The sequence below is a fragment of the Symphalangus syndactylus genome, chromosome 20, assembly GCF_028878055.3.
Source record: "Symphalangus syndactylus isolate Jambi chromosome 20, NHGRI_mSymSyn1-v2.1_pri, whole genome shotgun sequence".
Taxonomy (NCBI): domain Eukaryota; kingdom Metazoa; phylum Chordata; class Mammalia; order Primates; family Hylobatidae; genus Symphalangus; species Symphalangus syndactylus.
The window spans coordinates 40,759,139-40,900,647 of record NC_072442.2 but is presented as its reverse complement, the minus strand read 5'-3'; the positions used below and the strand labels follow the sequence as shown (position 1 = coordinate 40,900,647).

The following is a 141,509-nucleotide window of genomic DNA, read 5'->3' as shown; positions in this document are numbered from 1 at the left end:
CCTGGCGGAGGGACCAGGCCACCCCCATCCCGCCCCCCACCCCCCGGCTGTCCACTCAGAGTGTCCAGGCCCTCTGAGTTCTCCAGCATTTCCTGGATGAGAGGCGGCATGGAGCCCGGGATCTCCATCTTCAGCGTGATCACCCGCTCAGCCCCTGCAGGAAAGGAGGGGGCAGAGGTCAGCATGCTGGGCCAGCCCTCCCACCCCCAGCCCCAGTGAGCCTGGCTCGAGGTGGGAAGATCAATACTACTGATATTAGCATCTTTCTTGGGATTCAGTTCTTTGACACGAGCCGCTCTCTTAAGCCCCCAAGTCCAGAGGCTGGTGGCAATGGGGCAAAGCGGCCCTGAACTCTGGCTCCAGGGCCAGACTGCCGGCCTGGGCTTGACACCAAGCCCTTCCTTCCTCTATGCTGTGCGCTAGGGATTATCCTGACTCCTCTGTAAACACTAATGTTATCCTCGCCCCTCAGAAGGGAAACTGCAGCTCAGAGCTGTTAAGTGACCCACACAAGGACACACACCCACGTGTCTAGTTCCAGAGCCACGATCTGAACTACCACACAAAGGTGACACAGGCAGGCCATCTCAGCAAAGTGGAGTCACTAGGGAACCTCGGCCTAGCCACAGATGGGGACAGGTGTCGTATTGTCCTGGCACAAAGACACGGGGTGCTGGCTTGGATGTGGGGGCCTGGGCCAGGTGTCGGGGGCCAGCACCCCTCCAGGTCTGAGAGCCTCACCCTTGGCGCTGATGCTTCGCAGGTCAGTGATCTTCATTAGCATCTTGGGGAACATGTGGGGGCGGCTGGGCCTCCGCTTCCGCACGTAGACCTTTAGCGCCTCCAGCAGCGGCTCCTGCAGCATGTCCACCCGGTCCGGCTGCTCCAGGTCCTGACGGTCTGAGGAAGCAGAGCCACCCCCTGAGCAGCTGGAAACACAGCTGCATCCCCAGCCTCGGCCACCAGGGGGCGTGCCTGCCCAGGCCATGGAGGAGGGCAGCTCGCAGGCACCTCCCCACACAGGGCAGGGCATGGGGTCTCTGCTGCTGCAGGGGATAGAGGCCCTTAAAAGGGAACAACGGGGGCTGAGGGTGAGGGGGTGCCCGAAACCCTCCCTGAGCCCAGTTCGTGGGATGGGACCCCAAATGGGCAGTGTCATCCCCAAGCAGGGAGAGCATTCCCAGGCAGGCTCCCACTCCCACCTGTTATTCTGGAAACCAGATGAAATGGCAGAAATCACAACAATAAAATAGCAACTAACAAGCACTGGAGCTCGCTCTGGGCACCTGCCCACCTTACCACCGTAATCCTCCCATCAACCTCATGAGCTAGAGACCGTTACTGCCCCCACTGTACAGAAACGGAGGCCCAGAGAAGTTCAGCAACCTGCTCAGGGTCATGCATCGGCCAGGAGGTGACCCTGGTTGGTCCGACCTTCAAACCCTCACACTTAACCTCCGTAGAAGGGGTGTTGCCCGGAAATCGGGAACAGAAGTCCAGGCCCCACACGGCCCCCTTGCTGTGTAGTTGCAGACCAGACCCTGCCCTCTAGAGAGGCCTGACAGAGGTGGCCTGAAAGAGCTCCCTGGAAGAGACTCTGGGGCTGCACTCCCGTCCCAGCCCAGCCCCCAGACCCAGGCCCCCTGCCCACCTCCGCAGATGAGACAGATGGCGCTGAGCAGCCCGGTCTCCGCATCATCCATCTCCAGGGGCAGCAGCTGGTTGGCGAAGGCAAAGACCAGGTCGGTGAGGGGGCCGAAGCCAGCGTTGTGCATCTGGGTCCGGTTCAGGGTCAGCCCGTCCGAGAAGGTCATGGTGTCCTGCTCGGGCGTGTACCGCGTGCAGATCCGCAGGATCTGGGTGCAGAGGATGCATGGGTTCAGGGACTGAACCCGAACTCACTCTGAGCACTCGGCACCAGCACTCCTGGAGGACCACCTGGCAGACGGCCACAGCAATGCTGTCTGATAGAATTTTCTACAATGATGGAAAGGTTCTACGTCTGCACCATCCAATACCTCAGCCACCAGCCACATGCGTCTATTGAGTACTTGAAATGTGGCTAATGCAACTGAGGAACTGAATTGAGTTTAATTTTAATTAACTTAAATTTAAATAGTTACATGTGGTGAGCAGCTACTGTACTGGACAGTGCAGGTCCAGGTCATCCTGCCTGCATGCAGAGAATGTAGAGGGGACCTAGAATTTCTAGGAGCTAAGGAACACTGGGCTGCTGCCTACAGCTCCCAGGATGAGGCACACAACAGGCGCTCAGTAAATGTGTATTGGCTTGAACTATGTTGCAGGAACCCAGACCGAACCTCCTGCATCCACGGCGTGGGGATGGGAGCCCTGCAGGAAGCACAATCTAAACCTCCCACCCATCACCCGCCTCAACATTCAGAGGCGCCCATGGAGAAATGACAGTCTGCTGGCTCATGCGGGAGGATCACCTGAGGTCAGGAGTTCGAGACTGGTCTGGCCAACATGGTGAAACCCCATCTCTACAAAAATACAAAAATTAGCCGGATGTGGTGGTGGGTGCCTGTAATCCCAGCTACTCAGGAGGCTGAGGCAGGAGAATGGCTTGAACCCGGGAGGCAGCAGTTGCAGGCTGCAGTAAGCAGTAAGCCAAGATCATACTACTGCACTTCAGCCTGGGTGACAAGAGTGAAACTCCGTCTCAAAAAAGAAAAAAATAAAAGGAAATGACAGCCTCATCAGATCCCAGGTTCCCCACCCTGGGGGTGACCAAGAGGGAACAGGTGGACGGAGCCCTTGTCAGGGACAGCAGGAAGGAGAGTGCTCCCTCCAGCCTAGGCTTTGGCAGTTCCCACCACCTCTTCCTGCCCCCACCCCCTGCATCCAGCCTCCAGCCCAGTCTACCCTCGGGCTCACCGAGTGCCCGGCAGTCCCCTGAGCTCATCACGGCCTCACAGCAGCAAGTCTTTCACTTCCTGCTCCTGAGTTAGGGCTACCTTCTCACCTCCCCCTCTACAAACCCCTAGATGTCACCTCCTCTGAGACATCATCCTTCAGGCCCAAGCAGTCACAAGCACAAGCCCTCCCCCAATCTCCAGGAAGCACTGATCACAGTTTTGCAACCTCTGTTGACTTATCTCTTGCCTCACATGGAAGGTTTTCAAGAGAGGGGATGGTGGTGCATTCACCGCTGGGTTCCTGACACCCAGCTCGAACATTGGCCAGAGGATCCTAGGTGAATCTTTTTAATTTTTTGCAGAAATAAGGTCTCACTATGTTGCCCAGGGTGGTCTTGAACTTCCAGCCTCAAGTGATCCTCCTGCCTCGCTCGGTCTCCCAAAGTGCTGGGATTACAGGTATGAGCCACTGCACCTGGCTCCTACGTGAATCTTTATTACTGGCTAAATGGATGGATGGCTGGGTGGCTGGATATGTGTATGGGTGAACAGGTGGGCTCCTGCACATCTGGCTGCTAGGTGGCTGAGTGGACAGGGAGACGAGTGGACAGGTGGACATATAGGGAGAGGAAGGACAGACATTTGGGCGGTGGGCATTTGGACAGGTTGATTGCAGACAGACATTTAGGAGGGTGGCTGTCTGGCTGGAAGGACATCTACCCAGGACACAGGGGCAGTGCCTGGGGGGCAGGGTGCAGACCCTCACCAGGATGTCCAGGCAGGCAGCCTTGAGGAGGGTGATCTGGTCGGCGATGGTGAGGGTGGTGAAGCCGGGCAGCTGCTTGGCGAACTCCACAGTCTTAATGATGCACTTGGTGGAGAGTTCACTGAACTTGTCCCAGAGGTCAATGTCCAGAGAGACACGTTGTTCTGAGCTGTTGTTCTGGGGGAGGAGGGAGAGTGAGGGCCTTCTTCTCCATGGCACCCCTTCTGAGCCTGGCTCCAGCCCCCACAGGCCTGCCCTCTACCCGGCCTTCACTTCCTGGGAGCTCCTTGGGAAGAGGCAGCAGGGGGAGGGAGAAGAGAGGGGAAGGGAAGGACAAAGAGATCCAGCCAGGGGGGAGGAGGAAATGCCTGGCACAAGAAGGGGTGCCTGAGAGGGGCCCATCCTGGCCCTGTGGCCCTGGGCACATCCCACCCTGCAGGCTGGGGGAAAGCCATACCGTAGTGTATTTGCCCAGCTGGCAGAGGGCAGGGAAGGTTTCCTGGTGCGCTTTGCGCACCTTCTCAATGAGCTCCCCCACCTCCGGCGTCAGCGTGTAGCTCTCAGAGCACTCGGGCTTGGGCACCTCCTTCTTCTTCTTGTTTCGGTCGTTTCTCACAGCTGTGGAGGGCAGAGGGAGTTAGAGGGCAGCTGCAGGCTGCTCAGGGCCTCGTCCACCCCCAGCCTGACAGAGAGCTGCCAGCTGCTGAGGAGGTCACCCAGGCTTGTAAGCACGCGCACACGGCACGCGTTCACGGGCAGGCAAGGCATTGCTATGCACTCCAGCCCTCCATGCCCACCCAACCCACACATCAAGTTCTGCCCCAGAAGCCCCATAAGCACAGCTGTGGCCCTGCACACACACCCCGCAGCCAGCCACGTGCTGTCCCCACGCGTCTACTACAGCTCACACTCCAGGCAACGGGCACCTCCCTCCTAGGTGCTCTGCCTCCTCTTTCCCCAGGAAGGTCCTTCTCCCACCTCCACTCACCCAGCCCTCCCAGCTGCAGTCTCCCTGGGGGTCCCTTGGGACTGGCTCTGAGCAGCTCCTGGGGCAAGTGGGGAGTAGGGCTCCCCAGCCTAAGAGTGGGGGGCCCGGCGGGGAGAATCTCTTGGCCCATTAGCTGGGGAGCTGACAAATCACCAGGGGCGCTGAGCCGCACACACCACTCGGCTTTAAAGAAGCGATGGGGTCGTTACCAGCCGATTATCCAGACACACAATCACTCACAGGGCTGGTGGTGGTGGCTGCTGACGTGGGAGGAAGGGAGGGTGGGGGAGGGGCTCAGGGAGGGGGTAGCGAGGTGGGGGTAGCTGGCATAATTTGGAGATCACTCATGTCGATTCTGCAAATTCAATAAAGTGCAGGGGAGAGAAGGGAGAGGGAGAGGGAGAGTGGGGGGATAATTTGGGAAGAGAAAATTGCAGCTGTGACAAGACGTTTATCATTCGGAAGCTTTAATTCTATTGAAATGGCAGCTGCTCAGCTCCGGGGCACAGAGCAGCCGGGAGAGGGGGAGTTAGTGGTGGGAGGGAGAAGGGGAGTTGGCGGTGGGAGGGAGAGGGGGTCCCCTCCCTGGTCCTTCTGCCATGAAAAGAGCAGAAGGTGGCCCAAACAGAGAGAGGAGGAGGTGACAGCCCTTAAGCAAAGGGTTCCAGGCTTGTGGGTCTTGAGTTGTCACCCACTCTTGCAGCAGGACCCACCATTTCCTGGGCTCAGGACGAGGCACCCCTAGCCTCCTGTGGCAGGACACTCCAGTCCCCTCCATTCCATCTGGGGCTCTTCATGTAACAGTCAGAACCATCTCACCCATGCCCTCTCCCCACTACCCTCCCCACAAAGGGCTAGGGGGTCCTGCAGCCCCCTCCCCCATCCCATCCCCCAAGGCTCAGGCTCCATGGCAACGGCCACGCAGACAAGGAGGCGTCTGTCAGCGTCATTTATCTCTGACATCATCAATCACCGGTCGCCACGGCAACACCCATGATTCAACACAAGAGGGTCTCCCTGTCCAGCCTTTCCCTCCCTCCCTCCATCAGGCCTCAGCTGAGCCCAAAGTGGAAACCCCGTTTCCTCTGGGATCTGAGAAGTCCCAGTTCTTTCTTCCAACTCTGGATCCCAGGCTTAACTAGACAATGGCTTTTGGATCCTTGTGCCAGCCCTTCCACCCCCCCAAATACACGCATAAGTCCAGCGAAGCACCCCTCAGAATTCAAACCCCTCCCCTAAGACTCACAATCACAAGGGACTGACTATGCCTCTGAGCCCCACCCCAAAGCCAAGCAAGGCCTGGAAGAAAGCCATCCTGGAGCAAGTACACATGCACACATACGCAAGCACACACAGCCAGACGTGCAGAAACAGGAACGGTTACACATACACGGTCCCGGAGCACAGACCTGCCCGTGGACACACAGCCAGCCAGACTCGCAAACAGGTCCTTGCAGCTACACACAAACCATCCTCAACCGTGAGCCCGCACACCATGGCATGCGTGTTCATGCATGTGCACAAACATCCACAGAGCCCTGCTCCCTTGGTCTTTAGGAGCATCTGAGACCCCAGCTCAGGCAGGACTCGGCCCCTGCCCTATGGCACTCACACTCCTTGGACATGCCCACTTCGAAGCACTTCTGCAGTCGGCAGTACTGGCAGCGGTTCCGGGTCACCTTGTTGATGATGCAGTTCTTGTCCCGGTGACACGTGTACACCATGTTCTTCTGGATGCTGCGGCGGAAGAAGCCCTGGGTATGGAGGGGAGGGAGTCAGGTTGTCCACACCCACAGTGGGAGCAGGGCCTGGCTACAGTCTCAGTCTAGGGGAGGAGGGCCAGGCCAGCTGCTGCCCCCAAGCGTTTGCCCATCGCCTACCTGAGCAGGCCAGAAAAGCTGGGGAGAATGATTCACCTAAAAGGATCCTCCTCAGGAGAATCCCAGTACCTGCCTCAACGCTGCAGGATGGGCAGGAGTCTTCCCCCAACCCACAGCACACACCTGACTCCTCCCTTCCAGGGAAAAGACCTCAGGGCTGCTGGTGAGACAGAAATAGGAAGACATGGGGCTAACTGGGAAACAGCCAGGGATCTGGAACCCACACCCCTGAACTCAGAACACAGGAAAAGAAGACAAGCCCGAAGAGGCCAGGAGGCAGATACACGGACTGGCCAGAGAAATGGAGGCGAACACACACATGCACTCAGGAGCAAGGCAGAAAGACACGAGTTCACCAAGACAGGTGCGCGCTGACCCATCACAGACACAGACCCAGGCTGCCCAGGGACTCCACATACAGGCTGACCAGAGGGACAGGCGGACAGATGCAGAACAGGCCAGGAACAACCAGGCGGGACACGCAGACACACACAGCCTGAGGCCTTGTGCTTTGCCCTTGACCTCCGTCCCGCACCTGGGGATAGCTACTTCAGGCTGAAGAGCAGCCCAGGGCTGCAAGGCCCAAAGCTGTGCAGATTCTGAGCCCCAACCTCTGGAGGAAGAAACACACACAGAAGCTCGGGCCCTGGGGAAAGGAGAAGAAGCCGGGCGCAGGGCTGCTAAGGACCGGGTATACCTGCACCCTGGCACCTAACATGAGGGTGGGGAAATCCAGCCAGACACTGGGGAGCCCACAGCCCGGGCACCTGAAGGGGAAGCTAAGGCAGGGTGCCTGCTCCTAACTGCCTCCTGCCAGGCTGCCGTGGTGAGGTTCAGGCAGGGCCGCCAGGGGAGGCCTCCTGGGTCCCCAGCCAAGAGCCAGTCGGCAGCCAGCTCACCATGGCAACCTGGGCAGCGGTGGCAGAGCAGGCGTACGCCCTGCCAGCTGGAGGATGGAGACAGGGAAAGGAGCTGAGGCAGGAGGGGACCTCTGGTTTGAGGGAGCCCTGTACATTTATGGGGGAGGACCTATGGGGGACCTGTGGTAGGTGTCCCTGCTTGCTGCCAACTTCCACAGAGAAAGAAGAGCAGCAACTTCAGGGACACCCCCCAACTGCACACTCCCAGGACACGGAAGTGGGGACATCCCCTTGACCTCATCAAGCTGTCCTTCCCAATGACCCCTTCAACTCACCTTGCAGCCCTCACAGGCGCTGACCCCATAGTGGTAGCCTGAGGACTTGTCCTGACAGACAAAGCAAGGCTTGTAGATGCGGGGTAGAGGTGGCGGCGAGGGAGGGCTGGGCACTATCTCTTCAGAACTGCTGCTCTGGGTCTCAATGGCTAGAGAGAGAAGAGGGGAGGGGCAGTTAGAGACCTAGGTCGCCATCTTTAGTACCAAGCTCCACCCTGCCTCACCGTCCCTCCTAAGAGCCTCTCCCAGCCTCACCACTGCTGGCAGGATTCAAATCTTAAGAAAACTGGGACTCCCCAGCCAGACTCGGGGAAGGAGGCTGCCAATGAAGCCTCCAGCGCCCCATCACTCCTCCGGACTCCTAGGACCCCCACCTTCAAAACCACAAAGATACAATGATAAACCATCACATCTGTATGTGTGCCGTGACTGTGCTTGGGGAGTAGGGGTGGGGGTCACCCTGATTCTAAAGCTCTTGCCCCTGGGCGGCCTGGCCCCGTTCTCCCCCGAGGTAGGAAGGAGTTAAGGCTTGAAGAGGACATAAGCTGGGGGCAGAGGAAACTGGGGTCAACAGGATATTCAAAGCCGGCCACTCCCCCGCCCCCTCTGCTTCCGCTCCCCCCTCCACCCCATTCTGCCAGCAGCCACAGCCCCTCCTCCACCCAAACAATCCCAGGGCCAGGGACCCAAGGCAGGGGGTGCAAAGAAGAGTCACAAATGCTGGGCAGAGTAGGAGGTGTCTCCCTGAGATAGGCAGGGAGATACCCTGAATACAGGGAGAAGAGTCCCCGGGGCCCCAAAAGCCCATCGTTCTGGGTACCCCCCATCTGGGGAGAGATGGCATGACAAAGGGGGTCTGTTCCCATCAATGCTCTGTCTGTCTGGCCTCAATACTATGTCCGGGTTACTACCCCCTCCCCTTCTGTTATTCAGCTCCAAGAGGGCAGCCAGGAGGGGTGACCCAGACAGCAGGGGCAGCCCTCACTGGCCAAATCCTCCCCAGTGTCTGGCTCCATGCCCATCACTGTAGGCAGAACAGGGCTAGGTTGGGTAGGGGCTATCCGTATCCAAAGCCTGGGCAGCTAAGGGTGTTGGGTGCAAGATAAGAACCATGACCAAGGCAATCCCAGATTCCCAAGGGGCCACCCAGCATCGTCCTGAGGCCCCTACCACATTCAAGTTCTCTTGTCCAGGGCCAAGGATGGATGAGGATGCCTCCCTAAGCAGACAGATCCCTGCCTCCTCCCATATTCCACAATCCTACCTAGCCCTACCCCAAACTCCGGCACATGAGACTGGCTGGCATTTAAAGGTGCCCACAGCTCCTGGCCCAAGCACCTTACAGATATGAGTCACATAGCCCCAGATCACATGGCCCTAAAATTGGGGCACAGAGGAAGGAAGCATGGGAACACCAGGGGCTGACTATGTGCCACTACCCTCCCCCCTTACCTGCAGACACAGTGGGGGCTGCTAGGCGGCTGATGACAGGGAACTAGGCCAACAACCTTGGCAGGGCTTTCCTGGCTCTTAGTAGTGCCTGGGCACCACTTCCCTGGCCAGCCTGGCTGACCAGCACTGCTATGGCCCCCCATCCCCTTCCCTGCCCCGAGACCAGCCTGCAGCAACGGGACAGTTGATGCCCACACCGTCCCCAGCCCAGCAGATTCTCTCCTGACCTCCCCCCGCCGTCTGCTCCTCACTCCAACACCAACTGCCCTGGCCTGGTTTTCTCCCACCTCATTCTCCCCAGGCCAGACAAGCAAATCAGACAGGCTGAGAGGCCTGAGAACAGCTGCTGGGGGGGCGGGGTTGGGGGGCCTGGGTGAGGCCAGGAGGCAGAGGGGGTGAGCCACAAAGGAGCCCTTTGTTGTGCTAACTTTTTCCAAGACGTAAAAGCAGTAACAATAGACAATCCAGACTGGTGGGGGGAGGGGAGATCAAGGGCAAGGGGGTATGTGGAGGGTTGGGGGGGACCATGGCCTAGAATCTTGGTCAGCATTCCGACAAGCAGAGGAAGAAGGCACTGACCTCCCCACCCCTCCTAATCCACCGTTTGCCCTGGGCCCCGCCTCTCCCAAGGCCCCACTTCTAAAATGAACCAGACTGGAGAGGGAGAAAGGACTGAGGGAGCTTTGGGGTACAGAGTGGGATGTCACGAGGGGAGCTAGGGTATGGGGAGTCATGGGGGATACCAGGATGAGGGGTAAACAGCTCTAAGGCCTGGGACAGACTAGAGGGCAAAGAGCCATAAAAACATGGAGCTAAAGCAAAGTCCAACAGAGGGTGTTTACGGAACTGAGAGAATGTGCTTTTTAAGATTATTTTTTGGCAGAACGGGAGAGATGACCAGAGGCGAGGACTACAGTTTAGGCTGGGCAAGGCCTCCTTTCAGCCCACCCAACGGCAGCTTGACTGCCTTGGAGTCTGTAACATAGCCTGCCCCCTACCTCCAGCACATCCCCACCTGTCACCCAGGTAACCCAGCTCTGAGGTTTCCCTGCTCTGCCCTTTGAACCCAGAGCTCGAGGCCCCACCTCCCCAGGCCTCCAGCCAGCAGTCCAAGGAGGTGAGGTACAAGGACCAAGGCGGAGGTGTGGGGAACTCTGGAATCCTCACAGCCTCTGCAAGAGTTAGGACACGGCCATAACTCCCTGCACACACAGGTGGAGGGGGGAGGGACACCAACGGGGGAAGGATTGCCCGGGCCTGGCCCCTCCCTGCTAACCTCCCTCCCCAGAGGCCCTGCCCACCAATCTCTCCTCTTCCTGCAGAAGAACTCAGGCTAGAGAAGGACCACACCTTCTCAGCTCAAAGTTCCAGCGCCCAACAGAGGACTGGAACTGACCCAGGAAGCCAGGCGTCCCCTCCCGCCGACGCTGCCAGGGTGCCCCTCCCTCGCTCCCCATCCTGGTAGGGCGGGCGGCGCAGAGCGCTCCACTCCGGATTCCCCACGCCCCCGAGCCGTTCGCAGGCTCGCACAAGGGGCCGGTTTCCTGGAGGAGATCAGCAGGAAATCAGCCGGGCCCCCGGCCAGCGGCTCCCCTCCCAATCCAGCTGGCGCCCGCTCCTCCGCAGCTCCCCTCGCAGCCCCTGGGGACGGTTGGGGAGGGGGCGTAGGGCCCTCTGTACCGCCCTTCCTCCTCGCGGGGAGAGGCGGGGGTAGCTCTGGGTGTACCGCGGCAGCGGAAGAAGGCCCCTAGCCCCGCGGCCGCCTGATAAGCATCTCCCCCTCCCCCAACTACGGGCATCCACGTGCTTCACATTCTTGGACGTCTGGGAGCGGGCGGAGGTGTGAGTGGCGGAGATTGGTGGGAGACAGATGGGGAGCCACATCCTGTGCACCCCCCTTGTCCTCTAATGCACCGAAATGAGGGCTCTGGGGAGGGAGGCAAGGTCCCTAGGGCCCTGCAGAACCCAGGAGGCCACGTCCTCCCACAGCCAACCTGCTCTTCCCACCTTCAGTGGCAGTGAAGGGGAGAGTGGAGAATTCCCCAAGAGGGGGCTGGAGGCGGCTCCAGTCACCAGCGGACTTCCACACACCCAAGGGGTCCCTTCCAAGGTGGTGGCATTGGCCCCACATATTCTAGACTGAGTCTAGTTGCCACCCTCAGACTCTGGGTCCTTCCTGTGCCTCAAGGCAAGCCCCCAGACCCCCATCACTCCCAACCTCACAGCCTCAGGACCCGAGTCCACTGACACCTCACTCACTTATATGCACACCCACACTCAGACTACGGGAACTGGGAGCCCAGGCCTGTAGGTCTACTACCCCACCCCAGAACGGGTGTGGGGACAGGTCTCCACTTCCCCATGTCCAGTGGTTTAGGGGAAGGACTCACCAATACACTGCCTGTCCTACCCTCTGTGATCCTCCTCCCTCTCCAGTTCTGGGCCAGGAAGAGCTGAGCTGTCCCCATGGGCTAAGAAGAGACAGGGGCTGGAAACCAAGGTCTCAGATCCCAGCTTCTCTCCAGCCCTCTGGAGAGGGTGGCCAAGGCAGTGGAAGGGGTGACTCTGGCAGCCCTGCTCCAACTATCCCCCTAGGAGAGGGGGGTCTTGCTCCAGCACTGAGAGAATGAGAAAAAGGGTTCTAGAGTCATCCTCTCACTCTCTCTTCCAAAGTCAATGGTGATACCTTCCCTCTTGTGTCTACAGCCACACAGCAGATTCGGCCCTGGAGGAAAAGGTCGGGGGGCAGGACAATAGGAAAAGCTGGGATAGAAGTGGCTCTGGGAGGGTAGAAGTGGGCTGTCTGTCCATCTCAGGTCTCTCTTCTCCCAGCAAGAGGGGTGGGGTAAGTCCTTTGCCCTTCAACCTTCTCCAATCTGCCAGGGCCCCCCGAGACCCACTCCATCCCTCCTCCCTGGCAGGCAGGAGGGAAGCAGCAGGTCCGGGAAGGTGCGAGATCCTCCAGGGAAGAGCTTCCCCTCCAGCAAAGAATCCAAAGCCCAGGGGAAGGGAAGAAACCTGAGCCATCTAACAATAACCCCCTTGCGCCTGATCCCGCCCACCCAGTGTACACTGCCTCACAGCAGTGCAGGAAAATGCCCAGGTGTACACCCTGGTGCTCCGAGCTCCTGAGTGTGCACAGAGCCCTTCCTCCCAGAGGAGCTTGCACCCAGGCAGGAGGCAACAAGGAAAGAAGGTGACCAGGCTGCCAGGATGCTAGGATTCTCATCAGTGACCCTCTTAGGAAGGGACAGCCCAGGACCTGGCCCTATCCCCAAGTGAAGTCAGGGTAACAAAAGGACTCGGTGGCGGAGCTGGGAAGGGATGCAGTCCTCATTTCCAGAGCAGCCCCAGACCCACAAAAACAAACTCATTCCCCAGAGAACAAACCGGATTAGGATTAGGGGGAGAGGGATTCTTCTCACCAGAGCAGCTTCTCCCCTCCACTCCTGGGGATGAAAGCCTCAAAGATGACAGCCAAGTGTCTGGGGCCAGGACAACACCCCCACAAGGACCCAGTGCCCCTTGCCAAGATGGAAGGTTAGGATGGCAGACGGGTGTCTGAGGAAGTTGCCCCTTTCTGCCACACCCCACTGTCAATACCAAAGACACTGAGTGCTCCCCTGACACCCACTCTAATGACGCAAGAGCAAGGGCTGGGGGCAGCAGCTGTCGCACAGGAAGGGGCTCTCCCTCGGGCTTTGGCAAGTGGGATCTGGGGGGACCTTCCCCCCGGGAGCAGACAAACCCACACACACAGGACCTTTACCCCACCCTCCAGCCTGCTGTGAAGCTGTTGGATTCCAGGCAAGAAGATATAAACTGGGGGCAAGGGGCTTGGGCTTCATTTCTCCTGGAAGAAGTGAAACAAGAGATGAAGGAATGTTTCTTGAAAGAAGGAACCCTCAAAGTTCCTCAGCCCTAATCTAACAGAAACTGCACTCAGGGTTACTGGGGGGAGGGTGCGGCGGGGAGGGTTCAATTGTCCAGCAAGGGCAACACGGGTTAAGTGAAAGGTAGAGACAGGACCTCCACTACACCCCGGGACTCTCACCCCTGAGCAGTAGTGGAAGCCCTACCGCCCACCCCCACCCTCTACAACAGCAGACTGAGAGGCAGGTACGTACAGTGGTTTGAGCCATTCCAAAGCGGAGTCCGGAGCGGGGTGGAGTACGGACCCGGGGCGGGAAGCCCCTTCTCTGGGAGCAAACAGGCCCGGTTCTGGTTATAAAAATCCACCACTAGGAAGGGGTTAGGGGTGGGACCCCCCACTTCTACACTCTCGTACATCTTTCCCCTCGAAGGCAAGAGGTCCAAGCTGGGAAGTCCTGCGCGCCGCCCCCGTCACTCAGCCGGCGGCGCCATCCGAGCAGAGCAGCTGGAGGCGAGGAGACGTTCCCTCGCCCCGACTGTTGACCCGGGCAGGGGGGCGCCCCCTGCCCTGAAGTCCCCGCGTCTAAGTCGGCCGGCCGCTCCGCCAGTCCCGGTGAAAAGCAGGGAAGTTGTGTGTGCTGAAAGCGGGGGTCCGTCGGCTCTCCCAGGGAAGCCTGGCGGGGCCCGAGAACTCAGCGGCTTCACCTCGAGGGGACTCCCGTCTAGAGTCTCGTGGCGTCCGAGGCAGAGTATCGCGGCTCCCCAAGTCCGCAGGTCGGGGGCGGGATCAGCGCGGGGCGGGGGGTCAACGAGCACTTCCTCCTCCCCGCCGGGGATCCGGGACTTCTCCAGGGATTCTCCGTGGCGAGGATTCCGGGTGGGGGTGGAGATCCCGCGCGGTTCCGCCTCCGCCAGGCCAGGGGCAACCGGCGACTCGCTCGGTCTCCGGTGGTGCGCGCCACGGCCCCCCCACCCCAGCTCTGCGCGCCCCCTCCCCTCCAGGTACCACCCCCTTTCCACCGCCCCGCCCCGTCCAGGCACCGCCCCTGGCTTAACCCATTCCCGGCGGGTCCGGCTGCAGCCGGAGAAACGCAGGGAACCGAGAGGGAGAGGCGGCATGTGGACAGGCAAGTGGGGGCAGCCTGGGAAGGGGGAGGAGAGGAGAGGAGAAGGAAGGGGGAAAGGCTCCAGAGGAGGAGTACACAGAGTACAGAGGGAGGCCGAGTACAGGGAGAGGAGGGCGCTGTGAGGGGACAAGGACGGAAGAGGGGCGGGCGTCTTCCCTTGTCCCAGTTCCGGCTCCCAGGCTCCCCCAAGGTTTGGTCAGTCCCTGGCCGAGAGAAGCCATGGTGGAGGAGGTGGTGGGGCGGGGAAGAGGGGGGTGGTCCCGGTGTCCTCCCCTTAACACACACCCCCACCCAGGCCGGGCCTCATTTGCCTAATGCAATGCGGCTGAACTCTCGCTGAACTCGCCTGGCGGAGCCTCACCTCCGAGTGACCCACCCACCGCTGCCCGTGACATCACCCGCTCGCCAGCCCGCCCGCGGGGCTCGCCCGCCAGCCCCCTGCCCGGCCGAACCGGGCCACCTCCCCCGGAGACGCGGAGAGCGGCGGCAGGAGGCGTAGGGCCGGGGCGCGCGGGGCCAAGTGTTTGGCACCCGGGTGTGACATTGTGCAGCTCGGGCGCTGTGTCGGAATGAGACACCGGCTTGTGTCATTGTCTGTGACATCATGTGTGACTGCGGCCGCCGGAACCCGACGCGGCAGCGCGGGTGCTGTTGGCACAAACACAGGCAGAGGGGGCTCTCCTCCCCACGCTCTGCGTGCTTCCGGCGAGCAAAGCCCCGCCCAAGGTGTCTCCCCGCTGGGGAACCAGTATTGGCCCCTGGTGCACTGTCCAGCTCTGGAGAGATAAAAGGAGGAGCTGGTGCCTTCTAGTTGACTACTTCATCCTAGAAGCCCTCGGGATGCACGTTTCACTGGAAGAAAGGCCTAGCTTGGGTAGGTCCCTAGAAAGAGGGGATACCCCTGGAGGAGGGGGTATCCTATTACCCCCACTCTCTAAAAGGAAGGATGGAAATGTACATGCTACCCAAGGATATTCTTCTAGAAGAAGCCTGGCTCTTTATATATGTTGTCATTTTATCCTCACAGCAACTCCAAGAGATGTTTTACAAATAAAACAGGTCTTAGCAAGGCTATGTGGGTTGTCCAAGATCACAGTACTAATAATAAAGAGTAGAGCAGGTATTTGAACTTCCTGCTGCCAAAGCCCATGTTCTTACCAAGCTAGGCCGATTCAAGGTATTTTTCTGAGCACCTTCTATGTGGACACCCTGGGGAACCTGCCCTTATAGACCTTAGGGAGCAACAGCCATTAAGCAAATAATCACTATATACACACACAATTGCAAACTGAGATAAATGGTATTATGCTCTGAAGAATTAACATAGGTACCTAATTTAGGTTGAACTAAATTAGGGAAGAACTCAAATAAAACAGACCCACCATAAGAGAAAGTTTATAAGTTAATCAGGCAAAGAGTAGAAAGGAGTGTAGTTCCAGTTAAAGGGCGAGTCTGTGCAAAGGCCCTGGGGTTACAGAAGTTGGTGAGTTCATTGAAGGAACTGGCAGAAGGCTAGAATGATGGAGCACAAAATTCAAAAGGAAAAGGTACACAAGACCAGGCTGGAGAGGTGGGCTCAGGCCAGACCGGGAGGCTTATAGGCCTCAATAAGGCTTTTGGATTTTATCCTAAATGCAAGGAAAAGCCATAGAAAGGTTCCAAGCAAAGGAAAGATCAGATTTACAGTGTAAAAAGATCTTTCCAGCAGTTGTGTGAAGAATGGATTATAGGAGGGCAAGAGAGACCAGGTAAAAGCTACTGCAGCAGTACAGGCAGCAGACGACGGTGGCTTGGCCTAGGAAACTGGAAGTGCTGATGGACAGAGGAAGGTGGATTCAATAGATATTTTAAAGGTACAAATAACGTGGGGCGGCGGGGCGGGTAAGGGGTATGGGAAAAGAGGTAGCAAAGAGACTTGTGTGTGGCTTATGCATCAGTGAAGTTCCTGAGACTGCAAAGCAGAGAAGTCCAATGGGCTGCTGGGCAGGTGGATGTGGGGCCCTGAAGTGCAGTCAGGGCTGCAGATGGAATGCTGGGGTCTGGGGGCAGGTATGCAAATCTTGACAGTGGATGAGACTAATGGGGAAGAGGACAGAGTGCTTCCATGCCCTCGGGATCTTTCAAATGATGGAGCAAGGCTCTGCGCTCATAGCTGCAAGGCGCTAAGGGACCTGAGACTCTGTCCCTGCCATCAAAGACCTTGTGGTCAGGAAAAGATGTCCCAAATGATTACAGCTCACGGCAGGAACAGGGGAGAAGCAACTTCATGGTAGCGAGATGAGTGTTGTTAAAAAATAAATAAGGACCCACAGGCATTCTAAGTAGGGAGGCAGAGTGTGGCAAGGAAGGGGGAACATCTGTGAAGATTTCTGGGAAGAGGCGGCATTCAAGATGTTCCTTGAAGGATAGATAGGATTTCCGGAGCTGGAGAGGAGAAGCTAGGGCAAGAGGCCCGTTCTGGGCAACAGCAAGGTCATGGGGCAGGTCAGAGCAGAACACAGTGTCCTGGGGCAGTGGGAGAAGTGGGAAACAAGGAAGGCTCTGGCCTGCAGCTGGGGCTGGGGGGCCTGCAGTGGCAGCTGTCTGCAGGCCTGGGGCCCCATCCTGCTCAGCCTTATCCCTCCCTCAGCTCCTCAGGGCTTTGCGTTTAGTAAGCCCTCAGCAGGTGCGGGCCAAACTGGCCCCCACTTGTGCCAGGCAGGGCCCCCTCCTGTCCCCAACCCCATCTGGAGGGGACAACAAACAGGAAATCATGAGGCCCAGTGCCAAGTGGACACTGGCTCCCAGTACAGAGTGGCGCCATCCCCCAAGACAGTGCCCAGCTCTACCATGCCCCTCACTATCACAGCCTTGCTGGGTATGTGAAACTCACCAAGGGCCTCAGCAGGAAGCGGGCGACCATGGCCTAACAGCAACTCGCCCAGCCAAAGACAGATTAGAAGTTTTGCTTTTTTTTAATTTTTATTTATTTATTTGAGACAGAGTCTCGTTCTGTCACCCAGGCTAGAGTGCAGTGGTGTGACCTCAGCCCACTGCAGCCTCCACCTCCCAGATTCAAGCAATTCTCATGCCTCAGCCCCCCAAGTAGCTGGGATTACAGGTGTGCACCAGCACGCCCAGCTAATTTTTGTACATTCTGTAGAGATGGGTTTTCGCTATGTTGCCAAGGTTGGTCTCGAACTCCTGAGCTCAACCAATCCTCCCACCTCGGCCTCCCAAAGTGCTTGGATTACAGGCATGAGCCACCATGCCCGGCCTTTTTGTGTGTGTGTGTGTGTGTGTCCAAGTCTTGCCCTGTTACCCGGGCTGGAGTGCAATGGCGCGATCTCGGCTCACTACAACCTCCACCTCCGTGTTCAAGTGATTCTCCTGCCTCAACCTCCTGAGTAGCTGGGATTATAGGTGTGAGCCACCATGCCCAGCCAGAAGTCTTACTTTAAGGAGGAAGAAACAGAGTTGGAGAGAGCTTGGGTGACCTGTCCGAGGCCACACAGGAAGAACTGTCCTTTAAGACTCCTGCCCATGGAAGGCCTTTGGTCTGTGGGCTGGTTGAGGTTTCCAGCAACCCAGAAGTCAAAATGGGGAGGGGAGCACCTCTATTTCTGACAGCCAAAGGTTGAGTGGCCTCCAATCAACCCTGGGAGGCGCAATCCCTGGCTGTGCCCCAAATCCAGAGAGGAGGAGGAGGAAGAAGGCACTGCCCCAAAATGACTTAAAGATGGAAACCACGTCCTCTTCCCACAGACACTACTCCCTCAAAGGGCAGGCAGGCCTGCACTGGTACAGCCCCATAAGCAACACATCCCTTGGCATGGGGTAGACACAATACCTTGGCCCTGACCCACCTAAAAGGAAGACGAGCTTCCTTCCCTGAGTCCCCTCCCCCCGTCCATGCTGGGATCTTGTCCAGAGGGAACCTGTGCATTATCCTTGCTGGGAGATAAAAGGTGAGGGACCCCATTTTCATTAAAAACTCCATGTCATGTTCTTTTGTCTGACTTTACATTTTGGACTCCAAGAAAGGCATTGCTAGGCAGCACTCCCTCCGCCTGGGCTGTCCCTCCTATTGTCCAGGGAAAGAGTGGGAAGCAGGGAAGGAGGCAGGATGCACAGACTGCAACAGGGAGGAAGTGGCAGAGGATAGGAAGAAGGGAAGGACACAACCTCCTCCTTTCTGTCTTCTGCTGGGGCTCACCCAGACCCTTGGGCATTCCCTAGTCTCTAGGCACACGAAGCAAATATGCAGCCACCCTTTTGGGGCTCCCATCCCCGGCTCCTCCGTTGATGGCTTGCAACTTCTTTGCCTCTATCCACAAATTGAAACAAATTAAGAATAAGAAATGTGGCTTTTACACTCTGTTCCTTCAGTGTCTGGAGATCGGGGGGAGGGTGCCTGCTGAGTTCTGCAAACTCCCGTGGGCTACAGAGGGCAGATTTGGGGGTGGGGATGGTGTGAACAGATTGTATCCACAGCTTCCAGGACAGGATGGAGATCTGGCCCAGGCCCCTTATCTTTCTTTCTCTCCAGCCTTCAGGATCCAAAACAGAGAGGAGGGGGTATGGCTTGGGCCTTCCCTACGCCCCCTACTGGGGAAAGGTAGGTTCTAAGACAGAGAAAGGGCCTCCACAGTGGGGAAGGGGGTTTCAGTCAGCACTAAGCCCCACCCCCCACACTTCCCACACCCAAGAGTGTGCCCCACGATCCCCTCTCAAAGTTGCCTATCTAGATGGTGGAAAACAGCCCAGCTTTACAATCCTACAGTCATGATTCTGCAGTACTTTAACCTCCCCCAGCACTGTGTCTTCTGTGTAAGTGGGGATAATGTCCCTCTTCCAGGATTGCAGGAATTAAAATTTGTAAAACACAGACAAAGCCCCTGACACACAGTAGGTGCTCTATAGATGTTAGCATCCCATTCTCTCCAGCTCCCACCTACAAAGGGTCTGGGTCCCGGCTAGGCACAGTGGCTGATGCCTGTAATCCCAGCACTTTAGGAGGCCGAGGCGGGCGGATCACAAGGTCAAGAGATCGAGACCATCCTGGCCAACCAACATGGTGAAACCCTGCCTCTACTAAAAATACAAAAATTAGCTGGGCGTAGTGGCACACGCCTGTAGTCCCAGCTACTTGGGAGGCTGAGGCAGGAGAATCGCTTGAACCCAGGAGGCAAAGGTTGCAGTGAACCGAGATCGAGCCACTGCACTCCAGCCCGGGTGACAGAATGAGACTCCATCTCAAAAACAAAACAAAAAAACAACAACAACAAGCCGGGCGCGGTGGCTCACGCCTGTAATCCCAGCACTTTGGGAGGCCGAGGCAGGCGGATTGGGAGGTCAGGAGATCGAGACCATCCTGGCTAACATGGTGAAACCCCATCTCTACTAAAAATACAAAAAATTAGCCGGGCATGGTGGCAGGCTCCTGTAGTTGCAGCTACTTGGGAGTCTGAGGCAGGAGAATGGCATGAAACCGGAGGCAGAGCTTGCAGTGAGCCGAGATCACGCCACTGCACTCCAGCCTGGGCAACAGAGTGAGACTCCGTCTCAAAAAAAAAAAAAAAAAATTAAACAACAACAACAACAAAAATAAAGGGCCTGGGTCCCATGGCACCAGGTCACATGCAAGACACAGAGCTAGGGGTATTAGTCGATGATCTTGCCCAATTCACAGCCCTCTGAGGTAGGTTCTGGTAATATTCCAGTTTTACAGATGAAGAAACACGTGCAGGCCAGGCACGGTGGCTCACGCCTGTGGTCCCAGCACTTTAGGAGGTCAAGGAAGGCAGATCCTTTGAGCTCAGGAATTCGGGACCAGCTTAGGCAAATAGGCCACATTTTGAGGCCCTGTCTCAAAAAAAAAAAAAAAAAAAAAGGCCAGGCACGGTGGCTGATGCCTGTAATCCCAGTACTTTGGGAGGCCAAGGCAGGCGGATCACCTAGGTCAGGAGTTTGAGACCAGCCTGGCCAACATGGCGAAACCGCGTCTCTACTAAAAATACAAAAAAATTAGTCCAGCGTAGTGGCGGGTGCCTGTAATCCCAGCTACTCAGGAGGCTGTGGCAAGAGAATCGCTTGAACCTGGGAGGCGGAGGGTTTCAGTGAGCTGAGAGATTGCGCCACTGTACTCCAGCCTGGGCGACAGAGAGGGACTCCGTCTCAAAACAAACAACAACAACAACAAAGAAACATGCTCAGAGAGGTTATCAGCAAGTCATACGTGACATAAATGTCCAAGTTGTTGTTGTTTTTGAGACAGGGTCTTGCTCTGTCACCCACCAGGCTGGAGTGCAGTGGTGTGATCATAGCTCACTGCAGCCTCAACCTCTCAGGCTCATGCAATCCTCCCACCTCAGCCTCCCGAGTAGCTGAGACTACAGGCATGCACTACCACACCCGGCTAATTTCTTCTCTTTGGTAGAGGCAGGGTCTCACTATGTTGTCCAGGCTTGTCTCAAATTCCTGGGCTCAAGTCCCTACCTCGGCCTCCGAAAGTGCTGGGATTACAGGCACGCGCCACTGCACGCAGCCAGTGTCTTAAGTTTTATTTTATTATCTTTTTTTTCGGAGACAGAGGCTCGCTCTATCCCCCAGGCTGGAGTGCAGTGGCATGATCTCAGTTTACTGCAACCTCTGCCTCCTGGGTTCAAGCGATTCTCTAGCCTCAGCCTCCCGAGTAGCTGGGATTACAGACACGTGCCACCTCGCCCAGCTAATTTTTGTATTTTTAGTAGAGATGGGGTTTCACCATGTTGGCCAGGCTGGTCTCAAACTCCTGACCTCAGGTCATCCGCCCGCCTTGGCCTCCCAAAGTGCTAGGATTACAGGCGTGAGTCACCACACCCAGCCCAGTGTCCAAGTTTTAAACTCAGCACTAAATGCCTACTCCACAGCCCCCAGTCAGACCCCTTTGCCCATGGAATTCCCAGGGTGAACAAAAAAGGCAGATCAGTTCTCCCCTCCAGCCAAGAAAGGTTAAGAACCCAAACCAAAGACCACTCCTCTTTAAACACTCTGTGCCCTAAGTCACGCCCCCTCCCAGCCCCAACACCAACACACAGACAAGCTGACTGTCCCTCCTCAGCTCTGGATTTAATTCCCCCAAAACACACTCAGCTCTCTAACCCTCTCACCCAATACACACAAGTCATTAATCCCCTTCCCAACACACACCCAACCGTGACCCCACCCCCAAAACACACACAGCCCTGACCCGTAGTGCATACAGAATCCCAAACCTCCACAGTAAACACCAGTCTTCAGAGACCAAGCCCCAGGGGCCGGTTTAGGTGGCGGGGAGAATCGCCGGACCATCTCTAGGGCTCCCACCCTGGCTGTAGCACGACAAATACACAGCCCTCCCCACAGCGACCTGGAGAGGATTTCTGTTGGTCCCATAGGCTACTAGGTCTCTGAAGGGCACACCCAGGCCACCTAATGTGCTGCCTCCTCCCCACCTGGGGAAAGGGATGAGGGGGAGGAGGGACCCAACACCTTTGTTTGGTGGAGAATGGGAGGAGGAAGCCTCATCAGCAAGAATTCCTACAAAAAGGGTGTGGCGGACTGGGGCATACCACTGCCCCTGCAGGAATGGAGGACCATGGATTGCCACCTCTCCTGGGAACTGCCTCACCCTCAGCACCAGCCCTAAGGCCAGGCGAGCAGGGAAGGCTAAACAACTGCCTCCATCTCTGAGGCCAGGCATGTGATAATTTTATCTGCCATGCTTTCCTACCCAAAGCTCAGGAGCTCTGTCCAGCAGGCAGCCCTGGCTCTGCAGGAGGGAGATGCCAGGCTCCCTCAGACCCATGGCCACACCTTGTCCCAGAGAAGAGGAAGGTCAGCGAGAAGCTCAGAAGCTAAGGGTCTGGGCAGGGAGAGAAGTTGTTGTTGTTTACTAGGGAGAGGGGAGGGTCAGGGAAACCAAAAGGCTCACAGAGGGAGGGGGCAGGAAGGGGGCATTGCCTAACCTGGGTGGAGAAAGCCGAAGGCTACACTTGCCTGAAATGTGGGCACCCCACCCACATTTGGGGAGAAGGTTACCAGGATGGGAAGCCTTCCCCACCCACCTCTAAGAAAGAGGAAGAAGCTTGCAACATTGAGGGGAGGGGAGGGCAAAGCATTTGCTCCCTCTGGCCAGGATGGGCAAGGATGGGGCCAGGCCCCAGCCCCCACCTCCAACCCTCCAATGAGCCCAGGCTCCAGATGGACAGAGTGTCTGGGAACTCTGTTGCCATCACCTGGGTTAGGACAAGTTGTCCACAGGCACCAGGTCGCAGGTCCCCAACTCCTCCCCCCTCAAAAATCCTACCCTGAGCTGGGTGCAGTGGTACATGCCCATATCTCCAGCACTTTGGGAGGCCAAGACAGGAGGACTGCTTGAGCTCAGTAGTTTGAGACCAGCCTGGGCAACATGGTGAGACCTTGTCTCTATGAAAAATCAAAAAATCAGCCTGGTGTGGTGGCACACACCTGTAGTCTCAGCTACTCGAGAGGCTGAGGCAGGAGGATGCCTTGAGCCCAAGAGTTCAAGCCTGCAGTGAGCTATGATCATGCCACTGCACTCCAGCCTGGGAGACAGAGTGAGACCCTATGAGGAAAAAAAAAAAAAAAAAAAAAAAAAAAAGCAAGCCAGGCACAGTGGCTCATGCCTGTAATCCCAACACATTGGGAGGCTGAGGCAGGCAGATGACTTGAGGCCAGGAGTCCAAGACTGACCTGGCCAACATGGCAAAACCCCATCTCTACTAAAAATACAAAAAAAATTAGCTAGGTGTGGTGACACACACCTGTAATCACAGCTACTCGGGATGAGGCATGAGAATCGCTGGGAGGCAGAGACTGCATTAAGCCAAGATGGTGCCACTGCACTCCAGCCTGGGCGACAGAGGAAGACCCTGTCTTAAAACATAAAAATGGCCAGGCACGTTGGCTCATGCCTATAATCCTAGCACTTTGGGAGGCCGAGGCGGGTGGATCATGAGGTCAGGAGTTCAAGACCACCCTGGCCAATATGGAGAAACCCCATCTCTACTAAAAATACCAAAAGTAGCCGGGCGTGGTGGCGTACACCTGTAGTCCCAGCTACCTGGGAGGCCGAAGTGGGAGAGTTGCTTGATCCCGGAAGGTGGAAGTTGCAGTGAGCCGAGATCGCACCACTGCACTCCAGCCTCGGCGACAGAGCAAGACTCTGTCTCAAAAAAATAAATAAATAAATAAAAATAAAACCCTACCCTGTCAGGAAGCAGACACTCTTCTAGTTCCAGTGATCCAAGTCCAGAATATAAATCACAGTCTCTTTAAATGCAGTGAATATTCTACAAAGATACACCAACGCATTCCCTAGTAGCCCCAAACCCCAGAGGCTGGCCTCTCCCCATCACTAACACAGACTATAGGACCAAACCAGAATCAGAGTCCCCAGACTCCATCCATCCCACACTCCTATATGAGGTGGACAGAAGAGACAGCAGAAACAGAAGACGAAGGTTTGATAAGGGGTGGCAGGAGAAACTGAGGCAGCACCTGCCTGCCCCCTGGCCCCAGGGCATAAAGGGTGGGGAACATAAAGAAACACAGACATAGAGTCCCTGCTCCTGGTGGCTGGTGGAGCCTGGGAGGGAGGAGGCCACAGCTAAGCCAGAGGAGGCGATCCAGGAAGCAGTGGTGGTGGTGGGCACCCAGCCAGTGCGGGCAGTGAGGCGCCCAGCCAGGGCCTGCCCCAGGGACAAAGAGACTCCCTGGCTCCGGGGAGAGAGCGCTGCCCCCACACTGAGAAGGGGGTACTGACCCAGCCCAGCCAGGCACATAGGGCAGTGGTGCCAGGCAGCTTGCCAGCAGCCATGAGAGGGGTAGTGGGTGCCCAGGGCAGGGTGTGCAGTCCCTACTGGTCAGGAGAGGTGGGGACACGTTTCCCAGGTCAGCAGCTGACCGGCCGGCCAGCCAGCAGCCCATGGCCCATTCTGCTGCTTCCACCCCATCCCGTCCCAGGCCAGGTCCGGGCTCCCTCCTCCCCCCGGCCCTGGCCTGGCGCCCAGCTGGGCCCTGGGGGCCAGAGTTACTGTAAGCGGCCTGGCAGGCCCCAGCCCTGGACTCTGCCAGCTGGCCAGAGCTGCCGCCACCTCCCACTACCTGGCTCGGCCAGCCGGCGAAGGGTACTGAGACCCCTGCCCAGCCAACGAGTGACCTCCATGGCAGAGGGTGGAGGCAGAGAAAACACAGGCCCTGCCAAGACCATGCATGCGTCCGAGGCCAGAGTCCAGGCCAAGTGTCCCCTCCTGGGACACTCACCCTATCCACCCAGCTAGACCGTGGGCCCCTCCCTCTCATCCTCCCCATAAAGGGAAGCACATCCTAGCATGGCCGGGGGTGGAGCTGGCAGGGGGAGAGGTGGGGTTCCAGCCAGCCTTCCTCGGTCTGCTCCTTCAAGCCCTTTCCCTCAGAGGCACTGAGTGGGGGTGGGGCGTAGGTGGTGTGCTGCTCTCACTCTAGGTAGAGCTGCCATTTCCATCAAATGTCAAGAGGTTTGTTTACCCACCTCCAGCCTGTGTGTCCAGTCCTTGGAGCTATTTATAAGGCCCCAACAGCAGAGCACAGAAGAGGGGTGCGAGGGCCACTGCAGGCCAGAACAGCTTGGTTTCATCTCCCCCTCTGCCACCCCCAACTTCAAACACAACCACCATGATCAGCATATATGCCATAGGGCTTTCATTTTTAAGACCTCAAATGATGGTCACCCCAACTGGAGAAGACCTTGCCGCTCACCGTGCCTTCCGCTCACAGCAGAACAGATGTGCCCAGAGCCCAAGCTCTGAGACCTGCCGCCCTCCACAGTCCCCTCCCACCCTACCCCCCATACCCAGACTTACTGGCTGGGGATGGTGTGCTATATCCACTAACTGGAAGCTGGTGCTGGAGAGTGGTCAGAGCGCCTGGCGGGGAGAGTCCACCCAGCATAGGGGGGAAGAAGAAGGCGTAGGGAGGCACCGGGTACCCATTGAGGTGCCCGCCCCCAGGTGTCGGGCAGGAGCTGCTGTTGCTGGCCATGCCAAGCGGCCACAGTCAGAAGGGAGGCAGACAGTCTGGCAGGGGGCTCTGGTGGGCTTCAGACCACCCCTCCTCGGGGCATGGGGCCTGGGCCCAGATGGGGTTTGGGTGGTCAGCCCACCCACCCTGTCGTGGAGCTGCTGTCCAAAGAGGGCAGGCTAATCTCAGTCTCCTGGAGCCCCCACCCTAGCTGGGGGCCAGGTGGGTTGGGGGATGTCTCAAGAGCCGGTCCTTTGGTCAAGCAGTTCTGTGAGCTGGCACTTTTCCTGGGAAGGTCCAGAGCTGGCCTTCAGGGCACCAAAAAGGATGCCACTCCTAGATGAGCCCCAGCTAGGTGGCTGAGGGGGCCATGTCCTGTGATGCTGCAGAAAAAAGAAAGACAGGTGAGTGGGCACTGAAGAACAGGCACACGGGCATTCCCCGTAGAGCTCCCCAACCTGGGCTGCCGGAGATTTTCCCGTGGCACCCAGCTGAGCAGACAGCTGGCACCATGCCTGGCTGGCAGAGACGACCTGGAAGCAGGGCCCAGACGCTGCTGGGGGTGGCAGGATAGCACAGCCAGGCTGGGGAGACAGGGTCAGAGCCCAGAGCCTTGGAGGGCCTCTCACCCATAATCCTGAGGGGAAAGGGTCCACAGTGCCACCTCAAGGGATCACTGCAGCAGAGGCGGGCAGCTGGCCCTCCTTCCCCCAGTGAGGGTTACCTGAGGTCAAGATGCAGAGAACGTGTGCTGGGGGGGAAGAGGGAGGGGGAGGAAAAGCCGCTTCCCTAAAGCATTGGCACTTCTCAGAAAAATGACTCCTGAGCCAGGGGGCCCCTCTTACACCACTTCCCCCCCAGATCCAAGCCCCAGCACCCCAAACGGGTTTGTCCCACAGGCCCTGGGAGGAGGCCTATTTACATACACACTAATAGGAAAATGGGAACCAAGGACTCCTAGGTATCACCTGCAATGCTTAACAGCATGGCTAGTCCAGGGGTAGGCGATGTGTAGGAGGGCAAGGACTGCCCAGGAAGCCTCCTACCCCCAGGCAATGAAGGAGAGATTGATCTCAGGGTTCACCCACATACTTCTGTCTGCAGAAGCAAAACACATGAAGTGGGGTGGGAGGTGGGCAGAAGATGAAAGGCCAGATGCCCCCTTCACCAGTGTGAATACAGATCCACACCCTGTCTGAACAGGTGGCACCAGAGGATATGCACAGATAATACCATGGGGTAGAGACAGAGACAGAGATGAACCCAGAGATTCCACAACACAGTGAGACAGATAGGCAGCAACAAGAGGAAAGAGAGAACACGAAGAACATATCCATATGAGGACAAGAGGATGTTTCAAATCCATTTTGGGTATAGGTTATACATAAATACATATGCATGTATTTATGTATGAAAAATACATATATGAAAGACAAAAGAAGACAGACAAAAAGAAACATGGCCAATCAAAAGCACAATGAGGCTGGGGGCGGTGGCTCACACCTGTAATCCCACCACTTTGGGAGGCTGAGGCAGGTAGATCACCTAAGTCAGGAGTTCAAGACCAGCCTGGCCAACATGGCAAAATCCTGTCTCTACTAAAAATACGAAAGTCAGCCGGGTGCGGTGGCTCACACCTATAATCCCAGCACTTTGGGAGGCTGAGGCAGGTGGCTCACCTGAGGTCAGGAGTTTGAGACCAGCCTGACCAACATGGTGAAACCCCATCTCTACTAAAAAATACAAAAATCTACTAAAAAAGTAGCTGGGCATGGTGGCGGGTGCCTGTAATCCCAGCTACTTGGGAGGCTGAGGCAGGAGAATTGCTTGAACCAGGGAGGCAGAGGTTGCAGTGAGCTGAGACCACACCATTGCACTCCAGCATGGGTAACAGAGCAAGACTCCATCTCAAAAAAAAAAAAAAAACCACAAATACAAAAGTTATCCAGGCGTTGTGCACATGCCTGTAATCCCAGCTACTCAGGAGGCTGATGCACGAGAATTGCTTGAACCTGGGAGGCAGTGAGCAGAGATTGCACCACTGCACTTCAGCCTGGGCAACAGAGTGAGACTCCATCTCAAAAAAAAAAAAAAAAAAGCACAATGAGATACCACTTCATACCCACTAGGCTAGCTCTAATAAGAAAGACAGATAATAACAAGTACTGGCGACAATGTGGAGAAATTGTAATCCTCATATATTGCTGACGGGAATGTAAAATAGAATAGCTGTTTTGGAAAACAGTTTGGCAGTTCCTCAAAAGGTTAAACACAGCGGTAGCATATGACCCAGCAATTCTACTCCTAGGTATCTACCGAAGAGATATGACAATGTAAGTCCACAGAAAGACTTACACATGAACATTCACAGCAGCGTTATTCCTAATAGTCAAAAAGTGGAACCAACCCAAAAGTCCATCAACTGACGAATAAATAAAATGTTGTATGTCCCTACAATGGAATGTTATTCTGCCAAAAAAAGAATGAAGTACTGATACTACGATATGGATATTCCTTGAAAACATTATACCAGTTACAAAGACCATATATTGTAGGATTCCATTTATATGAAATATCCAGGATAGGCACATTTATAGAGACAGAAAGCAGACTTGTGGTTACCAGGAGCTGGGGTGTGGATTTGAGGAAGATGGGAAGTGACTGTTGCTGGGTATGGGGGCTCTTCTTGGGGTGATGAAAATGTTCTAAAATTGATTGTGGTGGTAATTGCACAACTCTGAATATACTAAAACCACTGAATTGTACACTGTAATGGGTAAATTTTATGGTATGTGAATTATATCTCAATAAAGCTGTTTTAAAAAGAAGAGGAAAGAAAGAAAAGAAACAGGGCCACAGAGACTCAAAATAACGACTGTCCCTTTCCAACACCCCCTATACCTTGCCACTCCACCCCAAGCTCAGGCTACACTAGGTTCCAAGCTCTGAACTCCAGACTCTAGCCTCAAACCTGGAGTCCAGGTGACAAGCGCATGGCCAGCATTTGGTTGAAGACCAGGCCTGGGAAGGGGGAGTTCCTGCCAAGGCCACTGTGGATGAGGCCAGGAATTCTGGCCCAGCTGAGCCAGCCAGCCTGTGTGGAACTGAGGGAGAGAGGGCAGGAGGGGACAGGTACTGGGCTAGGGAGGGGAGGCTGCCCCAGGAGTAAAGCCTGGACCTTGCTAATGACCACGATTTTTACTGTTACTCATTATGACAATCATAGGGCCTCTCTCCTCACTCCTGAATAAAGAGCCCCCTTCCTACCCCAGGCCCCTGCCCAATTGCCTCCTAGGCTGAGAGGGCTGATGTCAGAGGAACAGGGGCCCCACCCACTGGACCAGCTGCTGCCCTGGTCCCCTCCCAACTCCTGTGGGGCCCCACACAACGGGAACTGGAGCTGGGGGAGCCATGCAAGGGAAGAAGGGGCTGGCGGAACCTCATCAGTTCCTACAGTTGGACCCTCACACACAAATACACATACAAACTCACGCATGCAGGTCTACAGAAAACATCTGGGTGGGCAAGAGCGCGCCTGCAGCCCCGGCCTGTGTGTGTGCAGGCATGCACGTGAGGAGAGGGAACCTGGAGATACCATCTCTCCACACCTGGGCTCCACCACACAATGAACACAGCTCAGAAACTGCATGCATGGGCCCCAGTACACAGCTCCCCAAAGACACAACCATAGCCCCACAGTCTCCCAAACTGTACATTCTCTGGACCTCACACAGCCAGGGTGGCCCTTGTACCTGCTGCTTCTGCCAGAAGATGCTCTGAGGTCCTCCCTGTGGGCCCAGCCCATGCACCAGGTCCACAAATACTCAGGTGAATTCACATCCACAGAGGCCTGCCTCTCTCAAGGTGAGGCCCAAGGGGCAGCTAACCCAAAGTGAGGCCTCCGTAACCCAGGCTGAGGCCCAAAAAGCCATCACTCCAGATCCCAGGCATCCTGACCCAGCCTTTGGGGGTTAGGAGGCCAGTTTAGTCAATCCAGCCTGGACCCTCTGGAACCCACCCTTGCTCCCAGAGAAGAGAAAACCATAGCCAACTCAACTCTGCCCCGAAGGAGTTTGAAATTGAATCAAACTTCAATCCCCATTACCCCCACCTCACCCCCAGCCCACCACCCACACACACTACAGGGCAAGACTGGAAGACCTCCCCAGACCCCTATCAGAGCCTCCAAAAAGCCTAACCCAGCTCTGCCTGCAAATTTCAGTGCAAATTTACTCAGCTCCCTGGGGAGGGCCTTGAGCTGCAGGAGGGGCTAAAGGTCACAGAAATAGGCTAAGGGCCAGAAAGATCAGAGAATAGGGATGGGCAAGGGCAGGGATGACCAGGGTGGGCCTGAAAGGGCACAGACTCTGCCTCAGAAGGTCCTTCAGAAGCTATGACCCTCAGAGAGACACCTGGGCCCCAGCCCCCTACACCCCAGGGGTGGAGAAGGCCTCGGCAGAGAATCGAAACCAGTACCAAAGAGAGGGAAAACAAACTACCCACATCCAACCTCCACCCTATGCCAGCCACCTCCACTGCCCAGGGGCACCCTCCCCTGAGAGAGAGAAAACCACAGGTCCACACCTCCAATATACCAAGCCTAGCCTAAACACAGCAGAAAAAGGGGTAGGGGGCTGGAGCACCTGCAACCAGCCCCACACCCCTGCCCACTGGGGCCGCTGTCACCCTCAGAAGGTGCCAGGATCCCTTCTCCAGCATCAGCGTCCCTAGCTGCCCATGCGTTACACCCCAGAGTCACACACCTAGACAAAAAGGTGAGAGCTTTCTGAGCCACGAAGATGGGAGAAAGAACCAGAAGTCAGAAGGGTCAAATCTCAGCTCTGCCACTCTGGGTGACCTTACGCAAGTCACTTAACCTCTCTAAGCGTCTGTTTACTTGCCTGTGAACTGCCTACCTCAACAACGAGCTGTGTGATTTCAGACCGGAAGTCCTGGAAAGCACCCAGACCAGAGCTTGGCACAGGGGAGGCCCGGGCAACTGGAGCCCTCCATCCCCACGCCTCTTGCCACCACCTTGGTGCCCCTCAGCAGTCGGCCTGCTTTCCCTTGCCTCACCCCACCCAGGGCAACATCTGTTGACAGGGCCAGGAGGGAGAATTACCCATTTCCCAGGGTCTGCTTCCCTCAGACAGAGGAGAGGGATGTGGGGAAAGGGATCGGGGTGTGGGTGGAGGCGTGACCACAACCCATTCCCAAATTCCCTTCTTTCATTTCACAAAGCAAAAAAGGGAAACCTTTGGATTTAGGGAGGGGAGAAGGGGAAGAGAAATAGACCATTTCCTCCCCTATACTCGGGACAGAAGAGCAGGGGACCCCAAACCCAGCCGGGCCTGGCCCCAGCCTCCCTTCTTCATTCGTTCTCTCTGTTCTCCTGTCTCCCCCAAAACAATGGTTCCCAAGAAATAGAGGTCAGGCAGTCTCAGAGGGGCTGAGAGAAAGGGAAAAGGATTGGGGAGCTTAAAAGAAGGGGAGACTGGGGGTTTCCTAAGCATTCTAGACAGTTAGTGAATCATATGCAAATGACACCCAGAGCTCAAGCTCAACTTGGGCAGGAGGGACTCTAGCCCTGGCAGAAACAAGGCCCTGCCGCCTTTGGACCCCTATCCCGCCAGGAGCTAGCCAAGCAGGGCAGAACAAAGTAGATTCTAAACTAGAATCATTTATAAACTTTCCAGGAAAACACACTCCCACACATACAAAGCCACAACCTCTCCCCTCCCCAGTGCCCCTCATATCTGCAGACAGGGGTTGGGGAGCAGCGATGAGTACTCCCCGCTTTTTCAAGGGTCCCCTCTGACCAAGGCTCTCACCCCTCTCCTCCCTGGCAAGCCTACAATCCGGCCACTCGGGTCCTCTCTTTCCTGTCTGTTCACCAGGGTCTGGGCTGCAGGAAGCCAGGTTAGCCCAGCCTCTTTTTATTTATTTACTTATTTATTTATTTATTTATTTATTTATTTTTGAGATGGAGTCTCACCCTGTCACCAGGATGGAGTGCAATGGCGCAATCTCGGCTCACTGCAACCTCCGCCTCCCGGGTTCAAGCAATTCTCCTGCCTCATCCTCCCGAGTAGCTGGGGTTACAGGCACCTGCCACCACGCCCAGCCAGCCCAGCCTCATTTTAAAAGAGGCTACCCTAGGAAGGCTGGAGAAGGATCACCTGAGGGTGGCTGGGATAGCTGAAGGGTGCCTCTTCCCCACCAACCCCACAGAACCCCGGGCCAGCCTTGCTAGAGCTAGGACTGGTTTGAAAATCTGCCCTAGTCGGTGCAGGCCATAAACATGTCCTCCTGGGAGTCAGGGGAAGGAGGAAGCCTAGTGTCTCACTTCCGGGTGCTACCACTGCCCATTGCCTCAAGACACAGTGCCTTGTCCCAAAAGAATAGGTCCAATGTCTCCACAGCTTGTACTCCACTCAGCCCAGGGTTTTTCCCCAGCTACACAGAGCTGCAGGACCCCCACACGCCATAATCTCACCAGTGACTGGATACCAGGCAGAAAGGGTGACTGGACAACCCAAGCCCTGGGCAGTCCAGGTTCTAGGAGGAGGAAGTGGGGGTCTCTGCTGGTCAGGGCTGTGCTCCCAACTCCTCCATCCCCAGAGGCCATACCCCAGATCCCCCTGGGGACATGCTCAGGACCTCTGAAGCTCAGGGTGTCTGAGAGGTCCACCTAGAACCAGAACTGAAGCCTCCCTACTCCAAGCAACGAGTAGGTGAAAGGGCAGGGGGTAATTCAGGCCTCAACAAGAGGGACCAACCCACAGGGAAGGAAAAAAAAAAATGGGAAGAGGAAGAGATGAGCCTGCTGAGGCCACAGCCAGACCACAGAAATGTGTGGACCATACACAAACAGTTCTGTTGGGTGAGGGACCAAAGGGGCACAGACAAAAGGGGACCCCCTAGCTTGGAAACCACCGACCTCATATCCAGCCTGGCACGGGGCTTTCCCCACCCTCACCTTGGCAGCTGTCCCCCTCACCACTACCTCCCCTCCACGCTACCAAGCAGGAAGCACAGCTGTCTCACAATGGGGGGACAGCTTACAGAGAAACAGGCAGGGCCAGGGTAGGGAGATACGCTGCAGCAGCCCTCACCCCTCCCCTCAGCTCAGCCCAACCCTGTGTATGCCGTATTCTGAGTCCCAGGGCAAACTGCCAGCAGGACTAGATGGTACCAGCCCCCTCTCAGCATCCCACCCTGGGGACCCACGCTGCAGGGAATCCAGGAATACACCCCCTCCCAAGTCCTGCCTCAGGATATCCTTTTGGCTCTGACCCCAGACCAGGCCTGAGTCAGACTGTGCCCTGCCCCATACCCCCCTCCGACCCATTGACCGCCCCCAGCAACTTCCTACTCCACACCCGCCTACTCAGTTGGGGCTAGAACTAGGGGGAATCTCTTCCCCTCACCATCCCCAGCTGAACAGGGAAGCCCATAGCGGGGTAGGGGTAATAGGTCACAGATCCCCATGGCCTTCTCCTTAGAGAAGAGGGCCTGCCGGACAAGGGAGAAGCGGGCGCAGGCTGTGTGTGCAGGGGAAGGCATAGTCTGCACAGCCCCCACCTCCCCAGCCCCAAACACATGCAACCTGGGACCCTGCCCCATAGCCCCTTGACATTCCAGCCTGGAGTCCAGGAAGTCACAGAAACTCCCTGGGGAAAGCAGTTTCCATCAGAACACAGGATGGGAGCAGGCTCCAGAACTGTATATTAGGATAGATAGAGAGCACAGAGGTTCCCTGAATGGGCATCTCTATGAGCGAGAGGAACCCCGGCCAAAGGGGACAAGGTTTGCAAAATCAGTCAGACTCACAAAGTCACAGCCACAGTCAGGCACAGCCAGATGCGGTCACTGTCTCCCCAGCACTCAGTCTGAGTAGGTGGCAGTGACTCCTCCCCACAGACAGAAGTCTGGGGGGTCCTGGGGAATCTGGGGCATCAGAGACCACACACACTCAGCCTGAAAGGACCCCCTAGTTAAGTCCCCCAAGTACCCCCCCAGCCTGGTGAGGAGGGGTAGCTCCTTCCCCACAAGAACCAGGGGTAGTGCCCACGGCAGACATCACCATGGCAACCAACAACAAACATCCCGGGAACCACAGTGGGACAGGAAGTGACAGCCACGTGACAGGAAGACATTTTTTTTCTTAGTGTGTGTGTGGGGGGGGTAATGAAGATTGTTTGCAGCCCCTGGGGAATCAGCTGTCCCCCAGGTTTCTCCTACCTGGAGCTGGAGGGAAGGGGGACCACTAGGAAGGGGGCCAACCTGCCCCTTGCTCTGCACAGTGGGTCACAGGACTGACAGGGCTCTCCCTCTCTGCCTGCCACTCATGGGTCCCCCCCTTAACCCCCCTCTTTTCCACTTCCTGCCGTGACTGGAGATCAGAGAACTCCCCACCGCAGCTTCCCCTTCTCAAGTCTCGATTCCTGGGCTGAAGGTTTCACTGTGGGGCGAGGGACAGAGGGAAGGAGGGCTGAGGACCTGCGGTAGGACCCAGGGGACAGAGGCTCCGGGGGGAGGGCCAGGATAAAGCCACTCCAAGGTAGGTGTGTACACACAGACACACAGCGAGTGGGTCACGGTGACACCGCCTGCGGGGTACAGTGACACATGGAGACTGCCTGACCTCAAGTAACTCTGTGGGGAGAGGGAAGAGCCAGAGGACCCAGCCCCAGCGTGCCCCACTCTTGCCCTGTCCTGAGCCTCCAGGTTCATCTCCGGCATCTACTGGCCTCCAGGCAAGCAGGGTCCCAATTGTGCCTAGCCCCTGCCACCTCTCCCCTGCCACCTCTCCCCTGCCACTTCTCCCCTGCCTTTTGTGCTGAGGAATCCCCCTCACTGCTCCAAGGTGCCTGCCCAGACGAGGGCACCTTGGCTGAAGGTGGGGGAATGGAACCTCCCTCCACCCGCCTCCCCTTCTCTGCAGATGTCCCAGGCTATATTTAGCCCAAACCGGGCGGCCAGCCAGACCCAGACTCCCCACTGGCCCAGAGCTGAGCTCCCAGTTTTTAGGCAATTAAAACATTAACAGAGAACCACCCCCATCTACACACCCCCAGCCCTGCCAGGGCAGCACAGCTCTGAAAACTTGAAGGAGGGCAGCCCAGCTCTGCAGCCAGGGATGGGGGTGGGGGTCATCGGGCAGGACAGGGGCATCATCCATAAGATCAGGTTGACACTTGGAGTGGCGAAGAGGAAGGCTTTCCTTGTTCCGCCAGAAGGGAAAGGCATATCCAGCTGGGGGGGGTAGAGTTGCCTAGCTGCACAAATTACACCTGTCATTCTGCAGCCCCCTCCCTAGCAAGCTCCAGTTATAGGGCTGGGGTTGGCAACAGGTGCGGGCCAGCCTGGCAGCAGCCTAATCCCCCCACTGGCTCCCCAGGCTGACAGTGGTGCCTGGAGGTCCAGCAGGGGCCCTTTGGGGCAGGATGCTAAGTATAAGGAGGTGTCACTGGCCAAAGGGGTGGACAGCCCATGGCCCTTCCATAAGAGCTGGCCCCTGGCCCTCATGATGTGTGCTGGAGGGTCTAGGGAAGCCAGGGAAAATGTAGTTCCATAGCACCTATTTCATTTCCCCATGATGCCAGGTGGGCGGGCTAGAGTGTGGGAGGTCTGTCTGCCTGCCTCTTCCTCCTCCTCCTCCTCTCCAAATTCCTGGAACAGGCAAGGGAGGCTCCAGTTGTGGGGAGAGAGGGAGAGCAAGCAGGCGGTCCCAGCTAGGGGGGAGCGAGGGGAGGGCGGGACTGGAGCGGGAGGCAAGATCCAGACGAAGCAAGAGACACCCACACCCGAGACACCCACACCCGAGCCAGACTGGGGACAGACACACCAACGCTGACACATTCTCACACTAGGCCAGGTCCCCACATGCTGCCCACCCTGCGGGGACACCCAGACACCCTCAGCCAATCCTGCCAATTCCCAGAATACTCCCTGGACACACATGGAGATCCAGGCCCTGCCCCCCACCGCGCATCCCCCCACAAACCGTGTGGGCTCCAGACAGCAGCCAGAGGGTGGAGAGGGGAGTAGAGGGAGGAAAGACAGCAGGCGTCAGAGAGAATGTTCAGCCAAACCCCTGGGAGCCGGGGTATCAGTTGCCATACTCCTTTCCCAAAACCTAGTAAGTCAAGACAACCCTGGTCATCTTGCCAGGGGCCCTGCCAGCTTCCCACACTCCCAAAACTACCGACACAAGATGGGTGTGGGTACTGAGCAAGCGAAGATTACCCCGCTTATTTGTCGCAGGACAGGATTACCATCCCCAGATGCCTATCACCCAGATCCCAGGCAGTGCTCCCAAATATTAATAGACCCCACAGAGGTCAAAACATACCTACCCCTCCAGCCTAGCCTAAGTCCTGTCCTGCCCATGCTTCCAAGAGGACTGGAAACTGGGCATTGGGGTTTGTATTTTGGGACAGGCCCCACCCTCACATCACACGGTTCTGAGGACCATCCCACCTGAGACTGGAGTCTGAGCAAGAAGTGGCCTGGGAGGAAAGGTCCCAGAGGGCAGAGTCAGCTTCCAAGACTAAATGTTTAGGGGAACGGGCACTCATTACCTGGGGTCTGGGTGGATGTCCCCAAAACAGACCTGAGGGGCCACTCAATGTCCTCTCCCCCATACTTAGATGGGGTGGCAGGAACCACGTCATGGCATGTGTGGGTGACTGTGCCCAGCGGGGGAGGCACATGGGCGATCAGGATGGGGCTGCCCACAGCTGGCTTCCTGCCAGGCTGCCTCAAGGTTGGGAGTAGGAAGGGGACTAAAAAGGTGTCCCAGGGTGGCAGCCGGGGCATTTAGGGTCAGACTGAAGGGATAGAGATTTAGGGGCTATAAGAAGGAGGAGGTGGCCAGGATTAAGCCATTCCAACCCCAGGATCTTCTCAGAACTGCCACTGCATCTGTGCCACCATCACCAGTCTGATGGTGAAACCCCTACAGTGACACCTCATGTACACTCAATCACACCCTCAAAATCCTTGCAAATCCAAGATCCTCAGCTCCCAAGAGGCTACTCCAGTCTGACCCTCCTGACCTCTCTTTCAGGACACCACACGGTCCAGACTCCCAGGCAGTACTGATGTCCCAGCTCCCTCCAGCATACCATCTTTCACAGCCACAAACTCCCTGACTCCACAACCACCCCCTCTTCTTCCTCCAGGAAGAAGCATCATACAACCAACTCCAAATATTTTTTCTCTTGTTCCTTCCCCCAGCCTCATCTCCACCCACCCCCTGCCGCCCCCTCTAGGGGAAGCCCCAAGGCTCCAAGCCACCCCCACTCCAACCTGGGGCTTCCCCGGCACAGCCTCTTCATCCAGCCCTGTAGGAGAGTTTGGGGCCTGAGGTCCAATTTCCTAGCAAGACCTGGAAGGTCCTTACAGAACCACTTCCCCCAAAGCAATCTTGCCCTATGAAGACTGCAGCCAGGGAAGGGTATAAGAGACATCCCAGAATGTCCTGGCCAGGAAACTGAGAGGGAGTGTCAGGGGCAGAAGTGATCCTTGGGGTAAGCAGCAGGGGGTGGGGGGGGGGTCGGGGGGTGTTCTCAGAAACAATCCTCTCCAAGAATATCTACATACACATATGTGCACACAGCCATCAGACAGAAGGCAACCTGGTTACAGAAGACAGAGCCAGAGAGGGCAGGAGGTACCCTTCCAGGCCATCACACTGGGCATCTGATCCAAGACAGGATGGAGGGTGCGGAAACATCTCCAAGGCTGGGGAGCTCTTCTGTCTGGTTTCCGGGTTAGTTGGTCCCCATCCCCACCCTAGCACACTGGAGGCCTGTCTTTCGAAAGGAGCAGCCTGACAATAGGGCAGTGCCCAGAGAGGAGACGAGGGGACATAGCCAAGCTCATTTCCCAGCCGTCCCCCCAACCCCCCAACAGGCTCACACACACATCTGGCCAGCAGCTTCCAAGCCTCGTGGGTGGCACCAGGTCCCAGACACCCTCAGCAGAGCAAAGTCGACAAGTCAGTCTATTCCGTCTTCCCCTCACCCCAAAAAGTTCCCACACCCCATGGTGGCACAAGACCCAGGAACACCCCTACACACATACTGCATTGGCTCCCGCACCCAATTCTGACGGTTCCCCTCACTCCACGGGGAACACCAGCTGAACGGGCCCCGCCCCCGGCCAGCTCCCTCTGGTGGGAGTGGGCCCCCTGGCTGATTCTCCCCAAACCACAGGGCAGCTCAGATAACAGGAGGGAAAAAGAGAGGGGGCTAGTCCGTTGAGCATCCGATCTCTCCCCAAACAGGTTTGAAAGTCTTTTTGTTTTGCTTGTTATTAAAGAGAAAAAGAACAGAAGTTCCCAGCGGCGGTTCTGCAACAGCTCGAGCGCGGGGGACACGCGCAGCAGACGGCCCCAGACGCCTCAAGGCTGCGCGCGAAGACACGGCGCAGGCAGACACACAGACGGGGCTCCCCCACCCTGGACACGGCGGCAGCGAGTTGGGAAGCCCAGGAAACCCCGGGTTCCCGTCGGAGGCCTCCTGGTACCCAGTCCCCTCCTGCAGCGCCAATCTGGGGCAGGACATGGGGCCCCGACGCCTGCAAGAACCAGGGGCTCCCCAAAATCCCCGGGGGAGGAATTACCTCGCAGCGGGGGACGCAACCCGTTCGGGGTGCCCGCGAGCACAGCGTCTGCCCTAACCCGGCGCCCTGGTGCTGCTCGGCATCAGGGTGCGGGGTCCCGGGAGAGGAGCCGTCCGGGGGGCCGCGGCTCAGGGGCGCGGGGCGACGGCAGCGGCCATAGCGAGTCACGTGCGGAGGCTGAAACTTTACCCGGAGCCCCAGACTGAAGGGGCGGAGGGTACGGTGCAGAGGTGGGGGGAGGCCCTCTCCCTCAGGCCCGCCCCTGCCCGCCCACCGACCAATCACCAGTCAGGGGCGGATCTACATGCTCACGCCCGCCCCCGCCTCTCCTTAATAGAACCCGGGAAGGGCGATTCTTAAAGGAGCCGCTCCTAGTTGAAGACTGGACCGTGGAATCCGGGAGAATCCCTCCCTCAGACCCAGAACCGAAGATTCAGAGCGAGAAGGGGGTAAGGTTCTGCGGAAAGAATGAAAATAGCGCTCAGTGGAGAAGACCGCGGCGTGTGGTATCCTACACTCCTTTCCCCCCAACCACACACACACCCACACCTAAACCTGAGAAGTGAGGCGGCGGCGTAATATGGAAGTGAGTGCGGTGACTCCTGCCCTAGCTGTCAAGCCCCTGAATCCTATCATTATAATCCTCTTCTAGGGACCAGCTGGAACTGAGAGCTGTGTGACCTTGACCAAGTCACTTCCCTTCCCTGGATCTTAATTACCTCAGCTGCAAGAAAAAGAAAAAAAAAAAAGGAGTCCAGGAGTAGATCTCCCGCAAGTACATCTCTTCTTTCCCCAAACACCTCTCCAGCTCCAGTGGATCCTAGGAACTCTGGCTCAACCCACCCTCCCAGCCCCCTTAAAGTACTTTTCTCCTCAAAGGGCAAGACTTTTGGATCTTCCAGTAGGGGCGCCCAGGAGCACCCCTCCGTGCTCAAAGACTCAAGACTCAAGCTTCTCTCTCCCGAACAAGTCTGGAGAAGCCAGGAAAGCTCTTGTTCATGTTCCAGCTGGACAGGATCTGAATCACCCTCCATCTGAGAGACCCCCAGTCCCCAGTACAGTCATGACCCCCCTCCCAGCCTGCTGCTCTGTTTGGGAGGATCCTGTCCCCGTCGCTAGCAGTCCACTGGCGGGCTTAAGGGAAAGCAGAATTGCTTAGAATACTCCCCTCTCGCCCTGTTCCCAGGCAGAGAAGTGGCCACAAGTGCCCCCACAGAACTTCCCACTGGAAGGGGAAGTGCTGCATTCCCAGGCCTCCAGCCCAGTGAGGAGACTCTCAGCCTGACCCGGTGGCAGAGCTCTCAGACCCACTGGTCCGACGGACCCCGCTTTACAGACGAGGAAAGAGAGTCCAAGAGCAGGCACTGGGTTTTGTACACGGTCGCACCGGTTGCAGAGCCGGGTCTAGAACTGAAGTATCTGATTGTCCCTGGCTTTAGCCCAAGAGCCGTGGTAAGGTAGGACAAGCCAGGATGGCGAGACGCTTTGCCCTGAGGGCCGGCGCACGGGAAACTGCCCCAGCAGTGCTGGGCCGCGCTTCCCCAGGCCCATTCCCGCCCGCTGGGCCAGAGCTGTCTCCCGCTCCCGTCTGGATTTCCGTCCGCCGGTGCGAACCTCCCGCCCAGCCCCTCCCGCCCTGTCCTGTCCAGATTCATCCGCAAACATGCGCTCAGCCGGCAGGAATGCGCCAATGGCTCCCAGATGTGGACGCCACCGCTTAACCCCTTACCCCCCAGCCGCGCTCCCCCAAGGGCCTTCCAGCCTGAGCCCCGCCAACAGCAGGGAGCTCTGCCCAGGTGAGAACCAGCCCAGGACTGGAGTCAGCGCCAGCCCACCCCCAGTGCCCACAGACACCTCCCAACCTAGATCCTACCGGTCTTCTTTCCTTGAGGCTAGAGGGGAAGGCTCATGGACACAAGAATGCAAGCGTGCATGCATACAGCTACACTTCCTCCCAAGTGGGACGACCTTCAGGTACACCTGCCATCATAGGGTCAGGCATCCTGGTACAAATGCATTTCCACGTGCACATTCAGGGCAGGGATGTGTACACCCCCGACGCATGTATGCACATCCACGCATGAACAAGTACATTCAAACACATTTGTGCACAGACAAGGGCATGAAGCAGAGGGTGGGGCACACTTCTGCACAGACATAGAAGTAGCCCCATGTGTGGATGAGGGAAGAAATTCATACACACAAACCCACCCCCCGCAGGGGTCAGACACTCAAACAAGACCAGCACCCGTGTGTACAAACACATAGCATGCACATCTTTGGGGCTTTTCTTTCCTGTCCAGGGCAACCAGTACCACCTGTCCAAGGCCCAGCCCTACCCAAGCTTGACTGCAGAAGGCAGGAGAGGTCCCCAGGTGGGGGACCAGGAGTCTTCAATCTGCAGCAACAGCTGAACTCCAGCTGTGCTGGGCTCATAACAGGGCTTCCACCACCCCCTCCCACCAGGGACCCTGATGCAGGAGGAGAGAAGGGTACCCAGGGAGCAGCAGGAAACTAGCAGAGAGAGAAAAGCCACAGGCTCGGGGCGCCTCACTCTTTAGGAAGGACACTCCTTGGGGCCTACTGTTTCCCTGCACACAGGAGATAGGCTGGGGGAGGAGTCTGAGCCCCATCCCCCTTCAAACTAGAGGAAGTGAAGGAAGAGAGTCCGGACAGGTACCAGGGCCAGTGGCAGTTCTCAGTAGTCAAAAGAGATAAAATATAGCTCTGAGACACCCTAGGAGGGCCCACACTTCTAGTACAACAAGGCTGTCTTCTCACAGCCTGTGGAAACTCCTGAAGAACAGCATTAAGTGACAGTCCGAAGAGAGGATGAGAAGCAATTGGCCCTCCAAGACCATGGTGCGGGAGTTTGTTGGAACCAGCTCCAGCTGACTCTTCTTCCCCTCCCAAGCCTCCTAGCTCATCCCAGAAGGAGCTCCTCCTACAATTACCTTAATAGGCCCACTCCATTTGATTCTCACAGTCCTGAAGGGGCAGGCTCCTGTTGCCTTTGTACAGATGAGAAAACTGAGGCTCAGAAAGAAAATTGCCTTCCTCAACATCATACAGCTTGTCAATGGCAGGGCTGGGATTCAAACCCAGGCCAGGTATGGTGGCTCACACCTTTAATTCTAGCACTTTGGGAGGCCAAGTGGGACTCCAGGAGTTGCTTGACTCCAGGAGTTCAAGATCTGTCTGGGCAATATAGCAAGACCCTGTCTCTTTTTTGTTAAAATAAATAAATATATATATATGTGTGTGTGTGTATATATATATGCATATATATATAACCCAATCAATGTTCCCTCCTCAACTCTCTCCTCCCCTACTTACTCCAAATCAAACATATACCACTCCACTCTGCCCTGCTCCCTCTTCCTTCACCCCTTAGTGGATCACAAGGGGGAAGCGCCCTCCTTGCCTGGCTCTGCAGGTTTATGGGTGGGGCCAGGACATGCCAGAGAGAGATCAGAGAAGACACTGGGGGCTGCACACATAGCCCTCCACCCCCACCACAAGCATGGTGCCCACCTGCCTAGCAGGCATGGCTGGGTGACTCAGCTGCATCCGGGGGAGATGCCAGGGCAGTGACTCACCTACCAAGAAGAGCTGAGCCTGGCACCTTGCCAGCCCCAGGACAGAAGTGACTTAGTCACCACCAAGACTGTGATGCCCAGCAGGCACGGCCCAAGGATTGGAGACAGGGGCAGACTGTCCCTCCATGGTTACATGCGCCCCCTGGCGAAGAATGGGCCTCAGCATTCTGGGGCCAGCAATGTCTGTGCCAGCCCCTGCCCCACCACTGCCCACCCCACCACGCCAAGCCCTGCTCCAGTGCCAACAAGTTTTGTGAGACCCCTGGGCTGCCCTGCCCCCACTGCAGCCTGCCCATCACTCACCACCCACTCTCCCACCTGCCCCACCTCCTCTTGCCACCCAAGTTGTACCCAGGCTGTGAGTCTCCTTTAACATGTCCTGGCAGCACTCCCTGCCTCCACAGCCCCTCTCATCCTCTCCCCCCATACACACATGCACTCATACACACTTCTGCCAGCCTTGCTTCTGCCAGCAGCTGCTGAAGTTGTTGAGCAGGAGGGAAATTGGGAGGGTGGGGTGCAGGGATTGAGTTACCAGAGCTGATGGGGTGGGCTGTCACCCAATCCCTTCCCCAGCTAGTCCCCACCCCCACCCACCCCTCCACCCGCCATATCCTTCACCCACCTGCCTCCCTCCCTACCTCTGGCTGGCAGCCTACTGCCCTTTAAGCCCCTCCACCCAAGCTAGAAAATAAATGTTCAAGAGTATTTGTCATGCTAAGACCAGCCCAGTATATGAGAGAGATACAATGAGACAGACGAACAGAAAGAATAATTCCTGTGCTCAGTGCTCTGGCTACAACCACTAAATATGTGTATGTTGGCCGGGCGCGGTGGCTCACGCTTGTAATCCCAGCACTTTGGGAGGCCGAGGCGGGCGGATCACGAGGTCAGGAGATCGAGACCACGGTGAAACCCCGTCTCTACTAAAAATACAAAAAATTAGCCGGGCGTGGTGGCGGGCGCCTGTAGTCCCAGCTACTCGGAGAGGCTGAGGCAGGAGAATGGCGTGAACCCGGGAGGCGGAGCTTGCAGTGAGCCGAGATTGCGCCACTGCACTCCAGCCTGGGCGACAGAGCTAGACTCCGTCTCAAAAAAAAAAAAAAAAAAAAAAAATGTGTATGTTGAGCCAGAAGGGGACTGAGCAACTCCACAAGTCCCAGAAGAGTTGGTGGGGCCCAAGGGGAGTTGACAGGCTAAACAGCCTCAATCCATTTGCACTATTGATTTCTCACACACCGCAATAGGCCTGATGGGGGGCATGATAAATCAGCCCCCAAGAGACACAGAAACTGAGAGAAGGGAAGGGGCTCCTGCACCACAATTGGTGGTGCACTATGACTTGCTTGGTGCATTGGGGGTGGGCAGCAGAGGAATAGGAGATGTTGAGTGGCATGAGGCAGGGTAGGGGACAGGGTGTTGGATTAAGGCCTGTCTGGAACACCTCCTTCTAGCTGGGTCTGAATTAATTTGAAGGAAGAAGGTGGGAGACAGATGCACCACGTGTGGCTACACAGGCAGGGCCCTGAACAACCCCTGGGGGTGCCATTCACATCATAGTCTATGGAATGGTTCCCCCTGCAGCTGTGCAACATGGTGGCCTGTGGGGAGATCCTGAGGCAGAAGACAGAAAGCAGACTGAATTCTGAGGGACCAAAATTCTCCATTGAGTTTTCTCCCCATACACACCCCAACTTGCCCCAACTTTCCCTGCCTCCAGGCCTCAGAGGGGGCCTCCTTCTGACTAGCGATCAGAAGCCAGTAGAAATCTCCCCACTCCTCAGCCCTGCTCCCTTCTTTCGTTGGGGAGATTGGCAAACAACCACCATGACCCACAGGTCCTGGGCAGGGCAGGAGGTGGGCTCACGAAGGGCTCTGGGGAGTCTGGACATCCCTTCTGTAAGGTGTCTCCTAGCCCCACAGCTTACCAGCCTGTGAGCCTACTGGAGCCTGTCCAGCACCTCCATTCACACCAGTGGCCACAGGCCACCCAGACAAACCCAACTCTGACCTCCTTCCAGCCTGGACACAGACTCTGTCCACATGGAGACTTATAAACAAACCAAGTCGAGATTTTCAGAGACCCTGCACAAACAAGCAGATGGGAAAATGGACCAGGTGTGCCTGGCTCATGGTCCTCTTTGCTGCAGTAGGGGAGGGAAGCACACTGAGGTGTGGCGAGGAACCATGACAACAGAAAAATGGTGCAAAGGGAGGGCCTGGGTTCAGGTCTCAACACAGCCAATGACTGATTGAGTGTTCTCTCTAGGCCTCAGTTTCCTTCTCTGCAAGGGGAAGGGATTGCCTAGGTAGCCTCTAAAACCCCTTCCAGCTCTGAGTCCAGCTGGATAAAGAAAACCCTGAAGGGTGCCAGGACTCTTCCACCCAGTCCAGCCCGGCCCATCTACCTGGGTCAGGCCCCTCTGGGTAAGGTCCTGCCCCTGCTCCCCATGCCTCCTTTCTCTGTCTTTTGCCCCTCTGACCCTTCCTCACTCCTCTGCCTGCCTGCTTACCCTCACCTTGGCCAGCCCCTCTGCCTGCCCCGTGCTTTTCTGCACGTCCCTCCTGCCAGGGGACTGACCAACTAAAAATAGTCCCTGCAGCCTTTCTCGCCCACAGCTGCCCAAAGAGCAGGAAATGAGGGGGGCAGGGAGGCCCATGCCCTGCCTTACCCCCACTAACTCCCAGGTCAGAATCATGTCCAGCACTCCAGCCTGGGGCTAGTGCCAACTTGGCCATCCTGGGGGCATCCCACACCCCTTCCCTAGGGGGAGGCCTGCCCATAAGTGCCTGCAATCACAGAGCTGCCCCTACCCTGCGGGAGGAGGAGAAAGGAGGCAAGCGGTCTAGAGGGAAACCTTCCCAATTTCTGACAAATCAGTGCCAACCACATTGTGGGCACCCAGAGGGCAGGGCCTGGCTCCACTGACTGGTCTTTTGAGGGCAGAAGGAATTGGCTTGGGGAAGTTTGTGACAGTCTCCTTCATCCTGGCCCAACTGGAGGGAAGACAAAATAGTGCCCCAGCCTCAATTATGTTAGTCCCTTGCTCCCCAAAACCAGGGATTTCGATAGCCACCCCCAGATATCATGGGGAAAAAGGCTAAAAAATGAGAGCAGGAGATGTAGGCTTCTGTAAAGACAGAAGCCTGGAGGCAAGAATAGGCCATGCCTGCCAGGCTGGGCATGTGCTGCCCCCAAGCTGAGTCAGAGGCTAGGAGGGAGAAGCTGGGATGCTACAGTGCCAGAGGCTACTGTGCCCCCACCCCTGTCCCACCTGGGATTCCTGACACCTCCCAGCCCTAGGGGAAAGCCCTCCCCACACAGGAGGAAGGAAACCAGCTAAGCGACTCTCTGGAGCCCTGCAGGGGAGCCCTGCACCACAGGCAGGCGGGAAACCCAGGAGTCCTGGCACCCAGCCCAGAGAGAGTGAAATACCTTGGAGGGGAGGAAACAGCCCAGATTGAGGCAGACATGTGGCACCCCCAGAAGTTCCCAGATGTGACCTACAAGCAGGTACTGGCCAAAGAAGCTAGATGAGGCAAAGTGAACACATTTCTGAACAAGAAGAGAGAAGAAAGTGGGGCTATGGGAATGGGGTGGTGGGGGTCAGCCTGGCTCATCGCTGTCCCTTCCTCCTTGTCAGAGTCAGAGACACTGACATTAAGGTCATCAAATATCAACCAGGTCCTGAGGACCTTGGTGTGTTTCCTCCTCTCCTAGTCTCCAGACCCCAGCCTGTTCATTCCTGAGCTTCCTCTGGCACCCCTTCCTTGGGGTCAAGCCAAGTAAGAAATCAGCAGGCCCAAGGTGGTGCTTGGGAGGCCGGGGCAGTGCCAGGGGCAGTCCTCATACCATCCTCCCACTGGCTTCCCTCCCGCCTGCTCTTAGCCGCCACACATATCTCAGCTGTCGAATCCGATTAGGTCTCCTGCCCAGTGAGCCGGACAAGGAGGCCACTGGGCAGGGGAGAGAGAGACAAGGACGCCAAGCAGGGATGGCAGAAGGAAGGTGGAGACATGGCTCAGGGGAGCAAGTAGGGGGCCCCAGAGGAAGAAATGCCTGGTGGAGAGATCTGTACTCTGTGACCACAGGTGCTCTGGTAACAGCTACAACCTGCATTAGGGGAATTCTGCAGTAACCGGGGCAATAGCCCTGCCTAGTTCCTCCATCCCCCAGATGGGCAAAGGATGGGGGAAGAAAACTAAAGGCAGAGAGATTGACCTAGATTTAGGAAGAGGATTCCATCCTAGATCCCCCCAGCCATTACTACCGTTTGCAGTGAGCTTTACGATACATTATCTGTGTGGTTTTAGTGGCAATGTCCCTGCTTGCTACTAATCGCCATTTTTACAAATGAAGAAACTGAGGCTTAGCGAAGGGGAAGACCTATATAAGCACACATAGTTAAGTAGCCAGGCTAAGTCTCCAGTTCAGACCTCTGATTCCCAGTCCACTGCTCACAGTCAGAATCTCTAATTTCCTTGTTGGATCAAGACCAGAACGAAGTCTGAAGCCACTCCATTATCCACCCTGTCCTCCAAAACCAACCTTTAGGGGACCCGGGGAGCCATGGAAGAATGCAGAGCACACCCCACACCTAGACAGAGGTACCAGATGGGGACATGCCACCCACTCCTATCATACACTGAGAGCTAGAGGAGTTCCCTCCGTGTGACCAGTCTCTTCTCTCACTCCCCTCCCCAGTCTACTACCCCCAGAAGCAAGACACACACTCACACATGGTAAATCAGACAAGGTGTACACCCTTCCTGTAAACCCACCAAACCAGAATGACATGCCCTAGATCTTCAGAGAGCAGGGCCTGTCTGCCCACCACCGGAGAGAAAAATAAGCCACTGTAAACAGTAGGTGCCATCTAGCCCTCTCCCAGAGAGCCTGTAGCAGGGCAGAAGCTTGGGGACCTTGTAGCTCTAGAGAAACACCAGGAGCCCGAGATTCTGAAAGCCAGGGAGCTCAGGGAGCTGGCAAGGCTGGGTGACCTCCTCAATCTGGTCCACACCCCCTTCCCTAGCCATCTGGACTGAGCCTGTTCTGGCCTGGGCCACACTCTGGTATCCTTCCCCTTCAATGCATGCAGCCACCTCTATCCAAAGCTTCTAGATCTTATAACCACATTGTCTCTACACACACACACACACACACACACACACACACACACACACACACACAGGGGTGGGGTGGAGGCTTCTGCAGTAGGTGTTGAGATGTTGACAGGGATGGGGGCTCTAAGCTGAAAGAACTTTCCTAGAGGAAAAGCTCACCAAAATGCTCACAACCTCCACTACCCTCTAGCAAAGGCTTTAGCCACCCAAGTGTGAGATGAACCTGGAAGGGGACATTAGTTCCCCTACAAGGTGTGTAGGGAGTAGGGGCAAAGTCCTGAGCTCTTTGGGTGAGGAAGCAAGAAAGAAATCCCTCGGGAAAGCTCAGGTCCCTCTCTGGCTCTCTCCTCTCTCTGTTACCTCAGCACTTGCCACTTCTCTAGTCTAGGTGAGGTGGGGGAAGGGGTATTAGGCAATACTGCAAAGGAGGGTGCAAGGGCGTGGGGCCTGGGCAGACCTTCCCCCTACTCCCCACTCTTAGCTAGAGAACGGGAACTGCCTCAGGAGAAATGCAGGAAGGGTGCTGGAGGGTGCAGAGGGTTCCGAGCTTTCAGACACCCCACTGTTCCCAGGCTCCCACCTCCTAGGACTACAGTGAGCGACGGGAGAGGAGGGATGGGGAAAGCCAGAACTGGCGAGAAGGAAACGGCTAGATCAGAAGCAGATGCCGGGGTCAAAGGCGGCCAAAGAAGAATTGGGAAGGGGTGTGCATGGTCCTACCTGCTCAGGTGTGTGCTGGCAGGGGGGCGATGGGGTTCCCAGGAGAACCGGGGAAGCCCTCTCAGCTCGATTCAGGATTCCCCCCTGCTTCTGGGTTAGGCTGCTGCAAGAGGCACGGGTTCCCGTTGGGTCCTAAAGCCCACCCGCCAAGCAGAAGGCTCTCCTCGCCCTCTTCCACCAGCCCCGACTGGGTCAGCGGGCGCAGAGCGGAGGACTGATGGGGGAGAAATAACCCACTGGAAGAAAGATGGGCGTCTGGTCATCGGCTGGGGACAGGAACAGTTCCCTGTCTCAAATACACAGCATATGGATAACTCGAGGATAGGATGACCTGAAACAGGAGAAAACAGACATTTCTTCCTGCCTGCCCTGAGCAGATGGATTTAGGTTTTGGTGCTGGAGGTGGGGTTAAGATCTCTTTCCCTGCCACTGCTGCTAAGGCATTCAGCTAGAGATTTTGGAAAGGGAGCATTCATTCTGGTTGGGCGCTCACTTCTGTCCTCTTCCTCATGGACTGCAGGAGTCCCTTCATCCCTCCCAATTATTCCCAAGTGCCTAGGAGGCCATCAAGGGTGAAAAAACAGATTTTCAGCATGTAAAAAGTGCAGGCTCACTTAGATGGCAGCTGGAAACAGGAGAAACATGTAGGACCAATATATGTGTATCTGGGAATGTGTGGGGTCTGCAAATATACATATATAGGCAACAGTATAAACAGGTGCGGTTAGGGAAGGAGAAAAAAACAAAAAAGGACTTTGGGTTACATCTGTTACTGGAAATGGTAATTGTCAGTGGAAGAACAGGATGTAGAACCTAGAGGTCAACTAGTGCCCCTACCCAGCCCTCAGTAATGTCCCGAATCTTTATAAACAAGTTAAAGAGAGAATATTTTCCTAGATACCATTCAGGATAAATATACGGGCAGAGGGACCTCAATACAACAGATCAACTTCAAGGTCACTGATTCAGTTTAGTATAGCCAGTCTTCTCAGTAGCTCAAAAGGGAGAATTCAGGTTTGGTGGACTAGATGGGCAAGAGAAAGGTGGATAAGAATTCTGAAGTTGTGGATTGAGAACATTTTGCAAGGAGAGTTGCACATATCTCTAGCAGCAGAGCAGGGAAAATGTCATTAGGGGAAGGGCCAGAGGAAGTCAGGGACAGACTTGAGGGGAGAGGGCATGGCCTCTCTCTGGAAGGGAAGACACCAGCAATGCCTCCACCTCTTTCTGTCTTGCAGGAAGAACTGAGTAAAGGAGCTGGACTAAGGATGGAAGGCCCCAGGGTGGAGTCCATGGGGTGAGCTTAGGTCAAACCTTTCACCCTAATGTGCCCCAGTTCTCTCCCAGCTGTTAAACACGGCTTCGTTCTTCCCAGGCAGTTAATGAGTGTTTACAAAAGGGTTTGGAGATCCTCAGATCTCAGCTGGGCCACCACTACAGTTATAAAGTTCAATAAGAGCTGAGTGTTATTTGGGGAGGAGGAGTAGGGGAAGAAGGAAACAGACTACTCTCTTATAAACTAAGGATAAAACTAAGCTCAGAGAGAAGCACAAGCCTAGCTGCCATAGGATATCCTTGTGCCCATGGATGGAGGTCACCCCACCCCCCACCAACCACCACCAAAGGCTGGCCTCCAGCTAGCTGTAGGCAGAACCCAGACTAGCAGCTGGTCTTCATTAACTCCAGCTTTTTCACCCCCCACTGTGAACCCACAGCTTCTACAGGCCTAGGCTAGAGGGGGCTGCCCTAGCCCAACCTTGCAGCTGACACTGGGGTGGGGGGCACTGCACCAAAGGCCAAGTTACCAGCTGAAAAGAAAGTCAAAGCAAGAATCCTTTTTCCCATTGGGAGCAAGGAGAAAGCAGTGTAGGGGTGAGAGGGTGGAGGTGGGGGAATTTAGGGCAAACAGCAAGCAGTGAAGTCAGCTGGATTGAGGCCCAGAAACCCCCACACCCTGGGGCCAAGTCTTACTCTAGCTTTGCTTTCAGCTTAAGTCTTGGCGAGGCCCCAAATTAGGGAAGGCCCTGGTTGCCCCTTTCCGCCTCCCTACCCCCACCCTTATTAAATACACATTTTATCTCTCAGCATCTTCATTATCTTAACTGAAGGAGACAAGCAGTGGATGGCGGCAGCAGAGAGCGTCAGGAGCGGGGGGCGGTGCTGGGAGCAGGCGCACCCTTGTTATAAATTGCTGATCTAGCTCTTTCAGGCAGTGTGGGAAACAGAGGAGGGATCAAAGGGAGTGAGGCTGATTCAGAACTCAATTAGAGCTTTTTAAAAAACGAAGCTGGCTCTCTCCTTTCGCCAGTCTTCAGCCTTTACCCAAGCCCCTTGCACCCAATTAACTTCCACTGCCAGTGCCTTGGGGCTGGGGTTGAAAATCAAGGGGAGGTCAGCGGGCACACCTTCTCCCCTTACGGAACACCTCTTCTAAGAGGAAGACCTGCACTGTTTGTAGCTTAAGAGAAGGTATCTTATCTTTTCAGGAAGAACCTGAGATCACGACTTGCTCCAAGTTAAAAAGTGGGACATCAAAGGTGGGCTCCTCCCTAAACCCTTGCCTAGAGACCCAGCTTCTGGCCAATCTAGCCACACTGAGTAACATCCAGACAGGCAGCCCTCTTCACAGCCTGTAGATAAGACTCTTCCCCTCATAGCCAAAGCGTCCCACCAGCAACATGGAAGTTGCCTCAAGCAAAATGCCACTGCATCAGAGGGAGTGATTGGAATGCATCTGTGAGGCTAATAAATGCTCCAAAACTGTGCCAAGACACATTTTGTAAGACAGAGCACCCTTCTTATGCAGGGGCCTGCTCCACCTCTGTGCGAAAGTACCACCACCGTTTACCTTCAGCTTAGAACTGTTCTCACCATGGAGGGAAAGGCAGCACCTTATTTGGTTCATTTATCTGTTCAACAACTATTGAGTACCTACCAGGTATTAGGCACTATACTAATTGCTAAGGACAGATACAAATGTAAATAAAATTTCAATCTTGGCTCTCTTTTGTCCTCCCTCAGCAGTCAAGGTAACATGTCTCAAGATATTTAAAAAATATATAACCGGCCAGGCATGGTGGCTCAAGCCTCTAATCCCAGCACTTTGGGAGGCCGAGGCGGGCGGATCATGAGGTCAAGAGATCGAGACCATCCTGGCTAACACAGTGAAACCCCGTCTTTACTAAAAATACAAAAATGTTAGCCGGGCATGGTGGCGGGCGCCTGTAGTCCCAGCTACTCAGGAGGATGAGGCAGGAGAATGGTGTGAACCCGGGAGGCGGAGCTTGCAGTGAGCAGAGATCGCGCCACTGCTCCAGCCTGGGTGACAGAGCGAGACTCCATCTAAAATATATATATATATTTATATATATATATAAAACCCAAGTCACATCTTATTCCCAACTTCTCATTCTTATTGGTGTATCTGCTTTGTCTTTTATTTTTAGAGACAGGGTCTCGCTCTGTCACCCAGGACGTAATGCAGTGGTGTGATCATAGCCCATGCTGAGTTGAACTCCTGGGCTCAAAGCATCCTCCCATCTCAGCTTCCCGAGTAGCTAGGACTACAGGTGCGTGCCACCATGCCCAGCTAATTTTTAAGATTTTTTTGGTAGAGAAGGGTAAGGGGGTCTCACTATGTTGCCCAAGCTGGTCTCAAGCTCCTGACTTCAAGTAATCCTCTGGCTGCTGCCTCCTCCCAAAGTGTTGGCATTACAGGCATGAGCCACCACACCTGGCCTGATGTATAGTCAAAGGGACACTTAGTAAAGGTAGGGAGCAATGCAAAAGGGGGGGCACAGAGAGAATAAGAGAATAAGGCTCTGCCAACTTTTCGATCTCTGGGTAGCTTAGACCTCACACATTTTTTTTTTCTTTTTTTTTTTGAGACAGAGTCTCACTCTGTCACCCAGGCTGGAGTACAGTGGCATGACCTCATCTCACTGCAACCTCCACCTCCCAGTCTCAAGCAATTTTCGTCTCAGCCTCCCAAGTAGCTGTGATTATAGGTGTGTATCACAGCACCTGGTGAATTTTTGTACTTTTAGTAGAGACGGGGTTTCGCCATGTTGGCCAGACTGGTCTTGAACTCCCGACCCTTAAGTGATCCGCCCGCCTTGGCCCCACAAAGTGCTGGGATTACAGGCGTGAGCCACCACACCCGGCCTTTTTTTTTTTTTTTTTTTGAGACAGTCTCATTCTGTCGCCCAAGCTGAAGTGCAACCTCTGCCTCCCAGGTTGAAGTGATTCTCCTGCCTTGGCCTCCCAGTAGCTGGAATTACAGGAACATGCCACAATGCCACAATGCCTGGCTAATTTATTTTAGTAGAGATAGGGTTTCGCCATGTTGGCCAGACTGGTCTCGAACTCCTGACCTCAGGTGATCTGCCCACCTCGGCCTCCCAAAGTGCTGGATTACAGGCGTGAGCCACCACACCCAGCCTGGACCTCACACATTCTTTCTTGCAGAGTTACCTAGCCACAGGCAAGTCTCCATTGAGCTAGAAATGTCTGTGGCAGCTCTGGGGTTGAAACACACACCAATTTATTTTGTCTATGCTCTTTCCATGGCAATACCCAACACTCTATGGAAGCTTAATCAGCTTCCTTGGGGTGGGGGGGAGAGATAAACCAGGATATAGACACACGCTCCATCACCTTCAAAAGGAAGAATGTAGGTCAGCATCTTTGCCACTACTCTAAGTGAAGCAGCCTATGATCCTGGCAAAAACTGCTAACCACAAGCCCATCCCATCCCATCCCACTAAAACTCCTACCACCTTCCTGAAGCTCTCAGCTTCAGGGAGAAAAGCCAGCAAGGAAAGGGCTTTCTTCCTCAGCAGTCTGAATTACACTTAAGACTTTACTGACAAACATATATCAGCTTTTGCTCCCACAAGGGCAGCGGAAGCCAAGCAGGGACACTAAGTCTGCTTCACGCATCATTGACAGAACCAACCCTGTTCCAATTGCTAAAATCTTAAGAGCAGCAATGACCTAGAAATTGACAGTGAGGGGAGAAGTAAAGAAAAGGAAACTAACAAATCAATAGACAGAAAACCCTATTTCCAAAACCAGGGGAAAGGGAGAGAAAGAGGGGAAAGAAATTTGGCCCCTTTGAATCTACCAATGTGATTTTGGCTGGAAGCCAGGGAGGATACATAGCAGCCCCACTTCGAGTCAAGCCATGTTCCTGACTCAAGCCCTACAGTTAAGAGGAAGGCGCCAAGCCTCAAAGACAACGAGGTGGGGAGGCTGCTCCTTATTGGGCAGGATCCTACTGTGGACACAGAACAGACAGCAGCTGCCCACAGTGTGGAAACAAACTGTAAAGCAGTCACGTCTCTTAAGGCTGCAGCATCCAATAAAATGTAATTTAAATCAAGCTTCGCATCTGTTCTCAATCCCATTCAGTCTCTGCTTCCCATCAGCCTTCGGACAATCTTTGCAATTATGCCTGTTAACCCTTATAGTCCCAGACACTTTCCAACCTTCTAGGTATAGAACTGTGTTTCCATGTTCAAACTACCTTCAGAGGGAATGAATACTCTAGTAAAGGAGTGTGAGAACCACATTCAGACTCATGCCTACAGACTATCTTGTGCTACACACACCAGTGGGTAGTGTTCATTTCAGAGGGCTCTCTCTGCTTTCCTTGCCTCTATCCCATACCACCTGTTGTAGCTCAGGTCACATTACAAGGATACAGTGGTCAGGATGGATGAAACAGTGGCCAACAGATCACTTGCACACGTATCAAGTTCCCAAATGGAAGGCCATGTCAGAAAGGTAGAGGCGGCAGCAGGAGAGCTCAGGGAAAAGCAGACTTGATCACTGGCTCTCAGATCATTCATATCACATATGGTTTACATTTCAAGCATTTGTTTCAGTTATGAAAGGACAGCAATCTCCCGAACAAATCAAACTAGAACTTCCCCCCTTCCCTCAAAACTACCTCAGCCTCAAGCATCCCCTTTCAAAGTAGTCAATGTTATAAGGGTGCCCTCTGGTGTCTCAGTCACAAATTGCCATTTAATGCCACCAAACCAAACCCAGAAGACTCTTGATTAACCAACCATACGGATTAATTTATCTAATAAGACTGGAAAAAATGTGTTTAGATGAAAACCCAACCCGAAAGTATTCATCTTGAAACAAGTGGCTTCATCTAAGGGCAGCAAAGACTGTGGGACAGCCTAGGAAGGAATTTTCACATTGACTTCTGAAAGCTTGAGCTCTCTTGAAATCTGATTGCTTAAAAAGACAAAGAATGCAACTTGAAAATAAATATATTCACAATCTGTAGAGTTATAGTCTCCTTATGACCCCAATGCCCTTGGGAGTGCCCAAGAAACTCAACGAGTCTAAAATGCCACAATGTCGTAGTATCTGCACCGTGAACATAGTATACTACAAAACAAAATAAATTCTTTAACCAGTGCCCTCCAAATCTCCATGTGGACTTGCTTGCATTTTTCTGGATCATTTTCATTCTTCTTACCCTAACCTTAAAGTTCTTAACAAAATACCTTAATGGCTGGGCATGGTGGCTCACGCCTGTAATCCCAGCACTTTGGGAGGCCGAGGTGGGTGGATCACTTGAAGGTCAGGAGGTCAAGACCAGCCTGGCCAACATGGTAAAACCCTGTCTCTACTAAAAATTAAAAAATTAGCTGGGCACGGTGGTGAGCATCTGTAATCCCAGCTACTCAGGAGGCTGAGGCAAGAGAATCACTTCAACCTGGGAAGCGGGTGCTGTAGTGAGCAGAGAATGCGCCATTGCACTCCAGCCTAGGCAACAGGGTGAGACCTGGCCTCAAAAACAACAACAAAAAAAACAAAAAAATACCCACTCATGTTTGAGCAAAGAGGTAAATATACACGCATTCCACTACACAGATCTGTACACTTGCAAGCACATTGGCTAGAGATACACAAGTGGTAGAAGTAGTGAATGTAATTAAAAAGAGTCTACCTGGTCACTTTTATGGGTAAAAATAGTAAGACCCAAAGATATTATTCTGTGCTAATATTAAAGAATCTATAGATTAAAATTCATTGGCTTCAAGTAAAAAAGGTCATATTTGTTTTCAGGCCCGAATGTGTAAAGCACTAAAATGAAGACTGTAGCTCTCTAAATGCCAGCTGAATACTTTCGGGTGGGGTGTAAGAGAAGAATTTAAGGCAATCCAGTAGCTAAGATATTTCCAATTAAAGCTTTATCTTTCAGAGCATGTTCTATTTCTTTCTCTTCAATCTTGAAAAACACCTGGAAAGAAGAGAAAAGGATTTTTTACACTGGAGAACTCACAAAAGCAAAGTTGTCAGTACACAAACTTCTACCATATTAAACTTTTTCTCGCAAAAGCCAAGCAAGTTAAACACTTTCTTTTTCCAATGGCCTGAAAAAATATTCATATCACACTCCCATCTTTACAGCCCTTAAACCTTACCTAACAAAAAACGACTTGTTTAACTAATTGTGGTCATCTTGTTTAACAATAAACCTTTACTTTAGCATCAATCTACAAAATAGGACAATTAAAAACACTGTCACAAAAAAGCAGTTGTACCTTTGTCAAACGGGTTTCCTTGTTTCTCTTTAATCCTAAAATGCCCCTGGCTTCCAAGAGCCCTGAAAGTGACAAACACTCTGACTGGTCCACAGCCGCCACCTGCTGTTTGCGACAGACTTTACTGTAGGCTTCATATAACTGGTAGGAAACAAGGGAGAACAAATGCTGCTTAAAAGTCACATTGCTTATAGCCTTTAATCATTTAAGAAACCTGAGTCTAGGTTTGCAAAAACTTATCTGAATACCCTATTTCTTCCTCTTTTCAATAAAATCCTTGAACAGGCTTCTGTAGATATTCCCGAAAACCTATACAGTAATGTAGGAAAGGGGCTTTATATATTTCCTAGAGAGATGCAGAAATGAAGGGGAGGATAGGGAAAAGATTAATGGTAAACTCTCAACCACAACCCAAGGGAAATGGGTGCCTTTTATATAGTACCAGTATTAATTCTCACTGTTAAAATCCATTTTAAATTCATCATCAGCTGAAGTATCATAGGCCTTTTGGGAAATACCTGCTCTGCAAAGCAGATTCTGATCTCTACCTCCGTTCCGTCTGCTTCATCCCAACTTACCTTCCCCAGAGTGACCTCTTTGATTTTCAACTGCCTGATCAAGAGCATCAAAGAACAGACCAAGATCTTCTGCTGAAGAGGGAAGGAATCTTGTGCTCCTTCTTGGCTCAAGGTCATCCTGCCACCATCAACTTCTGAGATGACTTGGGATATGTGAATAAGACCAACCCTCTTGGGAATCAGAGGCTCAGAAGGTGATTTACCTATAAATAAGCCAAGCTTAATTCGATTTCTAAAATATTGTGTGTATGTATGTATGATGAGACAGATGATACTAAGTTTGAGCTAAAGGAAATTCAAGTACAGTCACATGGTGGCAAAGCAGAGGTTTTTTTTTTTTTTTGAGACGGAGTCTCGCTCTCTCGCCCAGGCTGGAGTGCAGTGGCGCAATCTCGGCTCACTGCAAGCTCCGCCTCCCGGGTTCACGCCATTCTCCTGCCTCAGCCTCTCCCAGTAGCTGGGACTACAGGCACCCGCCACCACGCCCGGCTAATTTTTTTTGTATTTTTAGTACAGACAGGGTTTCAATCTCGATCTCCTGACCTCATGATCCGCTCGCCTCGGCCTCCCAAAGTGCTGGGATTACAAGCGTGAGCCACCGCGCCTGGCCAAAGCAGAGGTTTTAAATCTCTACCCAGAGGCCAAAGGATGAGAGATAATGCTATTCTCTTAAAGATGTCAAAATAACGTGGGATGACTTGAAAAGTAGGGTTACCCTTTCTCTGGGCCAAATATTGAGCTATTTTGTCCTATGGAATGTAATTTAATGTCAGAGGAACAAAACCCAACTCATGAAAGGACCAGAGAACTACTGTATTTTTTTTTGGGACAGGATCTCTGTTGCTCAGGCTAGAGTGCAGTGGCACTAGCATGGCTCATTGCAGCCTTGGCTTCCTGGGTTCAAGTGATCCTCCTGCCTCAGCCTCCTGTGTAGCTAGGATTACAGGTACGTGCCACCACACCAGGCTAGTTCCTAGTATCTCAGAGGTATAGAATAACAGAACCTTGAAGCAAAGATGGTGACTGTGCTTGGTAATTAAGAAAGGAAAAAAAAGGTCGGGCACAGTGGCTCGCGCCTGTAATCCCAGCACTTTGGGAGATCAAGGCGGGCAGATCACCTGAGGTCAGGAGTTTGAGACCAGCCTGCCCAACACGGCGAAACTCCGTCTCTACTAAAAATACAAAAATTAGCTGGGTGTGGTGGCAGGTGCCTGTAATCCCAGCTACTTGGGAGGTTGAGGCAGAAGAATCACTTGAACCTGGGAGGCAGAGGTGCAGTGAGCCAAGGCTGTGCCACTGCACTCCAGCCTGGGCGACAAGAGTGAAACTCCGTATCAGAAAAAAAAAAAAAAAAGGAAAAAAAAGTTGGAAAATTACCTAATATTTTGGATCAAATGAGTGGCTAAATGTGGTGAGTGAAGTCGCTGCCATATCAGCCCTTCAGATGGCTTCCCCAAATGACCTTTGAGGTTTGGTTCACTTGCCCAAGCTGATTAGCAGTAGAGCAACGCTTGAGAAAATGTCATTGGATATGCTAGCAGATAGCACTATCTTTTTTTTTTTTTGGTATTTTTTGTAGAGATGGGGTTTCACCATGTTACCCAGGCTGGTCTTGAACTCCTTAGCTCAAAGCAATCTGCCCTCCTCGGCCTCCCAAAGCACTGGGATTATGGGCGTAAGCCACCATGCCTGGCCAGATATCATCATCTTAATAACAGCCAGGGGTTGGGAAACTGCCAATAAACTGCATAAGACTATATCCTTAGCAAACTACTGTAGGAACAGAACACCAAATACCACATGTTCTCACTTCTAAGTGGGAGCTAAATGATGAGAACACATAGACACATAGTGGGGACAATACACACTGAGGCCTACAGGAGGGTGGAGGGAGAGGATCAGGAAAAATAACTAATGGCTTGAGCTCAGGAATTCATGACCAGCCTGTGCAACAAGGCGAAACCCCATCTCTACTAAAAATACAAAAAAACAGCCGGGTGTGGTAGTGTGTGCCTGTGGTCCCAGCTACTCAGGAGGCTGGGGTGGGAGGACGGCTTGAGCCTGGGAGGAGGAGGTTGCATTGAGCCAAGATCATGCCACTGCACTCCAGCTTGGGTGACAGAGTGAGACCCTGTCTCAAAAAAAAAAAAAAAAAAAAAAAAGACTATGGCCTCATCGTTTGGAGATGCATGAACTCCAAGACAGAAACATGTTCTGTAACAACCTTTGCCTGAAGTTACTTCCTGAAATCACTTGCAGTTGTCCCACAACAATTTACTTCTATAATATTACATTACCACAAAGGGATGCTGCAGAAGACTAATGGAGAAACCGGAGATCACAGATCAAGTAAGAGAATCTTAAAACTGAAAGGAATTTAGAAGTCTATTTTTACTCCCTATCCAATGGCCAAGTCCTCTCTAAAACAATCTCAACAAGTGGCATCTATCCAGCTTTTGTCTGAATATCTTCAATGCTGGAGAACCCACTGTTTCAAGGAAGTTAGTTCTAGTTATTATAAATTTTCTTCTTATATTTAGTTGAAGTCATTCTCCCTACAGCTTTCTGGAGCCATTGAAAGCCAATCTCAACCTGGTATGGTGGCTCATGCCTGTAATTCCAAAGCTGTGGGAGGCTGAGGCAGGAGAATCACTTTATCCCAGGAGTTTGAGACCAGCCTGGGCAACATAAGGAGACTCCTCCACCCACTGACTCTACAAAAATTTTAAAATTAGCAGTAGCTGGAGCTGGGGAGGCTGAGGTGAGAGAACTGCTTGGGCCTGGAGGTTGCAGCTGCAGTGAGCCATGATCACACCAGCCATAACTGCACCACTGGACTCCAGCCTAGGAGACAGAGCAAGATCTTATTTCACACAAAACGAATTAAAAAAAAAAAAAAAGAAAGAAAAGAAAAAAGCCAATCCCATACAAACCAAAGTCAAAAGATAGAACGTATAACCTCTTTACCTTTTTGAATTATGTTTGTGCTAGTGGTGCTCACAGGGGCCAGTGACAAGCCTAAATGTTACTGGTGGGGAAAAAGGAGGAGGAAAAGAGGATAATCTGAAAAGTTGAAAACGAGGAAGAAACCAGTATCTAAGTCTATACATTGGCATATATTGCCTACTATTAGCCTAAGCACTATTTTTGGCTACTTCTGAAATATTTTTAATTATTTTATTTTAGCAAACTGATGAAAAAAAGAAGAATTTCATGCAGAACTATAATGCCAGAAACAATTTTACTAACTCCCAGTCAGTGTAGGAGTGAAAAAGTAACAATCAAATCTTATTATTCTGTTTATAAAGACTAACACTGGATATCAAATACTGTAAGATATGTAGTTCATGGCCATTTTACATTTGCCACAACCAAAACAAGGCTGAGGGAATGGAAAATTAATTTTGTCATTTGTGATAGCATGTAGCTTACTGTAGTAATATGATCTTTTTACCTCTACCCTCCAGACTTTTTTAAAAGCTTGAGATATCCCAAGTTGAACTTATAATTCTTCTTATTATTATTCTTTTGGGACAGAGTCTCGCTCTGTTACCCAGGCTGGCAGTGCAGTGGCACCATCTCGGCTCACTGCAACCTCTGCCTCTCCGGCTCAAGTGATTCTCCTGCCTCAGCCTGCCAAGTAGCTAGGACTACAGGCGCACACCATGCTTGTCTAATTTTTTTTTTTTAAGTTCTGGGATACATGTGCAGAACATGCAGGTTTGTTACATAGGTATACATGTGCCATGGTGGCTTGCTGCACTCATCGACCTGTCATCTAGGTTTTAAGTCCCGCATGCTCTCCCTCCCTTTGGCCCCCACCCCCAACAGCCTCCAGTGTGTGATGTTCCCCTCCCTGTGTGCATGTGTTCTCATTGTTCAACTCCCACTTATGGGTGAGAACATGTGGTGTTTGATTTTCTGTTCCTGTGTTACTTTGCTGAGAATGATGGTTTCCAGCTTCATCCATGTCCCTAAAAAGGATATGAACTCTTTGTAGAAACAAGGTCTCACTATATTGCCCAGGCTGGTCTCACAATCCTGGGCTCAAGCGATCCTCCCATCTTGGCCTCCCAAAGTGCTGGGATTACAGGTGTGAACCACCCCCCCTGGCTTCACAATTCTTTTACCCAATTCTCCCTTATTTATCAGGCTTTGCTTTCACCTATATTAAGACCTAAAGCGCACACAACATAAGCACCCAGAGAGCTGATCCAACCTCATTGTCTACAAGTTTCATTTCTAGAGCTTGGAAAGAAAACTTACTCTGTCCCAGCCATTTACGCAATCAATACCCTGGGAACTCATTTCCAGTAATGCATGAACTATAGTACTGGCAGGCAAGATTGAAATAAAGTAGATGAAACAGACTAAAGACACAGACACACATAAAAATGGGTAAGTTTGGATTTAACTATGTTCATTTCATCTTTCTACCTCTTTCCTCAGAAAAGCTAAGCTTCCAGTTACAAAGGAAGACAGAAAGGAGATAAACTACTTACATTCAGACAGTGGTTTGAGAATAGTCTGGCTTTTGACATCTGACTCTACAATTTCAATAGCTCTCCTATAAAAAAAATTTCTAAAATTAATTTAGTCTGAGCCAAACCAAACACACCAAACCACCCACCTCAAAAGCAGGCACATTAATGACCATTGCTCAAAGACTGCAACTATGAGCAATGGTCATGTAGGCTAACATGGTTTAGCCTACACATATCCTATGTGTTAACTTTCAAATTATGATGTTTTATAATTTTAAAGCCCCCAAACAAAACTGGGTTATTTCTCAGATAAGGGGACTTAATTGCTTTGAAATAATTCATGGACGTCAGATTTGAGAAACTTCAATGGTTTCCTCCTAATAGATGCCAAGTAGGTCATCATACATTAAGCCAATGATAACATTTTGGATGAGGAGAAAATGTCATGGGTAGGAGAGAGGATATGTAGTGTGGGTGACTGACTAAAGGGAGCCAGCACCACCCATACACACCAAACCTAAAAGGGATATCTTCAGTTATATATACATAGGATATGCGTAGGCTAAACCACGCTAGCCTACATGACTATTGCTCATAGTTGCAGTCTTTACCCAAGTAGTTTGCTGATTAGGGGAAACTTTCAAATTCAGGATCACGCAATCTAGCAATAGGAAGAGCTTACTCTCCCACTGCTCTCTCCAAAGTACTTTGCCCACAGGAAGCCATAAGCCAGACCTAGGTCTTCTGTATGGCAACAGGGGGAGGTTGGACCAGCAGGCCAGCACAGCAAGTATCATTTTAATGGACCCAGTGTCCCTACTGGGAAGGAAGAAATTTCATCAGTTGGCACAGAGGCGTTCCCCAGCAGGAGGGGCAGGAGGACGGGAAGGGAGAAAGAGGTCTGGAGTACAACTGTGGGGGACCACCAACTGGAGGGAAGAAGGGGTGCTCACAAAAGGAAAGGAAGGGGAAAAAGTCTAAAGGCAAAGATGGTTCAGGTCCATAAATAAACCTGCTTGAGACCAGCTAATGGAAAAGTAAACTGGAGTCTTTTTTAATACAAATGTAATTAACCAATCTATAATCACCACAGGGAGTGCCAGCAACATCTCATTTGTTTCTCCCTCTGTAGGTAATGGACTGATAATGTTTCAGACATTAACACGGTGGAAATCCAGAGCTCCCCACTGAGAAACAAGTCCTCCTTTCTGAGCGTAAAAAAGTAGCAGAACAGAGCCTCTTAAGCCACATTCACTTGAGTTACATGAGACAATTAACAGCATTTCTTTTTTTTTTTTAATAAAAGAAGGCAACAGAGCCATAACTCACCTGCAAACATCTAGTGCTTTGCGAACATCTCCTGAAACAGCAGAGACTTTGCGCGCACAGAACTGAATTGCAGCATTGTCCAGAACCTGATCTCTAGATACCTTCAGACAAGACATAGAAGATGACAGTTTGAACCATAAGATTCTCCCTCTGTAATTTAGGTCCCAAGCATAAACATTGTCACATTTAACCCTAAACTTGATTGGCAACTCTTTAGGGTTAAAAAGATGCCTTTTCTTCTGATAAATAATGGAGACGTTTGAGAGTTTTCACACATTTAAGCATTTTGTATGGATGTGGGAGAAGTTCATAAATGGAAAAAAGCAATCAACTGAAATTAGCAAAAATAAAAAATCTATTTAGTCACTTTCAACAGAAAAAGTTTTTTCATAGGCCCTATTTTTTTTTTTTTTTTTTTTTTTTGAGACAGAGTCTCACTCTGTCGCCCAGGCTGGAGTGCAGTGGTGCAATCTCGGCTCACTGCAAGCTCTGCCTCCCGGGTTCACGCCATTCTCCTGCCTCAGCCTCTCCAAGTAGCTGGGACTACAGGCGCCCGCCACCACGCCCAGCTTTTTAAAATATTTTTAGTAGAGACGGGGTTTCACTGTGGTCTCGATCTCCTGACCTCGTGATCCGCCCGCATAGGCCCTATTTTTTAAAGGTCATTAAAGAAAGCACTTGAGGCCGGGTGCTGTGGCTCACGCCTGTAATCCCAGCACTTTGAGAGGCCGAGACAGGCATATCACCTGAGGTTAGGAGTTCGAGACCAGCCTGGCCAACACGGTGAAACCCCAGCTCTACAAAAATACAACAATTAGCTGGGCGTGGTGGCAGGTGCCTGTAGTCCTAGCTACTCAGGAGGCTGAGGCAGGAGAATTGCTTGAACCCGTGAGGCAGAGGTTGCAGAGAGCCGAGATCACGCCATTGCACTCCAGCCTGGGCGACAAGAGCAAAACTCCGTCTCAAAAAAAAAAAGCACTCGGGTGATTCCTCTAACTCCTTTTATTTCAACACGAGACACCCAGTAAATGAATGAAGCAGAAATTCACATAAAAATGTTCTCCCTATGGTCCATAGGAACTCCCTTGCTCCATTAATAAAGCAATCAAGACAAAAATATTTTAGAACTATTGTTAAATTTTCCTAGCATAGGTGATCCAAGGAACACATAATTTGGCAAAATAGTTGGCACTGACCTGATTAAGTCGATCTTGCAAAATAGTGACTATCTGGTTTCTGGTATAAGGTGGGAAGTTCAACAGCTGTGGCTTACATTTTTCTCTAGCTTGAAGCCTAGGCAGAATTCTATCTGTGAGATCCAGGGTATTAGCAATACCTAAGGAGGAGATCAACAACATTGATCATTGGTCAAATTATCCTAAAGGGAAAACTAAATCCTCTGAAAGCTAAATAAATTTCCAGTTATAGAATCTAGCATTCTAATTGTTGCTTCCCACTTGTCTCCTACCCCATCCCAATAGATAAGATGTATCTATTAGGTAAAATGTACATAGTCATTTAACTTTCTTATTTTGACACGGCAGAAAGCTGGTTTAAGATAAAATAGCTGATAAATAAGCTGAATATATATTAAAAAAATACTTTAGAATCACCATGTAACATTAACAATTGAGCACTAACCAATCAGCACCAAGCGAGAATTGCTTAGCCATGGCCATTCAAATAGCGTGTACAATACATCCTGGCCTTTGCTGTCCAGTTGATCCATCTCATCCAGTATCAACACACTATAAAAAGAGAAACAATTAGTATCCATATTCACCTTCTTAACCCTCTAATGTTTGATATAGGCTGACTTCAGGTCACTTTCCTAAAGCTGAGACCAGTTTAAAGATCATAATCTATCCTATCTCTAGTTACTGCTACAAGGATACCCCACATCATCTACAAGCAATCCAATTTAAAATTAGGTGTATCTTCCTTCTCTTCTTTCCCTTTAAGTTTATGTAACTATCCTTCAGAGAGCAAATATACAAAATGTACTTTTTATGGGCAACAGACCTTGCAGATTTTCACAGAGCAACATGAAGCAGAACAATACTTACATCATGGGGCCCTTCTCTGCAGTCATATGTTTTTCCAATTTCCTCATCATGTCCTTCCCAGCTGGCCTGGATACCTCTTCCTGACAAATCTCCTGAGCAATAGCTGGGAATACAGCCTGGGCACTCCTCAAGGACATGCAATTCAGCATGATAGTTTTAAAGCCTTTCAGTTCCTTCTGGGAAAAAAAATGCAAATATGGGAGTTATTTTGGCCTTAGAAAATAAAGATCTGATAGAGACTAAACCGTCTTTGAAGAGCTAACAGCACGTAAGGAAGCTCTACTTTCATTTGGAAAGATTTAAACAATGAAATTACAAATGTCTTATTTTGAAGAAACCCTCAATCTTCTAAACTTCTACTCTTTTCTTTTCTTTCTTTTTTTTTTTTCTTTGAGACGGAGTCTCACTCTGTTGCCCAGGCTGAAATGCAATGCCACAGTCTCAACTCATTGCAACCTCTGCCTCCCGGGTTCAAGTGATTCTCCTGCCTCAGCCTCCCAGGTAGCTGGGATTACAGGGATGCACCACCACACCCAGCTAATTTTTGTATTTTTAGTAGAGATGGGGTTTCGCCACGTTGGCCAGGCTGGTCTCCAACTCCTGACCTCAGGTGATCCACCCGCCTCAGCCTCCCAAAGTGTTGGAATTAGAGGTGTGAGCCACCACACCAGGCCTACTCTTTCTTAATTCTTTTTTTTTTTTTTTTTGAGATGGGAGTCTTGCTCTGTCGCCCAGGCTGGAGTACAGTGGCGCGATCTTGGCTCACTGCAACCTCCACCTCCGGGTTCACGCCATTCTCCTGCCTCAGCCTCCCGAGTAGCTGGAACTACAGGCGCCCACCACCACGCCTGGCTAATTTTTTTTGTATTTTTAGTAGAGACGGGGTTTCACTGTGTTAGTCAGGATGGTCTCAATCTCCTAACCTCGTGATCCGCCCGCCTCAGCCTCCCAAAGTGCTGGGATTATAGGCGTGAGCCACCATGTCCAGCCTTCATTTTCTTTTGAGACAGTCTCACTCTGTCACCCAGGCTGGAGTACAGTGGCGGGATCTCAGCTCACTGCAACCTCTGCTTCCCGAGTTCAAGTGATCCTCCTGCCTCAGCCTCCCAAGTAGCTGGGATTATAGGCACCTGCCACCATGCCTGGCTAATTTTTTTTTTTTGTATTATTAGTAGAGACAGGGTTTCACCATGTTGACCAGGGTGGTCTCAAACTCCTGACCTTAGGTGATCCACCCACCTTGGCCTCCCAAAGTGCTGGGATTACAGGTGTATGCCACTGTGCCTAGCCCTCTTTCTTAACTAAGTGCCAGCCAGGCACAGTGGCCTACACCTGTAATCCCAAAACTTTGGGAGGCTGAAGCAGGTAGATTGCTTGAGCTCAGGAGTTCAGGACAAGTCTGGGCAACATGGTGAAACCCTGTCTCTACAAAAAATTAGCTGGGCGTAGTGGTGAGTGCCAGTATTCCCAGCTATCCAGGTGGCCGAGGTGGGAGGATCACCTGAGCCCAAGAGGTCAAGGCTGCAGTGAGCTGAGATCACACCACTGCACTCCAGCCTGGACAACAGAGTGAGACCCCGTTTCAAAAACAAAACAGGCCGGGCGCGGTGGCTCACACCTGTAATCGCGGCCAACACCGGCGGATCACGAGGTCAGGAGATTGAGACCATCCTGGCTAACACAGTGAAACCCCATCTCTACTAAAAATACAAAAAACATTAGCTGGGCATGGTGGTGGGCGCCTGTAGTCCCAGCTACTCGGGAGGCTGAGGCAGAAGAATGGCGTGAACCTGGGAGGCAGAGCTTGCAGTGAGCCGAGATCGCACCACTGCACTCCAGTCTGGACAACAGAGCGAGACTCTGTCTCAAAAAACAAAACAAAACAAACGAACAAAAAATCCAAGTATCATTTTACCAAGAGTATCATAATTCAGACTCTCAATGTACCTTGAGGTCTTGCAGAATCCGGCTTAAGCAGGCAGTTTTTCCAGTTCCAGGAGCACCAGAAAGGTAAAGGCTTCCAGCTTTTTTCCCACAGATGTGTTCCCTCAGGAAATTCCTGATGACATCCATCTCCCTTTCCCTGGCAGGCAGCCGATCTGGGACAGCTGTGTTCAGGACCAGCTTTGCTTGCTGGTAGCAAGTGCCTATGCCAGACATAAAAGGTCAATTAGACACAACAGAAAGTGAATGAGAAGACCCACTGGGTGGTTTCATTTGGAGTCATCAGCCTTGGTTACAATGGCTGCACTAACAGTTGCCATGTAAGAACAAACCTTCTTGCTTGAATAGTCTCACACATGCAGATTCTTTCTCCAGTGGACATCTCTGCTCAGAATTTGTTGTGATCTCTTGACTTTTTCTAACTGAAGAAAGTATTTTGTTTTGGTGAACTTTGGCTAGTTCTCTTTTGCTAGGAGACTTAATTATCAGCTGATTGTCAAATACCAATCTTCGTCCCTTAAGTGTCTGTGAATGAGGGGGACCATTCTCTTTCTTGCCTTGCTTTGGTGGAGAACAAGGAGGTAAATGGGGAGTGTTGCATAGGTTGTCATCGCCTGAAACATAATAAAATAAAAATATAGTCACTTATAGCATTGGATAGTAAAAGGATGTGCAAGACCTCTGCCTCTCCCAGAAAGAGGTGAATTTCTACCTCAGTCAGAACCACCAAAATAAAATGCCTTCTCACTTAGCGGCAAATATTGGCCACCAGATGGCACCACTGATCTCACTACAGTAGTCCCTTTATCCACCGTTCTAGTTACCCTCAGTCTGAAAATACTAAATGGAAAATTCCAGAAATAAACAATTGACAAGTTTTAAATTGCATGCTGTTGAGTACCATGATGAAATCCCGCACCATCCTACCCGAGACATGAATCATCCCTTCAGCCAGCATATCCACACTGTATATGCTATCCACCCACTAGTCACTTAGTAGCTGACTTGGTTATCAAATCAAAAACACAGTATATGTAGGGTTTGGTACTATCCTCGATCGCAGGCAACCACTGGGGGTCTTGGAATGTATCCCCCATGGATAAGTGGGGACTACTGCATTTAGTAGAAACCAAATGGGTTTTAATAGGATGAAATTGTAAGGCTGTTTTGAAACAGGTTTTCTCAACCTTGGCACCACTGACATCTTGGACCAAATAATTCTTCATTGTCAAGGAGCTGTCCTGTGCATTGCAATGTCTAGCAGCATCCCTGGCCTCTATCCACTATGCTAGTAGCAACCCCCAGCTGTAACAACCAAAAATGTCTCCAGAAACAACCAAATCACCCCCTATTTAAAAACAAATGTTCCAAAACAAGAAAGAATTAACAACCACTGTCCTAAAGGATGGAAAATATTCATCATGTCACCTTGCTTAATTTCACAAATATTGAGGTAAGTTTCATAATACCATGTAACTACAAGGTAACTTAAAACACTGACAGAACTAAGTTCAGTATTAAGGAATTGAAGATCAGACCTACTAAGTAGTTCAGAAAGTGACCTCAGTAAGTGGCTTAACTCTGGAGTTCGGTAAGCACTTAGCAACCATTCTGAAAATAACTAAAATGAAGAGTAGTCTTAGGCCAGGAGCGGTAGCTCATGCCTATAATCCCAGCACTTTGGGAGGCCAAGGCAGTTGGATCACCTGAGGTCAGGAGTTCAGAGACCAGATTGGCCAACATGGCGAAACCCCGTCTCAACTAAAAATACAAAAAAAAAAAAAAAAAAAAAAAAAAAAGCCGGGCTTGGTGGTGGGCGCCTGTAATCCCAGCTACTTGGGAGGCTGAGGCAGGAGAATCACTTGAACCCAGGAGGCGGAGGTTGCAGTGAGCCGAGATCGCCCTATTGCACTCCAGCCTGGGAGATGGAGCGAGACTCTGTCTCAAAAAAAAAAAAAAAAGAAAGTCTTAACTGAACTTAGAAAGCTTCTTCAAAGGACACACATCTTACCAAGAAAAGAAAGGTCACGAGCTGCTAGTGAAAAAGTGATATAATGTATGGTTTACCCAGACGTTTCCTGGGGCTGAGAGGCAGGGCTTTTACACGAGGAGAACAGGTTACAGCTTGGACATTTGTTGGTTCTAGTTTGGCATCACTGGAGTTTTTAGTTTTGCTCAATGCCCGAGACAGCTTCTTTTTTGGAAAACTGATTGTAGCCTGTGCCTGGGATCGGGTTTGAGGCATGATGGCAGCACAGCTAGATAAAAAAAATAAGAGGACAACTAGTCAATATGTGAAAGTGAAGAGAAAATAACTAACATGGAATTTATTTATACTGATGATTAACACTTATTTCCTAAGTAAATTATGTTATCACACTTATTTTAGCATTCACTTTTGCTTCACATCCAAATCTATGCAAGAACAGCTGACATTTGTTGTCCACCTACTACGTGGAAGGCGCTGTTATAAACACTTTAGGTACCAACTCGTTTAACAACGATCTTAGAGGTAGGTACTATTATTAGCCTTTATTTTACACATGAGAAAACTAAGATAAACAGTGGCCCAAAGTCACAGAAAAACGGGAATGTAACCCCAGGCATCTGGTGCCAGAGCCCAAGTTCTTAACCAATTGAGCGATGCAATAACAAGTTACCTGAAATGGGCCGGGCGCGGTGGCTCACGCCTGTAACCCCAGCACTTTGGGAGGCCGAGACGGGCGGATCACCTGAGGTCAGGAGTTCGAGACCAGCCTGACCAACATGGTGAAACCCCGTCTCTACTAAAAATACAAAAATTACGGCCGGGCGCGGTGGCTCACGCCTGTAATCCCAACACTTTGGGAGGCCAAGACGGGCCGAGACCGTCCTGGCTAACACGGTGAAACCCCGTCTCTACTAAAAATGCAAAAAATTAGCCGGGCGTGGTGGTGCGCCTGTAGTCCCAGCTACTTGGGAGGCTGAGGCAGGAGAATCGCGTGAACCCGGGAGGCGGAGCTTGCAGTGAGCCGAGATCGCGCCGCTGCACTCCAGCCTGGGAGACCGAGCGAGACTCCGTCTCAAAAAAAAAAAAAAAGGCCGGGCGCGGTGGCTCACGCTTGTAATCCCAGCACTTTGGGAGGCCGAGGCGGGCGGATCACGAGGTCAGGAGATCGAGACCACGGTGAAACCCCGTCTCTACTAAAAAATACAAAAAATTAGCCGGGCGCGGTGGCGGGCGCCTGTAGTCCCAGCTACTCGGAGGCTGAGGCAGGAGAATGGCGTGAACCCGGGAGGCGGAGCTTGCAGTGAGCCGAGATTGCGCCACTGCACTCCAGCCCGGGCGACAGAGCGAGACTCTGTCTCAAAAAAAAAAAAAAAAAAAAAAAAATACAAAAAATAGCCAGACGTGGTGGCGGGCGCCTGTAGTCCCAGCTACTCGAAGAGGCTGAGGCAAGAGAATGGCTTGAACCCGGCGGGCAGAGGTTGCAGTGAGCCGAGATCGCGCCACTGCACTCCAGCCTGGGCGACTAGAGCGAGACTCCGTCTCAAAAAAAAAAAAAGTTACATGAATTGATTTATATAGAACTTCTAGTTTCCTCCCTCCAGGCACGCGGGGTGTCTTTATCACCAGTTCAGCCCAGAGCCCGCCACATTTAGTCTCTTCTCTCCCAAGCCCTCACACTGCAGCTCAGTCTTCCCTCAGTTCTTTCCGCCCCTGCACTCAGTCCTCATTCTAGGCAGCTCTCAACGCACCCCAGAATATTTCCTTCCTACAACTTTCAGCTCCTTCACACCACGCACAACTGCTAGAACTACCCCCAGGGCACCTGCCCTTACCCTGATCCCGATCTCAGACCTCCAGCGAGCTCAGCTCTTTTCCCTTCACCTCACCTCGGGCCTCGCCGGAACCCGCAGCCTTCACCCAGCTCCGCTGCCTCACAGACCCCAGGCCTCCTCGAGCAATCCTCTCCTTTCCACCTCCTCAGTGCAGGATCCTTCTCACGTCTGTCACACGCAGCCTCACGGACTCACCACCACAAGCCCCTGAACAAACTGCACACCTGCAGCAGCAAACTCCAGCCGTGCTCGCGCCAAATCCGAAAGGCCACAGCGTTCCCACCTCCCGCCAAAGCCCAGCCTCGATTCTGATTGGCTCTAGTCACAGAGCCGTTCGCCTTGGGCACCGCCTCTTTGTTTGCTACCAATCCAGTGGAAGAGTTACAGCCAATGAGAGAGCCCCAAGTCTTAGCGTCGCTGTGAAGCCACGACCACTGAACGGGGGAAGAGAATCTACATCCGGGGCCTCGGTGGAAAGACGCGCGATTGCGGCAGGGCGACTCTGGGTAAGGCGGGCCGGCCTCGCCGCAAAGCACGCTGGGAGGCGTAGTCTTTGCTGCCGCGCAGTCCCGCTCTTCCTTCGACTGCAAGTGTCAAGATGTGGTTCCCCTTCTCACTGCCTAACGTACCCATTTGTATCATCCTGATGGGCTAGATTTTCAGAACCGCTACACGATACCTACCGTTTGGGTTCTGTGCGCCAGGTATGATGCTAGGCACTTTATGTTCCTCTCTAATGCTCAACCTCGCAAGGTACAAAGCAAAGCTGTATACAAGGTTAAAGATCACAGAATCTTGGTGACAGTAAAGAGCCCAGGATCCAGATCTCCTGATGGCTAAACTAGTGATTTTTATGGTAAAGTTCTACACACCTATATAAAGAAAAACTATGCTTCATCATAGTATCTCTTTATTTGTGCTTCAAAGGTGAGAAACAGAGCCAACTCTTTGCTTTTATTTCGTTCAACGTAAGAATATTATGTTCTGTGCATCTTCTTACCATTAATCCACACATCGTGGGGAGAGAATTACGACCCCGTAATTTTAAAATCTTTTATGGCGAAACACTAGGATTTCAGGGCCAGGGAAGACAGCTATATAGAAGAGGCAAGCTGAGTTTTTAATGAAAAATATAAATTAGCGCAGTAATTTGAAGGCCAGCTTCCAAAGCCAGTAACTCATCTAAGCCTCAGGTTCCTTTAGAGGCCAGAACCCAATTCTAGGTGATGGTAAACATCTATCTTTTACCCCTCAGTAACAAATAAAATAGAGCCGTAAAGCCTAGAAAGAGGGAAGCAACAATATTACGATCATCAGTGAATTGGTACCTAGTTCATGAAGAGAACCAATATTGAGTGCTTATGTTTATGCCAGGGGCTGTGCTCAGTATTTTACCTACATCACCTTATTAATCTTCACAAGCACCCCCACGAAGCTGGTGTTATTTCACTTTACAAATGAGGGAACTACAGTAGAGGGGAGTTGAGGAAACTTGCCCAAGGTCACACAACTAGTAAGTGGAAGAGCTAGAATTTGAACTCTGACCGAAAATCAAATTCTTGACCACTTTATCATAGGGGGATGATTAGACAGATTCAGGTTCTAAACAAGAAGAGATGGTGGAGTACATTTCGTGAAGGCTTTTTAGCAGCTGAAAACTACAAAAGTGAAGAGAATGGGCTGCCATGAATGGAGAAAGTTACCACACAATGGAAGCTTTTTTTTTTTTTTTTTGAGACAAGTCTCGTTCTATCACCCAGGCTTGAGTGCAGTGGCATGATCTCAGCTCACTGCAATCTCCACCTCCTGGGTTCAAGCCATTCTCCTGCCTCAGCCTCCTGAGTAGCTGGGACTACAGGCACGTGCCACCACGCCTGGCTAATTTTTGAATTTTTAGTAGAGGGGTTTCACCATGTTGGCCAGATTGGTCTCAAACTCCTGACTTCGTGATCCACCCACCTCAGCCTCCCACAGTGCTGGGATTACAGGCGTGAGCCACCGCTCCTGGCCACAATGGAAGCTTTTAAAAGGACTAGATGGTATTTCTGATGTCTTAGTAGGACAGTAGAACTCAGGAAGCAGCCTTCACTGTTCATACTTTTATAATATGGGCACCTAAAAATTGCCCTTAATAACCTGAAATGGTAATGTGTACCCAGCCAGCTGTAAGGGGTGGTTATGGTAAACAACCTACCTCGGTTACAAGAAGACAGCAGTGGAAGCTATGAGTACTTAGCATGCATATTGGAACCTATGAAAACACCAGGAAATGGCTGGGTGCGGTGGCTCACGCCTGTAATCCCAGCACTTTGGGAGACTGAGGCGGGTGGATCACGAGATCAGGAAATCGAGACCATCCTGGCTAACACGGTGAAACCCCGTCTCTACTAAAATACAAAAAATTAGCCGGGCGTGGTGGCGGGTACCTGTAGCCCCCGCTACTCAGGAGGCTGCGGCGGGAGAATGGCGTGAACCCGGGAGGTGGAGCTTGCAGTGAGCGGAGATCACGCCACGCCACTGCACTCCGGCCTGGGCGACACAGCGAGACTCCGTCTCAAAAAAAAAAAAAGAAAAGAAAGAAAACACCAGGAAACATAGCAGTGGCCCAAGAAAAGCCTACAGGTGTAAATGACCACCGTGGAAGCAGGCAAATAATCACAGAATGTCAGGACTGAAAGGTTATCTACCTGAAGCTTTTCCTTTGCACTAATAATGATCCTCTAGTAACATGATGCGTACACATTGTATTGTTTCTTGCTTCTGTGTCTTTGTTTTTGCTGTTTCCTCTGTCTGGAATGCCACTAACCATCCATCTACTCTGGCTAACTCCCATAAAGCCTTTTAATACCCTACATAGGTTTCTCCTGGTAGCTATCCTGAAGTCTACTCAACTATGAGTTCCTTGGAGTCAAAGACCATGTCTTAGCCTTGCACAGTGGCATGCATCTGTAATTCCAGCTACTCGGAAGGCTGAGGTGGGAGGATCCCTTGAGCCCAGTTTGAGGACAGCCTGGACAACATAGGGAGACCCCATTTCCAAGTTGGAAAAAAAAAAAAAAAGGCTTTTTTTTTTTTTGGTTATGTAGTCTCGCTCTGTCGCCCAGGCTGGAGTGCAGTGGCGCAATCTTAGCTCACTGCAAACTCTGCCCCACCGGGTTCAAGCAACTCTCCTGCCTCAGCCTCCTGAATAGCTGGGATTACAGGCGCCCATAATTTTAGTAGACAGGGTTTCACCATATTGGTCAGGCTGGTCTCCTGACCTCAGGTGATCCACCTGCCTCAGCCTCCCAAAGTGCTGGGATTACAGGCATGAGCCACCGCGCCTGGCAAAAACAGACTTTTCATCTTCATATTGTAGATGCCTGGTACAGAGTAAAGTGTACAATAAGTGCTTGCTGAATAAAGGAATGGAAAGGACATTCTTGCCAAGTGGACATCCACCCTTTGCATAAACACTTGTGGCTGGAGAGCATATAGTCCTTTAAGTCTCACACCCCTAAGCCTAGGAATGGAGAATGAATTCAATTATGTGTGAAAATGATCCAGACTGGGCTCCAGTGATGTCAGAGGCAAAGCATTTCCCCAGTTACTCTCTGGGGCAGTCAGAATCCTGAGGGTGACATATTTCTAGTTCTAATTCATTTTCCATAGTTCCTTTACCTCTCTTTGCAGAGTACTAGGAAGTTGGAGACAGGCAGCTTTCTTCCAGTGGGTCGTTTAGTTAGTGGTTAGGTTGGGTTGGGAAATACTTAAGAGGCACATTCATGGCAAGCAGCTCTGCCTTAGTAATGGAAGGAAAACTAGTGTCCTTGTCACCTGCTAACTCATACACAGTATCACGGAGAAGGAATCAAATCATACTAGAAGAACCTGTCTGGCATCCTTTTGTGTGAGTGTATGTGTGTAGGCACACACACACACACACACACACACACACTAGCAATACCATCACAATGAGACAGAATGAATTATAGGGTTAGGAAGTCGAAGGTCATTTAGGCAAGCTCCATTTGCAGGCTATTTCAAGTCAGGAGGAACAATTCAATCAATAAATAGGTAGTTTATTAACCATATTAATAACAATGATGGGTCAAATAATCAGAGATTCAGCCCATCTGGGAAGTACGGATGAAAATGAAAGGAGTCCTTTTTTTTTCCCCCTCCCTCCCTCATCCTCATAGGTTTTTATATCTAAATTATGTGAGAGTGATTCATACACACACCCATTATGAATCAGTAAGAGAAATAACTTCAAGACCTTTGCTAGTGATGAAAGTGCAAGTTAAGCTCATTAAGCCTTAGTGGTTATGATGTCAGCTGACCACAGTAAGGAGAGAATGTCTGGTTGAATTTTTACACCTAAAGTCAAAGTTCAAGAAAACCAGCTAAGATTCAGCTGAAAAAACAGTGATGAAAAACAGCCAACACCCACATAAAAACAGATACACACATTCTGTATGCTTTGTCCCCACCCTTCTTTTCTTTAGCCTCAATTTGTGAATCTGCCGTGCAACACAGATAGAATTATAAGAGATTCAAGGAAAAGGTCACAAGGCCAGGAAGCCTCCTAGGTTCCCTGAAATCATGGGCAAAGGGAAGTTAGGTGGAAATATAAACTAAGGACTGGCTGGGTGCAGTGGCTCATGCCTGTAATCCCAGCACTTTGAGAAGCTGAGGTGGGACAATCACTTGAGCCCAGGAATTTGAGACCAGTCTGGGCAACACAGGGAGACCCCGTCTTTACAAAAAACTTTTCAAAATTAGCCGGGCATAGTGGTACACACCTGTGGTCCCAGCTACACGAGAGGCTGAGGTGGGAGGATCACTTGAGCTTGAGAGTTGGAGGCTGCGAGTGAGCTATGATCACACCACTGCACTCCAGCCTGGACGACAGCAAGATCCTGTCTCAAAAAAAAAAAAAAAAAAAATTAAATAATAAAATAAGGACCATCAGAATCTCCCAGGAAGGGTAACTAGAACTCTAGAACTGTAATTTTCTTTTTTTTTTTTTCTTTTTGAGTGCAGTGGCATGATCTCAGCTCAGTGCAACTTCCGCCTCCTGGGTTCAAGCGATTTTCCTGCCTCGGCCTCCCAAGTAGCTGGGACTACAGGCATGCGCCATGTCACCGGTTAATTTTTGTATTTTCAGTAGAGACAGGGTTTCACCATGTTGGCCAAGCTGGTCTTGAACTCCTGACCTCAAATGATCCACCCGCCTTGGCCTCCCTGAGTGCTGGGATTACAGGCATGAGCCATCGCGCCTGGCCAACTAGAACTGTAATTTTCAAAATACAGCTGGAGAGGAGGAGGGAAGACCCTCAGAAAGCTATAGATGAGTCTGCCTAAGTCAGTAGATCTACTTTTTCAAGGGACCTGGAATCAAACCACTACACTTACCCAAATTATGAGGCAAAGGTTTTCTCCCCTCTGTGCCACCACTTGAGGCGGCATTCCAGACAAGAGTACACAATTTTCACTTTTTGTTTTTAAGCAAGGTTTAATTAAGCTGCACGGCATCCAGAAGAAAGAAATGTACCAAAGAATCCAACCTGAGACCAGATTATACATTTTAGAGGGGGGGAAAAATCAATGCTATTTGGGAGAGGGAGCACTGTAATCAGAATATAACTCCAAAATAAATCATACAATAAATTATTTTCTAAAAGAAATTGATCCACATGCAGACAGATGAACACACACACACACGCACGCACGCACACGTGTCATTCTAGTCATTTATTCAGTGTTGACTGTGACTTCCATGGAGGGCACCATGAGAAAGGACAAAGGTTAGACATGAGAAAAGAAGGCTAGGCCCCATCTTGCCACCAGTGGAATGAGATTTAAGACAACTAGAGAAGGAACCCACTAAATTGCCAGAAACAAGAGTAGAAAGAAACAGCAGTTATCAAGGAAGATTTTAATTGCTTCAAAGAGGGAGAGGAAGAAAGCACAGAAATCTAACGCAAGTAAAGGCACAATGAATGTGGAGTTGAATGGAACCAAACCCTTTCTTCGGTTAAAGTTATCCTTTTTTTTTTTTTTTTTTTTTTTGCGTGTGGTTTTGATGGTGGTGGTAGTTTTGTTTCGTTTTGTTTTTAAGAGATGAGTCTTGAAGGCAGAGTTGTAATGGCCCTCCTCTCTCCCCTCCCATTCCCGAAATTAGGGTAGCTTAACAGAAAGCCACCTTGACCACATGGCCAGGGACTGAGATTCAATGGGGAAAGAAAGACTGTAGCTGGAATGTGAAGAATTTGATTTGCAGTTGATTGCAGATTGGGTTTCCGGAAGGGCAGACAGCTCAGTGTAGTGCCATCATAGGGCCTCAGATGCCCACACTCCACCCCCAGGGCTTCACAAAAGGGAAGGACCCTGGAGTCACCCTTCTCCCCCACCCCCCATAAGCACTCAGCCTACAGATTATTTCAAGTGATCAGGAGAATTAAAACACACCCCAACCCTGAGTTGCTCTGTAGCAAGTCTATTTACAATTTTTTTCTCACCTCTCCCTGGAGGTAAATCTGGGTTTCAAGTTGGGAAGCCATGGGGTAAGCGAGTTCCCCAGTGCAATGGCCGATGACGAGTATCCTTGCCACTGCCAGTTAGCAGGGCTGGGACGAGCTCTCGGTGACAGCAGCCTCACATCCATCAGCTAGGGTAGCCCTAGGTTCTCACTCTGTTGGCCTACGCTGTAAAAATGATGGGGCTCTGCAGCGGAGCAAATCCCCATGACAGAGAAAATCACACCTGGAATATCAAAGTGCTTTGGTCCAGGTTCAGTGACCAGAGAAGGGGAAAAGGGGCATCTAGCTCATTTAAAAACCTGGAGGCCACCACCCTGCTTCCCAGACAGGGCAGTAAGAAACAACTATAAAGTTTTTCTCATTAGGGAAAAACATCACAAAACCAATCCCATACAAGGGCTTTTAAGACAGCTTCCTGATGCTTAGCTGGGCAACGTCTCTTCCTTCTGTGGGGGCACAAGGGAGTTAATGGGACTGGGCAACAGCCTCAACATGAGACCACCCAATCTTCCATGAAAGAGACAACATTCCCACAAGCAGATAAAAAGAGCAGTTTAAAAGGTGAGGAGTTTTAGTGCTTTTGTAGCCAGCCCACCTTAAACCTAAATTAGAAGCTTTTTACAACATACAAAATAGACTGATAACTATGCAGATCACATTCCCATCTTCAAGAGTAAATATACATGGTAATAAATCTATTATTAACAGCGGGACCAAATAACATATAAGGCAAAGACATTTAAACAGGTGTTGTATCATCAACATGCTCTGAAAAAAACTCATCTGACTAGATCTAGACCTAGGCCTTTTTGCATGAGGCCAAGACAACAAGTATACAATCAATACCCATGTGACACAGTCCAAGTGCTGGGGAATATGAGGGGCAGCGGGCCGTGGGGAGGAAGATATCAGCCCCAGTGAAAAGCTGGGGTTTGGCTTTACTCGTGATATTTTGATGCTCTATGTCTGAGTAAAGGAGGAAAAAAAAAAAACACTTTGATAATGTTGTACAAAAGGCATCGACTCCCATTTCAAAAATAAATGGGAAGACTTCACAGTCAAAGTTCAGTCACTTGTCAGTATCTGCCCTGGAACTCTACTGCAGTATCAACTCTTGTACTCTCTCCTTTTCCCTCCACTAGCATCCCCTCTCTCAGTTGTGTCTGGTTTGTTTGTTTTCTGAGACGGAGTTTCACTCTGTCACCCAGGCTGGAGCGCAGTGGCGCCATCTCCACTCACTGCAACCTCCACCTCCTGGGTTCAAGCGATTCTCATGCCTCAGCCTCCCCAGTAGCTGGGACTACAGGCACATGCCACCACGCCCAGATAATTTTTGTATTTTCAGTAGAGACGGGGTTTTGCCATGTTGGACAGGCTGGTCTCGAACTTTTGAACTCAGGTGATCCGCCTGCCTTGGCCTCCCAAATTGCTGAGGTTACAGGAGTAAGCCACAGTGCCCGGCAGTTCTGTTTGCTTCAGGATGCTAGGGATACTTCTGGGAGATAACTGCTAACAGATTAGAAAGAAGAATGATACATAAAAAATGATTAGGAAAAGTTTGGTGACAGACCTAATCATGGTCTATCCCAGAGTTAATATGGTCCAGGGGATGGCAAAGGACAGCAGATCCCATACACATTATCCCCATTGAGCCCTCCCTCACCTAGCACTGGGGAGACTTGGGTTTCACCTGGCACCATGGACAGATCCCTAGCCTGTGATCCAATCAACTGGAAAGGTCCCTAAGACAGTTTAAGCCTGTGATGTGTGTGATTAAATTTTTAAGCTAATTTTCCCCATCCATTTCAAAGAGTAGCCATGGTCTCCTTGCTCTCATGCCACGCTCTGAGCAGCCTCTATACGTAGCAACAGTTGTAGAAAACCAAAGCATCTGGTGTGTCGAGCCCAGGAGCCCCATCCTGCTGTCGGAAAAAAAGAAGTCCTCGTCCAATCAGCTTCCTACCTAGACTGGGGACCTCCATTTTCTCTGTGCTCTTTAGGACCTGGAAGACAAAGAAACAACCTATGGCTGGCTGCCAAGGAAGACCTACTGAACTGAGGCAAATCTCAACAAAGTCTTTGTGCTTCCTGGCATAGAAGAGAATCTGAATATCCTCATAAGCCTCTGCTCACTTCTTCACCCTTCTGTACTGTGCTGTGTTAAACCGTGCAGTCCTGGGAAGGCAAGGGTGGTAGAGAAAGGAAGAGTCTGCTCAGTCAGGTGGGCTGTGAACTTCAGTACAGGCAGGACTTAAAAGTCCTTTGCAGCCCCACAAAGCCAGGTCCGTCCATGAGGGGCTTCAACCTGCCCTTCTTTGTTATCCTGGAGCACCTTCCAGGGGCTGAAGGACAGAAAGAGCCACTGACAACTTCAGGGCCAGTCAGAAAAGACTGAGGCAGACTCAAGATTGAGGTTAAGGCCCAGGCCCACACCCTATCTTCCTATCTCCCACCAGAGGTTTTTGGGGTTTGTGAATCAGGAATGAATGATGCCCTCCATAAAAAGTGACTTTTCTTTCAAGGGCATGGGTTGTAAGGGGGAGGAAAAACATCCCTCAGCTTAGCACCCTGAAGCAGTGGGGTGAGGGGTCCCAGAGGGTTCAAATGGCTCCTGGTCCCTTTGCTGCAGAGAACTGACTAGTTCTAAAATGGTCTTCCATTTATTTCACCCTTTCTTTTTGTTAAATGTTAAGTTCAACTGATTAGTATTTAGTGTTTATATCCAATTTATCCCTGGGGTGGTGGTAGGGGGGCAGCAGGTGAGAACAAAAACAAAATACCCCTAAAAATAAAGCAGACCCAATTCCTTGCCCTTTCTCCAAATATGACCTTTAAAACAGATCACTTCTTGGCAAACTCCTTTCTTGCTTCACTAAAAATGCTCCCCTCCCACCCATAAGTCCTGGTCATGCCAGCCTCCTAAATGATGAAATATAATATACCTGCCAAGCTTCCCCCACAGTGGACAGGAGAAGGAAGGAGTACTATTCTCCACCCTGCCCTAACAGTGAGTTAATTCATCACAACAAGGCACCTTTCCCCAAGAGGAAGGCAGGAGACACGGAAACTTGATCCTCATGTGACTAGCAGGGCTTGCTGGAGGAAGGATGGATGCAGGGTTTGAGATCCTACTGTCAATATAGAGTCTGATCACCAAATCCAGAGATGAGATGCATAGATGGAGGCGAGCTGGGAGGACACTTGGAGTCTAGGGGTTGATTGCATTGGAGAAACATGTTAGGAGCTCTCATGCAGGTTTCAGGGGAATGGAAGGGACCAACTGAGAAGAAGAGAAGGTCCATCCTTTTCCTGAGGAACAGGACCAAGCCAGGCTTCACCTGAGAATGGGTGGCAGAGGTGGGGCTCCACGGGCAGCTGAAAAAAAACAAAATAAAAACCACACACATACAGGTCACCCACCAGAATCTGAACCCACACATTCCTAAAATGAGAGACAGGCTCTTTAAGCTAACCTTTAAAATCTGGGGACTATGTGTTGTTGTTTTGCCTAAGAAAATGAAGATGAGAGGCCAGGCAAGGTGGCTCACGCCTGTAATCCAGCACTTTGGGAGGCCGAGGCGGGCAGATCACCTGAGGTCAGGAGTTTCAGATCAGCCTGGCCAACCAGGCAAAACCCAGTCTCTACTAAAATTACAAAAATAATCCGGGCATGGTGGCACATGCCTATAATCCTAGATACTTGGGAGGCTTAGGCAGGAGAATCACTTGAACCTGGGAGGCGGAGGTTGGGGTGGGCTGAGATGGCACCACTGCACCTCCAGCCTGGGTGACGATAGGGAGACCCTATTTCAAAAAAAAAAAAAAAAAAAAAAGACAATGAAGATGATGAGAAGCAATTTATTTTTATTTATTTATTTTTTTGAGACAGAGTCTCCCTCTGTCACCCAGGCTGGAGTACAGTAGCGTGATCTTGGCTCACTGCAACCTCTGCCTCCTGGGTTTCAACAGTTCTCCTGCCTCAGCTTCCCAAGTAGCTGGGACTACAGGCTCGTGCCACCACGCTCGGCTAATCTTTCGTATTTTTAGTAGAGACGAGGTTTCACCGTGTTAGCTAGGATGGTCTTGATCTCCTGACCTCATGATCCGCCCACCTCAGCCTCCCAAAATGCTGGGATTACAGGCGTGAGCCACCGCGCCCAGCCTAATTTTGTATTTTTAGTAGAGACAGGGTTTCACTATGTTGGTCAGGCTGGTCTCAAATTCCTGACCTTGTGATCCACCCACCTCGGCCTCCCAAAGTGCTGGGATTATAGGTATGAGCCACTGCGCCCGGTGAAAAGCAAATTTTAACCTAAGAAAACGCACAAATTCTACATTCTATGCAATTATGGAAAAACCTTATTATTATTATTCTCACCTCGGTTTGTTTTGCTGGGATATATCCTCTGAAAGTGTTTATATTCTTCTGGAGCAGGAAAGTCTTCTACTGGATGGAAGGAATACTTTGACTCAAAATCATCTGCGAAAAAAATAGAATATTAATTCCTATCATCCTTGCTTGTGCTCCCACAGGTCTCTGATCGCTTCGACCCTCCCCACTTACTAATCTCTCAGGCATTCTGAGGTACTGTGAGGACCTACTGCCCCACCAAACCAACCACCCTGAGAACAACAGCAGCATCACCCCATGTGCCTTGCATGCACAGAGCATGTATTCGAAACCTCTCTGCACCAAGTAATCCATCTTTGAGCCCATTCTTTATTTTTTTTGACAGTCTCGCTCTGTCACCCAGGCTGGAGTGCAGTGGTGCCCACCACCTCGCCCGGCTAGTTTTCTGTATTTTTAGTAGAGACGGGGTTTCGCCATCTTGGCCAGGCTAGTCTCAAACTCCTGAGCTCAGGCAATCTGCCCACCTGGCCTCCCAAAGTGCTGGGATTACAGGTGTGAGCCACCAGGCCCAGCCAATTCTGGGTGTTAATAACATCTTACAGACTGTCACCACGGGAAAACAGCTGATCTAAATCCAGAAATTGTTAGGAATTAATTTAAAATGGGAATATTTGTCTATGGCTAGTGAAGAGGTTTGACCAGATAATTCCCTTTCAGTCCATGTTACCTTCACTTACATAGTTGGGACAGCCATCTCAAGGCTTCTACTCCTACTTTCTATGGCCCCTCCATCAGAAGGCTCAAATTTTCTGTAAGTGCAGCTTGATCACATCCCAAAGCTTTCTACAATAAGGGTATATCTTTAAAGCAAAAATCCTGGCATACCTAATAGGAATAGACTAGAACATGGAGGACTGGGGTAGGTAAGGACAGCAACTATTAAAGAATCTAGAAGCTGGGCATGGTGGTTCATGCCTGTAATCCCAGCACTTTGGGAGGCCAAGGTGGGTGGGTAGCTTGAGCCCACGAGTTCAAGACCAGTCTGGGCAACATGGCGAAACCTCATCTCTACAAAAAAAAAAAAAACAAAATTAGCCAGGCATGGTGGTGCACACCTGTGGTCCCAGCTACTTGGAAGGCTGAAAGATGGGAGGATTGCTTGAGCTTGGGAGGTCGAAACTGCAGTGAGCTGCGATTACGCTACTGCATTCCAGCCTGGATGACAAAGCAAGACGCTATCTCAAAAAAAAAAATCTAGAGTGTCAGGGCTGCAAGGGACCTTTCAGAGATTTCTTCCAGGGGTCCTCAACAGACGGGTCTAACAATAGCCTATGGACAACCTTTACTTAGGGTTACATCCCAGAACCAAGGAATCAGAATCTCTTAGGTAGAGCCCCCCAACATTTATAATCTTGGAAAAGTTAATCTGATATCTGATCTAGTCAACCTAATTTTACAAATAAGAGAAGTGTGGCCCAGAGAAGTAACGTGACTTCCTCGAAATAACACTGCTAGTTAGTGGCTTTGGATTACTGTGTGTAATGTTTTGGGTTTTGCTTTTTTTTTTTTTGAGATGGAGTCTTGCTCTGTCACCCAGGCTGGAGTGCAGTGGCACAATCTTGGCTCACTGCAACCTCCACCTCCTGGGTTCAAGAGATTCTCCTGCCTCAGCCTTCTGAGTAGCTGGGATTATGGGTGCGTGCCACCATGCCCAGCTAATTTTTTATATTTTTAGTAGAGACAGGGGTTTCACTATGTTGGCCGGGCTGGTCTCAAACTCCTGACCTCAGGTGATCCGCCTGCCTCGGCCTCCCAAAGTGCTGCGATTACAGGCGTGAGCCACTGCACCCAGCCGATTTTTTTTTTTTTTTTTGAGACAGAGTCTCTCTCTGTTGCCCAGGCGGGGGTGCAGTGATGTGATCAATGGCTTGCGGCAGCTTCAACCTCCCTGGACTTAGGCAATCCTCCTGAGTAGCTGGAACCACAGGCGTGTGCCACCACACCCAGCTAATTTTTTTATTTTTTAGAGAGATGAAATTCCACCATGTTGCCCAGGCTGGTCTTGAGTTCCTGGGCTAAAAGCAATCCTCCTACCTTGGCCTCCCAAAGTGCTGGGATTACAGGCATGAACCACCACGCCCAATCCTTTTTTCTTTAATATTTTTTGTCATTCTTTCCAGGCAATGTGCCATGGGACTTTTTTTTTTTTTTTTTTTTTTCCAAGAATTCCAAGAAGAGGCTGGGTGTGATGGCTCACATGTGTAATCCCAGCACTTTGGGAGGCTGAAGTTGGAGGACTGCTTGAGACCAGGAGTTTGACAGCGGCCTGAGCAACAGAGACCCAGTCGCTATAAAAAAATAATTAAAAATAATAATTCCAAGAACAATCAAGTGTTTTGTTTTTGAAGAGCTAGAAAGGAACACTCCTTCCTAGGAGAATACATAAGTCCTGTCTGAATAATCCTAAAGAAGATAGAGTCTCTGACCTAAAAGCTAGCTACAAAAACTGATCTTTGGAGTGGATTTAGAGTTAGCACAACACTTGCTGATTTTACTTCAATCTATTCCAAAGCATCCATGCTTAGAATTCACATCAAGATAAGGAAGTCAATGAATACAGCCCATACGTCTGAGGATGAAGTCAGGAGGAGAATTATTGTGAACAAAGGATCCCATGTGGCCATTCCCACTCTATGGTGGCCATCTGGCAGCCATGGCACTGGAGTGGGTGAAGTCACCGCAGGAACCATGAGACTACAGATAGCTAGCTACTCACCCAAGAAAGACCGGACGGTGGTGATAGAATCTCTGTGGCCATTCCTCAGGGGTGGCGGAGGAGGAGGGGGTGGCCCAGCTGGCGTCCTTGAGGGTGGAGGTGGGGGCTTTCCTCGGCTCGGGGGTTCTGACCCATGCATTCGGTACGGTGGTGGGGGAGGGGGAGCATCCCTGGCACCATTTCGGATCACAGGTGGTGGGGGTGGAGGAGCTGCAATTAAAATCCAAAGTAGTTAGGTTTGGATGTGGAGACGGCAAGGGGTAGAATGACTTGAAACACATGAGCTTAAAAGAGTAACACATCCCACAGAGGCTTACAGTGCCTGGTTCCCCTTTGTCCTTATTACTTGAACAGCATCACCACTCTTCCAGATACCAACATTCAGAATAAATGTATGGCCTTTTTACATTTCCTACCAGTCAGTCAAGAACCCTATCTGTTCTTGATTTTTTTTTTTTTCTGCTTTTCCATGCCTTCCTCCACAATTCTAATTCAGGTCTTCCTTATATTTAGCCTGTTCTACTGCAAAAGCCTTCCGAATGTTCTCCTTGCTTCGTCCCTTACCCCTCCAAATTCGTTTTGCATAACACCAACTCACCAATCTCCCTAAAAACTTGATCCAGTTTTTTCAAAGGCTTTGCACCGCCTAAATCATAAAGTCTCAAACCGTGGCTGGGTGTGATGGCTCACGTCTATAATCCTAGCACTTTGGGAGGCTGAGGCGGGAGGACTGCCTGAGCTCAGCAGTTGGAGACCAGCCTGGGCAACATGATGAAACCCCATCTCTACTAAAAATACAAAAAATTAGCCCGGTGTGGTGGCGTGTGCCTGTAGTCCCAGCTCCTCAGGAGGCTGAGGCACAAGAATTACTTGAACCTGGGAGATGGAGGTTGCAGTGAGCCCCGATTGTGCCACTGCACTCCAGCCTGAGCAACAGAGAGAGACTCCATCTCAAATACATAAATATGTAAAAAAATAAAGTCTCAAAGCCTTTGCTTACATAGTAACCTACCACACCAATCAGCCTGAGCTTGGCTTCTCCTATTCCCTTCTTACTGCTAGGCTAGGTTAGGAGCCCTCCTCTGCACTTCCACTTCAGCTTGTGCGTACCTACCATTTGAACAGACTATTATTTCTTCTGTGTGCTCTTCCCCCAGTATACTGTGTACCCCTTGATGTCAGAGCAGTTCCTCCTTCTGGGTTCCCAAGTTCAGCCAAATGTACAGCACAAAGCAGGTGCTCAATGTTTGCTGAATAAACCGAATTATATGCTTTGCTCTTGTGACTCCCCTCACAATATTCTGATATCCCCCCTTCTCTTACTATCAAATCCTCCCTATCCTTCAAGGTTCAATCCAAGTCCCATCTTAAGGCTTTCCCAAAGCAATCCATTTTCTTCTGAGTCCCTCCACCTCTGCTCTCCCACAGCATATACAGGCTGTCACTTACTCTAATATCAATGAGTGATTTTCAAAATATATACAGCAGATTCATTGTGGGAAGTTACATATGTCCAGTAACAGTCTCATTGCTCAAACACTGCAAACATCTCTTTTGGAATTGCCTCCAAAACAAGTTTATCAGTCAGAGCTATAAACACTATTATATGATGGTCACATTTCATTTCTGAGGTCGCCCCACCACCACCACCAATGAAAATATTCATACCTATGCCGGGCGCGGTGGCTCACGCCTGTAATCCCAGCACTTTGGGAGGCTGAGGCAGGTGGATCATGAGGTCAGGGGTTCGAGACTCAACCTGACCAATATGGTGAAACCCTGTCTCTACTAAAAATACAAAAATTAGCTGGGCTTGGTGGCGGGTGCCTGTAATCCCAGCTACTCAGCAGGCTGAGGCAGGAGAATTGCTTGAACCCAGGAGGCAGAGGTTGCAGTGAGCCGAGATCGTGCCACTGCACTCCAGCCTGGGCAAGAGTGAGACTCTGTCTCAAAAAAAAAAAAAAAAGAGTTTGAGTCCAGCCTGGGCAACACAGACCTCATCTTAAAAAAAAAAAAATAACAATAAAAAATTTAATGAGCCAGACATGGTGGCAACATCCCTGTAGTCCTAGCTACCACAGAGAAAGAATGGAAAAGTGGGAAGCAAGAAAGCCTGCAGACATTTAAAAGTGCTCAGCTCAACCCACAGAAATTGCATTTTTCTCTCCTTCTATTCCTGGATGAGGTCAGAAAGATATGAGCTATGCTCAGTCTTTTGTAAAATCCCTAAGTTAAAAAAAAAAAAGTAAAACCTGAACTTTATAGAATCAAGGGCCACCTTAGGACTACCTCATTATGGCTAAAGCTACGGAGATATGGGATCAGGAATGCAGTAGGCCACTGTTTGGCTGCCCTATGTTAGATGGCCAGCTGCTAGAGTACAATCTGTATGTACCGAACAAAGCAGTTGCACACAGGTTAATGGACTTTCAATGCCTTGCTACTTAATGATATAACCTTTACCTTTTTTTTTTTTGGCGGGGGGACAAGGTCTTGCTGTGTTGCCCAGGCTGAAGTGCAGTGGCACTATCATAGCTCACTGCAACCTCCACCTCCCAGGCTCAAGTGGTCTTCCCACCTCAGCCTCTCAAGTAGCTGGGACTACAGGCATGCACCGCCATGCCAGGCTAATTTTTTAAAATTATTTTTTGTAGAGACAGGGTTTTGCCATGTTGCCCAGGCTGGTCTCGAACTCCTGGGCTTAAATGATCTGCTGGCCTCAACCTTCCAAAGTGCTGGGATTAAGGCGTGAGCCATCATGCCCAGACTCCATGACATAACTCCTTAATCAATGTTCTATACCTGTAGAAACTGACTTTAAAATAAAAGCTAAGGGCTGGGCGCAGTGGCTCACTTGAGGTCAGGAGTTTGAGACCAGCCTGGCCAACATGGCGAAAACCCGTTTCTACTAAAAATACAAAAATTAGCCAGGTATGGTGGCACGTGCCTGTAATTCCAGCTAGTCAGGAGGCTGAGACACAACAATCACTTGAACCTGGGAGGAAGAGGTTGCAATGAGCAGAGATCACACCACTGCACTCCAGCCTGAGCGACAGAGCAAGGCTCTGTCTCAAAACACAAACAAATAAATAAATAAATAAAGGCTAAGAAGCTGTTTGTGGAGGGTATGTCTCAAAGTCTAATGATTTAAGGATATGGGAGCCAAAATTCCCACGTCCAATAAGGCCCCAGAGAGCTGTCATGGTCTCCCTCACTCTAAAATTTCAGTTATGCTAATTATAAGATTACACAACCTCTTCTTTTTCCAGGGTTCCTAAATTCCCTCTTCACCCAGCTTAGGCTCCATTATTGCAATCACTCCCTCACATACACCGTTCCCTTCCTGCCCCACTCTCCCTTAGAGTCGCACATGCCTAAAACATGCTAACGCTGGTTAAATACAGCTCTACTCTTATTTTGTACCTGCAAATCACAACTGAACACACGAGACTAATTAATCTCACATGAAATGTATGGCCCATAATCTCAAGTGGGCCCCTTCGCGTGGTTGCCTATCTGAGCACATTTCTCTAGTCCACCCACACTCCCACGCTCCAGATGACCATTTCATGCCTCTTCTCTCTCCTCAACTCTCCTTCTCCTTCCCTTGCCGCAGTCACAGCTGATGCTCTTGCTTTCCATTTCACTGAGAAAACAGAAGCAAATTAGAATAAACTTTCCACATGCTTCTACCACTACACCCACCTACCCACTTGCTTCTAAGCCTATATGCTCTGCCTCCCCTCTTGTTACTATGGAAGAACTATATTCCTATCTAAGGCCAACCCTTTATCTATGGATCACATTCTCTCTCCTCTGCCTCCTCCAGGTCATTATTCAGGCAATCTGTTCCCTCTCTTCTGATTCAATTTTTTCCCTCTCTCCTAAGTTTCATGCTACTCATTCCATCAGCATACAAATAGGTCTCCCATCTTGGGATGGGAAAAAAACAACTCTCAACCCCACATCTTCCTCCAACAATCACTTCACTTATCTTCACCCTTCTCTCCTGGACTTTACAGCGAACTCTTTAAGAGATTTCTACATTGCTATCTCCAATTTCTCTCCTCCTATTCCTGCATTCTTGAACCCACTCCAATTAAGCTTTCACTTTCACCCTCCACCACTCCAATGAAACTTCTCGAAAGGGTCCCATGATACTAAGACCAATGCCAGTTCTTGGTCTTTAACTTACCTGACCCATCTGCAGCACTGGGCACAGCTGACCACTTACTCTACCTTGGAGTTTTTTCATCACATTCTTGGTTTTTCTCCTTCCATCCTCACTAGAAGCTTTTCTGTTTCCTCTGCTGGGTATTCTTCATCTCTTTTGCCTCTAATGCAGGAGGGCAAGGGCTCAGCGCACCGCCCCCCCCTTTTTTTTTTGAGATGGACTGTCACTCTGTCGCCCAGGCTGGAGTGCAGTGGCGTGATCTCGGCTCACTGCAACCTCTGCCTCCTGAGTTCAAGCGATTCTCCTGCCTCAGCCTCCTAGGCCTCTTCTTATCTATATTCACTCCTTAGGTGACTTCATCCAGCATGTGGTTTTCAATACCATTCAAATGTATCTCCCCAGCCGAAACCTCTCCCCCCAACTTTGGAGCCTGATAACCAATTACCAATTCATTGTCGCTTCTTGAGTACCTAACAGGCATCTCAAACTTGTCTCAAACTGAACACCTATCTTCCCACAAATTCACAGTAGTCCTAACCATCTGGCCATTTACTGCAACAGCCCAGTAACTGGTCTCCTTTTGTCACATTTGTCCTCCTGCAGTCTGTTCTCAACATAGGAGTTAATGATCTTTTTAAAAGGTGAATCAAAGCATACTTCTGTTTAAAACCCTCCAGTGGCTTCCCATGTCACACAGTTAAATCCAAGGTCTTTGCAAAATCCTGCAGTGCTCTCCCCTGCAGCTCTAGCTTTCCAACCTCCAAGTCCTACCACTCTTACCTCCCCTCACTCTTTCTAGTCTTGCCACAATGGCCCCCTTGCTGTCCCCAAAATGTTTCAAGAATACTTCTGCCTTACGGCCTCTGCATTTGTTGTTCCCACTGCCTGCAACAGCTGTTCTCCTAGATAACTACTAAGCTTACTCGTCACTTTCTTAAGGTCTTTGTCAAATTTTCACCGTATCAGTAAGGACTGTCCTGACTCGCTCCCCACTCCTCCAATTTAAGATATCATCATCCGACTTCCGCCCCAGTATATCTTATTCCTTTCCTCTGCTTTGTAATTCTCTAAAGCATACTGCATACTATGTATTTATATATTTTACTAGTTTGACTGTCGAATTTTTTGTCTTTTCTATTTATTGCTATTTCCCTACCAACAGATCTGATACATAAAAAGGTACTCAATAAACCCACTGAATGAATAAACGAATTACTGTCTTCAAGGAGTGCTCTGGGGAAAGATAAAATCAATATTCACAGCATGATGGGAAAAAGGTGCTTCCAAGCACTTACCTGCTCCCCGACTGGGAGGGTCTCGGGCTGGGGGAGGTGGCCTATTACTCAGTAAAGAGGGGGAGGCTGAGGTGGGTGGAGGAGGTGCTAGGCCTCTGACAGGCCCTGGTGTCTTCCTATGCAAAGAATTGTGTCTCTGTGGCAGCTCAGGGGCTGACTCATTAGTGGGGCTAGAGGGTCCATTGGGGACCCCAGGAGGCTGGCGGTAAGGCGGAGGAGGAGGAGCCAGAGACTGGCCACTTGGTCCCGTTCTGATATTCACAGGGGAAGGAGGTGGTTTGACTGGGGGTGGAGCAGGAGGTCCCTCTCGACCAGGGTGAAGCCTTTGTCCAGGCGTCGGTGGCAAGGGTTTCTCTCTGTTGTAGGCGGGGGCTTTGTTGCTGTGCATAGGCAGAGGTGTGGGGGGTGCGTTGGCACGCCGCCCTGGGGGTGGCGGGGGAGGGGCAGAGGAGCTGTGCTTCATGCCCGTACTGCTGGTGGTATTAGGCCGAGAGAGGTCCGGTAAAGAGGGTCTCTGCATCCGGGGCAGTTCTGGGAGTGAGGCCCGGCTGCTGTCTGTATCATCCTGAGGACGCCCGCTGGCTGCAGATACTGGAGGCCTTGGGGCAGCAGCTCGAGAACTGGGGACTTGCAGGGCTGGCTTACCAGCTAGGTTCTCTACAAATACATAGACAACACAGGGTCAACAGAGCTGGACAGATATTGGTCAGTATCTCTACTTCACTCAGCTCCTTAGTGCGACCTGCATGACAGCAGGGAAAGGAATTGAATAGTTCTGGGTTTTTTGGCGTCTTTTTTGTTTTTTGTTTTTTTTTGAGACGAAGTTTTGCTGTTGTTGCCTAGGCTGGAGTGCAATGGTGCGATCTCAGCTCACTGCAACCTCTGCCTCCTGGGTTCAAGTGATTCTCCTGCCTCAGCCTCCTGAGTAGCTGGGATTACAGGTATGCGCCACCACACCTGGCTAATTTTTGTATTTTTAGTAGAGACGGGGTTTCACCATGTTGGACAGGCTGGTCTTGAAATCCTAACCTCAGGTGATCCGCCCACCTCGGCTTCCCAAAGTGCTGGGATTACAGGCATGAGCCACCACGTCCAGCCTAGTTCTGGGTTTTAATATGGTTTCAGGCTCAGGATACATTGTTATTCATTTTTAAATGTTACTTTATTTTTGACAAGTAATAATTTTATGTATTTATGGGGTACAATGTCTTGTTACATGTATACATTGTGGAATGATTAAATCAAACTAACATATCCATCACCTCACATATTTTCTTTTTTAATGGTGAAAACACTTAAAATCTACTCTACAACAGGCGCAGTGGCTCACGCCTGTAATCCCAGCACTTTGGGAGGCCAAGGTGGATGGATCACTTGAGGTCAGGAGTTTGAGACCAGCCTGGCCAACATGGTGAAACCCCGTCTCTACTAAAACTACAAAAATCAGCCATGTGTGGTGGCCTGTGCCTGTAATCCCAGCTACTTGGGAGGCTGAGGCAGGAGAATGTCTTGAACCCGGGAGGCAGAGTTGCAGTGATCCAAGATGGTGCCACTGCACTCCAGCCTGGGCGACAGAGCAAGACTCCATCTCGGCGGGAGGAGAAAAAAAAAGAATAAATAAAATAAAATAAAATATACTCTTTTAGCAACTTTGAAATATACATTAAGTATAATCAGGGGTCACCAACCCCTGGGGCCATGCACCTGTACAGGTCAGTGGCCTGTTAGGAACGGGGCACACAGAAGGTGAGCGAGCAAGCATTACTGCCTGAGCTCCGCCTCCTGTCAGACCAGCAGCAGCATTAGATTCTCACAGGAGGGCGAACCCCATTGTGAACTGTGCATGTGAGGGATCTAGGTTGCATGCCCCTTATGAGAATCTAACTAATGCCTGATGATCTAAGGTGGAACAGTTTCATCCTGAAACCATCCCCCGCCCACCATCTATGGAAAAATTGTCTTCCATGAAACCAGTCCCTGGTGCCAAAAAGACTGGGGACTGCTGCAATAGATCACTAAAACTTACCCCTCCTGTCTAACTGAAACTTTGTACCCTTTGACCAACATCTCCCCTTTCCCCATCCCAACGCCTACTGCCCCCAGCCTCTAGTAACCAACATTTCACTCTCTACTTCTACGAATGAGTTCAACTGTTTCAGATTCCACATATAAATGAGATCATGCAGTATTTGTGTTTTTGTGCCTGGCTTATTTCACTTAGTATAATGTCCTCCAAGTTCATCTGTATCATCAGAAATGACAGAAGTTTCCTTCTTTTCTAAGGCTGAATAGTATTCTAGTGTATATATGCCACATTTTCTTTATCCAAGTTGCATCCACTTTCATTTAATCCCTCAGCTTTTGCTGTATTCTACTCTATAACTCCTCCCCTGCTCCCAAGTCTTTCTTCCCCCGACCTCTACCATACTCCTCAACCTGAGATGGTCCACTTGGGACATCAGAAATTAACACACCAGGGAAATACCCTGGGAAAGTACTCATCAGATACCTGAACCATCCTTGGCTCCCACAGGTCGAAGCTTCGGCACTCCTCCTTGGAAGAGACCTCCCTTGGGCTGCAGGGCAGCTCCTCCAGAGCCATAGCCACCACTGCTTCCTTTGGGCTCTGGAAAGCATAGCAGTAGGGTTTTCATTTCACATGCTCTCAGCTGGTGACCAAGTCAATCATGAGGGGAAACCACTCCTCTATCTGGGCTATCGCTTGCAAACAAACCAGTCTTGTTTTTGCCCTTCTATTTAAAAAAGCAGGCCTGGTACAGTGGCTCATGCTGCTAATCCCAGCATTTTGGGAGGCCAAGATGGGAGGATCACTTAAGCTCAGGAGTTCGAGAGCAGCCTGGGCAATATAGTAGGACCCGTCTCTACAAAAAATTTCACAAATTACCTAGGCATGGTGATGCATGCCTATATAGTCCCAGCTACTCGGGAGGCTGAGATGGGAGGCTTGATTGAGCCTTGGAGGTCGAGGCTGCAGTGAACTGTGATCGCACCACTGCACTCCAGCCTGAGCAACAGACAAAGCAAAACCCTGTTTCAAAAAAAAAAAAAAAGAGAAAAGAAAAGAAAGGAAATTAGGCCTCTCTGCTCCACAGCTTTGTGTAGGGATGAAACTCTGTTGTGATGAAAGAGAAAGAACAAGTGAAGCCGGGCGCGGTGGCTCACGCCTGTAATCCCAGCACTTTGGAAGGCGGAGGCGGGTGGATCACGAGGTCAGGAGATGGAAACCACGGTGAAACCCTGTCTCTACTAAAAATACAAAAAATTAGCCGGGTGCCGTGGCGGATGCCTGTAGTCCCAGCTACCCGAGAGGCTGAGGCAGGAGAATGGCGTGAACCCAGAAGGTGGAGCTTGCAGTGAGCCGAGATCGTGCCACTGCACTCCAGCCTGGGTGACAGAGTGAGACTCTGTCTCAAAAAAAAAAAAAAAAAAAAAAAAAGAGCTGGGCGCGGTGGCTCACGCCTGTAATCCCAGCACTTTGGGAGGCCGAGGCGGGCGGATCACAAGGTCAGGAGATCGAGACCATCCTGGCTAACACGGTGAAACCCCGTCTCTACTAAAAATACAAAAAATTAGCCGGGCGTGGTGGCAGGCCCTGTAGTCCCAGCTACAAGGGAGGCTGAGGCAGGAGAATGGCGTGAACCCCGGGGGGGCGGAGCCTGCAGTGAGCCGAGATCGCACCACTGCACTCCAGCCTGGGTGAAAGAGCGAGACTCCGTCTCAAAAAAAAAAAAAAAAAAAAAAGAAAAAGAAAAAGAACAAGTGGCCGATCTTCCTTTATTTAGGGCAAAGGGGTAAGGGGGTTAAATAAATGTTTGGGGGGCCAGGCGCAGTGGCTCATGCCTGTAATCCCAGCACTTTGGGAGGCCGAGCAGGTGGATCACCTGAGGTTAGGAGTTCAAGACCAGCCTGGCCAACATGGCGAAACCCCGTCTCTACTAAAAATACAAAACAGTAGCCAGGCGTGGTGGCACGTGCCTATAATCCCAGCTAGTTGGCAGGCTGAGGTATGAGAACTACCTGAATCCGGGAGGCGGAGGTTGCAGTGAGTGAGCTGAGACCGTGCCACTGCACTCCAGCCTAGGCAACAAGAGTGAAACTCAGTCTTTAAAAAAAAAAAAAAAAAGAAAGAAAGAAATGTTCAACGTAGTTATCTGGGCTCTTCTCTCCACATCTCAGATGATAGAAGGCTAAAGGATCAGGGACCAATACGTGAGCACTCTCCAGAGGCCTACAGGAATGGACACTTGTAGCAATCATAAAATCAACCTTGGTTTCAGTCAAGAGGTTTCTAGGAATGTGACAGTGTCCTCAAAGGACAGTCAAGGATGTGCCCTGATGAGCATTAGTTACAATAAGAGATGGCAGCCTTTTTTTTTTTCCTTTTTGAGAGACAGGGTCTTGCTCTGCTGCCCAGGCTGGAGTGCAGTGGTGCAGTGACATGATCACAGCTCACTGCAGCCTCGAACTTCTAGGCTCATGCAATCTTTCCACCTTGACCTCCCAAAGTGCTGGGCTTATAGGCATGAGCAACCATGCCCGGTGAGATGGTAACCTTAATCCTGAGATGCTCTCCAAGAGTCAAGAAGAAACTTCTAAGGTTCAGAAGAATGAATGAGAATAGAGCCAAAGCACATCCCAGGACAAAACTCTCCCACTCAAGCCCCAACAAAAATAACAACCCAGCCAAGTCTCCAAGTCACTCCTGGAATCCTGCCAGTTCACTAGGAAATGAAGCTCAGACTCACTCTCGAGGATGGGAGCACTCCGATCATTAATGTTGGTCACCTTCTTCAGCTTGGTCCCTTTGCAAATGTCCTGTAAGAGGGCGCCTCGACCCCGCTGCTCATCTCTACTCAGCTTGGGCTGCTCTGTGTTTGCCTGGAGGATAAGAGAAATATAAGTTCACCCTAAATAGTTCCCTTTATCGGCCGGGTGCAGTGGCTCACGCCTGTAATCCCAACACTTTGGGAGGCCAAGGCAGGTGGATCACTTGAGGTCAGGAGTTCGAGACCATCCTGGCCAATATGGTGAAACCCCATCTCTACTAAAAATACAAAAACTTAGCCAGGCATGGTGGCACATGCTGTAATCCCAGCTACTCAGGAGGCTGAGACAGGAGAATCGCTTGAACCCAGGAGTTGGAGGTTGCAGTAAGCTGAGATCACACCACTGCACTGCAGTCTGGGCAACAGGGCAAGAATGTGCCTGCAAAAAATAAAAAATTTTAAAAGAAAGTTTCCTTTATCACAAGCTTGGGATAAATGACTTAAAGCAAACTGGATTCCATGAGATGTCTGTCTAATCTCATTAGATATACATGCCAAAGAACAATATCAATGTGCATTATCCTCAGTTTTTTTCCCTCTTGTTCTATCTTCTGTGAAGGAGCTCCATTTCCTTCTTATTCAGAGGCTTCTGATGGGAGGCCTGCAGTAATAGTTATCTTTGTGCTAGTCTGCATGTTAGACACTATGTATGTTAGACACTTAATGCGTATCATCACCATCAAGGCAAACATTTAGTGAGTCCCTACTATGACTTAGGCACTGTAGTAAGCACAATATTTGCCTTAGCTCATTTAAGTCTCGAAACCTTCCCATGAGAAAGGTATTATTATCATTGTCACCATTTGGAAAGGGTGGGCCAGAAGCTGAATATCTATCTAAGGTCATGCAACTAGTGAACGATAAAACAAGAGTCCAAACTCCAACAGTGACACTAAAAACTCGTATCTTATCTCAACTAACATACCCTACTGTCTCTCTATTACTTCAATTTAACCTCTAAATAAAGTTATACAGTAAACTATATTATTCCCATTCCAAACATGAGGAAACAAAGGTTTAGGACAGTTAATGTCACATCATTAATAAACAAACAGCCAAGATTTGAATGCTCTGATTGTCTCAAAGCCCCAGGCCTTTTCTACTCTCTGATTGCTTTTTTTGCTTTTTGCTTTTTTTTTTTTTTTTAAGACAGGGTCTTAGATTCTATCATCCAGGCTGGAGTACAGCGGTGCGATCTCGGCTCACTGCAAGCTTCACCTCCTGGGTTCCCGCCATTCTCCTGCCTCAGCCTCCCGAGTAGCTGGGAAATATTTCAACAACTCCTCATGATCGCCAGAAGAAATATCTAAACCCTCAGCTTACATCTCCAGCTGCATCTGCTACCACATCCCCTCAAGCAATAATCTAAACCTCTATATGCTTTCTTACAAATCAGCACGAGGCCAGCACAGTGGCTCACACCTGTAATCCCAGCACTTTGGGAGGCCCAGGCAAGAGGATCACTTGAAGCCAGGAGTTCAAGACCAGTCTAGGCAACAAAGTGAGACTCTGCCTTTACCAAAAAAAAAAAAAAAAAAAAAAAAACTTACCTTTTTTTTTTTTGAGACAGAGTTTCAAGTGCTGGGATTACAGGCGTGAGCCACTGCACCCGGCCTAAAAAAAACTTTTTTTTTTTAATTAGCTATATACAGTGTCATGCACATGTAATCCCCTCTACTTAGGAGGCTGAGGCAAGCAGATCACTTGAGCCCAAGAATTAGAGGCTGCAGTGAGTTATGATCACAACCATTGCACTCCAGCCTGGGCAACAGAGTGAGACCCTATCTCATTAATTAATTAATTAATACCAAATCAGTATCTTTCCACATTCTGCTTCCTCAACTTCAAGTGCCCTCCCTCCCTCCTCTCTTTCTGGCTAAACTCTACTCATGGCTTAAGACTCAGCTCAAGTATCACCACCTACCTAAAAGCCTTCATTGACTGCCTCCTCTTTCTACCCCCAACATCACCATACAAGCTCTGCTTTATTTTTTTGAAACAGAGTCTCGCTCTGTCATCCAGGCTGGAGTGCAGTGGCGTGATCTCAGCTCACTGCAACCTCTGACTCCCTGGTTCAAGCGATTTTCCTGCCTCAGCCTCTTGAGTAGCTGGGATTACAGGCAAGCGCCACCACGCACAGCTAATTTTTGTATTTTTAATAGAGACGGGGTTTCACCATGTTGGCCAGGATGGTCTCAATCTCCTGACCTCGTGATCTGCCTGCCTCGGCCTCCCAAAGTGCTGGGTGCAATCTCTGCCTCTGGGGTTCAAGCGATTCAAGTGCCTCGGCCTCCCAAGCAGCTGGGATTACTGGTGCCCAACTACCACACCCAGCTAATTTTTGTATTTTTAGTAGAGATGGGGTTTCGCCACGTTGGCCAGGCTGGTCTCAAACGCCCGACCTCAGGTGATCTGCCCGCCTCAGCCTCCTAAAGTGCTGGGATTCCAGGCGTGAGCCACCGCACTCGGCCAAGCTCTGCTTTTATCTACTTCATTTATTGGGCTTCCACACAAAACTTCATCTAAAAGGCAGTTCATACATACTCTTTTTTTTTTTTTTTTTTTTTTTTTTTTGAGACGGAGTCTTGCTCTGTCCCCCAGGCTGGAGTGCAGTGGCGCAATCTCGGCTCACTGCAAGCTCCGCCTCCCGGGTTCACGCCATTCTCCTGCCTCAGCCTCCCGAGTAGCTGGGACTACAGGCGTCCGCCACCACGCCCGGCTAATTTTTTTTTTTTTTTTTTGTATTTTTAGTAGAGATGGGGTTTCACCGTGTTAGCCAGGATGGTCTCGATCTTCTGACCTTGTGATCCGCCCGCCTCGGCCTCCCAAAGTGCTGGGATTACAAGCTTGAGCCATCGCGCCCAGCCCATACATACTCTTAAAATAAAATGTCTAAAAACTACAAGTTATGAAAACAAACAGAAGTGGGTAGACCTGAACTCTAGTCCTAGTTCTGAAACAAATTAGACAGGCAAGTCACTTTTCCTCTTCAGGGTACAATTTCTCAACTGTTAAACACTTAACATATATACATAAGCACACATACACACCTATGTGTGCACACATACACACCCCCATGGCCTATTCTTCTCTGAAGTCACTTTTACTTCCAAATTTTACAAAACTAGAATGCATACAGGTTCCTTTTCTTTTTTTTTTTTTTTTTTTTTGAGATAGAGTCTCACTCTGTCGCCCAGGCTGGAGTGCGGCGTGATCTCAGCTCACTGCAACCTCCGCTTCCAGGGTTCAAGCAATTCTCCTGCTTCAGCCTCCCGAGTGGCTGGGATTACAGGCGCCTGCCACCACACCTGGCCAATTTTTATATTTTTAGTAGAAACAGGACTTCACCATGTTGGCCAGGCTGGTTGCGAACTCCTGACCTCAAGCAATCCACCCACCTCAGCCTCCCAAAGTGTTGGGATTACAGGCATGAGCCACCACGCCTGGCCTCAGGTTCCTTCTTTCTCATGTGACACCAGGTATCACAATCCAGGTATGGTTAAAGTAGCTTCCTGCTTGGTTCAAAAATCACATTGCTTTTTTTCCTATTATTGAATCTTTCAGTCTTCGAACCAATACATTCCAAAAACTCCTTTCCTTCTTGATAAGGTGTTCAACTTGATGGACTTGGCTTTAAAATGAACTGATTTTGAATAGAAGAGATGATGAAATGGTAGCAAGAAACAACCACTAAGAATCCTCAAGCCAGGCGCAGTGGCTCCCGCCTGTAATCCCAGCACTTTGGGAGGCCAAGGCGGGAGGATCACGAGGTCAGGAGTTCAAGATCAGCCTGGCCAACATGGTGAAACCCCATCTCTACTAAAAATATAAAAATTAGCCAGGCGTGGTGGCACGTGCCTGTAATCCCAGCTACTTGGGAGGCTGAGACAGGAGAATCACTTGAACCCAGGAGGAGGAGGTTGCAGTGAGCTGAGACCATGCCACCGCACTCCAGCCTGGGCAACAGAGTGAGACTCCGTTTCAAAAAAAAAAAAGAATCCTCACCACTTTTCTCAAAAATGGCAAAGAAACAACATACTAACTTTTACACAGCAAATAGTTTTAGGGGAAAACACTAGCTCCAACTCCAATGCCACCTGTCCAAATCTCCATTTAGAGTGAACCAGGACAAGGAAACCAGACATGCCATTATGGTCCTAAGAGGACCTCTCAGGAATCAGAACCAGCTGAAAAAGATGGACTTGTTTATTCTCCACCTTCCTATACCACATGTCATTGATTATACACTATGTCTTGTACAAGGAAGCCCTAAGTATCCTTTAATACTAGGAATAACAATCTGGAATGTTAAAAACAGAATTAAAGAATAGGAATGCTACAGGTAGGAAAATCAAGAAATTTTAACCAAAAGGAGTTTAAAAAAAAAAAAAAAGTATGTGAGGACCATCAACCTATTTACTCAAAGGTTATGAGATAGCCTAATGGAAGGACTACCTACCTGATGAAATGTGGGAGGTGGAGGAGGACCAGGTGGGGGTGGCGGGGGAGGAGGAATTGGCATTCTTGCCCTGCTCCCAGTTGGCACTGTACTCTCTCCGTCTTTATTTGTAGCTTTAGGTCATTCATATACCTGCAAATGAAACAGAAACTCATTAAGAACAGCTTTACCATTAGATACAAGTGCCCAGGAGAACGAGAGAACTGGGCATGGTAACCGAAAGAGACTGAACACCTTATCTTCTAGTTCCACTGTGATACAGTCCAGGGCTTGGTAAATCTGTTTAAATCAATTGTTTTAATTTCCAATTTCCTAATGACTTATGATGCTGAACATCTTTTCATATGCTTACTTGTCATCTGTTTATCTTCTCTGGTACGGTGTCTATTTAGGCCTTGTGTCCCTTTTTTTTTTTTTTTTTTCAAAGAGACTGGGTCTCTCTCCATTGCCCAGGCTGGAGCACAGTGGCGCAATCATGGCTCACTGCAGCCTAGAACTCCTGAGCTCCAGCGATCCTCCCACCTCAGCCTTTCAAGTAGCTGGGACTACAGGCACGCATGCCATTATGCCCAGCTAATTTAAAAAAAATTTTCGGGCCGGGTGCGGTGGCTTACGCCTGTAATCCCAGCACTTTGGGAGGCCGAGGCAGGCGGATCACGAAGTCAGGAGATCGAGACCATCCTGGCTAACATGGTGAAACCCTGTCTCTACTAAAAATACAAAAAAGCAGCCTGGCGTGGTGGTGGGTGCCTGTAATCCCAGCTACTCGGGAGGCTGAGGCAGGAGAATCGCTTGAACCTGGGAGGTGGAGGTTGTTGGAGTGAGCCGAGGTCGTGCCATTGCACTCCAGCCTGGGCAACAAGAGAGAAACTCTGTCTCAAAAAAAAAAAAAAAAAAATTAAAGATGGGTGCTCACTATATTGCCCAGGCTTGTCTCCAACTCCTGGCCTCAAGCAATCATCTCACTTCAGCCTCACAGCTGGGATTACAGGTGTGAGCCACCATGCCTGGCTGGCCCATATTTTTAATTGGGTTGTTTTTGCTTTTTTATTGTTGAGTTTTAAGAGCTCTTTGTATATTCTGGATAACAGTCGTTTAACAGATATGTCTTCTGCAAGTATTTTCTCCCAGTCTGAGGCTTCTCATTTTCTTGATTTTTATAACCTTTTAAAAATGTAAAAATCAGGCCGGGCATGGTGGCTCACGCCTGTAATCCTAGCACTTTGGGAGGCTGAGGCGGGCAGGTGAATCACCTGAGGTCAGGAGTTCGAGACCAGCCTGCCCAATGTGGTGAAACCCCGTGTCTACTAAAAATGCAAAAATTAGCTGGGCGTGATGACGTGTGCCTGTAGTCCCAGCTACTCGGGAGGCTGAGACAGGAGAATTGCTTGAACCCGGGAGGTGGAGTTGCAGTGAGCCGAGAGAGTGCTACTGCCCTCTAGCCTGGGCAACAGAGAGAAACTCTGTCTCAAAAAAAAAAAAAAAAAAAAAGGAAAAATCATTCTTAGTTTATGGGCCATACAAAAACAGGCTGTAGACCAGATCTGACTTATGGGCCACAGTTTACCAACATCTGGTATAGTCACATCCCTGGAATCTGACAGCCATTTATCAGGTCACCAAACACTTAACATCAAAAACTATACAGTTGTCCCTCTATTATAGTCTGCAAGTAATCCTCATTTTACAGATCAGACTAAAACCAGAACTCAAGAACAATAACTACCCCCACAAAGCCATTTTAAGGAAATCCCATTTTTTGACCCCCTCCCCCCAAAAAATGGAAGCCAAAATAACATGGCCACCATGAGTACAACTTACAGATGACAAGAAAGGTTCAAGAGGGTAACCAACCTCACCAATCAATCCATGGAAGAACTGCTTCTAAGCAAGGCGATTAATAAGATTAGAAGGCCAGGCATGGTGGCTCATGCCTGTAATCCCAACACTTTGGGAGGCCAAGACAGGAAGACGGCTTGAGCCCAGGAGTTCAAGACCCGTCTGGGCAACATGGTGAAATCCCATCTCTACCAAAAATACAAAAATTAGCCCGGCATGGTTGTGCATGCCCGTAATCCCAGTTACTTGGAAGGCTCAGGCAGGAGAGTTGCTTGAACCCGGGAGGCGGAGGTGGCAGTGAGCCCAGAACCGACCACTGCACTCCAACCTGGATGACAGAGTGAGACTCTGCCTCAAAAAAAAAAAAAAAAAAAAAAATCAAACCAGCATGGCAGCCCGCTGGGAAGGCCTGGTTCTGAACTCCTTACATGGGTGACCAAAACTTCTCTGTCAATAATGGAGTAATTTAATACTTATCTCAATGCTCTGGGAATGATGAAAGGAAAGGGAAATTTTTCCAAAAGTTCTATAAAACCAAAAACCACTGCAGGAGAGCAGCATTTGATCAGAAATGAGACTGTAAAAGTCTTCAAAATCCCAACTCCTGCCAGTGTGATGCCACTACAGGCTGGCTGCCCAATAGAGCTATTTCCTCTAACCACAAAAAAAATGACAGTACTCGGGCTAAGTGGTTCCCGTGGGGAATGGTGTCTGTACTCACTTCAAGAAATAAGCCGATAAATTCCCTCCAAGGGAAATACCTTTTTACTTCTGCTTTCAAAACTAAGGGCAGTCTTTCTTTGCCAGGTGTTTAACATATGAGGCTTTAAAAATTGATCAAAACAGGCCAGGCGCGGTGGCTCACGCTTGTAATCCCAGCACTTTGGGAGGCCGAGGTGGGCGGATCACGAGGTCAGGAGATCGAGACCACGGTGAAACCCCGTCTCTACTAAAAATACAAAAAAAAAAAAAAAAATTAGCCAGGCGTGGTGGCGGGCGCCTGTAGTCCCAACTACTCGGAGAGGCTGAGGCAGGAGAATGGCGTGAACCTGGGAGGCGGAGCTTGCAGTGAGCCGAGATCGCGCCACTGCACTCCAGCCTTGGTGACAGAGCAAGACTCCGTCTCAAAAAAAAAAAAAAAAAAAAAAAATTGATCAAAACAGTAAATCATAAGCAGAACATCTATCACCAGGTGGGGGAAAGGAATTCAAAATAAACAAAACACAGGAAGAAGTAGAAAAACAAACAAACAAAACCTTTCTTTTCTTTGAATCCCCTGGGTTTACTGTGACCATTCCACTTCCACTCCAAAGTGCCCACAGCATTAGCAAAGAAAGCCAGTAGGAAACAAAAGGGAAAATAGGCTGGGCACGGTGGTTCACGCCTGTAATCCCAGCACTTTGGGAGGCCGAGGCGGGCAGATCATGAGGTCAGGAGATGGAGACCATCCTGGCTAACACGGTGAAACCCTGTCTCTACTAAAAATACAAAAAATTAGCTGGGTGTGGTGGCAGACGCCTGTAGTCCCAGCTACTTGGGAGGCTGAGGCAGGAGAATGGCGTCAACCTGGGAGGTGGAGCTTGCAGTGAGCCAAGATTGGGCCACTGTGCTCCAGCCTGGGCAACAGAGCGAGACTCCGTCTCAAAAAAAAAAAAAAAAACAACAAACACCAGGGAAAATAACAGTTGATTCAGAAACAAACATTTTCAACTAATTCCAGTCACCAGAGGTCCTGCCTTTTTGAGGAGGTTTCTAGTTTTTTTTTTTTTTTTTTTTGAGACAGAGTCTCACTCTGCTGCCTAGGCTGGAGTACAGTGGCATCATCTCGGCTCACTGCAACCTCTTCCTCCCAGGTTCCAGTGATTCTCCTGCCTCAGCCTCCAGTAGCTGGGACTACAGGCGCATGCCACCACACCCAGCTAATTTTTGTATTTTCAGTAGAGACGGAGTTTCACCAAGTTAGCCAGGTTGGTCTCAAACTCCTGACATCAAGTGATCCTCTCGCCTCGGCCTCCCAAAGTGCTGGGATTACAGGTGTGAGCCACCGCGCCCGGCCTGGGTTTCTAGTTCTATCAGCCATTGGCCATTGCCATAATTGAAAGGATCTCCTAGAATGACCCAAAAAAGATTCAGACAAGTCCTTTACTCTTTCCATGTCCACAGGTGATCCAATCTATGTGCTACAAGGCGAATAATGACCTAAAGGAACAGCCTTATGCCTGTCAGTGTGCTCCACTTATTTAAGCAAAGCAGGAATTCTCTAGCATGGTAATTTATTTTTTTAAGCAATGTATTACACAGTTAAAGATGCCTTCCTAAAATAGACTCAATTCAAACTCTAATTGAAAAATAGATTCATCAGTGGCGCTTGCCTATAATTGCAGCTATTCAGGGGGCCAAGGAGGGAGGATCACTTAAGCCTTTGTTTTTGGGTCCAGCCTGGGCAACACAGCAAGACCCCTTAAAAATTAAGTATATTTTAAAAAGTTAAATCAAAGAAACACCATCTTTATCAAGTGACTGACTTTAGTGTTGACTACCAACAGTGGCTCTCAAGCTTTCTTCTGGCTCCACAGGGATTGTATGCATGACACACTCCTATCAATGACATTTATTACATAATGATGTATTATCCTTCCCATTTTATGGTGAGGACACTGAAGTCCCAGGAGTGGGAGTGCCTAAATGTACATGAGAAAAACTGACTCATCAAAGGGCAACTGCCCAAGATCACTCAGGAATAAAGTGCAGAGTTAGGCCTCATATCCAGGTCTCCTGACTTCTTCCTTTTCATTAATCACTATGGAGAAAACAAACAAAAAACTCCCCTGGAAATTAGTGTGGTTTAGCAATTTTCTGTTTTTCCCCAAATGAAATTTAACTCATTCCAAATTTCTTAGTTATAGAATATAAACAGTTCTCTATATGTTTCCAAGAACAGCCCCATTTAGGTGATTTCAAATTAAAACAACTTTCCTTTCCCTGAAAAATTCCCAAAAGAAGCTTTTTGTTTACATCAAATTAGGACTGATACTTACAATCGCTAATCCAATGCAGAGGGTCTGCTTTGAGAACTACTTTGAGTTAAAAAAAAAAAAAAAGAACCAGAACAATTCATAACATTTGACAACAGAAAGACAAATTTCACTAACCGTGATTAATCAAAGGACAAATTTGAGCCTTCTGGAAGCACTGTCTACTGCAATACTAAGAATCTAATAGGCCAGACGCAGTGGCTCACGCCTGTAATCCCAGCACTTTGGGAGGCCAAGGAGGGCGGATCACAAGGTCAGGAGATTGAGACCATCCTGGCTAACACAGTGAAACCCCATCTCTACTAAAAAACACAAAAAATTAGCTGGGCGTGGTGGTGGGCATCTGTAGTCCCAGCTACTCAGGAGGCAGAGGCAGGAGAATGGCGTGAACCCGTGAGGCGGAGCTTGCAGTGAGCCGAGATTGCGCCACTGCACTCCAGCCTAGATGACAGAGCGAGACTCCCTCTCAAAAAAAAAAAAAAAAAAAAGAATCTAATAGTGTTTTTTGTTTTTTGTTTTTTTTTTGAGTCAGGGTCTCATTCTGTCTCCCAGGCTAAAGTGCACTGGCACCATCATAGCTCACTGTAACCTCAAACTCCTGGGCTCCAGTGATCCTCCTGCCTCAGCCTCCCGAGAAGTTAGGACTACAAGTGAGCACCACCACATGCAGCTAAGAATCTAATGGTCTTGAGGTTAAACCTGAGATTAAATTTAGGAAAGAACAAGAAGGTTCTCTACAGAATTTTAAGTATTTCCTTTCTGATCTATTAAATTAGAACTACAAACCTCACCATCTGTGCTCTTCAGAGACCTTGACTTTCAGAAACATCTTGAGGCTGCCTCAAGCTCGGAAACACAGTAATTCTCATTCCTTTCTTAAGCCCTTCCATCTTAAAAACCAAGATAAAGGCCAGGTGCGGTGGCTCACGCCTGGAATCCCAGCACCTTGGGAGCCCGAGGCGGGCAGATCACGAGGTCAGGAGATCGAGACCATCCTGGCCAACACGGTGAAACCCTGTCTCTACTAAAAAAAAATATATATATATACAAAAAATTAGCTGGCGTGGCAGCGGGCACCTGTAGTCCCAGCTACTCGGGAGGCTGAGGCAGGAGAACGGCGTGAACCCGGGAGGCGGAGCCTGCAGTGAGCCGAGATTGCGCCACTGCACTCCAGCCTGGGTGACAGAGCGAGACTGTCTCAAAAAAGAAAAAAAAAAAAAAAGCCATGATAAAATAATATTTGCACATCCTCAGGAGTCAGTATCTTAAAAATAAACACCAGAGAGTATTATTTAAAATTTCCCTGATGTCCGGCCCGGCAGGGTGGCTCAGGTCTGTAATCCCAGCACTCTGGGGGGCTGAGGCGGGCAGATCATAAGGTCAGGAGATCGAGACCAGCCTGGCCAACATGGTGAAACCCTGTCTCTAGTAAAAATACAAAAAATTAGCCGGGCGGGGTGGCAGGTGCCTGTAGTCCCAGCTACTCCGGAGGCTGAGGCAGGAGAATCGCTTGAACCCGGGAGGCGGAGGTTGCAGTTAGCCGAGGTCACGTCACCACACTCCAGCCCAGGCGACAGTGCGAGACTCCATCTCAAAAAAAAAAAAATCTTCCTGATGTTAAATTCATCAAAGAATTCAGAAATAAGTCTTGATAAAACTCAAGTAATGCACTTTTAAAAACTGCTTCCTGGCAGTTAAAAAACAAAACAAACAAAAAAATGGGGGGCACAGTGGCTCATGCCTGTAATCCCAGCACCTTGGGAGGCCAAGGCGGGTGGGTCACCTGAGGTCAGGAGTTCCAGACCAGCTTGACCAACATGGTGAAACCCCATCTCTACTAAAAACACAAAAATTTGGCAGCCGTGGTGGCATGCGCCTATAATCCCAGCTACTCGGGAAGCTGAGGCAGGAGAACCACTTGAACCCAGGAGGCAGAGTGAGCCAAGATTGCGCCATTGCACTCCAGCCTGGGGAACAAGAGCGAAGATACATCTCAAAAAAACAAAAAAAACTGCTTCCTTCTATCCGTTTTTAAAAAGACAAAGCCTATTTTTCTATTCAATTTCCTAATGTTTCACTCCAAATATTCCTACATTTTAAAAACAGGAGACTTCCTTAGTACAAAGACACCAACTACTACCTTTTACATGTGATAAATGAAGAATACAGTTTCGTTGTTGCTTTTCTCGTACACTTAAAATTATCTAAGAGGTATCCTAGTTACCACTACAATCTGGGGCCTTTATTCAAATGGTATTCTGCTGCTCTAAAACTCAGGTTTCAATTGCAGGTTATTTTAAAAAGACACGAAAATCAAGAAAAATTCTAAATCTTAATGCTATCTTCTATTTTCATGCCTCAGGTAATAGTACTTTCCTTTGATCTCAGTTTTGACTACAAAGTAAATTACAGTTTTTGTATCAAAGCACTGAACAAAATCTCACAAGGGAAAAAAACTGACCTTAAAAAAACAGGCCACCTCCCTCACTCAGCAAAATCTTAAGGTCCCAGTTCTTCCTTACAAGAATCAGTCATATGAATAGGAATCTCAGACATCAAAAAGAAAATCATCTGTATTTCTTAAATATATGTTTAATTATTTAATATCCTAATAAACCATTTCTCAATACAAAGAAACAGAGATAGGTAAAACAAATTTCAGGATCCTCTCTGAAAAAACCACAATAGCTTTGTCTACTCTATCTCCCAGATAATCTAAGGAGAAGACAGTTGTGTCTTCAAAAGAAAAAGATTCCAGACACTCCTCCCTAATGGAATTCTTCTGATCCCATAGTTCAAATCAAATGAAATCTCTCTAACAGTATCAGAGATGAAATATAAATGTTTGGGCCGGGCGCGGTGGCTCACGCTTGTAATCCTAGCACTTTGGGAGGCCGAGGCGGGCGGATCACGAGGTCAGGAGATCGAGACTACGGTGAAACCCCGTCTCTAATAAAAATACAAAAAAATTAGCCCGGCGTGGTGGCAGGCGCCTGTAGTCCCAGCTACTCGGAGAGGCTGAGGCAGGAGAACAGCGGGAACCCGGGAGGCGGAGCTTGCAGTGAGCTGAGATTGCGCCACTGCACTCCAGCCTGGGCGACAGAGCGAGACTCCGTCTCAAAAAAAAAAAAAGAAATATAAATGTTTGGTAGAAAGAGAGTCAGGCAGGGCATTATGGCTCAAGCCTGCAATCCCAGCACTTTGAGAGACTGAGGCAGGAGGATCGCCTGTGCTTAGAGACCAGCCTGGGTAACAAAGTGAGACCTTGTCTCTATTTAATAAGAAATACTTTTTAGGCCAGGCGCAGTGGCTTACGCCTATAATCCCAGCACTTTGGGAGGCCGAGGTGGACAGATCTCTTGAAGTCAGGAGTTCGAGACCAGCCTGGCCAACATGGTGGCACCCCCATCTCTACTAAAATTATTTAAAAAATTAGCCAGGCACGGTGGCGTGTGCTTATAATCCCAGCTAGTCGGGAGGCTGAAGTGTGAGAATCACTTGAACCCGGGAGGCAGAAGTTGCAGTGAGCCAAGATTGCACAACAGCACTCCAGCCTGGGCAACAGAGAGACTCCGTCTCAAAAAAAAAAAAAAAAAGAATTTTTATAAAAAAAAAAAAAAAAAAGAAAACTGATGTATCAGCTTTTCACAACCTTTCAGTACAACAACCAACCCCAAGAACATTCACATCAAACAAGAAGTTCAAAATGACCAAGTCCACTTTGTATATTTTTCAACCAGGTTTTAGACAAAAACAGAATTAACAGCAAGAAACCAAAGACAATTGCAACAAATGAAAGTAAGTAAAAATTGAATGGGTAGGTTTTGTTAAAATTGGATTCTAAATTCGGCAACAATTTCACCCATTCTGGTATTTAACAATTACTAACTCAACCCTATGGTGGCCCATTAGTATCAATTTAAACATTATCCTGAGGCTGGGCGCACTGGCTCATGCCTGTAATCCCAGCACTTTGGGAGGCCAAGAGGGGTGGATTGCTTGAGGTCAGGAGTTTGAGACCAGCCTGGTCAAGTTGGTGAAACCCCATCTCTACTAAAAATACAAAAATTAGCCAGGCATGGTGGCAAACGCCTGTAACTCCAGCTACTTGGGAGGCTGAGGCACGAGAATCACTTGAACCCAGGAGGTAGAGGTTGCAGTGAGCTGAGATTGCACCACTGCACTCCAGCCTGGGTGAAGGAGTGAGACTCTGTCTCAAAAAAAGTAAAAAAAGGCCAGGCGCGTTGGCTCATGCCTGTAATCCCAGCACTTTGGGAGGCCGAGGCAGGTGGTTCACTTGAGGTCAGGAGTTCGAGACTAGCCTATCCAACATGGTGAAACCCCATCTCTACTAAAAATACAAAAATTGGCCAGGCGCGGTGGCTCACGCTTGTAATCCCAGCACTTTGGGAGGCCGAGGCGGGCGGATCACGAGGTCAGGAGATCGAGACCACAGTGAAACCCCGTCTCTACTAAAAAATACAAAAAATTAGCCGGGCGTGGTGGCGGGCGCCTATAGTCCCAGCTACTCGGAGAGGCTGAGGCAGGAGAATGGCGTGAACACGGGAGGCGGAGCTTGCAGTGAGCCGAGATCGCGCCACTGCACTCCAGCCTGGGCGACAGAGCAAGACTCCGTCTCAAAAAAAAAAAAAAAAGTACAAAAATAGCCAGGCTTGGTGGCACGCACCTGTAATCCTAGCTACCTTGGGAGGCTGAAGCAGGAGAATCGCTTGAACCCGGGAGCTGGAGGTTGCAGTGAGCTGAGATTGTGCCACTGCACTCCAGCCTGGGCAAGATCCTGTCTCCAAAAAAAAAAAAACAAAACAAAACCTTGAAATAAGAATTAAATTTTGGAGGAACATTTCATACACCTATGTCCATTTTAACCAATGAGGTGTTTTTGTTTTTTTGTTTGTTTGTTTTGAGACGGAGTATCACACTGTCACCCAGGTTGGAGTGCAATGGCACGATCTCGGCTCACTGCAACCTCCACCTCCCAGGTTCACGCGATTCTCCTGCCTCAGCCTCCCAAGTAGCTGGGATTACAGGCACACACCCCCACACTCGGCTAATTTCTTGTATTTTTAGTAGAGACGGGGTTTCACTATGTTGGCCAGACTGGACTTGAACTACTGATGTCGTGATCTGCCCGCCTCGGCCTCCCAAAGTCTGGGATTACAGGCATGAGCCGCCATGCCTGGCCAACAAATGAGTTCTTAAGCACAGACAGTACCATATCTTTCTACGGTTCTCTCTCATTATTCTACAGCATACCGTAGCTGCTCAGGAGTCACTTGCTGAATTGAACAAAAGTAAATATAAGAGTAGCACAGGCCTAGCCGGGTGCAGTGGCTCACGCCTGTAATCCCAGCACTTCGGGAGGCTGAGGCGGGCGGATCACTTGAGGTCAGGAGTTCAAGACCAACCTGGCCAACATAGTGAAACCCTGTCTCTACTAAAAATACAAAAATTGGTTGGGCGTGGTGTCAGGCACCTGTTATCCCAGCTACTTGGGAGGCTTGAGGCAGGAGAATCGTTGAACCCAGGAGGCGGAGGTTGCAGTGAGCTGAGACTGTGCTATTGCACTCCAGCCTGGGCAACAAGAATGAAACTCAGTCTCAAAAAAAAAAAAAAAAAAAAAAAAAAAATGAGCAGCACAGGCAGGGCACGGTGGCTCATGCCTGTAATCCCAGCACTTTGGGAGGCCGAGGCAGACAGATCACTTAAGGTCTGGAGTTCGAGACCAGCCTCACCAACGTGGTGAAACCCCATCTCTACTAAAATACAAAAATTAGCTGGGTGTGGTGGTGCGCGCCTGTAATCCCAGCTACTCGGGAGGCTGAGGCAAGAGAATCGCTTGAACCTGGGAAGAAGGTGTTGCAGTGAGCTGAGATCACGCTACTGCAGTCCAGCCTGGGCGACAGCGAGACTCAGAAAAAAAAAAAAAAAAAAAAGAGTAGCATTGTCTAAAAGAGTAAGCAAGTCTGGGTGGAGGAAAATGCAGCAAGGAATGGAACAACATGCCAGAAACAGAAAACAGACAGAAGAATGGAGATATCTATGAAAAGAGGAAAGGAAGAAACACAAGGCTATATGCGTTGTTCAATGCTCCAAAAATTTTTAATATGCTGAATGCACTCATGCATCCATCATCCAGTTAAGTATCCACCACTTAACCACTTAATAAATATTAAAGAACCCACTGAATGCCAAAGTATTTTTCTAGAACAATGGCTCTCAACCAGGAGGGATTTTGTTCCCCAGAGTCATTGACAATGTCATTGACATATTTGTCACAACTAGGGTAGGGAGTGCTGCTGGCATCTAGTGGATAGAAAACAAGGATGCTGCTAAACATCCTCCAACGCGTAAGACAGCCGCCCACAACAAAGAATTATCTGGTCAGGACAGGTGCGGTGGCTCACAACTGTAATCCCAACACTTTGGGAGGCCAAGATGAGTAGATCACTCGAGGTCAGGAGTTCGAGACCAACCTGGCCAACATGGTGAAACCCTGTCTCTACTAAAAATACAAAAATCAGCCGAGCATGGTGGCAGGCACCTGTAATCCCAGCTACTCAGGAGGCTGAGGCAGGAGAATCACTTGAACCCGGGAGGTGGAGGTTGCAGTAGGCTGAGATCGTGCCACTGCACTCCAGCCTAGGCGACAGAATGGGACTCCATCTCAAAAAATAATAATAATAATAATTATCTGGTCTACAACGTCAACAGTGCTGAGGTTGCTAAGCCCTGTTCTAGAACATGAGCAAGACAAGCGTCTACTGTCTTGGAGCTTACATTCTAGTGTAAGAGGGAAGAAATAAAATCTCAGTATAACAGTTACTGATAAAAGGAGTAAAAAAAAACAGAGAATCATAAAGGTAGAGTATAGGAATAGACTGGAATGTTCTTTTGTTTTATTTATTTATTTTTTAGAGACAGGTTGTCCAGACTATGTTGCCTAAGCTGGTCTCGAATGTCTGGGCTTAAGCAATCCTCCAGCCTCAGCCTCCCCAGTAGCTGGGACTACAGTTGCCCAGGTTAAGTCTTCCTTTGGATAGGGTTGCAGGCTTCAGGATCTAGGAGAATTTAACCACAACAACAACAAAATAGTAATAATAATGATAAAATAATAGAGTCACAGGGAAAGGGCCATTGGGGGAGAGTATCTGGCTTTCCCAAGAAGTCTCTCCATGAGCAGAGCATGCCATGTAAACATCTGGGGAAAGAGCATTCCGAAAAGAAATAACAGCAAGTGAAAAAATCCTGACATGGGAATGTAGCTGGTATGTTAGAGAACTAGTAAAAAGACCAGGATAGCTAGAACAGAGTGAGAAGAGATGAAACCTGAGGCCTTATATATAGGCCATCCTCCAAATCCAAAAGTAGTCCCCTTCTCTGTCCAATATGCCAACACTGTAATACCAAAGAAACCTAAACGAACCAATAGCTTCACACTCAAACCAGAGGTTCAATCGGTTATCTCATTAATCCCACAGACTATACTTGATCTCCTGGCTTAATCTCATTCAGAGACTAAGTACTAACTGAAGGCCTTGCAGGGTTAAAAGTCACCTGTTGGTAATCTGCCCACCTGTTCAGCTGTCCTTCAGCTTTGCTCCTGAAAAGCAATCCAGCATGGGAGGTAGGAGCTCATTACTACAACGGCATAATGGCATCCAGTCCCTAGGCCAAAGAACCCCAAAATGAGAAAAGAGCCAGGAGCTGCCTAAGAGTATTCACATGCCACTCCAGGAGCCAACAACGGCAGGAGCCAAACAGGTTCCTATAATTACACAGGGAATAATGTCAAGAGAAATGAAGAACTTGCCTCCATGTGTTCTAGGACAGACTATAGCAGAGGGTTTCCACTAAGGCATTTCTGGTTTCTCTAAAGTACAAGGAAACAGACTAGAATAACATTCATGTTACACATATTTTACCACTACCACTCCAAAAAAAGGCTTTTTCTGTAGCTCACAGCCCTCTCCTCTCAATGGAGAAAGTGCCACCACTTCTTGAAATTCAATTCAGTCAAACCTCCGGTGAAACAGATTTCTATCACATGTAGAGATGGAATTAATTAAAATTCCAAGGTTACTTAAGGGAAAAAATTTTTTCAACTACAGAAATTTTCATCACAGAAATTCAACTATGCAGCAAATCTGACTGATCCAACAAGTAATAAAAAAAATCACATAACCATCATGAATATTAAAACTGAAAAATCAGGCCGGGCGTGGTGGCTCACTCCTGTAATCCCAGCACTTTGGGAGGCGGAGGTGGGTGGATCACCTGAGGTCAGGAGTTTGAGACCAGCCTGGCCAATATGGAGAAACCCCATCTCTACTAAAAAAAAATACAAAATTAGCCGGGTGTGGTGGCGTATGCCTGTAATCCCAGCTACTCAGGAGGCTGAGGCAGGAGAATTCCTTGAACCCGGGAGGCGGAGGTTGCAGTGAGCCAAGATGGCACCATTGCACTCCAGCCTGGGCAACAGAGCAAGACTCCATCTAAAAAAAAAAAAAAAGAAAAAAAAAAGAAAAACCTGAAAAATCCTAGGACTTCTACAACAAATGAAATCTGGGGCCGGGTGCGGTGGCTCACGCTTGTAATCCCAGAACTTCGGGAGGCCGATGCGGGCGGATCACGAGGTCAGGAGATCGAGACCACGGTGAAACCTCGTCTCTACTAAAAATACAAAAAATTAGCCGGGCATGGTGGCGGGCGCCTGTAGTCCCAGCTACTGTGAGAGGCTGAGGCAGGAGAATGGCGTGAACCCAGGAGGCGGAGCTTGCAGTGAGCCGAGATTGTGCCACTGCACTCCAGCCTGGGCGACAGAGCGAGACTCCGTCTCAAAAAAAAAAGAAATCTGGATGTTTTACTCCTCCCTGAAAGAGAAAATGAAGGAGGAAGAAGAAAGATATAACTACTGAATGATGAAATTCTTTCAAACATATTTTTTTTAACAAAAACATAATGCATCCCCCAAAACGCAGCTTTCCCCACTAATGTGACTCCTTCCTCTTCCCCCAGATTTTTTTTAAAGCCAGTCAAATTTAGCAGTGGGGGTTTGTATACCAGCTGCAGTGACACTAATGTTAATAAGCTCTGATAACCCACTACCATCAGACCAGCCCCAGATTATTTTTTTAAAGCCCTAAAAATGTAAATTCGGAAGTCTACCTTCATACACTACCTTATGTGGTAAATATTAGATACTATGGGTTATTCCCAGATACAAGGCAGCCCAGGAGCTGAGTCCTCTCATCTAAAATGATGACAAATCAATGAGAAGTCTACTCCTGTGTTCAATTAAATAACCAGAGCTGCAAAGAAAGCTTCATTTAAAAAGATGACTAGCAATAACTAATGCAAAAGCAGTGTAAATTAAATATCTGAAAATCATCCAAAACAGAAATCGGGGAATGACCTCACGCCCAACCCCTCAAGGCAAAGAAAAAATCTCATTATCCTGAAAGCACTGAAGTACAAGCACTGGGAGATAGAGGGATGTGTACAGAAAATAGTCAATTGCAGTAAATCAGTAATAGTTCAAAGTCATGCCTTATAACACAGCCAGTGACCAATAATCAATGAGACAATAACACTTTTGATGTAGCTTTGTTTTTGTGACTTTGTTCATCAAAACTGTTTCTTGGCCAGGCACAGTGGCTCACGCCTGTAATCCCAGCACTTTGGAAGGCTGAGGCAGGTGGATTACCTAAGGTCAGGAGTTCGAGACCAGCCTGGCCAACATGGTGAAACCCCGTCTCTACTAAAAATACAAAAAAATTAGCCAGGCGTGGCGGCGCGCGCCTGTAATCCCAGCTACTCGGGAGGCTGAGGCAAGAGAATCACTTGAACTCAGCAGGCGGAGGTTGCAGCGAGCTGAGATTGTGCCACTGGGCAACACAGTAAGACTGTCTCAAAAAACAAACAAACAACAACAAAAAAAACTGTTTCTTGCTTTTTCTTTCTTTCTTTCTTCCTTGAGAAAGGGTCTCACCCTACAGCCCAGGTTGCAGTGCAAGTGGCACAATCACAGCTCACTGCAGCCTTAACCTCCCAGGCTCAAGCAATCTTCCCACCTCAGCCTCCTGAGTAGCTGGGACTACCACATCCAGCTAATTGTTTTATTTTGTTTGCAGAGACAGGATCTCACTATGTTGCTCAGGCTGGTCTCAAACTCCTGACCTCAAACAATCCTCCTGCCATAGCCTTCCAAAAAATTGTTTCAATGGAAGTTGTAAAATTGTACTACAGCTATTTCCATAGAGCTGCTCATCTTAGAATGCAAATCAACTCTATGTCAGAGCCAACACGGCCTCCTCAGCTGTATTTTAGTTAATAACCGCCACAAGATTTCCAAGAACTGAGAACCAGGGTACCACAGTTAGCCTCTGCAACACTGCTAAGACAAGTAATATTTGGCTCTTAACCTCTAAGCAATTCACAACAACCAAGGAGCAGCTGCAAACACATTTCCAGATACTTTACAGACTGGCAGCAAAAGATACAACCCTTTCTCCTTTCTAGGCCTGGGAATCTATAATACAAAAAAGGGAGAATTGTGTCCTTTTGATTGTAAAGTTAAAAACAAACTTCAAATCACAGTGCTTCAACATCTCCAAAAATGACGCTGCATAAACCCAAGGCAGATGATTAGGACATCTGTTTTCAAAGCCTGAGTCAATTTTCCATTTCACCAAAAACACTGATTCCTGGACTTAGCAAATTGGTGCAGAGCAGTTCAATGTTCATGACTAGTATTTCCTCCCCTGTACATCCCAGGAACTAGTGGGTTTAGAGACGCTGACTAAAAAAAATGAAGTCACACAAGCCCAAAGTTATTACCATCAGCCAGCATTTAATACCAAAGAGGGGAGTTAATCAGATGAAAGACACACATGCTAATTCAGAAATCCAGACCAAAGCTAGACAGGCTAAAACAGAGTCTGAATACAAAAGCAGTATTAGGGGAAGGCTAAGGAGTTTGCCATGGAGATGTAAGATGGCATTAATGGTTTAAAAAGAATCCTTCTAAAGCAGGGTTTCCAAACTTGCCTGAAGATAAGATATATTTAAGGCATTTGTTTAAAAACCAACACACTTTAAAAAAAAGATCCCTGGGCGCTAATCTAAACCAACTAAAATCAGAAGTTTTCCAGGAGAATGATCTGGTAATCTGTATATCCAACAAGCACTTTAAGTGATTCTTGGTGTTAGGGGAGTCAAGAAAACACTATTCTAAAGGAGTATTAGTAATCAACTGTAAAGACACTGTGGTGTCTGAATGGATATTGGCAAGGAAAAGCTGATGAATATGTTGAATAACATGTTAAACATAATATATTGCATGCATTAATCAATGTTCCATCATAAAACACCATTAAAATTACAGCAAAGGGATTTTTTTTTTTTTTGAGATGGAGTCTCGCTCTGTTGCCCAGGCTAGAGTGCAGTGGCGTGATCTCGGCTCACTGCAAGCTCCACCTCTCGGGTTCATGCCATTCTCCTGCCTCAGCCTCCCGAGTAGCTGGGGCTACAGGCACCTGCCACCACGCCCGGCCAATTTTTTTGTATTTTTAGTAGAGACAGGGTTTCACCATGTTAGCCAGGATGGTCTCAATCTCCTGACCTCATGATCTGCCCGCCTCAGCCTCCCAAAATGCCGGGATTACAGGCGTGAGATACCGCGCCCAGCCAGGATTTTTTTTTTATAAAGACATAAACCAAACAACAAGCAAAAAAACTGTGAAAGGAGAAAGCACAGAGAGAGATGTCAACGAAGTTTTGGAAGGTAAAAAGCAAATGCACTAGTGATAAATAACTTCACAAAAGTAAAAAAAAATAAACATTGCAGTGCGAAGAAGCAAGCAGATTCCCATCACAGATGAACTTTTGAATCAAAACGTCTCAGAAATTAGAGGCACCTGGCACCTCGGGAAGAGGGGGTGATAGTGTAGAAGGGGCTAAACAGGAGGACTGGTTGAAAGTCTGGGACTGGCACAGTGACTCACACCTGTAATCCCAGAAGTTTGGGAGGCTGAGGCAGGTGGATTACTTGAGCTCAAGAGTTCGAGACCAGCCTGGCCAACCTGGCGAAACCCTGTCTCTACTAAACATACAAAAAAATTAGCCGGGTGTGGTGGCTCATGCCTGTAGTTGCCAGCGACTTGGGAGGCTGAGGCAGGAGAATCGCTTGAACCTGGGAGGTGGGGGTTGCAGTGAGCTGAGATCGCACCACTGAACTCCAGCCCGGGTGACAGAGCAAGACTCCATCTTAAAAAAAAAAAGTCTGTATAACAAATGGATTCCTCCATCCCTCCCCATGCTGCCAGGCAAATTAGAAAAGTTAAACTAGGCCAGGCTCGGTGGCTCATGCCTGTAATCCCAGCACTTTGGGAGGCCAAGGCAGGTGGAACACCTGAGGTCAGGAGTTCAAGACCTGGCCAAGATGGTAAAACCCCATCTCTACTAAAAATACAAAACTTAGCCAGGCATGGTGGCAGGCACCTGTAATCAAAAAAGGAATTCAGGGCCTGGCCAAGATGGTAAAACCCTGTCTCTACTAAAAATACAAAAATTAGCCGGGCACAGCGGCAGGCACCTGTAATCCCAGCTACTTGGGAGGCTGAGGCAGGAGAATCCTTTGAACCCGGGTGGCAGAGGTTGCAGTGGGCCAAGAAAGCGCCACTGCACTCCACCCTAGATGATAGAGTGAGACTCCGTCTCAAAAAAAAAAAAAAAAAGAAAAGCTGAACCAAAGAGTCTAAAGGAACTAGTCACAGCTAAGGGCAGTGACTGAAATAATGGTGTCAAGTGAAAAGCCTAATGAGTCAACAGTGAGACCTCTCCTCCCTCCTCAGCTCCTTTCTCTCACTTAGCTCCAAAAGCGTTGGCAGCCAGACTTATACTCAAACACCTGCCACTGGCTTATACTCTCTAGGCAGGGGACTGGAGGAGTCCTTTTACCAGCCTGCCAGGGTGCCTGTAATCCCAATACCCTATAGTAGTGTCCACCACTTGATGAGCTTCTTAGTGTCACATTCTTAAAAATAAACAGAAGCCAAGGCTGGGCGCAGTGGATCACGCCTGTAATCCTAGCACTTTGGGAGGCTGAAGTGGGCAGATCACGAGGTCAAGAGATCGAGACCATCCTGGCTAACACAGTGAAACCCCATCTCTACTAAAAATACAAAAAATTAGCCGGGTGTGGTGGCGGGTGCCTGTGGTCCCAGCTACTTGGGAGGCTGAGGCAGGAGAATGGCGTGAACCTGGGAGGCAGAGCTTGCAGTGAGCCGAGATCACACCACTGCACTCCAGCCTGGGCAACAGAGCAAGACTCTGTCTCAAAATAAATAAATAAATAAAATAAAATAAACAGAAGCCAGACACAGTGGTAGTCCCAGCTACTTGGAGGTAGGAGGATAACTTGAGCCCAGGAGTTTGAGTCCAGCTTGGGCCCCATAGCAAAACCCCATCTCTTAAAAAATAAATGGCCGGGCACGGTGGCTCACGTCTGTAATCCCAGCACTTTGGGAGGCCAAGGCGGGCGGATCACAAGGTCAGGAGTTTGAGACCAGCCTGGCCAAGGTGGTGAAACCCCATCTCTACTAAAAATACAAAAATTAGCCACGCGTGATGGCACGCGCCTATAATCCCAGCTACTCAGGAGGCTGAGGCAGGAGAATCGCTTGAACCCGGGAGGTGGAGGTTTGCAGTGTGCCGAGATTGTGCCACTGCACTCCAGCCTGGGCGACAGAGTGAGATTCTGTCTCAAAAAATAAATAAATAATAAATAAATAAATAAGGGCAGATGTGGTGGCTCACACCTGTAATCCCAGCACTTTAGGAGGCCGAGGCAGGCAGATCACCTGAGGTCAGGAGTTCAAGACCAGCCTGGCCAACATGGTAAAACCCTGTCTCTACAAAACTATAAAAATTAGCCGGGCATGATGGTGGGTGCCTGTAATCCCAGCTATTTGGGAGGCTGAGGCAGGAGAATTGCTTGAACCAAGGAGGCAGATGTTGCAGTGAGCCAAGATCCTGCCATTGTACTCCAGCCTGGGCAACAAAGCCAGACTCCATCTCAAATAAATAAATAAATAAATAATAAAAATTGAATAAGCAGCTAAGAATTATCAGACAACTGAAGAAAATCTCTAACCTGAAAAATAAGAATCAAAGTAACAAAACAGAATTCCTGACAATGTCCAAAAATACATGTAAAATTCAGATAATAAAGAGCCCTTGCCGGGCGCGGTGGCTCACGCTTGTAATCCCAGCACTTTGGAAGGCCCAGGCGGGCGGATCACGAGGTCAGGAGATCGAGACCACGGTGAAACCCTGTCTCTACTAAAAATACAATAAATTAGCCGGGCGTGGTGACGGGCGCCTGTAGTCCCAGCTACTCGGAGAGGCTGAGGCAGGAGAATGGCGTGAACCCGGGAGGCGGAGCTTGCAGTGAGCCGAGATTGCACCACTGCACTCCAGCCTGGGCGACAGAGCGAGACTCCATCTCAAAAAAAAAAAAAAAAAGAGCCCTTGGAGCCGGGGGCAGTGGCTTACGCCTGTAACCCCGGCACAGTGGGAGGCCAAGGCGGGCGGGCGGATCACAAGGTCAGGAGCTTTTTTTTTTTTTTTCTTTTGAGATGGAGTCTCCCTCTGTTGCCAGGCTGGAGTGCAGTGGCACCATCTTGGCTCACTGCAACCTCCGCCTCCCAGGTTCAAACAATTCTCCTACCTCAGCCTCCTGAGTAGCTGGGATTACAGGCACATGTCACCACACCTGACTAATTTTTTTTTTTTTTTTTTTTTTTTGGTATTTTAGTAGAGACAGGGTTAGGAGTTTGAGACCAGCGTGACCAACAGGGTGAAACCCCATCTTTACTAAAAATACAAAAATTAGCCAGGCGTGGTGGTGCGCGCCTGTAATCCCAGCTACTCACGAGGCTGAGGCAGGAGAATCATTTCAACCGGGGAGGCGGAGGTTGCAGTGAGCCGAGATCACACCACTACGCTCCAGCCTGGGCGACAGAGTGAGACTCTGTCTAAAAAAATAAAATAAGCCTGCCTGCCTGCCTGCCTGCCTGCCTGCCTTCCCTCCCTCCCTCCCTCCCTCCCTCCTTCCTTCTTTCTTTCTTTCTTTCTTTCTTTCTCTTTCTTCTTTTCCCTCTCGGGCCCAGGCTGCAATCTACTCGGCTTGCTGCTGCCCGCGCCGCGGACTCCCTGGGTCTGCCGGCGCGCGCCACCGCTGCCTGCCTTTTCTCCCTTCGCTGCAGGCACGCGTTCGCCATCTTGGCCACGCTGGTCGCCAGCTCCTCACGCCGAGTGCTCTGCCCGCCTCAGCCTCCCGAGCTACTGGAACTACAGACGGAGTCTCGCTCACCCAGTGCTCGGTGTTGCCCAGGCTGGAGTGCGGTGGCGTGGTCTGGCCTCGCGGCAGCCTCCGCCCCCCAGCCGCCTGCCTTGGCCTACCAGGGTGCTGGGATTGCAGCCCCTGCCCGGCCGCCGCCCCATCTGGGAGGTGGGGAGAGCCTCTGCCCGGCCGCCCCGTCTGGGAAGTGAGGAGCGCCTCTGCCCGGCCACCCACCGTCTGGGAAGTGAGGAGCGCCTCTGCCCGGCCACCCATCGTCTGGGAAGTGGGGAGCGCCTCTGCCCGGCCACCCATCGTCTGCGAAGTGAGGAGCGCCTCTGCCCGGCCACCTATCGTCTGGGAAGAAGTGAGGAGCGTCTCTGCCTGGCCGCCCCGTCTGGGAAGTGAGGAGTGCCTCTGCCCGGCCACCCATCGTCTGCGAAGTGAGGAGTGCCTCTGCCCGGCCACCTATCGTCTGGGAAGAAGTGAGGAGCGCCTCTGCCCGGCCGCCCCGTCTGGGAAGTGAGGAGTGCCTCTGCCCGGCCACCCACCGTCTGGGAAGTGAGGAGCGCCTCTGCCCGGCCACCTACCATCTGGGAAGTGAGGAGCGCCTCTGCCCGGCCACCCACCATCTGGGAAGTGAGGAGCGCCTCTGCCCGGCCGCCCCGTCTGGGAAGTGAGGAGCGCCTCTGCCCGGCCACCCTGTCTGGGAAGTGAGGAGCGCCTCTGCCCGGCCGCCCCGTCTGGGAGGTGAGGAGCGCCTCTGCCCGGCCTCCCATCGTCTGGGAGGTGAGGAGCGCCTCTGCCCGGCCGCCCCGTCCGGGAGGAAGTGAGGAGCGCCTCTGCCCGGCCACCCACCGTCTGGGAAGTGAGGAGCGCCTCTGCCCGGCCACCCACCGTCTGGGAAGTGAGGAGCGCCTCTGCCCGGCCACCCACCGTCTGGGAGGTGAGGAGCGCCTCTGCCCGGCCACCCACCGTCTGGGAGGTGAGGAGCGCCTCTGCCCGGCCACCCACCGTCTGGGAGGTGAGGAGCGCCTCTGCCCGGCCACCCACCGTCTGGGAGGTGAGGAGCGCCTCTGCCCGGCCACCCACCGTCTGGGAGGTGAGGAGCGCCTCTGCCCGGCCACCCACCGTCTGGGAGGTGAGGAGCGCCTCTGCCCGGCCGCCCCGTCCGGGAAGAAGTGAGGAGCGCCTCTGCCCGGCCGCCCCGTCCGGGAAGAAGTGAGGAGCGCCTCTGCCCGGCCGCCCCGTCCGGGAAGAAGTGAGGAGCGCCTCTGCCCGGCCGCCCCGTCCGGGAAGAAGTGAGGAGCGCCTCTGCCCGGCCGCCCCGTCCGGGAAGAAGTGAGGAGCGCCTCTGCCCGGCCGCCCCGTCTGGGAAGTGAGGAGCGTCTCTGCCCGGCCGCCCCGTCCGGGAAGAAGTGAGGAGCGCCTCTGCCCGGCCGCCCCGTCCGGGAAGAAGTGAGGAGCGCCTCTGCCCGGCCGCCCCGTCCGGGAAGAAGTGAGGAGCGCCTCTGCCCGGCCACCCATCGTCTGGGAGGTGAGGAGCGCCTCTGCCCGGCCACCCATCGCCTGGGAGGTGAGGAGCGCCTCTGCCCGGCCACCCATCGTCTGGGAAGTGAGGAGCGCCTCTGCCCGGCCACCCATCGTCTGGGAAGAAGTGAGGAGCGTCTCTGCCTGGCCACTCCGTCTGGGAAGTGAGGAGCTCCTCTGCCTGGCCGCTCCGTCTGGGAGGTCTACCACGGAGGCCAGAAGCAATGTGGGGGCTGGACGTGGTGGCTCACGCCTGTGGTCCCGGCACTCTGGGGGGCGAGGCGGGTTGATCACTTCGGGCTAGGAGTTCGAGACCAGTCTGGCCAACTTGGCGAAACATGAAGAATACAACAGACAAACCAACCAACCAACCAACTCAGTGACAACAAAACAGGTCTACCCTGGAGTCATACTCTAATTTTTTCTATTTTCTTCCCTTTCTGATCCTTTATCCCACTTTCCTTTTCTTCCTCCTCCTTCTCCCTCTTCTTTGTCAAATAGAGGATTGAGTTATTATCACTGATCCATATAAAGTCCCTCTCTCATTTATTTTAACTCCCACCCCCCATTTCTATTCCCCGACTTCCCATGTGCAACCTTCCTAATATGTTTGATACGCATCTTTTTGTTTGTATGTATTTTTAGAAAACGTTTATTGTTTTTGTATGCAAAAATTAATAAAAAAAAAAAAAAAGAAAAAAGAAAAAAAATAAAAATAAAAAAAAATAAAAATAAAATAAAAACCCCTTGGAAATTAAACAAACTGATAACAGGAATTTAAAAGACAACAGAGAGTTGGAAGAACAGCGAAGGAAATCTCACAAAAATTGAATAAAGGAAAAAAAAATGGGCCGGGCGCGGTGGCTCACGCTTGTAATCCCAGCACTTTGGGAGGCCGAGGCGGGCGGATCACGAGGTCAGGAGATCGACACCAAGGTGAAACCCCGTCTCTACTAAAAATACAAAAAATTAGCCGGACGTGGTGGCGGACGCCTGTAGTCCCAGCTACTCGGAGAGGCTGAGGCAGGAGAATGGCGTGAACCCGGGAGGCGGAGCTTGCAGTGAGCCGAGATTGCGCCACTGCACTCCAGCCTGGGTGAAAGAGCGAGACTCCGTCTCAAAAAAAAAAAAAAAATGAAAAATTAGGGTTGGGTGCAGTAGCTCACACCTGTTATCCGAAGCACTTTGGGAGGCCAACACAGGCGGATCATTTGAGGTCAGGAGTTTGAGACCACCCTGGCCAACACGGTAAGACTCTGTCTCTACTAAAAATACAAAAATTAGACGGGCACTGTGGCGCACGCCTGTAATCCTAGCTACTTAGGAGGCTGAGGCAGGGGAATCCCTTGAACCCAGGAGGCGGAGATTGCGGTGACCCGAGATCGCACCACTGCACGCCAGCCAGGATGACAAAGTGAGACTCTGTCTCAAAAAAAAAAAGAAAAAAAAGAAAGAAAGAAAGAAAAATTGAGTAGGAAAAAAAAATTAGAGTACCAACCTAGGAGTTTCATCATCTGAATAACAGGGTTTCCAGAAAGACAGAGGAGATAAATAATTATCAAAGTGAAAATACATTATCAATACAAGAAATAATACAAGAAAATTTCCCAGGATAGATTGAAATAAGCTTCCATACTGAAAAGGTCCACTGAATGCTGAGTATGATGAATTTTTAAATATCCACACCAAGGCACAACATGGTTGCATTTCAGAATGTCAGGGATGAAGGCAAGATCCTAAAGTCTTCCAGAGAAAAAACACAGATCCCATACAAAGAATCTAGAGTCAAAATAGCATCAAACTTCATAATGCCACTATTAAAAGTTAGAAACATTGGGAGGCTGAGGCAGGTGGATCACGAGATCAGGAGTTCAAGACCAGCCTGGCCAAGATGGTAAAACCTGTCTCTACTAAAAACACAAAAATTAGCCGGGCGTGATGGTGGGCACCTGTAATCTCAGCTACTCAGGAGGCTGAGGCAGGGAATTGCTTGAACCCGGGGAGGTGGAGGTTGCAGTGAGCTCAGATCGCGCCACTGCACTCTCGCCTGGGCGACAGAGCGAGACTCTGTCTTAAAAAAAAAAAAAAAAAAAGGGGGGGGTGCTGAGTGGGGTGGCTCATGCCTGTAATCCTAGCACTTTGGGAGGACAAGCCAGGAGGATCAGCTGAGGCCAGGAGTTCGAGACCAACCTGGCTAACATGGCAAAACTCCATCTCTACACCCACCTGTAGTTCCAGCTACTCGGGAGTCTGAGGCAAAAGAATCGCTTGAACTGGGAGGTGGAGGTTGCAGTGAGCCAAGATTGCATCACTGCACTCCAGCCTGGGCAACAGAGCAATTCTGTCTCCAAAGGAAGAAAAAGGTTAGAAGACCACAAAGCAAAGGCTTATAATTTCCAAAGAAATATAATCTCCAGTAGAAAATTTTATATCTAGGCCGGGCACAGTTGACTCATACCTGTAATCCCAGCACTTTGGGAGGCTGAGGCGGGTAGATCACCCTGAGGTCAGGAGTTCAAGACCAGCATGGCCAACATGATGAATGAAACCCTTTCGTTACCAAAAATACAAAAAATTAGCCAGGCGTGGTGGCGGATGCCTATAATCCCAGCAACTCGGGGCAGGGATAAGGCAGGAGAATCGCTTGAATATGGGAGGCGGAGGTTGCAGTGAGCCGAGATCCCATCACTGCACTCCAGCCTGGGTGACAGAGAAAGACTCCATCTCAAAAAAAAAAAAAACAACTTTTTTTTAATCCAGTCAAACTGCCAAGTGTGAAGGTAGAAAGGAGATAATTCAGATATGCAAGGCCTCAAAAAAGTCCCACTCTCCAGAGGTCAGGCGCGGTGGTTCATGCCGGTAATCCCAGCACTTTGGGAGGCCAAGACGCTGAGGTCGGGAATTCAAGACCAGCCTGACCAACATGGAAGAAACCTGGTCTCTACTAAAAATACAAAATTAGCTGGGCATGGTGATGCATGCCTGTAATCCCAGCTACTTGGGAGGCTGAGGTAGGAGAATCGCTTGAACCCGGGAGGCGGAGGTTGTGGTGAGCTGAGATCATGCCATTGCACTCCAGCCTGGGCAACAAGAGCGAAACTCCGTCTCAAAAAAAAAAAAAAAAGTCTCACTCTCCAAAGACTCCTTTCATAAAGCCTCTGGAAGAGGTGCTCCACTAATGTGCTTCAATGATGAGAAGAGGTTTATACCAGTCAGAGTTTAGGGATGAATTAGTGACTTTCCGTAAAACAAGCAGAATACAAAAAAAGGAAGGAAGGAAAAGAATGACAATTACTATGTCTAGGGAAAAACTACACAAGGAAGTAAAGGTAATCGAATGATACAGTCATTATACTGGGCGCTAAATTTTTTTTCTTTTCTAACTTTCACTTCTACTTCCTTCTGGATTCATCTGGAGGCCTGGGAACTACATTTATCAGAACCCTCCATCAGTGCCATTGTGGTTTAAATTCTACCAACACTTAAGATTTGCACAATGGGCCGGGCGCAGTGGCTCAAGCCTGTAATCCCAGCACTTTGGGAGGCTGAGGCAGGTGGATCACAAGGCCAGGAGATCGAGACCATCCTGGCTAACACGGTGAAACCCCGCCTCTACTAAAAATACAAAAAATTAGCCGGGCGTGGTGGCGGACGCCTGTAGTCCCAGCTACTAGGGAGGCTGAGGCAGGAGAATGGTGTGAACCCAGGAGGCGGAGCTTGCAGTGAACTGAGATTGCGCCACTGCACTCCAGCCTGGGTGACAGAGCAAGACTCCGTCTCAAAAAAAAAAAAAAAAAGGAAAAAAAGAAGATTTGCACAATGGAAGAAGGGTAGATGCCATTATTGCTTCTCCAGTAGCAATGAGAGCATGTGTGGCCTCGGACAGATGGCAGACATGTGGTTTGCAGCCGTTTCTAATTTTCTGCAAACTGCCTGTTTTGGTGCTTAAGGCAGCTAAGATTATTAATGGAAGCAATTTCTTGAAATTCCTGCAACGAGGTTTCCCTGACCTATGCTATTCCAGCCTTCCGATGGTCTTGTAAGCATCTAAAATATCCTCTTTGAAATAACAAAAATGGTTTTTCTTTTTTTTTGAAGAAAGGGTCTCGCTCTTTCACCCAGGCTGGAGTGCAGTGGTGTGATCATGGCTTACTGCATGCAGCCTTGACCTACCCAACTCAAGTGATCCTCCCACCTCTCAGCCTCCCAGATAGCTGGAACTACAAGTGCGTGCCACCATACCCAGATAATTTCTGGGTTTTTTTTTTTTTTTTTTTTTTTGAGACACAGTCTGACTCTGTCACCAGGCTTGAGTGCAGTGGCGCGATCTCAGCTCACTGCAACCTCCGCCTCCCAGGTTCAAGCAAATCTTCTGCCTCAGCCTCCCGAGTAGCTGGGACTACAGGCATGTGCCACCACACCCAGCTAATTTTTGTATTTTTAGTAGAGACGGGGTTTCACCATGTTGGCCAGGCTGGTCTCAAACTCCCAATCTCAGGCCTCGGCCTCCCAGAGTGCTGGGATTACAGGCTTGTGCCATCACCTTCAGCCTCAACAGATAATATCTAAGAATGGAAAACTCAAGAAAGAACTGTATAGTCAGGTGCAGTGGTGCACCCCTGTACTCCCCACTAAGGCAGGAGGACTGCTTGAGCCCAAGAGTTCAAGGCCATCCTGGACAACACAGCAAGACTTCATCTATCAAAAAAAAAAAAAAAAAAAGAATAAACAGCCTAAACATACTATATAGAAATATGGATAATAAACATCAGGAAAAAAAAATGTGCAAAAGTGGTCAAAAACAAGCAGAAATAAAGCAGTGTTTTTTTTCTAATTATAAGCCTTGTAGTACTATCTGATTCTTTATGTATTCTTACTATTTTGACAAAAAACAATTACCAAAAACCAAAAAACCCTAACACTGTATAAGCAAAACCACCATATAAACAAACTGACCAAAATTTCAAAATGTAAGGTCAATGTTGGATCTGGTACCAACGCAGTTAAGGAGAATAGAAAATCCCAAACAAAACAAAAAAATTTTAAAGACTTAATTAAGCCCAACTCTAGAACCAGTATCTTGACTCAACTCAAATGGCAGCAGGCTGGCTAATGTGACCTGAATCTCTGCCACAGCCTGGGTGTAACCACACAGTGATCAACAACCCCACAGCTTACTCTAACAGAGGGCAAATACGAGAGCAACTTCCAATCTACCATAGGAAATCATCACCAAAATTAATTGCAAAGGTATGCACAAAAATAGAGAAATGAGCCAGGTATGGTGGCTCACGCCTGTAATCCCAGCACTCTGGGAGGCCGAGAGTTCAAGACCAGCCTGACCAACATGGTGAAACCCTGTCTCTACTAAAAATGCAAAATTAGCCAGGCATGGTGGCGCATGCCCGTAATTCCAGCTACTCAGGAGACTGAGGCAGGAGAATCGCTTGAACCGGGAGGCGGAGGTTGCAGTGAGCCAAGATCACGCCACTGCACCCCAGCCTGGGCAACATGAAACTCCACCTCAAAAAAAAAAAGAGAGAAATGAATATTAAATTCAATTACCGGCCAGGCACGGTGGCTCATACCTGTAATCCCATCACTTTGGGAGGCCAAGGTGGATCACCTGAGCTCAGGAATTCGAGACCAGCCTGGGTAATATGGCAAAAGTGTCTACAAAAATACAAAAATTAGGCCAGGCATGGTGGTGCTCATGCCTGTAATCCCAGCACTTTGGGAGGCCAAGGCGGGTGGACTGCTTGAGGTCAGGAGTTTGAGACCAGCCTGGCCAACATGGTGAAACCCTGTCTCTACTAAAACTACAAAAATTAGCTGTGTGTGGTGGCGTGCACCTGTGATTCCAGCTACTCCAGAGGCTGAAGCATGAGAATTGCTTGAACCTGGGAGCCAGAGACTGCAGTGAGCTGAGATCACGCCACTGTACTCTGGTCTGGGCAATAGAGCGAGACCCTGTCTCAAAAAAAAAAAAAAAAAAATTAGCCAGGCGTGGTGGCATGTGCCTGCAATCCCAGCTACTCAGCACGCTGAGGTGGAATATCGCTTGAGCCCAGGAGGCAGAGGTTGCAGTGAGCAGGGATCGCACCACTGCACTCCAGCCTGGGTGACAAAGCCAGATCCTGTCACAAAAAAAAAAAAAAAAAAGTAAAATCAATTACCTTAACTCTCTTTTTAGGTCTTGTTTTCAATGCAATGCCACTAACTGCTAAAAAAAAAAAAAAAAAAAAAAATCAAAGAATCTTTAGACATTCTAAGAAACTGTTAATTAGATTTAAAATGCGATTACAAGGCAGGCTGAAACCTAGTCACTGATGACCAAAAAAACTCTTCTCAGATTTTAAGCTAGCCATATCTCATATCACTAGCTCCCAACTTCCAAGAGCTAGCCTTCATCTGCACACTCCATATATAAAAGTAGAAAAGCACAGAGAACAGTCAGATAGAAGGAAAATCCAGTGATGACAGTCCCCACTAAGAAAAGACCTGAAAGAAAACTTAAACAGATGCTTCATCAAATGTTGATCCAGACTTCACATGGAGAAGTGTCATGCCTCATTTCAAAGATAATATATTAAGTCCCAACTCACCACAGATAATCTAATAACAAAGCTGTGACTTTCATTGTCAAGGAGTCTCTTCTCTTACATTCTAATACCCTTAAGCCATCAGAAACACAGATGCTCCTTGCCGAAATGCTAGAAAATTTGCACATTTCCGTCCCTTGATCACCAGCGATGGGCTACTAAGTCAAGAGTCTACTTTAAGTTATAAAAACAGGGCAAGCTGATCCAATTAAAGAAGAAAAGTACTAAATCAAACAGGACCATCTGGGTTTTGAGTACTGTGATTTCTGAACAAGTCAATACACTTGCATATAAAAACGCTTTCATATATTCAGAATTATAATGGCCCTTGGGGTACCTTGTGTGTCCAACAAGACTTACATGTCATCCTAAGACATATGGCCTAGATGATGGGTATGACAGAATACTATATTCATCAGTTCAAAATAAGAACATCTGTTTTCTCCCTAGCACCATGAAGATTATTTTTAAAACAGTCACCATTCCCTAACAGTAAACAGGTTTTTTCTTTTTTTAAACACTCCTCCCTGCTCCTCCCACTAAAAGTAAATAGGTTTTCTGTTTCCTAAATAGCAAGTCTGGTAAACTAACAATCTCATCATCCCCCATAATCTAAGAATTGTTCCCCAATAATCCTAATCTCCAAAACAATTTCTAAGATCCTAAAATTTTAAGAGCTAATCCAGCGAACCAAGTTTGATTTGCAGGACCTACGAGAAATCAAGACTAAAAGAATAGGTTTCATCCAGGAAGTTCTTGTAAAAACTGTGTCACTGCACAAGCATCAGACTTCTTTACGACACTGATGGTCTCATCATCAACACTAGGAAAAAGAAAAAGCTCTATTTTAGAAGCTGACCTCAAAATTCACTATGCTATTACTCTTTTAGTTGTTGTTTTTTGAAACAGGGTCTCACTCTGTCTCCGAGGCTGGAGTGCAGTGGTGCTGCAACAGCTCACTGCAACCTCCCTCTCCTGGGGATCAAGTGATCCTCCTACCTCAGCCTCCAGAGTAGCTGGAACCACAGGTGCTCATCACCATGCCCAGCTAATATTTTAATTATATAGAGACTGGAGGTCTCCCTATGTTGCCCAGATTGGTTTTGAACTTCTGGGCTCAAGTGATCCTCCCACCTTGGTCTCCCAAAGTGTTGGTATTACAGGCATGAGCCACCATGCCAGCCTATTTACCCATTTTTTAGGACAGCTCACATTCTGAAGCCTTGCCTCCTACCTCTCTGCTTTTCACTCCCTAAGCTCCAGCCACACTGGAACCTCTTTCAATTCCTCAAAATACAAACATTCTTTCCCTCCTCAGGACATTCACCTATGCCATCTCCTCTACCTAGATCAGTCTTTTGTCCTCCCTTCATTCTTAGGTTTTACCCTTAAAAGTCAATTCCTCAGAGACCTTCTCTGACTGCCCTTCCTCTCAATCAACCTGGGATGGGCTAACCATTAGCTGTCTCCACAGCATTTACAGCAACGGTAATAATTACTTGTTTAATAAATGTCTTTGGGCCAGGCACGGTGGCTCACACCTACAATCCCAGCACTTTGGGAGGCCGAGGCAGGCGCATCATTTGAGGTCAGGAGTTTGAGACCAGCCTGGCCAACATGGTGAAACCCCATCTCTACTAAAAATACAAAAAAATTAGCCAGACATGATGGCATGCACCTGTAGTCCCAGCTACTTGGGAGGCTACAGGAGAATGGCTTGAACATGGGAGGCAGAGGTTGTGGTAAACCAAGATCGTGCCACTGCACTCCAGCCGGGCTAACAGAGCTAGACTCTGTCTAAAACAAGTAAATAAATAAATGAATAAATGTCTTTGGCCAGGTACGGTGGCTCACACCTGTAATCCCAGCACTTTGGGACACTGAGGTGGGCGGATCACCTGAGGTTAGAAGTTCGAGACCAGCCTAATAAGGAGAAACCCCGTCTCTACTAAAAATACAAAATTAGCCGGGCGTGGTGATGCGTGCCTGTAATCCCAGCTACTTGGGAAGCTGAAGCAGGAGAATCGCTTGAACCCGGGAGGTGGAGGTTGCAGTGAGCTGAGATCGTGCCATTGCACTCCAGCCTGGGCAACAAGAACAAAACTCCGTCTAAAAAAAAAAAAGAAAGACCAGCCTGGGCAACATGGCAAAGCCCCACCTCTACAAAAACTACAAAAATTAGCCACGGTGGCATGCATCTGCAGTCCCAGCTATTTAGGAGGCTAAGGCAAGAGAATCGCTTGAGCCCAGGAGGTGGAGGTCGCAGTGAGTCAAGATGGGAATGAAACCTTGTCTAAAAAAAAAAGTCTTCCACCATAAGTGGAAGACCAAGTCAGGGCCAGGTGTGGTGGCTCATGCCTGTAATTATAGCACTTTGAGACACGAGGACTGCTTAAGCCCAGGAGTTCAAGACCAGCCTGGGCAACAAAGTGAGACCTCATGTCTACAAAAAATTTAAAAAATTGTGCACACACCTGTGGTCCCAGCTACACAGGAGGCTGAGGTGGGAGGATTGCTTGAGCCCAGACCTGTGGTCCCAGCTACACAGGAGGAGGCTGAGGTGGGAGGATTGCTTGAGCCCAGAAGGTCGAGGCTACAATGAACCATGTTTGCACCACTAAATTCTAGCCTGGGTGACAGAGTGAGACTCTGTCTCACAAAAAAAAAAAAAAAAAAAAAAAAAAAAAGACAGAAAATTTGTTCACTGCCCTATCTGCATCCCCTGCATCCCCTACCACAGTACTTGGCACACAGTGGAAACTCAAAAATTCTTGTTGGATAAACGAATAACAAACATCAAAGAAAATCAGCTTCAGCAATTCTAGTTCTAAGAATTTACTCTACAGACACGGTCATACATGCAAAGAGCCAAATATATACGCTTCTTCACTGGAGCATAGATTGTAATAGCAAAAGACTGGAAACTGTATATGTCTATCAGTGTAAGGTAGGTGCCAAGTATCTTTATTGCTGATAGGGAGTAACAGCCAAAAGAGGTATAAAAACAAGCAAAAGATACAGATAGTATTAACAGTGTGCTACATTTATTTAAAAACAAACAAAAAAAAAAAACAAGAAATATAAATATTTGCTTTATATGTACCTGGTATCTCTGGAACAAACTTTTTTGTTTGTTTGTTTTGTTTTGTTTTGAGACAAAGTCTCGCTCTGTCACCCAGGCTGGAGGGCAGTGGCACAATTTTAGCTCACCGTTCCGCCTCCCAGATTCAAGCGATTCTTGTGCCTCAGCCTCCCGAGTAACTGGGACTATAGGCGCACATCACCATGCCCCGCTAATTTTTATATTCTTAGTAGAGACAGGGTTTCACCATGTTGGCCAGGCTGGTCTCCAACTTCTGACCTCAGGTGATCCGCCTGCCTCGGCCTCCCAAAGTACTGGGATTACAGGTGTGAGCCACCATAACCGGCCTGGAACAGATCTTAAGAAAATAATAATACGAGTTGCCTCTGGGAAGATGAACTGGATTGATAGGAAGACAAACGTACATGTTTCCAAGGGTATTCACTATATACTTTCTTTTTCTTGGCAGGTGAGTTGATACATACTCCTTAGTGGATTCTGACTTCCATGGCCACCATCCTGCTTATATATTTTTTTATCTTTTAAATTTTGTATTATTTATTTAAAATATAAATTTTGTGGCCAGGAGCAGTGACTCACGCCTGTAATCTCAGCACTTTGGGAGGCTGAGGCAGGCAGATCACGAGGTCAGGAGTTTGAGACCAGCCTGGCCAACACCGTGAAGCCCCGCCTCTACTAAAAATACAAAAGTAGCTGGGCGTGGTGGCACACACCTATAATCTCAGCTATCTGACAGGGTGAGGCCGGAGAACTGCTTGAGCCTGGGAGGCGGAGCTTGCAGTGAGCCCAGATCTTGCCACTGCACTCCAGCCTGGCTGACAGAGTGAAACTCTGTCTCAAACAAAATAAATAAATAGACTGGGCATGGTGGCTCACGCCTGTAATCCCAGCACTTTGGGAGGCCGAGGCGGGCAGATCACAAGGTCAGGAGTTCAAGACCAGCCTGGCCAACAAGGTGAAACCCCACCTCTACTAAAAAATACAAAAATTAGCTGGGCATGGTGGTGTGCGCCTGTAATCTCAGCTACTCAGGAGGCTAAGGCAGCAGAATCGCTTGAACCCAGGAGGCGGAAGCTGCAGTGAGCCGAGATTGTGCCACTGCACTCCAGCCTGGGCAACAGAGCAAGACTCAGTCTCAAAAATAATAATAATAATAAATTTTAAAAATTAAAAAATAAAATTTGCTAAAAACAGTTCTGTCCTTATTTCTAAGACAGGGAAAGAAACAGTTTAAAGGTCTCGCATCTGGATCTTAGATGATAAACATCCTCCCTACTGGCTGAGCACTGGGAGGGCAGAAATGGAAGAAGGAAAACTCACTTATCCACAAATCTCAGACATTGCATCTCATACTAGTGTACTACCTTAGAAGAAAATTCCAAAGGCCAGGCACAGTGGCTCATGCCTGTAATCCCAGCACTTTGGGAGGCCAAGGTGGGCGGATCACGAGGTCAGGAGTTCGAGACCAGTCTGGCCAACACAGTGAAATCCCATCTCTACTAAAAATACAAAAAAAAAATTAAATTAGCCAGGTGTGGTGGTGTGCGCCTGTAATCCCAGCTACTCGGGAGGCTGAGGCAGGAGAATTGCATGAACCCGGGAGGCGGAGGTTGCAGTGAGTTGGGATCGGCGCCACTGCACTCCAGACTGGCCGACAGAATGAGACTCCATCTCAAAAAAAAAAAAAAAAAAAGAAAAGAAAATTCCTTTTTTTTTTTTTTTTTTTTTTTTTTTACCAACTATCCCAATCTGAATACATATGGAGAATATTTTCACAGTCAGAGGGATTATTGGGAGGAGAAAAAAAAAGGATTATTCGATTCAGCATTTCCCGAAGCACAGAAAGCAGGTCAGTGAATTCGCACTTTAGAAATATCATAATTACTTGCCAAAAACAAATTATTTCCACTGAGGGGCCTCAAAATCCAAATGGCACTCAATTTGAATCCATGAAGCTTAAGAAACTAAATTTTTTTTTGAAAATCAATTATAATGGCTGAGCCTGGTGGCTCAGACCTATAATCCCAGCACTTTGGGAGGCCGGCAAAAGTTCAAGACCAGGCTGGGCAACATGGCGAAACCCCATCTCTACAAAAAATAAAAATTAGCGAGGCATAGTGGCGTGCGCCTGTAGTCCCAGCTACACAGGAGGCTGAAGTGGGAAGAACGCCTGAGCCTGGGGAGGTTGAGGCTACAGATCACGCTGCCGCACTCCAGCCTGGGCAACAGAAAGAGATCCTGTCTCAAAATAAAAAGGGAATGATCTTCACGATCCATCCCAAAACATATTGGAGATAACCCTACCTTTAGCTAACTATCCCCTGAAAAACAAGAGAGTGTTTACTAAGTAGAACACATTGTTGGATAGCCATTCCAAATTGCTCTAACTTTGCCAAGCTTAAATGGCAAGGAAGAAACCAATTCCTGGCTCCCCTATCTGATAACTCACATACTTCCGCAGGCTCTCAAGCCAAACTGAGCCAAAATCTTCAAGAGAGTTAAGACTGACATAGACATTAGCAAACATATCACCATTTTTCCTATTAACATTGTCGTTCCCCATAAAGGTCTATTCAGCATTTTTTTTTAGTAGCCCTCCACAGATATCAAGAAATGCTCATAAATTTAGCCTGTAGTTCCTCAGGCTCAATGGCTTGAGAGTGAGAAAAGAAAAAAAAAAAGTTGGAATTACTGTCTTCTCTTCCAAGATGCCCACAAAGCTAGGCAAAGGCAATGATTCTGCATTTAATCACTAGATGAATAAGAAACAGACTTGAATTTAGAAGAAAGATAAAGGACCGCGAGAACATTCCATAAAGAGTACTGCCTCTATTTCTTTTCAGAACAGCTCTCAGGAACTGCCAATGAACCTCATTTTGACATGGAACGCCCCATCCACTCTAATCCGGGGCATATCCCTCAAGACACAGTCAGTCAACCGGAACTCTGCCAACTTTTGCTTGGGAGTTGTGTGAAGAACAGTAGCAACAAGAGCCTACTTTGAGAAGGAGATCAACAATCACATTCAAGAAGAAAAGAAGTTATTTGGCAAAGGGATGCATGTTGCCAAAATGTTAGTCACAGCTTCAAGGGCCCAGTTTGTGTCTCTACAACTACTCTTTGCTTTGACAGAGTCCATTCTCTGACCCAGGAAACAGCTCAGCTTCTGTCACCCTCCCCATCTGAAGCAGTGAAGAATCCTTTCAATTTGGTAGTATCAAACTGTGACACAGACAAGATGTCCACCAGAGACTAAAAGGGGAGAAAAAATGTGTAATTTGCCACTTTCCACATAGGACTGGCTCAAGCAGAGCAATGGAAAACTGTGACAGGATAGGAAAAATGGAATATCATTACGTTAAAGAAGCAGGCTGGGCCGGGCGCGGTGGCTCACACCTGTAATTTTAGCACTTTGGGAGGCCGCGGCGGGTGGATCACAAGGTCAGGAGATCGAGACCATCCTGGCTAACACGGTGAAACCCCGTCTCTACTAAAAAAAAAAAAAAAAATTATATATATATATATAGACACACACACACAAAATCAGCTGGGTGTGGTGGCAGGCGCCTGTAGTCCCAGCTCCTCGGGAGGCTGAGGCACGAGAATGGCGTGAACCTGGGAGGCGGAGCTTGCAGCGAGCCGAGATTGCGCCACTGCACTCCAGCCTGGGGGACAAAGTGAGACTCCGTCTCAAAAAAAAAAAAAAAGAAAAGAAAAAAAAGAAGCAGGCTGTACCAAAAGTCCACCCAGGAGCACCAACCCTCCATAAGTTATCTCAAAATCCCCTTAAAAAACAAACCAAAAAGGTACACTATAGGTTGCAACAGCATAATATTAAGCAGGTTTTTACTCCCAAATAAGTGCATATATTTTGTAGCCTGCAGCTCTTCCTGGGGTTGTAAGAAGACTACATTTGCTGACACTGCCTGAACCAAGAGCCCATGAATTTCACAGTTATTTCAGGGCAGGAAAACAGACTAACATATACCAGGTTACTCTCCCAATCAGAGAGCCCAAGTAAAGAAAGAACATTTAATAACTTTCTCAGGCCGGGCGCGGTGGCTCATGCCTGTAATCCCAGCACTTTGGGAGGTCGAGACGGGCAGATCACAAGGTCAGAAGTTCGAGACCAGCCTGACCAACACGGTGAAACCCCGTCTCTACAAAAATACAAAAATTAGCCGGGCGTGATGGCACCCAGTTACTCAGGAGGCTGAGGCAGGAGAATCCCTTGAACCTGGGAGGTGGAGGTTGCAGTGAGCAGAGATCATGCCATTGCACTCCAGCCTGGGCAACCGAGTGAGAATCCATCTCAAAAAAAAAAAAAAAAAAACCCAAAAAAATAATTTTCTCTTCAACAGAAAAAGACTTCTGTCTCTTGCCCTTTTCTTCCCCCTAAAAACACCTAGTGAGTCTAGAATCTCTTTCCTTCATAAAAGCCATCAGTAAAACCTGAAAACTCCAATGTTCACACCTCCCCCGCATTTCACCTTGGTGCTGCTATCACATAACTTATCAGTACCAGCTACGGTAAACACTACTCTAGTATCAAGTGTGAGGTGGAATTAGTAAATGACCAGCCTGGCCAACATGGCAAAACCCTGTCTCTACTAAAAATACAAAAATTAGCCGGGTGGCACATGCCTGTAATCCCAGCTACTTGGGAGGCTGAGCCAGAAGAATTGCTTGAACCCAGGACACAGAGGTTGCAGTAAGCCAAGATTGTGCCATTGCACTCCAGCCTGGGCAATACAGCAAGACTCTGTCTCAAAATAAATAAATAAATAAACAAATAATAAAAAAAAAACACTGCATTCTACTAGTCTCCATCAATTGACTTCATTCATCTCCACCTTCCCCAACTCTTAACTTCCCTATCTTCATCTTGATCGCAACCAATACAATGTAACACAATATGAAATTTTTACTTTTAAAAGTTGACATTAATAAGAGTTAAAAAACTAAACATGCGGCCAGGTGTGGTGGCTCATGCCTGTAATCTCAACACTTTGGGAGGCCGAGGTGGGTGGATCACCTGAAGTCAGGAGTTCGAGACCAGCCTGACCAACGTGGTGAAACCCCATCTCTACTAAAATACAAAAAATTAGCCAGGCGTGGTGGTGCATGCCTATAGTCCCAGTTACTTGGGGGACTGAGGCAGGAGAAGCCCTTGAATCCGGGAGGCAGAGGTTGCAGTGAGCCAAGACCGTGCCATTCCACTCCAGCCTGGGCAACAGGCGTGAAACTCTGTCTCAAAAAAAAAAAAAAAAACTGAATATGCATCAAATCAAAACCAGTTCTTCCCTGGCTGGCACGCAGACACACGCAGACACACACACACACACACACACACACATACACACACACACACAAAGGAGCAAAGCTAAGAGGAAGAAACAGAAAGACATGTTTCCTCTTTTTTGTTGTTGTTGTTGTTGAGGTGGAGTTTCACTCGTTGCCCAGGCTGGAGTGCAATGGCGCTCACTCAGCTCAGTGCAATGGCATAATCTCAGCTCACTGCAACCTCAGGTGATCCACCACCTTGGCCTCCCAAAGTGTTGGGATTATAGGCGTGAGCCAGCGCGCCCAGCCTTGTTTTTCTTTAAGAGACGGGTCGGCCGGGTGCGGTGGCTCATGCCTGTAATCCCAATGCTTTGGGAGGCCAAGGCGGGCAGATCACGAGGTCAGGAGTTCAAGACCAGCCTGGCCAATATGGTGAAACCTTGTCTCTACTAAAAATACAAAAATTAGCTGGACGTGGCAGCACGCGCCTGTAATCCCAGCTACTTGGGAGGCTGAGGCAGAAGAATCGCTTGAACCTGGGAGGCAGAGGTTGCAGTGAGCCGAGATCACGCCACTGCACTCCAGCCTGGGCAAGAAAGAGAGACTCCGTCTTAAAAATAAAAAATAAAAAAAAAACAGAGAGAGAGAGAGATGGGGTATTGCTACGTTGCCCAGAATGGTCTCGAACTCTTAGACTCAAGCAATCCTCCTGCCTCAGCCTCCCAAGTAGCTGGGATTACAGGCAAGTGCACCATTGTATGTCTTTTAAATACCAGTATCTCAATCTCATTTTCAGAGATCACTTCTATGCAACCACTTTAAAAATCCCATGTGTTAACACAAACTTTTAGAGGCAGGGACAGAGGAGACCTATATTTCAAAGGGGAAAAAATGAGAGTTTAATAATTTGCCTTGAAGTTATTTACTAAATCCATAGGTAGGCTAAAACTGTCCTTATTCCCTGTGGTTCTCTTCCGATTTGTAAAAGGAGAACAGAATAGCCAAAAACATTCAGTAAGACAGTCAAAAACCAAAACCGTAAGGCAAAAATAACAGCATGAAAAAGGATGGGAACCCTGGGAGAGCCCAAAGCAGTAACAGATTATTCAAGTCCTTTAAAAAATATGAATTCTGGACGGGCGTAGTGGTTCACGCCTGTAATCCCAGAACTTGGGGAGGCCGAGGCGGGCAGATCACGAAGTTAGGAAATCCAGACCATCCATCCTGGCTAACACAGTGTAACCCCGTCTCTACTAAAAATACAAAAAAAAATTAGCCGGGTGTGGTGGCGGGCGCCTATAGTCCCAGCTACTCGGGAGGCTGAGACAGAAGAATGGGCGTGAACCCGGGAGGCGGAGCTTGCAGTGAGCCGAGATCCCACCATTACACTCCAGCCTGGGTGACTGAGCGAGACTCCGTCTCAAAAATAATAATAATAATAATAATAATTCTGGGCCAGGCATAGTGGCTCATCCCTGTAATCCCAGCACTTGGGGAGGCCGAGGCAGGAGGATCACTTGAGCCCAGGAATTCCAGACTAGCCTGGACAACAGGGCAAGGCTCTCTCTCCACCAAAAAAAAAAAAAAAAAATACATATATATGTATGTTAGGCGGGAGTAGTGGCCACACCTGTGGTCCCAGCTATTGGCGAGGCTTAGGTGGAAAGACCGCTTTAGCCCGGGAGGTCGAGGCCTTAAGGAGCCATGATCATGCCACTGCACTCCAGCCCGGGCAACAGAGTGAGACCACGTCTCTTAAAAGAAAAAAGAAAAAAGAATTCCATCACATACCAATTCCTTGCCCCAATGTTATTTAAGAACTTTCCTTCCTGATCAAAAACTCGACCATACACACTGCCATGCTGAACACTTTTAACATTTCCATCTTGGCCGGGTGCAGTGGCTCACACCTGTAATCCCAGCACTTTCGGAGGCCAAGGTGGGAAGATCGCTTGAGCCCAGGAGTTCAAGACTAGTCTGAGCAACACAGCCAGACCCCACCCTTAAAAAAAAAAAAAATTCCATCTTCCCTCACTTCACACCACTTCAACATGAACCCTCAACTCCAGACATTCCAATGCGCATCTCAACATTCTCAATCCAACCTTTAACTAAATTCTGATTCCTTTTCAAAGAACGCTCTCAAGATTCCCTCTAGTGTAAGCAGTTTCCCGAGCCATCTTCCCAAACACTAGCTTTCACCTAACTCAATCCCCAAAATGTCACACTGGACTCCTCACCCACAGCATCCTAATTAGCTGTTCCCAGCAGGTCCTCTCTTCCCGTCTCCCTTTTTCCGCACGATTACCTCGTTCCTCACCCTGAGTTGCCGCCTTACCTCACCCCACCCTTCAGAAGCCCTTATTACCTGTCTCTCAAAAACCTTCCTCCCCATTTTCCCAGTCCACGCTCGCCCCATACCAATATCCGACCACTCCTCCCCAGATTCTCCACGCCCTCTCTCCTCCAGGTTCTTCCGATCCAGTCCCCCGGCCCCCCGCCTCTCAGGCCCCGCCCGCAAGACCCCTCTCCCCCTCCGGCCCCTCCTCTAATGCCCCCCTCTCTTTTCAAGCCCCGCCCCGAGCCCCCTCCCCGCGGCTTTCCCTCCCACTCAGGTCCGCAGGTCATTTCAGCGACTGACCCAGACACCCCGGCCTCTTTCCGACCTGGCCGCAGCTGCTCTGGGAGCGAATCCTCTGCCGCCTACACTCCGGCTTCGTCCTGTCCTGCTCGCCCCCCGGCAAGCTCTCTTTCTCGCCGCCGCCGCCGCCGCCGCCCCTTTTGCCAACCCGGAAATGGATCTGCTCCCACCGTCCCCAGCGTCCGCGAACAAAATGGAGGCGGGGGAAAAAGGAGGAGAGAGCAGGGAGCGGAGAGACGCAAGACGCATGCGCCCCTGGGAAGCCCGCCCACTGCCGGCCCACGTAAAGGCGGAAGCGGTTGAGTGGCCGCCATCTTGGGAAGGTCACAGGAATTCCGTTTACCAGCTAAAAGCTGGGTTTGCAACTTTAGCTGCAATTGGAATCACCTGGCAAGATTTAATAACTATGATGCCTGGTTCCCACCCCTGGAAATTATAATTTAATTCTGGGGTGCAGCCTAGGCATCAGGAAATTGTTGCAGGTGATTCTAACGTGTTGCCAAGGTGGAGAACCACTGAGCTAAATAGTCATTGTTGAATATACGCGTTTCGTCTTTAATCCGCCGCACACACACACACCCTCCCCGCTAAATATCCTTCCTTAATCTCGAGTTAACGAAGAACCCGCCTCAACCAACCTTCCAAAGGCCAAGTAGTCAATCTCTGGTTGTCATAGCAACAGAGGCAGGCCACTGCTCCCAAGTCATCATTTGCGTCATCTTACCCACCTGACTCGAACACCGTCTCTTCTTTCTCAGGCTGGGGTTTCCTCCAGCTTCCAGGGCTATAGGATGGTGCTGTGGACTCCTGTAGCTGCTTGGGCCAGAGAGAGAAATCCTGTGCCCTCTTTGATGGAGCTGCTGTTAACCCCTGACAGCTGACTAAGGATCTCTCCCTAGTCCACCCAGAAAAGCGCTTTCCATTATAGCTTCAAAGTACTCTTGGTTTAATTCCATTCCTAGCACAGAATCCGAAGTAAGGGGGCAAGATTGGGACTTAGTCCCCGTTGCTTACAAGCTGTGTGCCATTGGGCCTTAGCTACCCTATCTGTAAAATGGGTCTAATAGTGCCTGTCCCGTCTGTCTCATAGAGTTGTTGCAAAGCTGAAATCAGCTAATGAATAGGAAAACATGTGATAGAGCATAAGTTATTATTTTTGTTTTCCTTCTATTCTGCCATGAGTAGTACTAGGCACCACCCACTAGTCAAATAAATGTCACATTGAGTACCTGCTAAACACCAGAAGATGGCTACAGAGGTGACTAAGACAGAACCTCTGCCCTCAGGGAACTCACTACGTTGGTGGGCAGACTGGCATGAACAGCCAGCTGAGATACAAGTCAGCGTGTGATTAGTGCTGTGGGACGTCAGACAAGGGAGCAATTAATTCCTGCTAAAGAATGGAAGGAGGTTTCCTAAATGGTTTGGAGCTGGGCCTTGAAGGATGAATGGAATTTTATTATTAATCAGAGAAGGCAGGGAACACATAGCAGGCATAGGGATCAAGAACATGAGGTAAAGATTTTCAGCTGTCTACATCCTGCATGGCCATACGTGGGGCGATGGAGCCAGGGAGATGGTGAGTCCAAACACCTTACCAGAGCCTCCCAACTCTTCAACCTCGTCCCCTGCCTGTCCACTCCTCACTCCCTCTACATTATGAGGACCTGATTTCTATCACTGCAGTGTACCCCATTCAGCAGTTCCCACCTCAGGGCCTTTGTACTGGCTATCCTCCGCCTCTTCCTCATTTTTCAAGCCTTACTGCAAATGCTTCTTCCTCAGAAGGCATTCACTGCCCACTGTAGCTAATGTAAACCCCCATGCTCTATAACACTCTGTGATAAGAGCAGCCACTGGGATGAATATAAGGACATCTAACCCAGACTTCGGGAAATAGTGATATAGGCTTCATGAAAAAAGTATGTGCCCCAAGTGCAGTGGTTCACGCCTATAATCCTAGCACGTTGGGAGGCTGACGGGGGGTATCGCTTGAGCCCAGAAGTTCAAGACCAGCCTGGGAAACATGGTGAAATCTTGTTACTACAAAAATTACCCGGATATGGCTGGGCACGGTGGCTCACGCCCGTAATCCCAGCACTTCGGGAGGCCGAGGCAGGCAGATCACCTGAGGTGGGGAGTTCGAGACCAGCTTGACCAACATGGTGAAACCCCATCTCTACTAAAAATACAAAATTAGCCATGTGTGTTGGCACATGCCTGTAATCCCAGCTACTTGGGATGCTGAGGCAGGAAAGTAGCTTGAACCCAGGAGGCGGAGGTGGTGGTGAGCTGAGATCATGCTATTGCACTCCAGCCTGGGCAACAAGAGTGAGACTCTGTCTCAAAAAAAAAAAAATTAGCTGGACGCGGTGGCGTGAGCCTGTAGTTCCAGCTACTTGGGAGGCTGATATGGGAGGATCACTTAAGCCCAGGAGATCAAGGCTGGGCTGAGCCATGATTCTGCCACTGCACTCCAGCCCGAGCAATAGAGAAACCCTGTCTAAAGGAAGAAAAAAAAAAGTAACTAAGTGAGGCCATACCCATATTCTAAGTGAGACTTGAGGGACAGGTAGGAATTGACCAGGGAAGAAGTGAGGGAAAAGCATTGTAGGGAGAGTTTGTGCAAAGCAAGAAGAATCATGGCACATTCCAATAACAGAACGCACTTTTTTTTTTTTTAAGAGACAGGGTCTTTTAGAGACATGCTGCAACAGTGCAGTGGCACAGTAATGGCTCACTGCAGTCTTTTTTTTTTTTTTTTTTTTTTTTTGGAGACAGAGTCTCGCTCTGACGCCCAGGCTGGAGTGCAGTGGCACAATCTCGGCTCACTGCAAGCTCCGCCTCCTGGGTTCATACCATTCTCCTGCCTCAGCCTCCCAAGTAGCTGGGACTACAGGCACCCGCCACCACGCCCGGCTAATTTTTTTGTATTTTTAGTAGAGACGGGGTTTCACCGTGGTCTCGATCTCCTGACCTCGTGATCTGCCCACCTCGGCCTCCCAAAGTGCTGGGATTACAGGCATGAGCCACCGCACCCCACCTGCAGTCTTTTTATTTTTTCTTTTTTTTTAGAATGAGTCTCACTCCGTTGCTCAGGCTGGAGTGCAGTGGTGTGATCTCAGCTCAATGCAACCTCCATCTCCTGGGTTCAAGTGATTCTCCTGCCTCAGCCTCCTGAGTAGCTGGGACTACAGGCACCTGCCACCATGCCTGTCTAATTTTTGTATTTTTTTCTTTTTTTGAGACGGAGTTTCTCTCTTGTTGCCCAGGCTGGAGTGCAATGGCGCAATCTCAGCTCGCCTCCCGGGTTCAAGCAATTCTCCTGCCTCAGCCTCCCGAGTAGCTGGGATTACAGGCGCCTGCCAACACGCCCGGCTAATTTTTTGTATTTTTAGTAGAGATGGGGTTTCACCATGTAGGCAAGGTTGGTCTCAAACTCCAGACCTCAGGTGATCCACCTGCCTTGGCCTTCCAAAGTGCTGGGATTAGAGGTGTGAGCCGCTGCGCCTGGCCCTAATTTTTGTATTTTTAGTAGAGATGGGGTTTCACCAAGTTGGCCAGGCTGGTCTCAAACTCCTGATCTCAGATGATCCACCCACCTTGGCCTCCCAAAGTGCTGGGATTATGGGCGTGAGCCACCATGCCCGGCCTGTAGTCTTGAACTTCTGGGCTCAAGTGATCCTTCTGCCTCAGCCTCCTATTTGGGACTGCAGGCACTGGTGACCACATGCAGCTAATTTTTACATTTTTTTCTTTTTCTTTTTCTTTTTCTTTCTTTCTTTTTTTTTTTTTTTTTGAGAAGGAATCTCGCTCTGTCCCCCAGGCTGGAGTGCAGTGGTGCGATCTCAGCTCACTGCAAGCTCCGCCTCCAGGGTTCATGCCATTCTCCTGCCTCAGCCTCCCAAGTAGCTGGGACTACAAGCGCTCGCCACCACGCCCAGCTAATTTTTTGTATTTTTAGTAGAGACGAGGTTTCACTGTGTTAGCCAGGATGGTCTCGACCTCCTGACCTCGTGATCCACCCACCTCGGCCTCCCAAAGTGCTAGAATTACAGGCGTGAGCCACAGCGCCCAGCCAATTTTTTTCTTTTCATAGACACAGCATCTCCCTTTGTTGCCCAGGTGGTCTAGAACTCCTGGCCTCAAGTGATCCTCCTACTTCGGCCTCCCAAAGTGCTGGGATTACAGGTGTGAGCCACCTCACCTGGTTCAGAAAATATATTGATAAAGTTAGAGTTAGAACTTCTGGGGGAGGCAAGAAATTAGGTTACAGAAGTCATCATAAGTTTGACATTTAGTAACACTTACCATGTGCCAGGCACTGTCAAAACCTCACATAACTCATTTAATCCTCTCAATAACTTTCTGAGGCAGGTATTTTTAAGCCTATTTTGCAGACGAAAAACAGATACAGCAAGGTTAATCATCTTGCTCAAAGTCACATACCTATAAGTAGCAAAAGTAAAGGTATCTCCAGAGTCTGTGTTTTTTGTTTGTTTGTTTGAGACAGTCTTGCTCTGTTGCCCAGGCTGAAGTGCAATGGCGCGATCTCGGCTCACTGCAACCTCTGACTCCCGGGTCCAAGCAATTCTTCTGCCTCAGCCTCCCAAGCAGCTGGGATTGCAGGCACATGC

General features: G+C 49.8%; 3 protein-coding genes across 28 annotated transcripts in view; all 3 read right to left on the bottom strand.

Annotated features, from left to right (window-relative positions):
* Positions 1-47,366, bottom strand: part of RARA (retinoic acid receptor alpha) — a 48,837-nt gene extending 1,471 nt beyond the window's left edge. Inside the window, exons 1-9 of one of the 8 annotated variants that reach the window (XM_055256558.2) lie at positions 47,259-47,366; positions 25,026-25,565; positions 7,709-7,857; positions 6,246-6,387; positions 4,103-4,263; positions 3,646-3,822; positions 1,652-1,856; positions 742-900; positions 1-154 (exon numbers count right to left, since the gene is read on the bottom strand). The exon at positions 1-154 is cut by the window's left edge and continues 1,471 nt beyond it. In XM_055256558.2, the coding sequence (XP_055112533.1) occupies positions 1-154; positions 742-900; positions 1,652-1,856; positions 3,646-3,822; positions 4,103-4,263; positions 6,246-6,387; positions 7,709-7,857; positions 25,026-25,203 (1,325 nt within the window). In that variant the 5' untranslated portion in view covers positions 25,204-25,565; positions 47,259-47,366. Of the gene's footprint in view, positions 155-741; positions 901-1,651; positions 1,857-3,645; positions 3,823-4,102; positions 4,264-6,245; positions 6,388-7,708; positions 7,858-7,963; positions 8,085-13,287; positions 14,005-14,540; positions 15,355-25,025; positions 25,566-33,015; positions 33,284-37,815; positions 38,061-47,258 lie in introns of those variants that run through there. The other 7 variants (XM_055256556.2, XM_063628947.1, XM_055256559.2 and 4 more) reach the window with 7 other exon arrangements.
* A 6,161-nt stretch (positions 47,367-53,527) lies between these two features.
* Positions 53,528-74,391, bottom strand: CDC6 (cell division cycle 6). 11 transcript variants are annotated; one of them, XM_055256061.2, is made up of 12 exons: positions 73,837-74,391; positions 67,298-67,488; positions 65,563-65,844; positions 65,234-65,433; positions 63,287-63,462; positions 62,862-62,968; positions 62,417-62,556; positions 61,221-61,321; positions 59,910-59,974; positions 55,408-55,610; positions 54,830-54,970; positions 53,528-54,525 (listed from the first exon to the last, which is right to left on the bottom strand). In XM_055256061.2, exons 2-12 carry the CDS (start codon positions 67,473-67,475, stop codon positions 54,436-54,438), a joined length of 1,683 nt encoding a protein of 560 aa, XP_055112036.1. In that variant the 5' UTR covers positions 67,476-67,488; positions 73,837-74,391; the 3' UTR covers positions 53,528-54,435. The 11 variants fall into 11 exon arrangements, with proteins under 11 accessions (XP_055112036.1, XP_055112034.1, XP_055112035.1 ...); XM_055256059.2 differs by lacking the exon at positions 73,837-74,391 and adding an exon at positions 69,248-69,535; XM_055256060.2 differs by lacking the exon at positions 73,837-74,391 and adding an exon at positions 69,277-69,535.
* A 1,722-nt stretch (positions 74,392-76,113) lies between these two features.
* Positions 76,114-137,083, bottom strand: WIPF2 (WAS/WASL interacting protein family member 2). Of its 9 annotated transcripts, none has more exons than XR_010118128.1 (9): positions 136,873-137,067; positions 97,479-97,610; positions 92,939-93,071; positions 90,682-90,798; positions 88,173-88,829; positions 82,704-82,913; positions 79,955-80,056; positions 78,519-78,951; positions 76,114-77,579 (listed from the first exon to the last, which is right to left on the bottom strand). XR_010118128.1 is itself a non-coding variant. In XM_055256063.2 (8 exons), the coding sequence occupies exons 2-8, from the start codon at positions 97,539-97,541 to the stop codon at positions 78,911-78,913; spliced, it is 1,323 nt and encodes a 440-aa protein (XP_055112038.1). In that variant the 5' UTR covers positions 97,542-97,610; positions 136,898-137,083; the 3' UTR covers positions 76,114-78,910. The 9 variants fall into 9 exon arrangements, 5 of the variants coding, with proteins under 5 accessions (XP_055112038.1, XP_055112039.1, XP_055112042.1 ...); XR_010118129.1 differs by having other exon boundaries at positions 78,611-78,951; XR_010118126.1 differs by having other exon boundaries at positions 136,898-137,066.
* Positions 137,084-141,509: the final 4,426 nt, after the last annotated feature.

Coding starts and splice junctions, on each gene's coding strand:
- CDC6 (XM_055256061.2), bottom strand. CDS start 67,475: ATGCCTCAAACCCGATCCCAGGCACAGGCTACAATCAGTTTTCCAAAA. Junction 62,969..63,286: donor GCAGAGAAGGGCCCCATGAT/GTAAGTATTGTT, acceptor CTCTTTTTATAG/TGTGTTGATACTGGATGAGA. Junction 55,611..59,909: donor TCTCAAACCACTGTCTGAAT/GTAAGTAGTTTA, acceptor GCTTATTTATAG/GTAAATCACCTTCTGAGCCT.
- WIPF2 (XM_055256063.2), bottom strand. CDS start 97,541: ATGCCAATTCCTCCTCCCCCGCCACCCCCACCTGGTCCTCCTCCACCT. Junction 93,072..97,478: donor CACCTCCCACATTTCATCAG/GTAGGTAGTCCT, acceptor CTTATCCTCCAG/GCAAACACAGAGCAGCCCAA. Junction 80,057..82,703: donor CACCGTCCGGTCTTTCTTGG/GTGAGTAGCTAG, acceptor TTTTTTTCGCAG/ATGATTTTGAGTCAAAGTAT.